Genomic DNA, 120,622 nt, shown 5'->3' on the forward strand with positions numbered 1-120,622 from the left:
GTCATTAAATATGAAATAAAGACCAAGTACTGTGTAAAAGACTTGAGTATGTCCATTTTATGCCGCGTTATACTTTATCTCCACAACATTTTAGGGGGACATATATACATATAAATCTGAATATTCCACATAAAAACATGAGTTCTTAAGAGATGATGCACAGATTAAACTACCCAACAGTTTGTAAAATAGTTAAATCAGATCTACTTTGACCTGCCGCATAATTAAAATGCAACATTAATGAAATATATAATAGTATATCAGCAGCCAATTTTCTGAACTGAATATATATTGCCAATAACACTAGACATTTTTAAATCCTGTTTCAGAGACTGTTTCAGCTCAGCATGGCTGCAGATCTCGTTTAAACGCTGAATACCTGCATTGTCATGATCTCTATGTCATGTGACACCCAAACAGTCTGCATCCCTCTCACTGTTTTGTCTGTTTGTTCAGATGCAGGAGTGATGACTCACTGACGCTTTGTCCAAACATCACACTTAAATCTGATAATCTCGATAATCTTTCGACACGGAGCTTAGAGGTACAGATTTAAATGTTACAAGCGCACATGTTTGTGAATGACATGATGTGACTGTTTGTGTTTGAATGAATGAAAGGGCTTGCCAACATTGGTCTGCATGCACGTGGTGATGCTGCGCTCTAGTGGACAGTTTAGGTCTGTGTTGTTGATACTGACAGGGTCTGCTTTAGATTAAATAGATCAAATTTAAGCAACTCCTACAGAGTATTATAACATTATATAGTGTATATTATGAAATGCATAACCTGTGCTTGACAGGCTGTTGTTGTGTAACCAAGGTACATTATCGTACACTATTTTGAAATCCATGCACCAACAGAATATTTAAAAATGTTTTTCATTCCTTGTTCAATTTAAAAAATGTAAAAGTTTAGTTCAAAGTTTCTACAATAACAACTTGGGACAGGAGAGAAATAACTGAGACACAAGCTACCGTGGAAAACTTTAAATTAACCTCAGGTTGTTCATTGAAAATTCCAGAAGAAGAAAAGCTTAAATATTATCACTTATTTAACACAAGAAACAAAGAGAGGGATTTCCCCCCCACGACTGCCTGGAGGTTGGCTCGATGGGGTCACTGCTGAAGCGCCCCTGGATAGCAAATGGCTAAAGGATATGTAACTTTTAGCTTGGTGAGGAGCTCCTGAGTTTTGATTCACAGCGTCTGAAATTCGCTCAAGCCGCCTGGTCATGGACCACAGCAGGGCATGTGTACGGCCTTCCACCTGACGGAGGCTCCTCTCAAAGCTCAAGTTCATCTCCACAAGTTCTTGCTGCAGCTTCTCAAACCAGGTATGTATTGTATCCCTGTGCTTTCGTGCTGTGGTGGTGTGTGATGATGTAGTATCATATGGGGACGTGGTGGTATATGGGGACGTGGTGGTTTGTGGGGACGTGGTGGTATATAGCGATGTTGGGGTGTGTGAGGGTGTTGTTCTTAGTTCACCACCTTCCTGTTCTTCCTCTGGTAACCCTGTGGGTGCCAGTGTACACAAGAACATTTGGTCATCATGTTGTATGATGTGTGTATATATTGTGAAATCAATATAAATCTAATTTATGATCAAATAACTACAAATAAATGGTTTGGGTTAATGTTATAGAGTAGTAACAGAGGTACCTGGCTTATATTGTGCTTCAGATCAAGCAGAGTAACGATTTGCTGCTGCCATGTTTCTGCAACTTTTGGACTACTCCTGATAAGAGTTACATTTTCAACCTTACCAGGCTGTGTTGGAGGAGTCAGTGAAGACGGAGGATCTGAAAAAGGGAAAAGAAATCATCTTTAGTTTTTATTTAACAGCAAGAAAAGAAAAAAAACAATGTAAAGCCAATAAAAATAAGTAGAAGGCAGAGAACACACCCTTGTGAGAACCAATTTAGCTGTTTGTGTGCAATGACAAGATGCAACACGCCTTGTTCAACTGGGCGGTGAATAGAAGAGGGAGCTCATGAGAACCAACATCATAAACTTTACATTTGACCTAATGGATTTTTATACATGTAGAAACTTGATAATAGCCCCAACCATGGGATGCCTGTCCCGTCATGCCATGGTAGGAGGTTTTTGAGGCTTAGGTACAGATGTACTTTGAACTAAATGCTTCAGCATGCAGGTCGAGTATGAAATGTTTACTATGCATGCTGACATATTGTAAATTAGTACAACTGAGGCTAGAGTTAGTAGGAGACATCATTCATCTGGTCATAGATTGTTGCTAAAAAATGTTTAACCAACCCACACTGATCTATAGATCTATAGTATCATGCTGCTAACATGACCAAAGACATAACTGGAACACCCAGAAGCTTACCCAAAACTTGAAGATTGGTAACTCCACTCTTCAATCTTTTGGCTATATAGATGCTGACATAATAATTCCCGCTGTCTGTCGTGGCCAGAGGCCCCAGTGTCAAGAATCCATTGGTCTGGTTCACGGTCACTCTTCCCTGGAAACCCTCCAACACTACAGTCTCCTGATCTCTTTCCACAAGGGCAACATTCCCGATTCCCGAAAAACCAGGTCATCTTGTCAAAGCCCTCCTTGGGATCAATCAGGGTTTTTAAAGTCACACTTTCCCCTGAGACTGCCTCCACTGGTCCCTCCGGCAATGCTTTCCACTCACAGCATCCTAAAAGAGGAATACCAGCTTTCAGTGTTTTTTGTTATTTCAGTCTTTGTTTGTCTCGTAATCGCTGTAGACCAACCGTAGCATGATCTCTTCAGTCTTATTCATTTTAGATGTTACCATGGTAGCTATATAATACCCTCTATTGTTTTCCTTCAGTGGTCCCAGGGTCAAGAAACCATTGGTCCGGTTCACCCATGCTCTTCCCTGGTAGTCTTCACCAAGTGACGATGAGTACCAGTCTACTCCTGCGGCTGAAATACCAGACAAAGTTGATGAAGTCGTCTTTGAGATTGATCAGGGTTCTGAAAGTGACATTTTTCTTTAAAAACTCCACTCACTGGACCCTCTGGCAGAAGATCCTGACCCACACAGCATCCTGAGAAACATAAAAAGTTAAAATTATTTTGCACCCATGTGTTTTTTAATGCATCACTAGGTATGGTTTTGATTAAATGTGTGCACAGGAGTAAAAATCCTATCAGAACTAGAAGAATTAGAAGTATGTCAGCAAACCAGAAGATTTTAGATCAGTCTCTGACATCTTCTAGTCCCAATAAAATATACATCATATCTCATTTGTTTGAATTTAGTCATGATAAATACATTTTCTATGAATAAATTATATAAACCAGCAAACATTGCATAAAACAGCTGTGCAAAAGTCAATAAATGTGTTATTTTTACCAATAAAGGAGAGGAGAAACAGAAAAGACTCCATCATGAGCTGATCCACTCTGACCAATTCATGCCTTGTATTTCAACCTGCTTGTTTTTGTGGGGACCCACCTATGAATCCAAGAAATGTGACATGACATGTTTGTGCATGATTGTGAAACCATCTCATGCAAAACATTTCATCTCACTTAATCTCACTTGCACTTAAAATAAATCCTTAATTTTCGCAATTGCATCACACTTCCCTGCACTGATGTGTTTTGGTGAAAGCAGATCTTGGGAATATTGCGGGTGGTTTGAAATAAGACAAACAAATAATCTGTGAATGTGAAAGAGTTCAAAAGTTGAGGTTCCCTGCATTAAATTGGTGCAACTTTTTTTCCTCTGACTAGAAACTATTTACTTTATTATTCTTTTCCCTCCCCTGCAGAAATGCAGGTGAAGTTTCTTCTCAAAAGTGGTTATGCATTGTTACAGGTATCTATGGAAGCCCTGAGAGGCAAGTGACATCGATCTAAGATCTAAATTGTTTTCCTTTTCCGTTAATGTTTAAAAAAAGTGGAGTGTACGCACATTCTGGCAAAAATAAAACCCATCAGTGTGGAAACTTAGAAAATGGATCACCAGAGGGCTTCCGTAATAAACAAAGGAGAGAAAACAATTTAGGTCAGACAGAAAAAGTTTAATATTTGCTGACATTGCCTTTTAAATGGTTCACTTCAATCCAACACTGAGCTGAGTCCTTCCACAAGCTTTTCAGGATACTTTGCTAGAATAACGGTCGAGGCCTGTTCATGCAGTCAGATGTAGTAGATGGGGGGAGGGAGGCCAGAGTAGGGTTAGTTAAAAAGTCACATTTCATAAGGGGTGGTATGATGACACAGGTTGTGCAGTCGTCGTCGGGGGCTTTGTGGAGGAGGTGATCTGGAGGTGTCAATGGCTGCCCCATTACCCGAGTTATTGAACCGGTTATAAAACTGGTTCAACTCGTTGGCTCTGGACATGTCTCCATCAGCCCTGCCACTTTTCCCTCCACACCCTGTAATGTTTCTTACCCCCTGCCATACCTCCTCCATGTTGTTGTCCTGCATTTTCTTCTCCACCTTCCTCCCGTATGCCTCCTTGGCCTCCCTCAGGCTTATTTTCAGTTCCCTCTGCACACTCCTCAGCTCTGTCAGGTTTCCCTCCTTAAAAGCTTTCTTTTAAGTTCGGTCCAAAGAATCCAAAGAATCCTGATTGGCTTCAGGCCAGGGCTTTGTGATGGCCACTCTAATGTATTTAGCACCTTATTAAATGCTACCATTTGCTCATTAGCACTACATACAAAATATATAGCTCATGTCAATGTCCTAAGGTTTAAATTTAATGATGATGCTTGTTGAGAAGTAAGAAGTCATCAAAATGATCACAGTTCATCCTGATGGGAACATGGGGGAATGTTTTACTATAATTTGAGTTAATTCATACAACAGACAATAATGTCAACTAGCTGGTGGTGCAAAGTCAGAAGAAAGAAAAGTCAGAAGAATTCATCAAATGTCAACTGTCATGGAAATCCATTCGGTAGTTATTCAGAGATTTCAATCTGGACCAAAATGGACCAAATAACAGACCAACAGTACCAAACAAATCAAAGAGAAATATAATTAAAATCAATTAAATAATTCATCCAATGTATTTAATGCTTTTCACCCCAATCTGATCAAAAATCGACCCACACCAAAAAGACTGACTCATCTAGACAAGCCCTGACATTGACAAGGGGCTTCTGACACACTAATGCTGGAAACTATTAGTCACTTTTCCATAAATCACTCGGAAATGTCAGGGGCAGCACAGATCTGGGGGTTTGAGGCAAGCAATGTTGCGCAACAGACTCAGTCAAACACACTGCAGCAAGACCGGAAAACATGTGGAGATACCTTCAAAATAAAAGCCCCAAATGTATCAAGTTAAGAGTAGCTTTTATCTTATTATTTATATCTACATGCAGATGTTATAAAATAGGTAAACACGAATATAAAATTATTAAACCATCATCATTGAGTGTATATATTTCAAATATAATAATGAATTAATTATCTCTTTGTTTTTACGTGTTTTGGGCAGTAAAAGTTAAATAAAAATGCACATTTTTATGGTGGCTTTTAATCTTGCATCACTGCAGATTTGCATGCATGTACAAATCACCAGCAGTAAATATTGTGCTAGTACTAGTATTGAACTACAAGACACAAAACAGTTGCAAGCCTTTGATTAGAGTTATGTAAAGATTTTGATGGGATAGTTTGTTTTTTGTCATGGGGCCCAAAATCTGGCGACAGCTCTCATTTTTGTGTGGTTGTTTGCAATTTAACATTATTATAACAAAAAACTTTGCATTGCCTGTGCATGCTCAGGGCTTTTATTTTGAAAGATATGACCGGACCGCACGCTGTGCTGCGTGGTGCTTGACTCGAGTGCGGGAGTCCCGCAGAATGTTTATGAACTGTGCGAGGGGGAGCGAGTAATTCAGAGCTCCAGTCTGAGTCTGTTGCTCTCTTTCACTCTGCACGGAAACTTTCCAAACTTTGCATTTCTTTTTTTTTATTTCTTATTTTTTATTCCACTGCTGAGATGTCGACCACCGGGAACTCCGTGGCCTGTGAGGGGATGTACTCCCAACTGATAGATGATGAGGGCCACAGGCCAGATGTGGGACACGGCGGTAAGACCTCAGCTGTTTGTTTTTCTTCCAACTGGAGTTCATATTGTGCCCGGCTGTAGATACACAGGGGACAGGGACTTTAATGTTTTTTTTGTGTGCATGTTTTCAAGCATAGTTTCTCCTGCACGCTTGGAATAAGAGGGTGAGGTGAGGGTTATTCACTTTGTTGCAATCTACAGCTTCACTGTTAGATGCCACTAAATCCTACACACTTTAAATATTAAAGCTCTCAGATGATTTCATAGAGTTTTACAGTGTTTCAGAGCTGCACATGTGCACTTATTATGATTATATTACTCATGATCAAAAACTAGTAATAACAGCAAAGCAAGGGAAACAACATAAGACGTAGCAGTCAGCTAATTATGACTTACTAGTCCAACAGCAAGAATCCCAGCTCTGCGTCTGTCTGTCTGTCTATCTGTGTTTCAAAGTTCAACATTGATGCAAAATCAGTGCACAGTCCACAAAGAAAAAGGTCTATTGTGATTCAAGCTTAAAAAAATCACTATAACAAGCCGCTATATTAGTAATCTGTGATTTTTCCAACTATAAAATCAGTATTGGTCTGAAAAAGCGGGTTTTAAAATAGAGACAGTCGTGGATGTGGTGACAAGAAGTGAACGATGATGAGTTAAGAGTCTGGGTTGTCATTAAAATGGGTTATTTTTGTATAATGTGAATAGTAATGGACCAAGAATAGAGCCATGTGGTACCCCATTACTGATAGTAAAAGGGATCAGAACCATCAGCTGTAGCTGTGTTTAAACTTTTCATTCATATGAGAGAAAATGTGTTATTTTATTTCAAAGCTAGTCCTACTTTAACTCACATTTAAAGAATTCAATATTGGGTGGCTTTAGAGGTACAGTGGGTCGTCTAATCTAATCAGCTCCTCCTCCAGTTTGCATGTGTGCCCAAAAAAACCCAAATTGCTCCTCAAGGCTCATACCATGTGAATGTAATTAGCTCCTCAGTAGTTGGCACCTTGCATGGCAGTGTATATATCACTTTGAGCGGTCAGAAGACTAGAAAGGCGCTATATCAGTACAGACCAATTACCATATTGTGGTTTTCGAGTGTGTTTATTGTCTTAATCAACAATCTCTCCCTCTTGCCACCTCCAGCTCGCCCAGTCTCTGGAGTCAGACTGATCTCCAGGGTGAGCAGCCCCGGTCCATACCGTCTCGCTACCATGTGCCTGGCTACACTGTGTGCCGTCTTACTGATCTCCATCATAGCCGTCACTGCACACTGTAAGTATACAGAAACTTTCATGCACATGCACAGTTTTAAGAGCCTTTTCTGTGCTCTGTACCCAGATGAATCAGTTTACATAGCAGAAATGATGTAGATACCCTATAGTCTCCTCTGTGCACTGTAAACACAGTAATTTGTTCACTGTTGATAATCTGGAAACACATCCGGAGACTACAAATTAATAAATTGTGTAATAAATACCAGTATGTGACTGGTGCTCCTCATCAGGGCACGCTGTGGAAACTCAATATTGCTGAATGAGCAGTTTCCAGTTAAAAAAAGCGGAAACAATACTTTGCGTCTTGCAACACTGACATTCAAGGCATGTTTGCCAATAGTGCACATGTGTTTTAATGCAAATTTAACATGTGTGTGTGTGTGTGTGAGCTTGTTATGTTGAAACAGCCACAGAAGCAAAAGCTGCTTCTGCTTTTTTACAAGCTTGTCAGCTAAACCGCTGACAGCCGAGAGTGAGTCAACAGAGAGAAAGTGAGATTTTCAACATGATCATTGAGCTGTCGAAGAATCAACATGCTTAGTCTATAGACGCTGGGGTAATAAATGTATGTGTCACTGTTTTAGAGAACGTTTTCTAAGAATAAACGATTGGACTCGAATGTTTCTTCTGTTTGGTGTTCTGTCCAAAAGAAATCAATTTTAAAAAACCTTGATTTGATTATTGGCATAAATCTCTTATCCATGAAGTTTGTTTGGCTCACTTCTTCAATAAGTTAAGCAATAAAAATATCCATGGGATGTCATTTTTAAAATAAACTTTTAAATCCATCCTTGCTCAGTCCAAAACAAAATTATTTCTGAACTTTTACGCAGGAGCACGATGCTTTATTCTAAATTACAAATATTTGCAAATGTAAAAACAAACACATAACAAACAATCTTGATTTGGATGCAAGGTACAAACTAAATGGGACCTTTTTATATTTTAAAAACATGTTAGTCTTTGGTGGACGAACCGTAATGGTGACACTGTTTCTAAATGACTTCAAATCTAGCTTTCTGGTTCTAACTGGTGTTCGCACATATCCCAAAGCAGCCACACAGAGTTGCTAGATGGACTGTGTACTCTTATTATGTAGTAAGACTGCAAATAGAAAAGCTCACCCACAATTTTAAGATGGAAATCTGTTGATATTTGATTGTGTTGTTGGTGGACACTAGCAGTAAATGAGACAGGAGCAGAAGGTATTTACTGAAGTAAAAACCCAGGTGTGCGAGGAATTGGGGAGGACTTTCAGTTGACCTCAAGGAAAACCGAGCAACAACAACAAGTTGTAACGTTGACCAGTTACATATCAGTGGGCTTTGGTTGGTTTTCTTGTCTGAAATGCTTCTTGGAATGCATCAGCTATCAAGATTAGCAGAAATGTGTCTTTCTCATTGTTATTAAATTGCTAATTTGGGCTGCAGAGAAAGTCTTGGCCCGGATATCTTTCACCCATTTGCTGGAAGCCCTGAAACATCCTCCAGAGGTTAAATCACCAGACAATAGCCACCAGGTTCTGAGATTTGTTGTATCTATAAACTATCATCGTTCTACTTGTTCCACAGATAAGAACAAACCTCAGGGAGGTGGTGAGGCGACCCCAGAGATACAGAAGCAGACGCAGGGCGCGGAAGTCACAGCTCTACTCGCCAACATCAGCAAACTGCAGCAGGAGAAAACCCAGCTGCAGAAAGAGAAGGACGAGCTGCAGACCAAACTGGATGCCAAAGCGGCCACCAAAGGTTCCTTTTGGAAACACAGATATGATTCCTTGCATTTAGTATAATATAATAATTCTGCTACTGTTGCCTAATATCTCTCTTTCTCGTCAGCTCCCAAGGTGATCCAATCAACGACGAAGGCGCCACCACCCCCGATCGTCTGCCCTAACGACTGGCATCTCTTCAACAACAGCTGTTACTTCATCTCCAGAAACACGAGGGATTGGCCGGAGAGCCAGTCGTACTGCCAGAGCCAAGGAGGTTACCTGGCCATCATCCACACGGCCGAGGAGCAGGTACGGTGCAACGAGCAGCACAATACAAGGAACACCGTTAGAGTTTATTTTGAGTGAGTCAGTGATGATTGTGTACTTTAACATTGTGCGTTTCCTCTCAGACGTTCCTGTGGAATCTTCTTCCCAGAGGCCACTGGAACGCCTTCTGGTTTGGGATCACCGACGAGCAGACAGAGGACAAATGGGTATGGGTGGATAAAACCCCACTGGTTGGAGGGTAGGTTCACTTCATTTCACATGGCATTCTTCTCCTTCTCCGCTATTTACTAATCCCCTTTGCCACACGAAACATCAGCAACCATCGAGAGAGCAACCTACACGCTGTTACCCTAGCCTGAACGATATGGACATAAACAAGCTAAACTCTTTTGTTTACGTGATCTCGCCTCCACACGTAAAAATCCACCAGCACAAGTTCCCCGACAATATTTTGCAAGCTCTTAGTGCCACTTAAGACGATTATGATTTGTTTAAAGAAATATAAACAAGTGTGAGAGTGTTTTTACCCCCCAACAGCAGGATGATAATGCAACCAGATCATTGTCCAGCAATGTGGAGAGGTCTGACTGTGCAAGACAACATCTGTTCCATCATAGCTTCTGTTACTGAATATAATCTCATAACGTATCTCACATCAACTTTTATCAGAGCTTATTTCAACTTTCTGCTTGATGCATCTAAAATAGGGATTCCCAAATTGATTGGCCATCGATTGTCAGCCCATATTCAATAAAAATGTGCAACTGGGAGATCAGGATCAGTGTGGTAGAGTCGCCTGGTCGTGAAAACCGATTGATGACACACATAGCAGATCTTCTAATATGGTGACTGCTCACATAGCAACCTCTCTGATAAAGCGACCACACAACTTTCGTTGAAAAGTGGTTATTTTTAAAGGTACTGAAGGTATTAAACTGTGATCAGGAGCTTTGATACGATAAAGCTGTGACACATTTGGACAGATAGACACACAGATAGATCGACCTTTGGACTTTTATCTCGGTTGAACACCTACAGAATTTGGTACATGTTTTGACCTTGACCTGGTTTACGCTTAGCGAGCTCAGACGGGGGAAAAGGGGAACTTAGACTTAATACTTCCCGTTTTAATGGAAAGTCATCCCTTATTTTTGGCCGAAGGAACCAAAAAGAGAGCTAAAGTTCATGGACATGGAGGTGATTCATGGATTATCTGAAAAGGACTCCAAAGTTAGTGTTGGTTGGAAACCACCATGTGATCCTTACTTTTATCCACATCCTCATGGCTCAAGGTGTCAAGGGGCCGGTATGTTCAATGGTGTAGGGGTGAGAAGTGGGTATACTCTTAATTTATACCCTGAGCAGCCCAACCAACAAAGGATAACCATGTGCAGATTTTGTAATAAACACTGGCCCACAGGTGGGTTATCCACCTATGCCATGCCTTCACCATCCTACGAGAAAAACTCCTATGCCAGCTGGGAAAAAAAAGTAGTACGACTGGGTACGCTCCGTAACTCCTAAACATTTTTGCAGTATGTGTCACACCTCGTATGTTGCGTTTGGATGGATTACCATGAAATTTAGTACACATGTTCCCCTCAAGCTGAAATCTGAAATCTAATCTCCTGATGTTTCATCCTGCACCATCATCAGATCAACATTTTAGTTTGTCCAATACTTTGATTGATGAGCAAATACCTGCAAAACTAATGACGTCCCCAGAACTTCTAGCATGGCTGTACACTCTTTGTCCTGTTACCTGATACATTACTTTAAAACATTAATCAATTATTAGTTTAGTTTACTTTTTTAACTGTAAATTAAAGATCTTGGGTCTTGAACTTTTGGCCCCAAAAAAAGCAATTGAAGTTGTCTTGATCCCTGGGAAATTGCATATTGTATTATTTTTAGTTTGTTTGATGGTTAATGTATTAAGATTAATGTATTAATGAAGAAAATAACCCATAGTCCATGCAGCTCTGATGCAAACACAACAGGACAGTCAAACTGTGAGTGAGATAACACCTGGAGAAAGGCCAGGATCAGTGTTTGCCTGCAAACAGCAGCTCTGAGCAGCGTTATGTAAGTGCCGTTAAACAGCTCCGGGGCGCTGCAGTGCAGATGACCCGAACCTCTGATCTCTGATCATGAGAAACAAATGTGTCAGAGCCGAAGCTTAAAACTGTGCAACGATAAATTCTGCTTTAAAATGCAAAGTCAGGTCATCTTGCGTCAATGTTACTTTTCCATATTTTGTAAACTATAATACCATCTGATTTCTCTTCCTCATTCTGAAAATATTGTGCTGCTGACTAACCTGTTAGCATTCCTCTTTTGCCCCCTGCATTCCTCCCCTTCCTCTTTTCCTGCTGAGATGTTTCATATTTTTTCCTCGTGTTGTTCTGGGCTCAGCTCTCACACACACACACACAGTGTTTGCTAAATATATTGCTGCCATAAGTGATTCCTCTCTTCTAACTTGTAGTTTTTGGGAGGTCGGCGAGCCCAACAACCACATCAACGAGGACTGCGGCTACATCGTGAAAACACGAGTGTTGGAGCGAGTGGCAATCAGGAGCTGGTACGACGCACCCTGTTCCATGTACTGTCGCTTCATCTGTGAGAAGGAGATGGGCCCGGGCGCCAGCACTGCCATACCACACTAAGACGTCAACACCTCTCTGATCGTCTGAGGAAAACACGGAAAGGAAGTTATGACAAACTTTGACCTCACACATTTTATTTTATTTTATCTGGCACAGTTGAGTCTGATATTGAGGTTCATCTTCTGCACTTAGGATAGATCTGAAATGAATAGACGGTATGTTGTGACAAAAGCATGGGTGTCCATTCTTGGATGTCAATGGGTTGTAGTATGAAGAAAATTAACCCTCGAGGCCCCAGAAGAATTCTCAAATGTTGCTGCCATTCACTGAAAACCTTCAGTCAAATTTTCCCTTTTCAATTAAAAAATAGCACCATCTCAAAAACAGAACTTGTTAATCACAAGTTCTTCTCATTTTAAATGCCACGACTTCCTCTTTTAGCAACAAATTTATGTGTGAACGTCACCCCCCGCCCTGCCAACTCTTCCCTCCGTCCGGGCAGCTGTTTTTCTGCACTGATTATGTGATGATGTTTTAAGCAACCCACCTGATAACAAACAGTAATGTGAAAGTAGGTAGTGGTACTGTCTTTGGCAACTTATATAAAAATATAAATAGAATTTACGCGGGAAAGTTGGAGCGACCCGGACGTTCTTCCCTGCCGACTCTTCGGCGAACTCTCCCCCTGAAAACAGCCTCTGTCAAACAGTCCGTCTGTTTACTCGTTCTCAAAGTTTTGAGGTCGTGTCCCATTTCTGTTTTGTGTTTTAAAGCCACACATCTCCGCACAACCTCGCAGAAGACTCAAATGACCAGATTTTATGTGAATGCACCCGAAGCTTCACAATTAAGAGGGATGCATTTTTTGTATTTTTAGATTTTCTTGGTGCTTGTATGTTTTTATATGACCAAAATGTGTTATGTAGGCTCTTCGTTGTCCTACAGTGTAACCTGTGGCTTATTCCACATAAATAATATCACATTTTTATATGATTCTGTTGTAGAATTTATAAATCAGGGATTCAAGATAACTATTAAAGTTTTCTTTCTTTAGCAATGAATTGTGTCTATGTATAATTATGTGAGTATGAACTGATGTAACGTGTTAGTAAGAATGATCAGTTTAATGATTGTGATGCACTTTTCGATGTTTGATTGAGCAACTTTATGCATTAATGTGTCCTGTGGATCTTGTAAATAAATAACGAAGACATTTGATTTCACCTTACTTGTCCCGTGATTCTTTCTTTGAGTTGATTTTTTAAATAAGTTTGTAAGAGTTGTTGTTGATATGTCAATGCTGTGTTAGCAGTGTGTTTTGCTGCCCCCTAGTGGCCAATAAAAATGTATTAGACAGCTTTATAATTAAAAATACAACAAAAACATAATTTTTTTCTTTTTTTATATTTTTTTATATGCATTTTTTTAGTCTCCTGAACTCATTTATATATAATCAATACTTAATTTACACACATAAGGACATATGTTTGTAGAAAATAGTTATACATTGTCAAACCTGTTTAATTGAATATCTTTGTTTGTCTTCTGTACTTGAATGCCAGTTATCTACTTCAGAAGAATTTGGAATAAATAATCTATAAGATTAAGATATTAATTAACTCATAAAGTTTGACTTCATTTAACAAACTGATGAAACAACTTCTCTTCATGAGCATGTTGTTGTTATCCAGCAGGTGGCACTACTAACACAAGCAACCTGCAGTCGATCTGTTGACTGTGTGAGAGTCTGCAGGCCACATTAAATAAGAGCAGCTGAAGTAGATCTTTAAATTTGTGATGATGACTGCTGTACCTTGAAAAGCAACATAGAAAAGTCTATGATTGTTATTAAATATTTTGACATTTCACATTATTATTCAAATAAGGAAGTTCTTGAACTGTGGGTACACAAAGTAAAACATTCAGAAGTATTTCATACGAGATGATTTCTCTCCCTTTATAACTTAGACGAGCTGCATAAAGTTTCATTTTCTGTAAGAACATAGAGAACAAGTCTCTTCTTCTTCTCCTCTGGGCTAAAAGACCGACATCGTGTCTTCCATGTCATCTCGTCCACTTCCTGCTGTCTTGTCAAAGTGGGCTAAGAGTTGCCCCCGAGTGAAGAAGCCACAGGTGGAGCCCTGAGGGGGGTTTGTTGAGTGCACCGCTTGCACTCGTGCTTCCGTCCTGAGCTCGTTACCACAGGGAGTTATCAGGAAGTCAGCTAGCCCTCTTCTGTCACAGTTCATTAGGATTACAGGCCGACACTTACAGAGAGAGAAGGAAGAAGAAACACACTTTATGAGCAGAACTGTCTCCTGCATTTCAAGATTTTAAAAGTGTAAAAATGTCAATATATGTAAAGAAATAACAACCACTCCCAGGATAGTTCACTATTACCTGTCTTAAAACAATTATTGGTGTCCTATATGTGCATTAAAAACAAGTGTGGCATGGCACATTTAAATAAATGTCATATTTACTATTCAAAGCCTCCAAGAGATGACACAATCCAGACTTTCTTCTGTGCAGCAACCTACTGTAAACTTTAAGTTTATCTGAGGTTCACATGAAGTTACACATCTTTGTGCAGCTTAGCACAGTGATAGTGACACAAAGAGGAATTTAAAAAATAGTTTTAAAAAGTCTGACTTTATGTATCTAAAGGCAGGGACACACATTAAGACTGTCGAGCTGATTATAAATATGATTTGGACATGGCAACTGATGGGACCAAGGTGGACCAACCAAAAATCATGTAGTGTACTAAAAAACTTGTTTTTCCTCCTTTTTTTTTTTTTTTTGGTCCTTTCGGAGCCAAAGGCTGCTGCATATAAACAGAACAGGCTGTTGTTTACCGTCCACATTTGTTTTGGCCCGAGAACAGCTGGCGTTCTCGCAGGTTTTTACGAGGTCATCCAACTCCAGCGGTGTCTGTTTCCGCAGTTTTTAAGGGTTATGTTCTGCCCTGACTGTCAGAGACTACAAGCTTTTACGTGTCACTTACAATGAATGCATGAATGATTCATTTTAATGCAAACATGGGAGCATGAAAATTGATTTATGAATTATATAGTGTCTGTGTTATCCTACTACATATCAGTGAGAATCCAGCATTTCAAACTGGAAACATTCAGAGCTTCGGGTCACAACATGATGAAGAGCTCACATGACAGAGGCTACTTTAGTTTTGATGAAAGATGACCAGTTAGAATTTCAGTGTTGACCCAAAAACCACGTAAATGTAAAATTAGAAGTTATTTTGAACGAGCTTTTGAAAGACACGTAAGGCCTGATCTCACAAACTTAAAGTAGATGTTGCAGAAGTGAAACATGTTTGTAGAACCACGTTATGATTGTAGATTTGAATAACGAATGCTCTTTTAAAGACATGCCATGTATCCGTGCACTAATTCATCTGATTTTAAAGCCAGGTTAGAGGCCCGGCTTAGACAAATCACTGACAATGTCAAGGTCATGTGATACGAAGAGGACGTTTTTTCTTCTTCATCCAGTCAAGCTTTCAATGGAAAATCTGAAATCATTCGATGAGCTTATTTGACATTGTGCCAGTTTGTCTGCTTAAGACGTTAAAACACTTGTCGAAATGTTTACCTCTCCGCTCAGGCTCAGGTAATGAAGTCTAGTTACTACACGGTGGCTCTAAGCCACAAGTCTCGTCCTCATTGGTTCGGTGTCCTGCTAATCCACCATTAGTCGTCATGCATCATGGGCGCAGGGCGAGATCATCAGAGATGTTTGATGGCCTCCTCTAATGGGGACGTTTAGATTAAGCTTCTCCTCGAGGCCGAGTCTTTTCTTAGTAATTGATGGAACGGGTTTCGGCTCAGGCCTGGTGACATCACGCGGCGACATCAGTGTTAGGCAGCCCTGTTGGCTTTGTGGTTCATCCATATGTCAAATAAGAATACGCACAGGTTTAATACCTGCAGGGTGCATTTTGAATCATGTATCCTGAAGCGAGGCACTGAAGTCTGAAGTGTTGCTCAGAGGAATGTGAATGTAAAGATATGCCATCTGCTCTCTTCTTCTTCTTTTAATAAAGAAACGTGAACTGATGTTGCATAAAAAAAACTATGGCCGCTTTGGACAGATAGACTTCAATACAATACTTTATCGTGCATCACAGTGTTTTCTCTTTAGGACATGTTTTCATCTCTGGAGGGCGTGCTGGGAAGTTTTTTTAAAATAACGCTTCAGCGTGCAAAGATTAATAGATCTTAATTTATAGAAGACGACAGGAATGGAATATAATATCCATAACTATGTTTCTATTAGTGTATAATCACCTGAAAATAAGAATAATTCAGATTTTTATTACCTTTTAAAATGAGTCTTTAATATCTACAGATACCACAGAGTCTGCCATGTTTTATACAGGAGCCCACAGCGGACAAACTAAACATTGGCTCCAGATAAGAAGTTTTGCATTTTTCATGTATTACACAGTTTCGTCCTCATGCTTCGCATGTGAGGCAACTAGAGTCCTTTAAAAATGAACTTTTTAAGTTCTAATGTGGTGATGTTATTAGATTTGTTGTTTCCACTCAGCTCCTTTGTGATGTTTCATGGTGCATTAAACTTTTATTATTCATGTGTCCTTATGTAGTGTGTCCTCTGACCTCCCCGTGGAACGTGGATGGAGACAAGAAAAATGGTGTAATTAATTTATCACATTACACCAGATTATTACCCACGAGGAGTTTCATTTCAGGAGGAGAAGAAAATGGAAATCTCTCCACAAGCCACAAGTCAGATTACAGGATGTCAAAGGAGGGCTGGACCAAATGAGATAATCTCTTACGGAAGACCAATACCTGCTCTCCTTCCTGTCTTGGCTCAACCCAAAAACCTCGCTCCTGTCCCCGGTCTCACCATCGGCATCCAAATATATCTGACTTCCTGCGTTTCTACCTATCTCTTGTTGGCCTGTTCAAACACTGAAGAAAGTTTCATTCACAAAGTTTCATTTTTATTTAAAAAAGAAGCAGCCGTCACATTTAACGTCGAGTCCGAACTCTTCATTTGACTCTTGATCCACTTTTCGTCTCTGCCTCTGCTGTGTGTCAGGTGTGACGCACGTTTTGCCTGACCTGGTCTAATTCCCTAACGAGATTGGCCGTCCCCGGATATCCCATTAGAGCCTAATTAACGGGGCTCAGCTCATTAGCTCTGACAAACCAATTCACCCCGTCAACCTCCGCCCCAGACTATCCATCCTGGGCTCCAGCACCCTGACAAAAAGCATGCGCCGCGATGCCAGGAGTCAAAGTACAAAGTCACCTCTCTGTGAAAATTAAACCAGATATTAAAATAATGTCTCAGATTTGTGAGTTAGAGGTTTCAAATTGATTTGCAGCCTTCTTTGGAAAGATTAAAAGTCTTTGAAATGAGCATCAATGTGCATTTTTATTCTTTGTGCATCATCTTTGCACAATAAACTCAATAAAACCAGTTGGTCGGATCATAAAACAACATCGCTGCATGCCTGATGTATCTGTTTCCTTCCTTCAGGGCTTGATTTTTGTGCCACAGGTGTCATTTCTATGCTCATTCTTTATATTCTCACATTTCATCTCCACCTGCTCCCTTTCTCTTCCTGTCTTGTTCTTTCATTTCTTCACCTGCTCTTGTCTTTTGACCTCATAACCTGATTTTCTCCCTCCAATCGGTTTACCTACCTCCTCTCGCCATGCTCCCTCTCTCTCCCTCTCTCTCTCTCTCTCTCCTTCCCTCTCTATTTCCATCTTTGAGCTTTATCCCTTCATCCCTTATCTCCTTCATCCCCTCCAATCCTCATCTGTTCTTCACTGTGGAGGAAGGGAGAGAGAAAGAGAGAGTTTTTCACAAGTAAGCTGCTAGCAGTCTGCCGGGGGAGAGCATCGGAGGAGCCAGCGAGCAGGTTGTGCAGCCTGGGATTGTGGGATCTAAATAAACGCTCAAAGGGGACCAGGAGAAGGGACCACGCTGTGTGTGGAGAAGGTGAGTTCTCTTGTTTTACTCTTCTGAAGTTGGACTTTCTTCAGGTGCTTTTTGGAGAACGTTTGGAGCTGCATCATCTCACTTTAAGAGATTTTTAAGCAAAGTGCTTTTTGCACATTTAAAAAAAACAAACTTTTCCTGCAATGTGCAACACAGGAAACTGATGGAAAACTTCCATATTAGGAGAGATTTCCTGCACATGGCTGCATTCAGACTATGAAATGTAGCTGCAGCTGCAGTCTGAGTGTTTGCAGTGATTTTGGAGATGCATGAACCTCCCTCCAATGCTCACTTCCGAGTTGTTTTATGCCATTTTTCATGCTGAAAGCCTCCTAATATCGAAGCATTGATTTCTTTGCGTGCAACAGAACAATTTACGAGTCCCGTGTAAGACTACATCCAATGTACCGGTTCCTTAAACCCTTTGAAGGTGATCTTTGGATTGTAGGGAAGGTGCCAAAGAGGATTGGTGTCTCAGGTGTGGCGGCAGTAAGCTGCAGCCTGATCTATCACACAAGGCCAAACCTCATCCAGCTCACTTTGTCTGCAGGTTTCTATGCCGTCTTTGGTTTGATACTGTAAACAAGGTTTTTGTTTTATTACTGAAACACTTTCTCGGAGTGCTTTCTGATTTTTATCGCTGATGAAAATAGTTTCACTTGAGTGTTGATACATTTATGTGCCACGAGAGAAAAGAACAGTCGAGGAGGAGCCGCTGATGTTTGACTATAACAAACGCACCGCCGTCCACATCACCCTTCCTCCCTCTCCCTCTCTCTCTGATCCCGAGGTAAAGAGCAGTCAGTAATCGGATGACAGGAGATTTGACCGGTAAAGCTTCCTTTAAGATCTCCTGTCCGGGATTTAAAGCCCTACAGCAACCCCCCCCCTCAACACCACTACAACCACTGCTGCCTCTCCCATGTCCTCCACCCTCCATCCTGCTACCTGTGCTGCACGTAGGCCACGTCCTGGAACTTTACCTGTACCGTTAATCGATCTTTTCAACTTATTTCGACTGGTTTGTCCATGACACAATGGAGTATTTAGTCTATAATATAAAATGCCAAGTATATTATAAATATATAAATATTATTTTATATAAAACAAAGCTGCAAACCCTCACATTAGAGAAGCTGGAGGCAAAGTTAATAAATAACTTAATTAAAATAATTAATTTATGGTTTCATCTTGACTTGTGTGCTCACAAACTGCAGCGCTGCAAATCAGTAACATGTAAACATAATCATAGAAACTGTTGCAAAGAGCATTTCAGTAAGAAGAGGTTGAAGTTTATTCTCTGTAAAAGACAAGTTGATGATTCATGTTTTTCTTTTTTTGGTCTAAATATCATCAAAGCTACTGAAATGTTTTAAGAGTATGTGATAACACTTATTGCAGAGGTCATGAAGCGCATGAAGGTAGCTCAATTAGTCAGATGTCGGTATCCTATTACAGAGTATTAGGTGCATACGCTGAACTGCTGCACGCAGAGCTTTTGAAACCTGAAAGTTACGTCAAAGTTCAGGAATAATAATCATCTAATACCTAAACTAACTCAAAGTTTGAGGTTTACGCCGAACGCTCTTTGCTGTTGCTCGAATGTGATGTCGGTGAAGTTTAAAGTCTGAGAAGAAGCTGACATGAACAACCCAAAACTGATCTTCAAAGCTGAAAACATATGAACAGAAATGTTTTACAGAACTGGTGTTTCTCTCAAAATGAAAAAGATGATCTGCTTATAAATTCCTTTAGGGCAAAATTCTGATGCAACAGCTTCAATTGAAGTGAGTTCATGACATAAATTGAACGTTAAAACTCTTAAAATGTACTGATACAGTCCAGGGTCCTTCAGAAACGTCTTAATCAGATTGTAGCTCCTTCCTTCCTAACTTGTCCATACCTCTTTCCTTTCCTTTAGCTCTCTCCCACCTTTGTTTCTCTCCTTCATAAATTTCACACCCACATTTCTACTTGAAATCTTTTCTCCCATCTTCGTTATGTCTCCTTCCTTTTATCTCTCCTCCTTCCCTCATCATAGCCGGATGGGTCCTAAAACTAGTAACAGTATTACAACTTTGGTTTTAGGGAGGGATTAAAGCTGTCAGGTATGTGTCTAATCTTTGCTCAAGACTTGATGGTGTAACAGCAAACCCAGGCGATCCAGATCAAGATATCAGGGTCACAGAGAGATGCACGGACCGGTCAGTGGATCTCTGCAGTGAACTGTAACGCACTGCAGAGATCAGCGGTGTTTTGCTGACTTGTTGATAAAAAATCTGCTGTGTGTGCAAATAATCAATTGTTCTTTCTCTTTTTTGCAGATTCACAGTTTCGTTTTCCGTCAGTAACATCCCCGAGCAACCGTCGCCATGGCAGCTGAGAAAGCTGAAATAGATGCACTGAAAAAGGAGTGCGATGGCCTCCGTACAAAGATTGAGGTGAAACACACACAGCATCATGTCACTAAAAACACAACAACTACATTAGTAGTACCATTTCTTTTTCTCATGCATTCACTTAGCAGAGTCACCTGAACACACAACACTTCAGACTCCAGGTTGGGAGGAACATTAGAGGCCTAAACTCTTTCCTTCTTCTTCTTCTTCCCCCACATGTGATCCCCCGTGTGGCCACCAGGCTGCCCGGAAGGCTGTGAATGACGGCAGCATGTCAGCAGCAGCAGGCGGTGTGGCCTCAGTGGGCCGGGTCCAGCTGAAGAACAGGAAGACACTCAAAGGTCACCTGGCTAAAATCTATGCCATGCACTGGGCAGCTGACTCCAGGTGAGGAGGAGAAGCAGGTGGAGTTCATCACAGTTTGAGTAGACATTATAAGAGTGAACCAGCATGAACAATACCAGGACCCTGAACCTGAAGCAGCTAAATGGCATCCAGCCATTTTATTATTTGATCTGAGATCTGCCTGTTTTTCATGTCTCAATGATTCAGTGAAAGGAGCCAAAGAGGAACTGTTCTCTTTCCAGTTTGGATCAGATTTTAGTAAAGAAATAACATTCACACTGTAAATCTCAACTAATACTTCTTGCATTTATTTAATTTAGCAATTTTCAGCACACACATTTACATATTTCTTTATATTTCTGTATTTATATTCACAAATGGGAGCGACTGTAAGACAACACAGTTTCTTAATAAAGTATTCTGACAGATGGGATGAAAGATTTGAACGGATACACACAGTTTGTCAGTAATTAACTGTAGATCGTCTGGCTTCTATTTCAGATGATTCTGCAAATTTAATTTACTGTCCAAATGAAGATTCAATGCTGGTCATTTATTATAACGGGCAAAAGAGAGTGTAAATTGCACAAGACGTAAAAACATTCAGACTTAATTAATGAGCAATGAGCAGTTTGATGATGATGTCTGAGCGATGTTGTTATGGAAAATGTTTCTGTCTCTCTCACAGACAAATGGTCAGTGCATCACAGGATGGCAAGCTTCTCATCTGGGACTGCTTCACAGGCAACAAGGTGAGCCACAGAGATGTTCCAGTAATGACTGAGAATAAATCTGACTTGTTGATATTGTGTCAGGATTAGACTGATTTAATAATTCGTTTTTTTAGTTAACTTCTCTTTCTACCATGTTAGGAATGAAATCACGGTCACAAGATTAAGAGATTTTTAATTTATTTCGATGGCAAAAAAGTTCCAGTTTAAAGATTTTCTACCGTTTTTACACCTTTGGGCGTTAAGTGAACTGCAGTCAGGATCCTGTTGCTCCAACGAGGAACTATCTCATGTTTCATTTGGACCATTGGCTCCGTGATACATGAAGCTTACAACTGGGAAATCGCCCCATCAGTCAACACCACGAAACCAAGTTACAACAGGCCAACCCCAGTTTAGGTTACTGACCCCTACCATGGATCTCTCTTGCCTAGTACAAAGCAATCAGCCTTGGAAGTGTGGTTTCTGCCACGTTAGTCCACAGGCAAAGACCTGGTTGGGTTCATTTGTTCAGTCATTCAGTGGCACCAGACATCGAGTACTGGCTGAAAACATCAGTATCTTCAGCAAACCCAGTGGGTTACGCCTGGATACTCGAAGAAGGTTGTAAATCAACAATCTACACTTTTGCTTTCCAGTTGGTTGCTGTCCCACTAAAGTCCGCTTGGGTGATGAGCGTCGCCTTCGCCCCCTCTGGTAACCTGGTGGCTAGCGGCGGTCTGGATAACATGTGCACAGTGTACAACATCAAGGCTGCCAGCCCCAAGACCCTCAGGGAGCTGGACGCACACACAGGTGACTAAATGACTGAAAATGCACTCGAAATAAAGAGTGTGGCACTGATATAGTCTGACGTACTGAGGTACTGATGAAACTATTCCCCCGTCCCGCCCAGGTTACCTGTCCTGCTGCCGTTTCCTTAGCGACTCTGAGATCCTGACAGCTTCTGGTGACACCACCTGGTGAGTTTATTGGCAAAATGGATCTGAAAAAGTCTACTGGCTATCACGATTTACTGACATCCAACAAAATCCATCAAAATTCAAATGCATTTATCTGCTACAGCAACACATCTGCTCTCCTTTGAGAATAAATCACAAACCAAAAGACAGAAATGTTTATTTTATATATTTTTTGTTTGGAAATAGACACAACTTCACATTTCGAATCAGTAAAACTTCACAAAAAGCTACTAAGTCTGCATTTTGAAGGATTATTACTTTTGTTTTGAAGCCGGCATACCTTTCCTTCGCATGTTGTGTTTGGCATGGCATCATTGAAGGTATACTACAACATTTTGGAAAATAAACTTAAATTGCTGTCGTAATAGGTGTGAGAGGAGCAAATTCAGCTTCAGCATTGGTCCATTGGCATGTAGTTAAGCACAGGTATCCTAAACTAACAAACATCCTCACAAGAGTTCACTGAAGCTACTGTCTGGAGTTTCAGATGTGAAATGGACTTGAGGAAAACTTTCTTAAAACTCACATTTATAAACTAATTCTAACAAACAAAGATCCATAGAAGTCCCACCTGAACTAAACAGGCCGAACGATAACTACAACTACATCTACGACCCTCTTCCTCCCTCTGCTCTCCAGCTGCCTGTGGGACCTGGAGACTGGAAAGCAGAAGACCGTCTTCACCAATCACATTGGCGACTGCATGTCTCTGGCTCTCTCCCCTGACCAGAACACCTTCATCTCTGGAGCCTGTGACTCTCTGGCCAAGCTGTGGGACCTTAGGGAAGGGACCTGCAAGCAGACCTTCTCTGGACACACCAGCGACATCAACGCCATCGCTGTAAGGAGCATCACATCCTCCATCACACACACACACACACTGGGAAATGTCATACGTGTTATTTCTGAGCCTGAATTTCTCGTGATCTCTCTCTCCCCGCCTCAGTTCTTCCCCAACGGACATACCATCGTCACAGGCTCCGACGACTGCAGCTGCAAGATGTACGACCTGCGCTCCGACCAGGAGGTGATTGGATACCAGGACAGCAGCCTGAACGCCGGCGTCACGTCTGTGGCTCTCTCCAACTCAGGCCGCCTTATCTTTGCTGGCTACGATGACTTTAACTGCCACATCTGGGACACACTGAAGGGAGAGAAAGTCGGTGAGTGGAGGATTGTCTATTCTGCAGTGCAGAGTGATGTAAAGCTTTCAGAGGGGAGGTTAATATTAAGAAAGAGACATGGTGGCGATTAGGGGGTGTGTGATTAGGTGAATGAATGTCTTTCCTATCTTTTCCTTTCCTCGTTTCCTTTTTCTTGTCCTCTCATCTGTTTCTTTTCTCCTGTTTGCCTCCTTTCTTTCCTTTCTTCCACTTTTTAATCTTTTCTTTTAATTCCCACTCTTATCCACCTCCTCTCCTCTCCTTTCTCTCCTCTTTCTCCTCTCCTCTTCTTACTCACTTGTTCATGCCTGATCCTTTCTTTCCACCTCTATCCACTCTTCTCACCCCCCCTTTTATCCTTTCTTTTCCTCTCATTTCCTTCTCCTCTTCTCTTTACTCCTCGCCTCATCTCCTATCCTCTTCTCTCCCCCTTCTCCTCTCCTTTTATTCTCTCCTTACTTTTCATTGCCCTTTGCTTCCTTTTCCATAACATCTCTTTTCTCTCTCTCTCTCCTCCAGGTGTGCTCTCCGGCCATGACAACAGGGTGAGCTGCACCGGCGTCCCCGAGGATGGCATGGGCGTCTGCACAGGATCCTGGGACAGCTTCCTCAAACTGTGGAACTGATGCGTTCCCGCGGAGGAAAACACCGGGAGAGGGAGAACAAGAGGAGGAGGTGGTGGTGGTGGAGAAGAGGAAGAGGTGGAAAGGGGGAGAAAAAGGGTGAAGATAGAGAGGAAAATAAACTAGGAGACGAGTGAGGTTGGAGGATATTTGAGCACAGATCTTCGTCTCTTTCTCTCTCCCTCTCTTCTTCTTCCTCATCCACGTATGCAAAACATGAGCGGCTGCGAATGAGTCGAGTTGTATAAATGGCATCAGGTATAAACAGTGCACGATGCATCCCGCTGCACGTACAAGAGAGTTTTATTGTTGTCGAGACGATTTAAACACTGAAAAAAATAAAAAACATAGCACATTATTCAAAAATGAAGAAGCAGAAGATAAGCGCTTACTGAGAAATGTCAATTAAACACATTTAGATCTTTGACAATAAAGAAAAGCAGAAAGATCAGGTGAATATTGAAAATAAGACTTTAGGCTTACAGATTTATTTTTATTGTATTTGACTTGTAAAAGAGCCCTGCACTTATCTAGAAGAAAAAAAAACTGATGTGTAAATTTATTTATATTTTATAGTTTAACACATTAGGATGGAGAGTTGATGTACAGTGTCTTTTATTGTTCTTTCTTTTTCGGGCGGGTTCAGGGGCCGCACATGTTCAGAGTACATATGTGCATGGTAGAGCTGGCTGCTGCTGCCGCTTCCTCTCCATCCCCGGCCCCTTCATCTCAGCGTGAAAATTCAATGAGGTTCCCAGACAAATGAAGACAAATGCTGTGAGACTGTGGTCTGATCTGTGAAACACTCTGTAAAGACCTGTAAACTTTATTTTACTCCCCTGGGTTCAGCTGCATTTTGTAGTGCTTTTACACTTGTGCAGTTCCTCTGTAAAAAGACGAAACTTTTGTTGAACATCTTTCTAATAAACATAGATAAACATTCTGCATTAACACCATGTCAGAGTCTGTGTGTTTGTGTGTGGCTATGGATGACCTTCATCTATGATACGGGACATATACACACTTAGAATACACCAAATCTAATCAGATTTTATTTGTATAGCCCAAAGTCACAAAGTACATTCAGACCCTCGGTTCGAGTGAGGGAAAAACTTTAACAGGGAAAAAAGGTGGAAGAAACCTCAGGAAGAGCCACGGAGGAGGAGGAATTACAATGACTGATACAATGATTACAGTAGCAGTGGAACCTGTGATAGAGACAGAGAGACACAGATGCACAGCGGCAGCAAATCATAAACTAACTATAAACTGTGATGGAGATATTGGTAACAATAATGACAGTAGTAATATGTGTAGTGGACGTCGTGCAGGATCACAGCAGCAGCCACGATCCACGAGAACCTGCTGGACGACAGAGACAGAAACTCCAGGGGGAGAAGACATGCATTAATGAGATATGAATGTTTATGGATAGTGAGAAAGAGAGAGAGAGTTTTCAGTAAAGGGAGATGTGACTGCATCTTCAACCAATACCGTGCCTGACTAGGCATAACCCTGAAAGAGACAGACAGACAGAGAGAGAGAGAGAGAGAGGTGGGGGTTGATTTTCTACATAGAAACTGTAGAAAACGGTTGTTTAAATCTATAAATTAACAAGTCATGCTGCTGTCTGAGTCTGACAGCTGTTGGCAGAGCTCCTTCTTACACGGTGGGAGTAGCAGACTGTTACTGAAGGAGCTGTTTAAGGCCTCCACATTCTCACTGAGTTGTTCATGATGGAGGTCAGCTTTGCTAAGAGAAACCAGTTTGTGCTTCCCCCTCTCCAGCAGATGACCGTATGGAATAATGCAGAAAGTTTCAGACTCCTGCACACTCCACTCAACTTTGGTCCTTTTGCTGCAGGATGTCTGACTCGTCCAGCATCAGTGACAAATGACTGTGCAAAACTGTGGCTGTGCAAAGTTTTTTATTCTGAGAGATGGACATGAAACAATCTGAATATCTAGTAGCACCATCATAATGTCCATCCAAATTCCACAGCTGTTTATCCTTACCAGTGTCACTATATATAATGTCTCTATATAAAGATGTAATCGAACACTGAATCTAATGAATGTTATATTAAAAAATAAAACAAATCATTTCTTCTTGATTTTTGATTTCTGGTCAGAGGGAAGAGAAAATATGGCCCTTTGTTTGGTTATAGGAAAATAATGAACTTCATGGATGCTGTTATATGTTGTGTTGCTATAGAGCATCCTGGGAGTTTATATTAATAAATAAATATATATTTTTAATGTTGTTTTATTTTGGCTGGAATATTATAAAAGCTAAGGAAGAAGAAATCCTTTTTTTTGTTGCAGATTTTTCACCAGGCTTTGGAGAGGAGGGAAAATATTTGATGTATCTGTAATTCTGAACTTTTAGGCCAACTAAAAAATAATAAATATTCATTTATTCAGTATTTTCCAACATTTCTTTTCTTCTTGAGGAAAAAGTGTTATGAACAGCATTTGATTTCTTGTGGTATGTTTATTTTACAACTGTAAAATGACTAAATAAAGTATATTAAAGAAGTTTGGGTGTAGAAGAAGAAGCAGAATAAATAGTTAAGTTTCATATCTGTAAAGCATCATGCATTCCTGCAGAGGGATCCATCACACACATGCAGGAACATGTTATTCATGAGGCCTTCACTGTAACAGCAGGTGGCGGTGCTGCATCTGAAAGCTGCTTGACTCTCTTCATGAACCCAAACAAGAAGAGGAGGAGGAGTCCTGACATCAGCTGACGAACAAACAACCATCCGGAGTCTTCCTGCAGCTGCTCGGACCCTCCGGACCTCCATCAGCATCAGCACCAACTCTCCTCCTCCTCACCGGGTACCAGCCTCCATCATCCGGCCATGTCGCCCCGCAGGTTCTTCGTGGGAGGGAACTGGAAGATGAACGGGAACAAGGAGAGTCTGGAGGAGCTCATCACCACCTTGAACACCGCCAGCCTGGACGATCAGACCGGTCAGTGATCGATCCGATCAGTTTATGCGCAGGTAAAGTGTCAGGACTGCGGCTGCGCAGAAGCTCGGATCAATGACAGGTGTAATTGATACAGACTGTGAGGAGAGACTGCTCAGGTGACACGGTGACATTGGGAGTCATGTGACCCGGATGAGTTGCATAAAGGCCTCTGACGTTAAGTAACTAAGTACATTTACTCGAGTACTGTATGAAAGTAATAGAAAAGGTGCAGAATATGATAAAAATATATATATGTGTTTTCATGGGTGTATGATCACCTGATGCTTTTGTTACCCTTTAAGATGTGCAGACTCTATTTATAATTATAATATTTATTATAATAATAATAAAAAAGTCAACTTTTTGTATCATGTAGGGTAAAAACCTCAATTCAGTTAATTTTCCTTCTGCTTATCTGGGGTCTGGAAGCGGTGGCAGGGCTATATAGTCCGTCCAGCAGGTTCTGGGTCTGCCCTGGGGTCTCCTGAGCCCAGGAGATGCCCGAATGACCTCAGCTCCGAGATCTACTCCCAATACCTGAGCTCCTCCACCTGTATCTAAGGATGAGCCCTGCAGAGGAAGCTCATTTTGGACCCTTGTATCCGTGATCTCATTCTTTTGGTCACTGACCGTAGGTGAGGGTTGGAACGCAGATGGACTTTGTTATAAAAATCAGGGTTACACAGCTAGTTCGATGTTTTAACTTATGATGTTTGTCCTGAGGGCACTTCCCTTTATTGCTGTTTTCCTGAGACTGGCAGGGTAAGGTAAAGTTCAGGTTGATGTATGAATAGAGGGATTTCAGAACAGAATGAGGCCCAGGGACAGGTCAGAGAGGAGACATCTAGATTGGGGACAAACTGGCTACTCATTAGGGGATATGTTGAAGAAAACTGTTTAAATGCTTTATATGCAAATTGACTGTTAACAATTTACAGGGGTTGACACAGCCCATTTTTAGGAAAATGTATAAGAACCAACTGTCAGCGCTCCTCAGGGAGCCTTTTTCTCTGTAACCCCTTTAATGTGTTGCACTGTGAAACGCTCCTCTTGTACAAGAACAATAAATTCAACTTAAACTTTGATGTTTTGAATCCGATCCTCCTTATTTAAGGGTTTTTCTTTAAAATTCCCGTAACAGACTTGAACATCGAGAGCTTTACCTTTACAGTTACAATACAGGTCCCAAAAGCTCGTGGTTGAAACTCGGCTGTTACATTTGAATTTTGCTGATTTTTGGAGGCGGGTTGCAGCTTTTGTCAGTAGAAAAAATCATTTCACTCAGGTAGGAAACTTCCTGAACAACTTTAAGTTCAGTTTTATGTGTCACTTCCATTTATCTGCCTCCCACAGCTTCAGTCAACGTGTTGCACTTTGGGTTTTTTTAGGATAGAGGCATGAATAGTTGCAAGAGAGACCGACGTAGAATTACGCAAGTCACGATGAACTGACTTTACGTCTCATTTTTCAGAGGTGGTGTGTGGCGCTCCCTCCATCTATCTGGACTTTGCTCGGTCCAGCCTGGATCCCAGGATCGGTGTCGCAGCCCAGAACTGCTACAAGGTGGCCAAGGGAGCGTTTACAGGGGAGATCAGGTATCTCACCCACTGCATGAGCAGACGCATGAATTATTTATTAATTAGATTGCAGACCGATGCATATTAAACTTTTTAGAATTTAATTTTAGTGCTTTGAAGGAAACTTTGTATCGAGTGAACGACTGATCCTCTCCCTGCAGTCCGGCCATGATAAAGGACTGCGGGGTGGACTGGGTGATCCTGGGACACTCTGAGCGTCGGCATGTTTTTGGGGAAGGTGACGAGCTGATCGGTCAGAAGGTGAGACGCTTTCTGCCGATGTTTGGAGGTAGCCTGAAAATGTTTAATGATAAAATGAAAAGAAAAAACCCTCCTGTTGTCGTAACGGTTTGCTCACACACACACACACACACACATCAGGTGTGCAGATGCTGGTGAAGATCTTGAGTTTTTGGTTGGTTCTCAGGTGGCTCACGCTCTGGAGAGTGATCTGGGTGTGATCGCCTGCATCGGGGAGAAGCTGGAGGAGCGTGAGGCCGGCACCACAGAAGAAGTCGTCTACGCTCAGACGCAGGTCATCGCAGGTCAGCAAAGAAAAGCTTTTTTTATTTTCTATATTTTCCTTCACGTTACATCTTCCCACACACTGAATTCAAATGCAAATAGGTCAGTGGTCTGTGCTGTGGAGAACTTCTCACCGAGTCAGTTCAGTGCAGAGGAGTCTTATGCTGAAAGGTTTATTAAAGCTTTATGAAGGACACTTGTCATGAAGACATTCCCCACACAGTCTCTGCTGTTGGAGACATTTCCTGAGACGTCTTGTCCCTCTGTCCATGCAGGGTTTTCTCTCAGCTGATGGATCTTTAGCAGAACTGAAAGATAGAAAAATAAAATTAGGAAATCCAGATAAAGTTGCCTGATGGAGGGATGATCTTGTTCTTGTTGTTGTGTTTCAGAGAATGTGAAGGACTGGGGCAAAGTGGTGCTGGCGTATGAACCTGTGTGGGCCATCGGTACAGGCAAGACCGCTTCACCTGAACAGGTAACACCGACTCTTTCTCCTGTTTCCAGCTCAGTCAGGCAGTTTACTTTTAATATATCTGACGCAGCATCGATCTGGTTAATGCCAAATGCCTGCAGATCCAGTTTGTCCAGTATATACCAGTATCTCCACCACAACCCACAATAAACAACGCACCTGAAGGCTGCACGCTCAAAACAAAGGATCATGCATGTGACGTTTTATAGATGCAACTAACTAAAAAGGTTTCAAGTGTTTGTATTCAGGATTTTAACACTTTAAATTGTTCTAATCTTTCACATGTGTTTTTTTTCTGTGTGTCCAGGCTCAGGAGGTCCACGAGAAGCTGAGGGCGTGGCTCAGAGCCAACGTGTCGGACGACGTGGCCGACTCTGTGCGCATCATCTACGGAGGTCGGTGACGGTTTTACCTCTTAAAGTGTTAAAGTAGTGATCATATCCTGTGTGTGTGTCTCTGTGGGAAGCAGGCCGATTGTCACCTGTCGATAAATATTGTTTTCTTTCCGTAACACTCAGAATTCAGTAAAACGTGACTGATATGTTGTGTGTATATCCATGAACGTAGATCAGTCTAGCAAATAACACATTGCATGATATTTAATCATAGAAAACTTCACTTTACCGTCTTATCTTGACTGATATGTAACTGTAGGAGAATATTATAAACATACGCCCTCGATTTTGGATCAAATATAGATGACGTGTTTTTTGTTTTTATCTGTATGCAGCCTAACAAGCACAACTCTTCTGGCTTAATGGGTCTTGTCTCCTTGTTGGGCGGTGTTAGTGTTCACACGTCTTGTTTTCCTCTTCCTCCACCCTCCAGGTTCGGTGACGGGAGCTAACTGCAGAGAGCTGGCGTCTCAGGGCGACGTGGACGGCTTCCTGGTGGGCGGAGCCTCTCTGAAGCCGGAGTTTGTCGACATCATCAACGCACGCGCGTAACGGGAAAAACACAAAGCGTTCCGACGGGGACCAATGAGAAACACCCTCACCCTGTTTAGATCTGTCACCTCGCGTCTGCAAACTGGGCCGACTGATCCACAGACGGACACGTTAGAGAAGGTTTTATTTTGAAAAATAAATGTTGGTGCAATCAATTCAAAGTATACATCAGTCATTATTAGTATGTTTTTACTTTTTATTAAGGTCAGTTCCTGTTAGTGTTGTGATCGTCCAAAATATGAAATTTTACAAGCGTACCTCATGTTTTCAGATGATTTCATGTCCCGTGTTACAGAGGTTCAGATTTCCAGATGACTTTTTCCTGCTTAATTTCATTATTTAACAGATGGAACGAGACAGTTTAGAGAAGCGAGAAAAGATACATATGTGTGGAAATGACAGATATTTCTTCCAGCAGACGATCAGTCAGCCCAGGTTGTTTTGTGCGTTTGATAACAGTGTTGTAACGTCGTATTAATGATGCACTCTCTCTCTCTCACTCACTCAGCTGCACTCACTGTTACTTCAGGGCTCTTGACAATAAAAGCTCTGGACAGAATGTACTTAAAGATATTAATATGATATAAATCTATCTTTCTGCTGGTAGTCGGGGACTTTTATTGTGAAGTTGTCACCACTAAAGCTTGATGTAGTTTAAGCACTCTGCTGCTGTGTGTTTAAACACTGGACGGCGTGTGTTCATGACATTAGTAAGGAGGATGTTACTAATGTGAGAACTGAATAAATAAATCAATCAAATGTGGAAAGAGGTGTTGGTGTTTGTGTCACGATCTGATCTCCTCCACCTGCTGCAACCTGCACACCTGCATCTCATCCACCAGTCAAGACTCTGCAGTATATCAAGCCCCGCCTCTTCGCTCCAGAATCAGTGTTTCTTGTTTGAGCTGCCTCCCCGTTGAGTCTTGGATGTCCTTCACTGACACACTCAGCTAAACACATTATGACTTTTTGTTTTTGGGTTCAGATCTCACAAACCTGAACAGTTACGTCTCTCGTTCCCAATGTTTTTGATTTGTGTCACGATGTTTCTCATCACAAGACATTTGACTTCAGAAAATTAAAAATACTAACAGATGTTTTCAGGAACTCTGAAGTCTTAGTTCTTAGTTTTGAGTGTGGAGTGGTTGTTTCAGTCGTTCAAATGTTGCTTTAACATGTCAAACTTTATGTTCAATCATTCAGTTTATTCGCCTGTGCTATCGACACTGGTGATGTTTTCATTCACAGTTATCAGTATTAAGACTGACTGAGAAAAGACATAACAAGACACTGAAACTTCACACATTACATCATCAGATTGTCAGCCGCAATCTTAAAGGTTCCATGTTTTAAACGTGAAAAAGTTTTGAGATCAATAAGATTTATTTTTGGTTTTAAGGACCAAGAACCATCCCACTATATTTTTACATCTGTGTCACAGTTCTCACTGGCGTTTTATGTTGCATTTATGTCTCATTAATATTAACAAGCCTCTCCTCTGATTGGCTGACAGGTGATGGATTGTAGCCTGCCTGGACAGTGGGTCGAGATGGCTGAGGGCAGTGACTGTATCGTTGTGACATCACAACCTTAAATACGTTTATCTCGGTGTCTCTGTGTTTTTGAGCCTCTGGTTCTGTCTCACCTGGCTGATGACTACACACCGCCTCATTAACTAACTAACCTTAATCAACCTGTGCTGCATTAAACAACTGGCTCATCCTAAACCTGCTTTATAATAAAAAATAATGGAAATCTGACTTTCTATATAATGAGACTTTTAAATGTCTCCACAGTTTATTGCAAAAAACAAGTAAAACCACACACAGCTGTAAATTCAGACAATTCAGGACTTGATGAAGTTACGACAAATGAGCTGACACAAAAAAAGACAAAAAGCTTTTAACTGTGATTGAAATTGTAAATTAACATCTTTTTTATTTCACATATTTTCACATTATTTTCAATGACAAGCGTTCTGTTTTTTGTTTTTTTATTTTTGTTTTTTTAAATTCTCTTCTCGACTTTTTCAACACACAGCTAATCTATGGACATTCAGGAGGAACAGAAGGAACGAAGGGATTCTGGGTATCTCTTCTTCTTTTTTTATCTTTTTTTTTGGACTTCAAGCATTAAAAGGACAAATAATCAGAACCACGTCAGGGTCGAGGGGGAAAGAAAAAGAGGATTTGAAACCGAGTAAGAGACACGACGAGAAGAAAAAGGAGACAAAAAGAGGAGCGGGAGGAGGACAGAAGTGGGTGGAGTGCAGGTACTTCAGTGTCCAGGTGAGAGTGTGACACCACTGAGTGTGTAATTGTTCAGGTGTTTGTGTAGTTTTTTTAATTTTTATCACTCAGTCCCTGAAACTGTTATTTTGTGTTTCTTTCTGCGAGTGCATCGTCCTCTTTTGGTGTTTGAAAATGTTTTTTTTCATCTCTTTCAGTTGCGTGCTTCAGTCTACATTATTCTATTATATCTCTACTTATTTATCTCTCTGGGTTTGTTTTTTTTACAACTTTATTTTTGCAGGTCCGCCCTCTGGCTGTACATGAACTATTCCTTTAAAACTACAGTAACAGTGCATGTCTGGCTTAGAAATTAGATATTTTTATAGTATTCCTCTGCGTGTGCATGAGCGCGTGTTGCATCTGCATACTCTGTGTGTGTGTGTGTGTGTGTGTGTGTGTGTGCATACAGCATCACCTCCCTATAAGTGCATAAATTATTTCTTTCTTTTTTTTTTGCTCGTGTCGTGTTTTTCTGCGTGATCTTTCATTGTACATGGCTCGCTTCATTGTTTGTCGTGTCTGTCAGTTTGTGTGTGTGTGTTTGTGTCAGTGTGTAAATCATTCGTCTGTCTGTCAGTTTCACAGGGCGCTGGGGTTCCTGAAGTTATGACCTGCAAAGCGAGCCTGGTCTCCCAACTCCTCCTCAATCCTGCAGAGAAGAAGAAGAAGAAGAAGAAAAGAGAAATGATTTCAAAGCTGAGGCGCCTCAACTCTCTGTGATTTACAGTAAGAACTAACTGTACAGTTGTACAGTGCCAACTGTAGCTGCTGTTAGCTCAGTTTGTTAGTGTGATGTCAGGTGATTTGGACCACCGGGAAGAAGAGAAGCTCCGGAGGATGCTGGCGTGCCAGTACCAGAGCTGGGTAAGGGCCCAACGTAATCAAGCTGAGCATGGTGACGGAGGAAGCTAAGAACTAATAAGAGAGTGAGCGAGTAAATCTAGGACTCTCGACACCGAGCTGGGCTCAGTCAGGACATGCTTTTATCCCGATTTATGACTAAACTCTTGCAGCCCTAAATCACTGCAACTCTTCCTTTTTTAAAACGTCTTCATAGCTGCCACTGTATGACACCTCGCTGCAGATTTCTCTCTGCTGTGTCTGTGCACGTGTGCATGCTCGGCTGCACTGATTAGCGTTTATCGCTGGTTAATGCCCCTGTAAGTCCCTCCACCTCTCCGGTGTTTCCTCAGCAGTCCGATGGGATTACAACGCTGAGCTGATCCCACCTTCCACCTTCCACCTCCACCTCCTCCTCGACCCCCACCCCCTGCTCCTGCTGTTGCTGCTGACTGGCTCGGACTCATGGGGTGACACCGGCGCTGCTGTCGCCTGTCACGTCAATTAGTCCTGTGATGCTAAGCACTAAAGCACCTGAGGAGCTGTGTTAGAGCAGAGCTACTGCCAGATTCGAAGCCAGGATGTTTAATAACACTAAAAAAGTGAGATTTATTATTATTATTAAAAAATATGAAGTAGGTACTGTTTGGAGCTTTAGTTCCCAGCTGTCATTACGTGCACGAATAGGTTTATTTTTTCAACCTGTTCAAGTTTAGGTTTTGTTATGGGGGAAGTCAGGTCATAAGGATGACGTTATGAAAGTATTTGAAGCTTCATCCAGTTTGTTTGTGTTCCAGCAGAGAGATTATGTCATTATGCAGCACGCTGACCTCATGAGTTGGTTGTATTTGGCCAGCCTCTCAGATCTGCAGGGGGCGCCAGTCTTAATCTGCAACAGAGAGTGAGGAGGCAGTGAAAATGATGCATACAGTATGTATGTAGTGGTTACAGTTAAGCCTCCAGGTGTGTGCGTACCTGTCCAGTGCAGAGTCCCACCACCAGGTCAGCGATGAAGGTGTCCTCCGTCTCTCCTGAACGATGGCTGACCATCACACCCCAACCGTTCGCCTGAGCCAGTTTACACCTGAGAGGCACAGAGAGCAAATGTTTTATTTCTAGATAAAGAAAATTTAAATATGATAGAACAAGCACCTTTAGCTTTTATCTGAGGCTGCAGCCAGTGAAACAGTGGTCAAAAAAAGTGCTTTTCGATGCATTATTCTCTTGTAGTTCTATTAAAACTTAAAGTATTTTAAAAAAGCTAAAACTTTAGACGTGCTGCTAAACATAACCGCCCACAACAGCATCAAAGATGAGAGAAAAACAACACATGTATTCACTTTAAATAGAATCACTATTTACTGTGAAATCATTGTTTTCTTATTTAGTTGAAAACTGAATTTCCGAGTTTTCTTGTGCACACAGAGCAGCTAACTCACCCCCCATCAACATGTGGGGGTGGAAGATGAAAACAAACTCTGCTGCACAGAGAAATGACAAACAAGTGTTTGTTCTGTCTGAAACTCGATGCGTGATTAATGTGGAATAAATGAATAAAGTCAGCGGTGATCATTCGTTTTTGCTCTACGGGTTTAAATATCCTCCATCACATGGATCATATTGTTTGTTCTGCTGTGATATACTGTATATCCGTGCAGGTTTCTGATTTCCATCCATCCGGCCCAGTTTCCGTAAACACTTTATCAGGTTCACGAAGGAGTCTGGAGTCTGTCCCAGCTGACATTGGGGGACACTGGACACCCTGGTACAAGTCGCCAGCTCATCACAGAGCTGGACACATAGAGACAAACAACCATGCACGCTCACATTTACAACAATGAACCTGCATGTATGGACTATAAGAGCATGCAAACTCAGTCAGTATCCAGGCAGCCCCCCTACTGATGAAACATTCCCATGCTCATGTTTCACGGTGAAGATTGTCTGCAAGCAATGATCGTTAATTAGAGTTCATTAATCCGATTGTGATTTATTTGTAGCTCCAGCTCAGCTGACACGTTTAACCTGCGAACATGAAAACCAGGACAGGGTTTGAGTTTTTTTTAAATAATGAACAAGCTCTCGTTGGGGTTTCTCGTCCATCAGACAAAATATATCAGATTAAAGACGCAGGAAGCTTTTCATGTGACGGCCACGATGCATCATCTTTACTGCCATCAGCTCCGTTTCTATCATTTCATCTTTCTCTCCTCCTCCTGCTGTAATCCAGCCACGCCGTCGTGATTGATGGCTTCATAAACCCGAGTGGCGTTCTGTTAAGTCTGAGATTGATGACGAGACCGGAGTGTGCACTCTTTTCTACACAAAGGTATCAACAGATACGAGATACACAACAGTCATCTGCATCGGCGTATTTGATTGACAGCTAATCTTCATACTAAAAACCTCCTGTCAGTTCTCGTCCTTCGTTAATCTTCTGTAAAGGTCCGTGTGCCGCTGCTCGTCTCCGGCACAAGGTCAACATGGCTGACAGGTAATGAGTGATGTGACTGACAACACGCAGGCAGTGTGTGTGTGTGTGTGTGTGTGTGTGTGTGTGTTTCCACATGTGTGACCAATAGCAGGGCAGCTGTGTCTCTCTCTGTATTTCCCTACAGGCTTCTTCTCTGTCGCTCAGCCAAGAAGATGGACGACCTTCTTCGGTCGGTCCAAGTTCACCGGCTCACCCGAGGCGGCCATATCGGGGTGAAAAGAGCGTATAAGCATGCCGTGTCCCAATCCGTGTACTTCCACACTTACACGTGCTGAGTACATAAGAATACATCGATCCGATACCAAGTAAATACAGTCCAATTAATTCAGCTTTTCATGTGTTTTAAGCCGTTTACTTTGATTAGTTTGTTTCCAAGCAGCTGTGGGTTTAATACACGTCATTAAATCATGAAATCCGCCCGCAGAGATGTGTATGTTTTAAATATTTAACATATTTTTAATGTTGAGAAAAAGAAAAGCAGACGTACGCCTGTATGGCCTCAGTGACGGAGCCGATCTGGTTGACTTTGAGCAGCAGGCAGTTGCAGGCTCGCTCCTCAGCAGCTTTCTCTATCCTCTTAGGGTTGGTCACCGTCAGGTCGTCCCCGACAACCTGGATCCCCACCTGGGCCGTAAGACGAGACCAGGCCTCCCAGTCATCCTGGTCGAACGGGTCCTCGATGGACACCACTGGGAAGGAGGAAGAAAGTGAATAAAAGATGTTTTGTCTCTGGCTGGAGATCAACAAAAGCAACAAATCCAAAGTCCACCTGGGTAGTTGTTGACAAAGCCCTGGTAGATATCAGCCAGCTCCTCTGCAGAGATGTGTCTCTCTGAATCTGGTGGAGATTTGAAGTCCAGGTCGTATTTGCCCTCGCGGTAAAACTCTGACGCGGCGACGTCCATCCCGACCACCACCTTGTCCGTGAAGCCGGCCTTCTCTATGGCCGTCTGCAGCAGGTCCAGAGCTGAGGAGCGAGAGAAAGATGGACACAGAATGAAATGTAAGGTAGGAAAGGGTCCCTAAACCTTGAATTGTTGGCTTCTGGGGCAGCTCCGGGTGTACGATCATCCTCACCTTCACTGTTCTCCAGGATGTTGGGAGCAAATCCTCCCTCGTCTCCCACATTGGTAGCATCCTGGCCGTATTTCTCCTGGATCACCCCCTTCAGTGTGTGGTACAGCTCCGCTCCTATCCTCAACGCCTCCCTGAGAGGCAGACGGAGGGAGGAAGAGGTCGTCAGAGAGTGGAAAGACGTAGCAGGGGCCAACGTCAGCAGGGGAGGAAGAATCAAAGGGGATAAATTCTTACTTGAAAGACTCGGCTCCAACAGGAAGAACCATGAACTCCTGCATGGCCAGTTTGTTTCCTGCATGGGAACCTCCGTTTATCACATTAAATGCCTGGAAAAAGAGTTGAGCGGTGTCAGTGTACAGATATTTTCACAGCACGGCGTGTCGATGTATGTCCTGCAGTGAGTTTCTTACAGGAACCGGCAGCACCAGCTCTATATTTCCGGCCAGGTCAGCTATGTGACGGTACAGGGGGACTTCTGTCTCTGCTGCACCGGCCTTGCAGATGGCTAGAGACACTCCGAGGATGGCGTTGGCTCCAAACTGAGCTGTTTGATAGGAAATTAAACGTTTGACAGTCAATAAGCCGTCCCACTGGCTGAATATAAGCTGCAATACGTTTGCTATTTTCCCATTCTTGTGGGGGTTACTGACATTTTGTTTACGTGTAATGCTGTGCAGCATATCTGAGTTGATCGTGTGCGTGTAAACCTGGATGTAGTTGTGCATATTTCAAAATAAATTCAAATCTTTTCACGACGCATTCAGCTTCAGTTTAGTCTGACAGATTTCCTGTGCCGGCTCAGATTAATTTCTCCCAGCAGCGTTTACTTTCATGGCCGTTTACCTCGCTGCCTGAAATGATTGGTCGGTGATTGTAGATTAAAATGAAGTGAACAGCACTTTTATTTATTAAGCGTGTGAGTTGGCGTTGGTCGTGCCAAAGCCTGTTTGGAACAGCAGAATATATATTCGCTCTGTCTCGTTCCCGTCTGTATTTACTGCCACTTTGTGACAAACGTGCCTTTGGTAAAAGACTTTTTTTTTTTTTGTGACTTCACATGAGTGGACATCTGGTGATGTGATGTTAGTGATCACGACTTGTTTTGACTCACATTTGTTTTCTGTGCCGTCCATCTCGATCATCAGGTTGTCCAACTGCTCCTGCTCCACCACGCTGATGCCCTGCACACACACACACACACATACACACACATACACACACATACACACACACACACACACACATACACACAGACACGATACAGAAACACACTGTAACAACATGCACAGGTGGAGTTATATATAAGTTGTCGGAGGTGTGAATCGATGATCACACAGGATTTATGAGAGAACTGTTACACAGTATCAAGTCATTCCTTCGTCTTTGATCGAGGACTGTTTATATCAGCGTCCTGCCTCCAAATGTTCAAACATTTCAGTCATGAAATTAGTTTCAGGTAGAATAAATTAAAAGTATGACGACTTTTCCCATAAAATCTGCTTAATGTGGATATGTTTTAGCCGAGTTTTGTTGATTAAGGTTAGATTTAGGTTCAGGGATATATTAAAAACTGCCTCAAACACCCCTGAAGTACAAGGCAACGTTACATGTTTTTCTCCATGTGTCTATTAAGACATTTAAAAAACAGAAATCTACCATAGATGGTACAAAACATCGATGTTGTATCTGTGATGACACGCACAGGTGTGAAGCTCAGTGTGATTTCTTTGGTCGCTGCCATCTTTGGCAGTCCTGCCTCCGCCGCCTCCCGGCTTATCTAAAAATAGGCAAAGACCAAAGTGGATCGTGGGTGGAGCTGAGGCGGGCTGAATGAAGCCACCTGTGACGGCACACACCTGTCAATTATGCATAACTTGTCATGACAGTTGTCATGAACGTGGAAATTAGTTACAGAGACCAAAACTGTTTTTTGTACCAGGCTGTAAACATGTTTATTTCTGCTGTGAACATTTAAACATGGGGACTTATGGAGACTGACTCTAGTGGACATTTGAGGAACTGCACTTCCGCATTGAAATACCTTTTTAAATGCAGTTTTTCACATGATGAAATTATGAATAAAGCTCTTAATATAAATCATCATTATACACCACACACACACACACACACACACACACACACACACACACACGAGTGCAACCAGACCGATCTGTCTCTCTTATGTGACGTTCAGCAGCTCTGAGCCGTCCGGCTGTTTTTTCCCGCCTGACTGATCAGCAAGACTCATCACCCGGCAAAACATCTGCTGCTGGAGGAGATTACCCATACTGCCCTGCTGCAGATATCTGAATCATACTATTGTACTCACACACACTTTCTTTTACAAACACACACCTCATTCACTTTTCCTCTCACTCGCACTTTTTTTTTATCGTCGTCTTCCATTCACAGTATCTCTACGCCGCACACACATAAACACACACATACACTGATGGTGAGAGCTGAAGAGACTTTATCTTATTCTCACAGCTTCCTCTCCAGATGTGATAGTCATCTGCACATCGATCGACTGAACCTGCACTGTACAAGGTCGTTTTGTCCAAACTGGACATTTTTTAGCCACTAACTGAGACACATAGAGGGCTGTGGAGACATCTGGACACAACATCCTTCATGCCGCATAAAGGTCCCTTATTCAATATTTGTAACATCTGCGATCAAACACCGATCAGCATCACATCAGATGATGTGGTGTGGTTTAACTCTTGCAGTTCCTCTTCTCACAAAAAACAGTTTTGGTCTCTGTAGCTAATTTCCCCGTTCATGACAACTGTACTGAGGGTGAATTTATATACAACTCACCTGTTCAGATTATATTAAGTCTTAAAGTTATTATAGGTAGGTGCTGTTACTGATGGCTTGTTTGAGCCACCTCAGCTCAAACCACGATCCACGTCTTTGTCCATTTTTAGTTGGTGAAGGCAGGACTGCCAAGGTGGCGGTGTCCAGAGAGCAACCACACATGGTGACGACGTGTGAGTTGGACTTCCTATATGGTTAATTAATCTGATTGGTTCAGCCATGATGGACGATGATAGTTCATCCAATCACCTGCCAGTACCAGTACCTGGCCTTTCCCAAACAGGTTCCAATGACAACAAACAATCTGGTGTAGTCGGATTACAGAAATATCGTTTTCAGTCGTAGCTACAGCCTGAAAAACTACAACAAGAACAATTTCTCCTGAGGACTTACAGAGCACACCAGTCAGACTCTATTTTTAAATATAGTTATTGATAAATATACTGTATCAACAATTTGGTGACTTACAGAGGCTATGAGGGCGGGACCCAGAGTATCATTGATGTGGCCGACTGCCTTCAAAACACCTGGAAGAGAAGAATAATGAATGTAAGTGAGTCGGAGAAGGGGATATCAGGGATTTTAGGGAGTTGTTCTTCACTTTGTGATCAAAAATCACAACATGCAGCTTTAACTTTTTGAGGAATGATCTGTGTCTGTACCTTTGCCCTTGTAGCGGCTCTTGTCTCCATCTCGGAGCTCCAGAGCCTCGTAGATCCCTGTGGATGCTCCGCTGGGCACTGCAGCCCTGAACAGACCTGAAAGCCAGACACACACACACACACAGACATAATTAAGATTTTAAATGCAAAGAATGGACGGAGGAGATGAGGACACCAATATCTAGGTCGTACTGACTTTTTTTCTTTGTTTGAATGAAACCTCAGTGGTCGGGACTGTGATCCTGAGACATTAATAAAGGTAAAGATGTAAAACACGTTAAAACCAAATCTCAGAGCTGCACCAGATGTGTCGGGGTGATGCAAATTAAGACTGTGATTTAACGCAGGGAAAGCTGTTAAACAGATCATTGAATAGAGATTATCTTGTTGCACCTGTATGTATGTATATAACATGTCGACAAAAGGTGGATGACGATGATCTTTGTGTGTGAATTCAAGCAGCATGAAGACGACTAGATGACTAAAGCTGTTTGCAAACACTTGCATGGCCGAGTTAAGTACTACAGATAAATAACCAACATGGTCACAAGGTAAATACAGAGGAAGAGGAGAAGAGGTGACCTGCCAAAAGATTCTGGAAAACTGCTCCGTAGACTTTATTCTGATGATTCAGAAAACTAACAACACCTAAAACTGTGTACTGACTGCTATTTTACCCTTAACTTTACAATATAAAGAATAATAGTGCTACAAAATGTGTCCAAAGTCAATAAATGATAGATTGTATAACTGATTAAATGTTGGAGATGCAGAATATTTCCTCCCGGTGCATTTTAACTCAAGACAAAACAGAGTGTGTTTAAAATGTTGGGCTGCCAACATGTGCCGCAAACCTGTGGGTGATATCACTCATGCGCTGTTTGTTCTTTGTACCGTCAGTGGTGTATTCCAGAATTTCATGACAGTCAATCATGTTTGTTTTTTTGTTAGTTCAGTTCATCATTCTTCCCGTAACAAACTTTATGACCAACCGAGCAAATGAAATGTCTCGATTTTGTCTTTCGAGGATCGTGATACGGCGGCTGATTTGTCGTTCTGAGAACTTTAATCTATTTTAAAATAGTCAGCAGTCAGTGAAATTTGAAATAAAATGTCATTTGATTAGTTTTTATGTCAGTGGCGTTGTAAAAACAAAGACTTGAAGCCTCGTCCTTCCTTTAACTGAGAACTGATCGATCTGGACAAATGAGGTCAAATGAAGGTCGTGCGATGTCAGAAACGATTTACAGTCACAGCGGCGACGCTGTTGAGCTGCCAGGCTTTCTTTACGCTTTTTGGCAAATTAATCCGAGCAGACATTAATGTGGCGAACATAATGTTGTTGTTTCCTTTCCTCTCTCTGATATTTTCAGACGGGTGCTCACCTTTCTCTGTGCGAAGGTCCACTTCCACAGTGGGGTTTCCCCGGGAGTCCAAGATCTCCCTGGCAACGATGCTGACGATTGACATCCTGAGAGACACAGAGAGGAAAAAGAGGCATTGTCACGATCGCTTCACCTCGGTGATACAGTCTGTGTTGTGAATCCTGGAGATACGCTTCATATTTGACAGTTATTGGTGGTTATGTCAGCTTCAGATTGAAGTGGGAAAATAGAATAACAGAGAGAGATCTCATGGGTGTATGAATCTATTTTTATACTGTACAAACGCACGCACGCATAGAGAACAACCTGTCAGGGGAGACATGAAATAACATCACTGCAGATTCACTGTGAAAATCAAAGCTCACCACAGATGACTGGCTCATGTCACACACACTCACACACACACACACTCACACTGCAGTTACTTTGCTGTTTCTGGAAGCAGGTTGCAGTAAAAGTCTTCGGCAAACCAGTAAATTATGCATCCGTTTGCCACCGCCTTCACCCAGGCTGGAAACTGCCATCGGACGACATTTGATATATTTTAAATGAATGTATCAGCTAACAAGTATTGTGCATGTATCAAAGCCTGATATATCTTATTTCTCTGTGTCATAGAGCTACTTCTGCCCCACATGCTCAGCAGACCATCAAATGTGTATTAATCCACCGTTGAAAAAATAGTCCCAACAACTGAGACATTACATATTTTTTGTCTTCAGTAGGAACCAATGGGTTTGGAGCCAGGAGTCAAAGATAGAGACAAAAGTATTGTTGGTTTTCTCTGTGACTGTGAATTGAAGCCAATGTGGAAATTACAAAAACTGCAGTCCCTCAAACGTCCACTTGAGGCTGGCTCCAGAAGTGAGTCAGTCTCCATAAGTCCCCATGTTCAAATGACTTCACAGCTGAAATAAACATGTTTACAGCCTGGTACAAAAAACAGTTTTGGTCTCTATAGCTAATTTCCCCGTTCATGACAACTGTACTGAGGGTGAATTTATATACAACTCACCTGTTCACATTATATTAAGGCTTAAAGTTGCGTAACTACAGACTACATTAGATATTCTCTCTGCACTCTCAGACTTTTATCTGGTTAAATAAAGGCAAATAAAACAAGAGGAGAGGTCTTGCAGGTACATTTTAGCAATCAGTCTGACCCTGATACTGTTTTCACAGTCACTGTAGGTTCTGCTGTTTACTGCTGCTGCTGCTGCTTCTTCTCTCTCAAGGGAGACAGCTCGGAAAATCCGGCACCGCTAACACGGGAAAGATGCATCTCTGGGTGCCATTCGACACTTTGAAAAACAGCTTCGACCACAAGAGCATTCGCCTAAGTAGGTTAGTGCACGGCAGCAGCAGATCTCACGGGCGGCTCTGCAAGTAGAAGCACTTACAGGATTTTAGGTTTAGTCTGTGAATTTGTGTATTCAAAGTTTCGACTGTTGAATCTGATGCTTTACGCGCTAACATAAACTATAGGTCCAACATGCTTGTTGTTGTGAGTTTAGAATAATCTCTCTTCAGCTGTTTCCCCTACCAAAGTCTAAGGATTTGGCACCAGCTATTCCTAACTTGTAGCAGAAATGATTAAACTACACAAAAAGGTTCTTAAGTACAAAATATTACGATATTTACACCCTGCTAAACCAATCTAAGATTATATTTTCACGCCACACTCTGAATTAAATGTTTATTTTGACCAAACCGGTGTTGGTGATTGTTGTAAAGACTAATAAAGACAAGTTTTATTTAGTTTCTGCCCAGTTTGAAGTGTATTTTAAGAATACCTGCGAGGTACGATTACTAATTTTGTCAGTGGAGTCTGATGGGCAGAGATGCTGGTGCTCTAGTGCAACATCTAGTGGTAGTTAAATGGTGCAATCTCGTTTAGTAAATCACTAGTTTGAAACTTGCTGGTTCTCCAGAGGGATTTCACACACAAACTTAGTGATGGATTTTCAAGTAGATATCGTCACGTCACTCCAGGTGTTCCTAGGGTGACATATTCAGGTGAATATATGGATTTAAATTAAAGATCAACTGTCTGCTGCTGCTTTAGCTAAAATAATCGAATCGTCTTTGCGGCTCTTTTCTCATGAAAGGACTCGTTTCTCTTTTCTGTGAAGCGCTCCACATCACAACATTAAAAATGCATCGATTCTGTTTGATGAATTTTAAATTTCTGTATCACCGTGGCAACATTAACATACATGAACCTGAACTTTACATCCTCATTGTCATTTTCACTATCATCCACACTGATCTGTTCTGTGGGTGTTTTCCCTCTTCCACCTCATTGATATTCCAGGCACGCAGCACTGCAACGATATGTCAAAAAAAAAAAAAAAAGGCCTTTTATGCCTCGTCCTCGTCTCCGTACTGTATGAATACTTAATCGATCTGCGAGCAGCTAAATCTGGCTCGCTTGCTAACTTGCAGAAATCACTGTACTGAGGCTGTCCTTTCAAATACAGCAGAGATTTATAGTAGAGGCTGTGCCAACTCCTGTAGACACATCTTTTCTAATTGTTCCTCTTTGCTGTTCATCCGTTAATGAAAAACTGTCGCGTTTCCCACAGAGAACCAGAAACTGTTGAAGTCAGATATATGGGGAAAATTAATTTTAGATGATTTAAAGCTTTCTTTTTACCTTTTTAAGAGGTTTTTTAAAAGTAATTAAGTTAATGATGGCTCAGTTGCGTCTTCCAAAATGTACATTAGAGGATACGTATTGAAATCAAGGTGAGAGCCGTGATACTAAGAGGAAACACAACTACTTCTTTATTGTTACGGATGCTTTGTCGTCATTGTGGCGATGATAAAAACTTCAAGGTTCAGGAGTGATTGTGGTAAAATAAAGAAACCAATCAGTTTATGACGAATCAATCATGACGACTTCATTTAAAGAGAAATAGATGCAGCGTTGGAGACTTCCAGTTTAACTTAATCATACGTTTCTCCTTGACATTTCACGTTATCAGTCCAGGTGGCTCAAAAAATCTCTTCACCATTTTGCAGCTGCTTCTTTCTCAATGTAAACCTATGATAAAAAGTCTTTTTAATCCAGGTTGTATCATGTAACGGTCAACATTGCTGTCATTACACAGTTTGGCCAGGCACTATATTCCTGGGGACTTGTGACTACGCCTCCGCAACAATGTCTCCCAGAGGCCTTTGTCACTTGAACTTCTTCTTTCTTTTTACAGTTTTGTCAACGGACAGCAGATTTAACTTTGCAGTGAGCCTCAATGGCAAACTTGTCGTGAAAATACAGATTTATGCCTCCTTCGATAACTTTATACCCTTTTTATGGTCGCTTTCATTCCTGTTTGGACGTTTGACTGAATTTATGTTTGAGCGATGACGATAATTATTCACATCACACATTTTAATTATTCTGTCAAAGTGGATGACTCCTTTTTTTTTTTTTTTTAAAGCCTTCTAACTTTCTTTCACTTAGTTTCCTTCCTGTAAACTCATTAAAATCCTTACACGGCCAACGCACAGTGGTCTTGTGTAACTATCTTTTGTAGTAGCCCTGTGCAAGATTTTCACATCAGTGTTGTTTCTTTTGCTGGCATCGTCTCTCGTCCTCGTCTGTATAATCCATGTTCTTTTGTTGGCTTACTTCCTCTATAATTTCTCTCTGGTGTTTATCTGACTCACAGCTTGAATGAAAACACAATCTGTCTATGTAAAACCTTCCTGTAGACGTTGAACGCCACACATTTCTTTCATTTGCTAGTCTCTTTCTTCTCTTCCTCTGGGACATAAATCCCCCTCATGTTTGCTGCTTTTAACCTGCCTCTCCTGCCCGTCTCCTCCTGTCGTACGCGATCCCTCTGTGAGACTCAGGAATATTTGCATCCACTTTCACAAGGAGCTCTGAACCTTGTTCCCATCACTGTTGGTCGATTACAACGCTGATGACCTATGAATTTATGCTTATTCAGTTGTTACACTCATTGTAAGTCACAGGGGATAAAAGCATCAGCAAAATGTATAAATGATGCTCAGCACAAGAAGAAGCAGATAAGACGCCTGACTCACCGCCAGCAAACTTCCACACACACACAGTCAAGGGGATTGATGCGTGGGTGATTTTCTCTCCTGGCCTATATTAATTTTATGTGCTTGTTCCTCTCTCTCTCTCTTTTTTGTTGCTGTCTTGGAGCCCCACCCTACACTGCTGCAGTTTAGGGTGGAGCAGCAGTGTACAGGACGCCTGCCAAACCTTTTAAATCAGAAATTCTGCAACTTCACGTCATCAAAAGCACCATAGCCGACATTTTCACAGTGAATAGGCTACACGTTAACTAATATTCCTGCACCAAAGAAAGTTTAATCAGCACGTGTGGATGTCCATGTAATAAATACGGTCTAACTTTTTCTAATATTACGGTAAAAGGGTGTTAATACTGTTGATTTCACGGTTAAGGTTGCTGTTTATGCCATATTTTACCACATAAATAGTTTTTTTCATCACTGTTTTGCCATATAATCACATAAATGCCATTTAAAATAAAGGTTTTGCCATTGTTTTAGTGTACAGTCAAGTCTTTAATTTAAAATACATTATTCTGTATACATTGCAGTAAAATGCTGTATAAATAAAGGTTTTGCCATGAAATATGACTGTTTTCTTAATTTGCTTGAACCTGCGCTCGCTTTCACTACATGTGTCTGACACAGACTAACAGTGATGTTCCTCTAACGGCCACTAGATGTTGTCTCACAGAAAGCGAGAAAAAGGTTTTTTTTTTGTTCACTTCAACAAAGAATCCAAACCAGCTATTTACACTTTAAGTCCTATGGGAAACATCTGTCTTTGCCTGTGTTGGTGGTTCATTACTGAAGTATTGTTTCATTAAGATTATATTACTGTTTTTTTAATGATGGGTGATTTTATGATTGTCATATGTTCAAGGCAGATGGTGGCTACGTGTTTTCACTGTTTGTTTTTGATATTTCTAAATATAAATATAATGCCTGAATGGTGATCACCACTTCACTATTTATGAGCATCTTCTTGCCATGGAGTGTAAAATAAGTAATCTGTAACTATCACGCCAACAAACATCAGCGTTAACGAACATTTTCTGCAGAAAATCTTGCAGATTTGAGACAAAATAGCATCTTTGATCCAACAGACGTCAAGTAAACGTCATCGTTTCATCGTATTGTCCATCTTAAATTGTATATTCTCACACAAAAAAACATCTTCAAGCTCACAAAGGTCTGGTAAAAACTCATGAGGTATGTGAATGTAATCGTTAAATCAGGTACTGTTTCTTGACGAAATTAAATATTTAAAATCCTCTCGGATTAGTTGAGAAATGCCTTGTCACGGAGCTGAAAACAGGCTGTTTGTCTGAGCTCGTGAAACTTTTTAGACGTATGTGGTGCTCACGAGACGGTCACCTTATAGACTACAATGCAACATAAACATTAAAGCAGCAATATGAATCCAAAAACATCTATATAATTTGATATTTTTTGCATAATAAGGAGCCTACTTTTGTGGTATTAGTACTTTTACTTAAGTAAAAGATGTGAATATTTGGATGTCACTCATGTATGCATGACACCAGCGAGGTGTTTTCTCAATATTTGCTGCACACACTCATCTCATATCCATAAACACACGTTCCTCCTTTCCAATCTGTCACCACCTCAGCGAGTTCATCTCCTAACTCTCTCCTCTCTCTTCCTCTATCTCGATCTGTGTCTGTGCTGTTTGGGCACGTTGCTGTGAGTTACGTAAGCTCTACAGCAGCAGCAGCAGCAGCAGCAGCAGCAGCAGCAGCAGCGGAGAGGGAGGACACCCATGAACGCACCACACCACACCTACTAGAGACTGCAGTGCTCAGCAGAAAATACACCAGCACTGAAAAAAAAAAAAAAAAATAACACGTGAGTGGGTGAGCCAGGGAGAGAGTGAATGAGGGAGAGAGGGATGAAGGCACGCAAGGAGAGAACAGGGAGGACGACAAGTATAATATCATTATATACAGTGTCTCTGTATGAGGGGGAGGAAAGGATGGAAGGATGTTAGAGAGAGGGATGAAATATAAAAGCATCCAATGACAGAGAGGAAGGCAAAGATGAAGCGAGAAAGACTAAATGGATAAAAAATCTCTGATCTCCAGATTCATTTCAGTTTGATTAAAGGGCCACTCCAACATTTTAATCGTCATGAGAAGTGTTACGTGATTCGTAAAAATCTTACACAGCGCAGTTTGGACTTTGAAATGTACCCGTCGAGGACAGTTTAACAAAAATACAGCGAGGTGTTTAAGTCCTCGCAGAGTCATTGTGTGACCGTTCTGTCTCTTGTGGGCTCAGCAGAGTTCTTGTTTAAATTACATCACATGAATACATGTTGAATCTTTGAAGGTGGTTCTCAAAATTTGTGCTAAAAGTCAGCAGTTGTTTTCTTTGGAGTATGAAATTGCTGATGCAAATCATGAGCTCAACTGCACATTTTACTAATAGATAAGTAATAAAGTTATAAAATCTTAGACCTAAATCTTGTTTCTTTGTTGTCAGTTTGCTAAATACTACAATACCCATGAGCCTCAGCCACTGTTTCTATGTAGAAAAGCCGATCAGAGCTGTGGGGTTTTTTCTGGGGGAATTCATCCAAAATTGACCCAGTTAACTCAAGTCAGAGCCAGTAAGTGGACCTTGAGTTTATAATTATTCTGCCAGCGCTGGTTTGTATAGCTTCAGCTCGCTGTTAGTAGTTCACACAAAATAATTTTACCGTGATTAGATTTCTGCACTGTGAGAGTCGAAGGTCGCCTCTCATCTTTTTTTTTTCTACACTAGCTCGTAAAATAGAACATTTTCTGACAAAGACCTTTATTTGGACGTCTGAACTTATCCCAACTCTCTGTAGATCTATTAAAGAATAAAACGAATCCATAAAAAATAAAGTTAAAGACACCACAGCTTTGGACATTTACAATCCAACTGAGAAAAGGCAAAAATGCAAAGATGAATTTGGAGATTTTAAACGTCAGTATTGGAAATTACAATGAGAAGAGAAACGTGGAGTGAAGAGTGATGAAGTATGGATCTAGATACGTATATATTATGCAAAGAGAAAGAGAGACATAGATAATATCCAGGAGAAAGAGAGAGAGAGAGAGAGATGGAGGACGAAATGGAGAGTGGAAACGAGGCAGGGCGAGAGACATAGAGAGACAAAGAGGAGAGAGAGAGAGATAAATAATTAAATGACCGTGTTTGGCTGGAGAAGAGAGAAGAAATGGAGGGATGAAGAGAGGGAGGAGGAAGATGAAGAGGGGGAACAGAAGGCTGAGCACTGCACGTATGGCTGGCACACACACACACACACACAGGAAGTGGAGCAGTCTCACACATGCTAATAATGTATCCACATTTACACACACACACACATTATTACAAGTACTCTGACAAACACACACACACTTCACATCCACCCACACGTCGCACAGAGTGCAACACACACATATAAACACACGCATTTGTGTGCCTTTCATGTTACACACACACACACACACACACACACGATATACCAAAGACTCGACCATAATTGACTGCTGCTAAAACACACATAAACAAACACAGACACTGAATGCTTTCACACACACACACACACACACATTCCAGTGCTTACCATATTAAAGAGACATCAAACACACACACACACACACACACACACACACACACACACACACACACACACACACACACACACACACTCGACCATAATTGACACACACTAAACAGCCATTTTCTAAAAGAAATGAAAGAAAAGGGATGCACACACACACACACAACAACACACACAGATCACACACACGCACCTGTGCCTTTCATAATAAAACACATCAACCATCCAACACACTTGATATACCAAGGACTCGACCATAATTCACTGCCTGATCTCATCACACACACACACACACACACACGCACACAAACACAATATCCCTGCAGCCGAAAAACACACACCTAAACAAACACACACACACTTGACAACCATTTTCCAAGAAATCCAGGAGAAAATGTGTGCAACACATTTTACTGCAAGATCCAGTCATACACACACAAACACACACAATGTTTCTGCTGCCAACAACACACACACCCACACATATTGGACAGCCATGAAGCACACACACACATTAACACCTAAAACTGACACACATATACTGTACATGCACACACACACACACACACACACACACACAGCCGTTTTCCCAGAAATCAGAGGAAATTCATGTAGCGAAATCACACACACACACACACACACACACATACAGTAGCAGCTACAACTGAAGCATTTCTATCTCACACACTCACACACACACCAGCAGCAGCAGCATCATTCTGCATCCTCCCTGCACTGAGCGGCAGCCAATCAACACGAGATCAAACAAGACAAAACACACAGACAGACAAAGGGATGTAAAAGGATGAAAAAGAGGAAGAGAGGATTTCCTGCCTTTACCTGCCGCCTCTGTGTGTGTGTGCGTGTGTGTGTGTGTTCTGCCTTTCACGGCGACCGAGAAAATACTGGAGAGGCTGAGCAGGAGAGTGAGAGAGGAGAGAGAGGAGAGAGAGAGGAAAACAGGAGGGGAGGAGGGGGTGAGATGTGTGACAAGAGGGGGGAGGGGAGATGACTCAGAGGGAGATGGAGAGAGGAAGAGGAGGAGAAGAGGAGGGTTAATTAAAAAGGAGGAGATGGACGAAGGGGTGGGATGAAGGGATAAGGACGGGGTGCAGAGGACCGTCGCCCGACCGAGGAGGTAAAAATAGATGAAGGGAGGACTGGTTCTCTCTCTTTGCGTGTCTCCCTGTCTTCCTCTCTGGTGCTGCAGTGGGGTTTAGTCGATGTATATATACAGTTACATAATCCATCCATCTCCAGCACACTCAGACATGATGATGCTCTGTGTGAGCGTTTAAACCGGAGCACTGAAAACAATGCAGCAGTAGAAATCCTCCTGGAAGCAGACAACAAATGATACATATGATCAATTTAGGCTGAGTCCATAATGGTGTACTCTCAAACCCTACTTCAGTGTTTCTCAAACTTTTTTTTACACCGCCTCAGAAAAGCTCCCCGAGTACCGTCACTGTAAGAGTTGGAGGCAGGTTCAGCCTCGTAATAAGAAGATTATTTATTGTCGACTCTTGTTGAATCCCGTCCAGGAACCAGAGCTAAGATGCTGTTAAAGAGGGTGCTGTTGACCCGCGCTTCTCTTCCTAATATTTATAGACTGCAGTGTTTCTGAACCGTTCGTTTCACCTCCACTCCCTGTGTCATCGTCACATTTGAGCTCATAACTACTCATGTATGGACACACCGCGTGACTATGTATCAGGCTGATGTTGATATTGAAATGCAAAACTTATTTCTTTTAGTGTATTATCAGCTGAAATGTTGTTGTTTGTGAGCTTAGTGTGTTTTTAACTCATCTGAGGTCGTATCACTTTAGCAATCATAGGCAACGGATGGTGTTACACACAAGAACTATTTCTTGGCGAGCAACAGCTAGACGCAGTGACTCAGCGCAGCTTCCCAGAGTTTTGTCATCACAGAGAGGTCGACGGGTTTGATATGATAGGGCCTGTGCAGAGGTCAAAACCAATGTTCAGCAACTTGCAAACCACTCTATGGCCAGAGACAGGACACAGACACCGAGCTCATCCATGTGTAGGCTCGGCTAAGTCGTTTTCCTGTCGCTATGATGTCAATGGAAGCACCTATTTATGTAAGGAGATCGTCTCCATTCTTGATATCGCTGTTTTCTGTCAATGGGCCACCAGACAGTAGTGGAAAATGGAAGATGTGGGCAGCGAGTCAAAAGAGAACGGAGGCTAGCAAGGTTTGTTTCATCGCTTTCAGGGTTAATTTAGTTTTCATTAACGGGTTTTATAGTGTGAAACAGAAGCATTGTTCCTGTGGGTACCAGCAGTTATCAGACTTAAAACTGGGTCAACTGTCAACTAGGAACTACGATTAAGGTGGCTAGACGTCCCAGTTTGTCCGAGATTGTCCCAGTTTCAAGCTGAGTATCCAAACAAACCGTCCGAATCTGTCAAACACTGAAATGTTCCAGTTTTTTAATATACACTTACCAATATTCACCACAATTAAAAAACGTATTATAATTTTATTGGCGAATTTCTATCTATACTAATTGTTGCAGATTAACTTTAAGGGCACCAGGAGTTAGTATTTTCTGCAGCCATTGGATTTCAGTAGTTTTACTAATATAATGTTATATGAATTATAATTTTAGGTGTCACAAAATTACTACAATGATTCATTGAAGGTAAAACGTGGCACTAAAACTGTCGTCAGAGTGCCTAAAGATTCCTGCGCATTCATCCTGTTTGGCAGCGACAGTAAACTGTTTGTGCATTTGTTTTGCTTCCTTTGTTCGCTGCAAAACGTCGAGCTGCGTCCTTGCTGCGCTAAAAACAGACTGGTGAAGTTGTTAATGCCGACCGGAGGGTGACACTGATACACATTGACAGGGCAACAGGGTGAAGCCAAGTGTGTGTTTGCTGTGTGTGTGTTCGTGTCTTTGTGTGCTACCTTTGTGTATGATAAAATATCTCTGCACCTGTGTCTGTATCTCTGTGTGTTTCTGTGCACAGAGGTGAACTGTGCACCTGTTTCTTGAATTGAAATGTATGTTTGTTTGTGTGTGTGTGAGTGTGAGCTTGTGAGATAATCTATAATTAAATTCCTGAGTTTAATGGGATTATCTTTGGGAGACAAGCAGCACAACGTCCTTGACATCCATCCCCCTGGTTAGTCACGGGTGAGCGACCGATGGAGACACCCACACATAAAGAGAGAGAGAGATGAAGAAGGGGTGAGAGAGAGAGAGAGAGAAACCAGGATGCAACAACAAAGAGAAGGAGAAGAAGAAGAAGGAGGGGAAAAAAAGAGCAGTGAGGAGAAGAGATCAAAGTGCGATGAAATGCTTGCGAAGAGAGAGAAAGAGAGAAGCCTTCCGGAGGGAACGGGTAATGGAGAAGCACCTTGCATTGTAATTATCTCATTTTCTGCTGCGTTACCACTGAAGGTCGACCGGCCTTTCCCTGAGCGAGCTGCCCTCCACCTACAGAACACCGCGGTCAGCCAGGCCAGCCAAAACAAACAGTTTTCATCCCATTAAAGAGATAATACACATGCTCCTCATTGTTCTGTTCTCCGCCTTTTATATTCTTCCACTGAAGAACTGATGAACTCCTATAAACCACTAGCGAATACTATTTTTAGATGCTATCCAGACATTAAAATCTATCAGATGGATCAGTGCTAAGTGTTATTATTGATTAATGAATAGAGCCGGTAAAGCACAGCATGTCAGACTTTGTTTTTCCAAGGTTCAGTTCTTTAAAGTCAAGTCTAAAAGCAACTTGAGTCAAAGTCTCGAGTCCAAGATCTTCGTCCTGTTACATGAGTGGATTGTGCTAAATGTATAGGCAACATTGTGTGTCTGAACCAATGACAGTCGGACGCTTTAACATGGCGACTTATGGAGACTGACTCTGGAAATCATACCATTTATCACATGCGGTGGCATCAAAAGCACTAAAACATTATTTAATTGTAAACTCATTATGTATGTTTAAAATGACAGGCTGGATTGATGAAAGTAAGGATGATGAAAAGCACCTGGGACACAGAGATACAGTTTCTGAGACAATACTGGGACAGTGTAGAAATTAATCATTACAAGTTAAATTATTACGTGTAAGTGTTTTTGAAAATTTCGAGAAAGCTCTGGCACAAGTGCTACACTACGTCACACTCACGTGAACAAAATCAATCGTAGAGCGGGTCAGCAGTTGCAAACTGGCAACTTCTTTCAGATTTAGCAACTTTTTAGATACTTTTAGCAACTTTATTAAAAAAAAAAAACGTTAAATTTAGCAACTTTTTCAACCAATTAGAAAGAGTTTCGCTTTTGCACTGCAGTTTGCAGATAATTTATTGATCCAATTGATCCAGAAGCCGTAACTCACCAAAATAAGTTTTAAAACTGGTGATTTTGATCTTTTCTTCCGATAGAAGTGCAGTGAACAGCTAGGAGAACTTCCAGTGAGTCAATGACTTGAAGTATTTTGTAGAATGAAGAAAAAAGAAGCCCTGGTCATGAGGTATTTTGCACGTAAAAACATATTGTTTATATTTTGTAGTTACTCAAATGGATGGACCGTCACCACAAACACACCTGCGGTTAATCATAAATCTGTGGAGATGCCTGAAGTAGATGAAGATGTACAGAGCTAACAGCAAATGAATGCCATGTCACCACACTTAGGTTGTGCTAAACCATCTAAAATGGTTCTGCACTGTGAGCAGTAAGTCTGTACTTCACCTCCCTCTGGTGGTCACTGAGAAACTTTCCCATATTTCATTATCAATAGACGGGGGCGGCATGATTGTGGAAATACTATAAATGACAGTTTATGTTTTATTTGCTCTCATCAGTAGATAATTAGGATATTGTTTAGATAAAGTTGTTGCTGATTCGATCAGCCCTCATGCTTCCTTCGGGGAATGTTAGAAGTCAAGTTCAAACTAGGAGAAATGTTTCTTTATGGATCTGGCTGCGTGCACAGCTGAATTTTTGTCATGTCGAAACAAGGAAAGATCTCAAACTGTTGCCACAGAGTTAGATATTAGATTGTTAGAAATGTTATTGCATGGTGCAGTGTTATGTTTCAGTGTTTCACTCATCTGTGACTCACCTTCTAAACTCAAGGTTCACTCACTAGCTTTTTCCATACCTCACTTCCTTCTTCAGTGAATGTGACTGACTCAGGTGTCTTCATGTCTTTGTAATATTTCGTAAGTAACTTCATGTTACAGGTAGAGCCAGGCTTCTTAATCAGTTCTCAATCAGCTCTGATGCCGCTGCTTCAACAGATGACTGCAAAGAACATCTGCAACATCCAGCTGTGCACATTAAAAGACCTGAGCTTCCTCAAGAAGCAGAGTCTGCTCTGTCCAGGGGCGCCGCCAGGAATTTTGGGCCCCATGAAAAGAGCCCCCCTCTGCACAGCTGTTGTCACCACATCTCTAGAACCTAACTATCCCATCAAAAGCTTTACATAACTCTAATTAAAGGCTTGCAACTGTTTTGCATCTTGTAGTTTAATACTAGTACTAGCACAATATTTACTGCTGGTGATTTGTACATGCATGCAAGTCTGCATACAGTATGCAGTGATACAAGATTAAAAGCCACCATAAAAATGTGCTAAAGGCCATTTTTATTTAACTTTTACTGCCCAAAACACGTAAAAACAAAGAGATAATTAATTTCATTATTATATTTGAAATATATATACTCAGTGATGATGGTTTAATAATTTCATATTGGTGTTTACCTATTTTTTGGGGCCCCTGTCAGTCGTGGTTGACTTTTCCCCCCCTATACGCGCCCCTGGCTCTGTCCCTTCCTTTTTTATTTATTTATGTTTTCTGTTTGAAAAACAACAGTGTTCAAATTACAAATCTAAATTCAGCATACCCCAGAACCGATACCAACCCCCACCCCTATCCCTTTCGGACTCAGACATGTGTAGTTAAAAACAAATTAAAGACAATCAAAAGAAGAAGAAAGAGAAGAAAAAATAAAGATAAATAAAATAGATAATAAAGAAAAACAAAGAATGGGTAAGTAAATAAACCAGTGAGTAAATTAACGTATAAGTAGATAATAAATAAAAACTAATAATAACAGTTGTAATACTCAGAAAAATAAATGAATTAATAGGATAATAAGATCAATAAAGAAGCATAAATATCTGAGTTGGCAGGTAGTAAGAGATCAATTCAAAATAAATAGATAATAATAATAATTTAGATTATGCAAAACAGACGTCACGTTATGGAAAATAGATTAGACATAGATTTTCAGCTATGTCAGTGTTCTGCTTAATTTATATGCATTATTTTCTAAAACGTCATGTCTGATATGAGACTGAAAATCTCCCCCTCCAAATCAGATAATATAGGTAAATGATACATTTTCTGAATCCTCAGGGTCATGCCAGTATTTCAGTGTTTGGATTTTGTTTCTCTGATGCTCCCTGGTGCCACAGAATTAAAAGACAAAAGATGACATAGGCGGAAATGGCAGGAAAATGTGTGTAATTGAAAGTTTGAAGAGCTCCAGGGTTGGCTGTACTTGTCCAAAATGTTCACAAAAGGATTTAAGTGAAAGCTCAGAGTCTCCCCTTTAAAATGATACCAATATGTCCAATATAGACTTTCAGCTATATCAGTGTCTGCTTAATTTATACACATTATTTTCTCAACCTTAGCTTACATCATGTGTGATAACTCAAAACAGCTACTCTTGTCAGATGGCCATCATACATCATTGAAAAGCTGAGATTCCAGGCTTTCAGAAAAGGTATGGTAGCCTTTGCCACTTTTTCGGTAACGGCCAACCCCTCTGGCTCACGGACTAGATGGCAGCATTAACAACAATAACTCTAAGGGCACTTGAACACACCACAAGTCATATTTCCGACTTCCTCACTAGGGGGAGTGGTAGTTTACGGGCAGCACCTGAACGCAGCACAGCATTAGCACTCCTCCGGCGGCCGAGAGCAGAGAAGGTAAGAGCTGTCACCGACTTTACCGTCGTTTATCCCCGTAAACACTGAACACAGCAGCCGGGAAACACCGACACACTTCACGGTGACTTGTTGTGTGTGTGTTATCCCGCTGACAGCTCACAGTGTTAACCTCCAGCTGTCAAAACAAAAGGTTTCCTCTGAGCTAACTCCGCTAGCTCCGGCTGGTGAATCTCTGCTCAAAGTTGCCGGTGTGATTTGTATCGGGCAACCGCAGCAACTAGCCCGAGTCTCTGTGAAGCAACGTGTTTAAAAAGTGTTGTTTAATCCGTGTGTTCATTGTAAAGTTAGTTAAATAGTTTTTTTGTGTGTGTTGTGGGTGGCGGATGTAACTTAGCACCGACTGAGCTAACAGGCTAGTTTCGCAGGAAACTTTTTTTTTTTTAGCTTTAGCTTTTAGCTGCTCATAAAATCTCCCAACGAGTATTAAAATATATATTTAACAACTTTAACTCCACATTAACTCACTAACTAACGAGCCGACCTGCGGGGAAGCCTGTTAATTAAAGTTTTTATCAGGTTTTCATGCGGAAGTGACTAAAAAAAAACATGTGTTGCTTTCATGTGTAAAGATTTGCTTTCTGTTTTTATAGAGAATACTTTGAATACTTTGAATATTTTGAATATTTTAGGGCCTGTACGTGACAGCTAAAAGGTAAAATGAGAAGTCATTTAATCACTAAATGAACTGCAGGTAATAAAATGTATAGACACACAGGTTTAGACATGTTACATGTCTTATTAATATCATGATAGATAGATAGATAGATAGATATACAGATATACAGATATACAGATATACAGATAGATACTTTATTCATGCATGCAGCAGCATGAGACCCAGTGTAATATGCATTTAAAATCAGACCTATAAAGTTAACTTGAATTTAAATTCAACCTGTGCAAAGATACAAATAAAAAAACAAAATGTATGTAAAATAAAAACAGAGACAAATCAGAATCAGAAATACTTTCTCTGTGTTTGTTAAAGTTAGTAAATAGAGGTCGGATAGTAACGTCCCAAGAAAAAGATTTTAACACTATACACCTATAAGATATCCAAGATACACATATATAAATAACAGTTAAATAAAAGCCAAGTAACAGTGAACTATGCAATATGTAAATCTAAAACTGTACAGAGACGAGACTGAGTATTTGTAGATTTGACCGTATATAATATGAATGAACGTCACAGCGTTGTCTGCACAGAGGTGGTGCAGAAAACAGTAAAAGCTGAGTGTGAAGTTTTTCAGTTTGTGTATTGAAATGAGAGATTTTTAGTGTAAATACGTGTTTTGTAAGGCAGGAACAGTCTGGAAACTTATGTTCAGTTTCTCTGTGAAGGCGGGAACGTCAGATCATTTTGTAAACGGGTCGCACGGTGTCACAAAATATGAATTAAGACGGTTTAGATTAAAAGAAGCAATGGACTATTTTAATAATTGATTATTTGTTCATATTCTCTCTGTTTTATATCATCCATCTATTTTCCCGTGAGAGCTTCTCCTCATCAGAGTCAGCTGACTGAGGGCGCGAGGCCGGGTACACCCCGGACAAGTCAGCAGCTCATCGCGTCGAGACAAACAAGCATTCACACTTGCATATAACACACCTACGGGCAATGTAGAGTCACCAACAATTGACCTGTTAAGTGCTGTAATGTCTTTGGACTGTTGGAGGAAGCTGGAGCACTCGGAGAGAACATGCACGTTGTTTAATACTGAAAACTAAATATCTTTCACACACATTAGGGCTGTAACTAATGATATATTACAATTAATCTGCTAGTTATTGTCTTCATTAATCACTTTGACTATAAAATAGAGATTTAAATTAAAATGACAGAGAACAAACATCCTGTCGGAGCTCAACGTGGCATCTGTAGTCCACGTCACAGCTCTTAAACCTCGCCCTTCTTGATAGAAACCTTCAGACAGCAGCTTCTCCTCGAAGGCAGACAGCTCGCCCAGCCCAGGTCTCATCTCAATGTCGTTCTTCCCCAGGAGAATAGGTGTACTCTGTCTCCACCACACCCTCCTCTCCTTTCACGGTGTCCAGGAGGGAGAAGGTGAAGCGAGCAGAGTGTAGCAGAACCAAAGATACAAGAGCCGAATAGAAAAGCAGTGATTTAAAGAGCTGGAAGCAGCAAATAATAAGTTTGAAGGATGATCATGTTTGCTGCTTTTTGACAAATGAATTCATATTAATATTTCCAGCACTCCTGTAATAGATGAACCTTGGTAGTGTTAAAGAGTCGTTCGATAATTAAAATAAAACCTGAACCATCAGCTGCTGCATCTCCCGAGGCTGCGGCCGGCAAAACAGGATCGACTTGAAGCAGATAACATTGTTTACAAGAAACAATAGTGCTCTGAGAGGACGCGTTTGCCAGTAACCACCGTGTTTTTCCAGAATCATCTGCATGTGTATGGAAAATACCTCCGAGGAATGAATTCTGCAGACGTAACCGGTGTCACGGTCCCTGCTGATGACCGGCTAACTTGTCCCTGACTCAACGAGAGTTCAGCCGAGTTCTGCCACTGCCAAAAGGCCCAAACAAAAGAGGCAGTGATGAAGTGGCATCCCATACCCCTTTACCCATTGTCCCACTTAATGAAGCGCCAGCCTGGGTATGCGAGCTGCTCCACGTCTGGACGGTCACAGGATCTCCAGCCAGTGTGTAGTAAACACGGCGGGGCGTACACAGCTACCACTGTTTCTGTTCACTGTCTGAGATTTACGCTCAGTCGACCTGCCACCTGATACATACAGGCTGAAGGCCTGCAGGCTGTTTACATGCAGCTGAAACACACAAGATGAGGACAGAGGGCAGCAATCCGTCTTTTGTTGATTTATTCTGTTAGTTAGGCTCATAAATCTGTGTTTAGGATGTAAGATGAAAACATTTTCCAGTATTTATTATGAAAGGCAAAAGAAAATCATCCCAAAGCCCATTCAGCAAATCTTAAAGCTGTTCTCTGTCTGGCAAAGAGTCCAGAATTCGACTGAGTTTGACGTCTTAGTAAACAGATATTGAAATGATTAATTGATTATCAAAGTAGTGGGCAGTTCATTTTCTCTCAGCAACACATTCAGCAGTGAGACATGACTTAAGACGACACCGGCATATTTACAGTTTGTAATCTAATGATGATTAAATTGCTACGGCAGCAAATTGTCACTTTTATTATTAATTAAGCTGTTGTTCTTTTGATTATTCTGATAGTTGTTCACAAATTAAAAATTACTGGAGTCTTCAGGTTTGTTTCCATGCACACGAACCTCTGACAATGTCAAAAAAGTAAAGTTAAAAGTAGAACTCATGGCAGAGATCACATTAGACTGTATAATAATAATAATAAAGTGTGAGAGTGTATGTTGCACCTCAGACTGCTTCCTTATGAACCAACTGCACTTAACGCTGTCTCTAAAAACTCTATGTTCAGATGTGCAACTGAAAAATCATAAATTGGTGTTTTGATCCTGTTTTTAATATTGTTTAATCATAAATCAATCAGTTTAACTAACCGTTACTTAATAGGTAAATCGTCTTTTTGTATTCTTGAGTTTAACGAGTTGTGCAACACACATCTCACTCTGCCTCGAGATATCTATCGTTGTATTTGATATGATGATGATGATGATGGGAAATTTACTGGAAGTTTACCACATCATCTCTCAGAATCGCATCGTCACTCCGATTGGCTTTATCAGAACTGACTCGCTCTCGCTTCATGTTTCACAAAGTGCTTATAATTTTAGTTCGTCTGACTCCTGGAACAAAACACAGCGCCTTGGTAAAATCAGCACACGTATACTTAAACCTCCAGAGCTTAGTTTGTCTCTTTGACGATGTGCGGCCTCGTCTCGCCTGACATAAAGTTATAAAATCTGGAATAGTGATCTTGTCGATAACCAAACACTTTCTCTGTCTCCTTCGTTCCCTCGTCAGATGCAGACTATAAAGTGCGTGGTGGTCGGTGACGGTGCGGTGGGGAAAACTTGCCTCCTCATCTCCTACACCACCAACAAGTTTCCCTCCGAATACGTCCCCACGGTGAGTAACGCTTTTTATTATTTACTGCAGCGTTCTGCAAACGTACAGCAGCAAGGCGCCATTTACTGATTTGAATACGCAGTGTGGCTCTTTCCTGTCACGCAGGAAGCGACGCTTGTTTGTTTAGAGTTTGTCTGGACTTGACAGACTGTCATTTACATAAGCGGCGTCAAAAGAGAAATACCCGACAGTACAGTTTCCTCTTTAGTGAGGGATTAATCCTGATGTTTCATGTTTCAGGTGCACTTGGTTTAACCTGCAAATAAAATGGTTTGTCTGAGATTGTGGTCAAAGCTTCAAAAACACTTTGCCAGTGTAGCCTAATGTTTTTGTTTGACATACAACAAATACGTGAAATAAAGCTCCATTCTGAGGGATTTATTGGTTTCTGTCTCAGGGAAAGTGGGACTTTACCAAAACTACTCTATGTTTAACAAAATCAAACACATTTAGACGACTTCCCCTTCCCTTTCTTTTTGAAAAATTACATCAACATCCCAAAAAAAAACCTAGAATCTACCTCTGGGAAAGTTTCAAGAACGTTAAAACTCCCCCATTTAAATGACACATGTTTAGGTGATTCCCCCTTTGGGCAGGCCCAACTCAACCTGATTTGGTTGAACTGTTATTACAACTTAGTTTAAATGAGATCAGTGCTAACACAATGTTGAACTGTTCCTTTAATGTCATATTAATCGTGGGAGTGGGTGTTAGTGGCATGCTCTGCAGAAACAGGTAGAGCAGTTTGAAAAACAGAAGTTGTATGTTGGTGATGATGACACCTCAGAATATCTGATGCTTTCTGGTTGGGTGAATTCGTAGAATGGCTGCCCTGCGTGTGTGTGTGTGTGTGTGGTTGCCTGCAGGTTTGAAGGTTTAAGGTTGTCTGCACTTTGTAAATTTCCTGTGTGATTTTTCACCATTCAGAAGCGTCGTGTCATGCTGAAGCAGCTCGGCGTGTCTGTAGTTTGATATAAAGTGTGGGGCAGTGTGTGACGCCTCAGCTCGAGTGATCCTGCAAACTTTGACTTTCTTTTTTTTTTTGAGTTAGTGATGTGCAGAAAACAGCTGACTGACTGTTGACAGGCAGCGCCGTCCTACTGGAAATATCTTGAATATGCCTAATTGACGAGCAGCTTCACTGACTGCAATTTGATGAGTAATTCTCTGCACCCCATCTGTCTGTCTGTCTGTCTGTCTGTCTGTCTGTCTGTCTGTCTGTCTGTCTGTCTGTCTGTCTGTCGTCAGCAGAGCTCACATCAGAGCAATGCAGAACACTGCTGACTCAGCTTTATCGTCCTCTTCCTGTCAGACCTCCCTCTCCCTACCATGATTTTAAACCTTTTATGAAATTCTCAGTGCTTTCCCAACACCCACAATATATTTCTTCTACATTACGTATAGATAAACTGAGAGATGCCCCCATATCTTGTTTTTTGCCTCTGACTAGTGATATGAAAAATTTCAACCGATAACCGATAATTTCTTGCTCCTCATGGCCGATACCGATAACCACTAAGTTCTTATTTCAACCCGAAAGTCCCCCGTATCCTAACATGTAGCATACCAAAAATGACGGGGAGAAACTCAGCTAAAAGCTCTACCAAGCACTGCTACCCAAACAAAACACAGTTCAATCCCCAAGCAATTATCTGGGCATGTAACAAAAACACAAAAACAGCGCATGTCCACATGTCCAGAAGCACTACTTCTGCTAATTTCACCACTTCAACCAAACCACACAGACGTCACGTGAAAGCGACTCGAGACTCTGCTGACTACAAAGATGTGTGTCTCATCACTGTGCGATGAAAACTTGGCGAGCTAGTCCCCCTTATCCGATCGATTAAAAAATTACGTAATTTCTCCCCATATCGGCCAATATTTATCGGTCCGATAAATATCGTGCATCCCTACCTCTGATTGGATCGTCTTTAAGTCATATCAGCCGATTCGATTCCAAGTTTTTTGTTTTGTTACAGCAGCTGGTACAGAAGTTTTAAGAAATCAAGCACTGGAATACCTTGAAAATATCTTATTTTTTAACAAATTGTTAAAAAGGTCATTGAAATCTAAGTGAACCACATAAGACTGTGTCTCCTATTGTGATCAAAGTTTTGTCTTTATAATTAAATCACAATCAGAAATTGCCCTTTTCTTTTTTTCCTCACCTTGATGAGCCCGTTACTGAAAACAAAATATTCCAGGAAAGTTTAAATTCAAATTGATCGTTATAGCAATTGTCTTTCAACGTCTCTGTTTTTATACCAACTGTTGAACAACTGCAAGGCTGAAAACAAGTCGTACCTGGTCCGTTGTAGCACACATATCGGACTCGGTCTTGGATAAAAAAAAAATAATTTAGTCTCAACTTTACCAGACTATCTGCAGATTAATTCTGAATACAGTTGTAATATTTCTCATAGAAAAGTTGTAATAGAAGCTGTGACACATTATCTTCATGATTTTTAGTCCAATTCATTCATAAAAACCTTTCTCTGATACTATGACGTAATTCTCCCAAAATCAATTTCCTCGATTCTGAATGGTCCTAATACTCCATCCATAGTAACAACGGAGAAATTCATCTATATCAGTCAGAGACAGTTGTGTAATTCTTTATTACTTCTTGTTTTTATTGCGTACACAGCATCATGTTCCCGACAGTATTATCCTGTTGTTATGGCGGTATAGTCTCGATGCCAAACTCTTTAGTTTTATCTCAAACCTTTGAAACCAATAATGTGATTATTGTTTTCAAAGGATTAGATTAGTTGACTCATCAGCAGCTCTAATATGCAGAGTCAGAGGTGGCCGTTAATGTTTTCGCAGTAAGAAAGTCATCACAGCAAACAGACTTTCTGCTTCATCGTGTCTGCATTGAGCTTCACGTCAGCGCGGCGTCTTGTTTCTCGTGCTGCGTCCTGTCGGTCAGCTGACGTCCACCACAACAAGAAATCAGGAGAGAGGAAGTCTCCTCCGGGAAGTATTCCCTCAGACTCACGTTGCCTCACTGTCGAGTTTAATGTCACATCCGTGACTTTTTAGTCTTTCTTCTGTTTATTTCAGGCTGAGGTTTTGTGCACGCTTTGCTGAATTAATGAGCAAAATGTAAATGAGTCGTAGAGAAGTGGGACTAAATAACAAAAGTACTAACTGACCACATGCCTCAGCGCATCACACAGCGCATGTTTCTGTGCAATATATTCACTCTCTCTCTCTCTTGGGAAACCAGAACTGTTGGTAACAAATAGACAGTGTGTCCCACATGAAGACAGTGTAGCTGTGGGGGAGAGTTTATTTCTATTTCTAGTAGTTATTTCTTAAAATACTGAGTTTGATTTGGTGGAGGAACTCTGCAGCTGTCGCCTTGTGGTCTCGTGGTTAAACCGTGACCTGACCTGCTTTCCTCTCTTTGTGTTTCAATGCTGAGTGCTGTTTGCTCTTTAACTATAGACTCTATAACAAGTATTTGAACCGTTTCTCAGCTGCTTTCAGTTCATTTGTTGTACAAACTTTGCTACTACTGTGTACGTAATTAACAGGAAACACCGGTTATATCCCTGCAAGTTGTCGTCTTGACTGGTCTTGAAACAAAGTTGATATTTGTCTGAGATCAAGACAAGACCTTGAAAAAGTGGTCTTGAGACCAACACAGATCTTGAGTACTACAACTTTGCTGAGTGACATCCAAGAGTGTACCGGATTGGTACTTTGTTGTTGTTTGTTAATTTAAAGGCCCACTTGTGTGTAAGATTTTGTGGCATCTAGCTGTCAACTTGTAGATTGTTGTAACCCACTGAACACCCCTCACCTCACACCCCACCCCTTTCCAAGCTAGTGGGAGAATGTTATGTTTGGTTTGTCTATTCTGGGCTACTGTAGAAACATGGCAGACTCTTTCTGAGGTAACAAAAACACAATAATTCTTATTTGCAGGTGACTACATGAATGAAAACACACTAAATTCTTACACACGGGACCTTACGACTTCTTTCTTTCTTTATTTCTAACTTTTTAATCTCAGTTTTGCTTAATTAGTCACAAAAACCAATGTTAAAAAGTTCTATTTAAGATTTTAAACCATGTTTTCATGAGCTAAGATTCAAGATCTGTATGGGCGAGATAATAAACTTTAGTTTTAGTTATTTTAGGACCTTTTGATTAACGTTGTTTTAGTCTAATCTATCCATCTTTGTTGTGATTAGTCACCATGGTTACAGGTGTTGTTTTCTTCTGTTATGAGTTCAGCATAAAGGGCAACATTTACCTGTTTAAACAGTACTGTGGAAAATTACTTGATGGTTTGATACCCGTCGCCACCAACACATTTCAGTCGGTACCAGAAAAGTATTGTCGTTCGCCAGAGGAGATGTCCTACATCGAGTATTTCCAGTCACCTACTGTGAGCCTGACGGTGTAAATATATGTTTGTAATACTTGCTGCAGCTTCCTCTCCTACAGGCTACGTCCTCCAGTTTGTCTGGAGCCTGTCTGTGCATACGGAGCTTCATTAAAACCAAACAGTGTCTGCGGGCTACAGCAGGTCGACGTGTTGAAGCCGGGCATAGCAACTATAAAACACTCCCTGCTTCAGCTCAGTTGAACCCTCACATAGATGAGGTTAACAGACATGTCGGGGCCGTGTTTGCTTGTTATTGTGCGTTGCAGCAGCCCGAAGGTACAAGAGTGATGAAACAAGAGGGAGGAGTGAGATGATCAGAGTGTGTTTACCTGAACAGCAGCACTACCGGTAAAGTGCGATCCATCACGGTTATGCATGAGTATCCTGGCTCCAGACCTCTGACTTGCTGCCCACATCTCTGATTTGTTCAGAGGACAGCTCTGATGTTGTGCTCATTAACCGTGGTTTCCCACAGTCTGTGAAATAAGTGACCATATAATCAGAGCTTTGTTGGCAGGATTAAGACAATGTCTCATCTTCCTGTGCCAGAGGCCGAAACATAGCAGCTGCAAACGGCCATAAAACTGGCATCAACTTACAGAACTATGAAAGCCTGACAAACGTTGTATTTCCAATCAACTTAGTGCCGACAGTGTGCAGAAATTCAACCTTTTTGTTGGATTATTACACGTCCTCGCAGACCTGTCTGCAAAGATCGACATTAGACAAGTTTACTGCTCCAAGCAATCGATGTTGCAGCGTTTCTGTCGACTAGAAATCTGCTAACTTGAGCACATCTTGCTGTATGAACTCTGAAGTGAAGAGGCAATCTCTGAACCCATCGTCTTGACGACAGTTTTGTGGCCGTTCGAATGTTTCAAGGCTTCTGGCCAGCAGATATCTGGACAACAGACATGGGCACCAAGATTTCCTCTTCTGCGTTCAAGAGTGTCAACGTCTACGACCAGATTTTCATTGGATGATCGTCACTAGGTTCTGAGATTTTCGCCTTTTTGACTTTTACCTTCATGCAACCAAAGCTTGCTCAAATCTGATTGGTCAATGCTACTCAGACTATAAATGGACTAGAAACAGAAACCAGAACCTTCTGATACCTAAGCCTCGTCTCTCGCCTTCAGGTTCTGCATTCATATGTAGAGAAGAAGCAGATCTGATGGTTTGTTCATTTGAAACTTCTCTTTACACTACGACTTTATTTACTTTTCACAAATATTTCATGCAAAATAGTTTTTAGTACTTCAGAGTCAATGTCTGTTGAAGGTTTAGGTCAAGGTCGATGAACCGCAGTCAGTTTCTTTCAGTTTGTCAGTCTTGGCGAGATTTATTTAGTTACTCTGGATGTTTTGTTTGCGCAGTGAATTGGCTAATAAAAGGTGTACAAGTATGGATGAGTTGCCAAATGTTGAAATCAAAATATTGCTGTAAGATGCCGTTAGTCAGAGTATCTCCAACACTGCGTGTCCTTACTTGTTTTTCCTTTTGACACGTGTTAGGTTGGGAAAAAAAGTAGAATGTAACCAAAGTTTCGGCCTCAGTTCACCCTGTATGTTCAATAAAATACCCACTTCCTCACCAAAGTTGGTTTTGACATGAGCAAGCGGAGAGGAAACATCTTCCTAAAATCACTGAAGTGATGTGAAACCTTTAGCTGTGTGTGTGTGTGCTCTTTGTATCTTTGTGAGGACACGGTATACGTTTCAGACCTTGACAGAGGGGATGTGTTTGGAAAGTGGAGACCTTTCTGTCTGGTCCTCACTTCTTCAAAGAGCTGTTTGGTTGCAGAATTAGGCGTGTTACTGAGTGTGTTACAGAACGTGTGTGTGCCTCTTTTGTTGGACGAAGCCTTGTAAATATGAGAAGTTTACTTCTTCTTTTGTTTTGTCTGCGATCATATGTCTTTTTCACATTTTTACTTCCTGTTTTCACCGTTCTTTGTGCTCCCTCTGTCTCCTCCCCTCGCCCCTCACCCCTCGCCCTCCTTTAGGTGTTCGATAACTATGCAGTGACAGTGATGATCGGCGGGGAGCCGTACACTCTGGGGCTGTTTGATACTGCAGGTAAAAATAAAGTCCGCATGAAGCACACAGAGAAACTTTCTCTGTTCAGCTGTAGAGGGCCGTGCCTGTGTTTTTTAACTTTCCCTGCTACATTTCAGAGTGTTTGTGTGTCTCCTCCTGCAGGTCAGGAGGACTACGACAGGCTGCGACCCCTCAGCTACCCTCAGACCGACGTCTTCCTCGTCTGTTTCTCTGTCGTATCGCCCTCCTCCTTTGAGAACGTCAGGGAGAAGGTGAGTTCAGTGTCGGTCTGTCTGCAGTGTTAAACTTTTACCTGTAGTCGGTGCTCAATACAAACTACAGCAACTAAGAATGAATGAGTCCTGATCTCGACAAAAAAGGACACTGATCTCGGACACAAGCACAAATGCTGCTTCCTATTGCTGTATCGAGTACTAAGAAGTAAATAGTTGACTTATACAAAGGCCTTTTAGATTAGCTATTACATTTCTTCCCTGACCCTCCACATGTCTCACGTCTCTCCTTTGACCTTCCCTCTTCACAGTGGGTGCCAGAGATTTCACACCACTGCCCGCGGACGCCCTTCCTGCTGGTCGGGACTCAGGTGGATCTGAGAGACGACAGCAACACTCTGGAGAAACTGGCCAAGAACAAACAGCGGGCCCTGACCTGCGAGAGCGGAGAGAAACTGGCCCGCGAGCTCAAGGCCGTCAAATACGTGGAGTGCTCAGCTCTTACACAGGTAACTTTAGGCGGAGGAAACGTCCACGACTTACCGGTCAGGTCATTAGAAAAATTAAAGGCACGCGCAGACAGACTGTGGCAACATCCAGTTACTAAACTGGTGAGGCTGACTCAGCACAGCAGAAGACTGATTGATTTGCACAACAGGAAATAATCTGGATTTTCTGATTCAGATGTCTCAGTCATGTATAACGAGCTCCGGACGTGTGAGGAATAACTTCACCAACACAAGCAGGATGTTGTTAATCGATGCTCTTGTGTTGAATAAGAAAAGTTTGTACATATGATAAAAACAGTTTAAAAGACGCATGGACATTTGTTAGATAATTGGATCTCATAACGTCCTGATTTATTGTAGCCGACTGTTTTTTGCACCAGCTCTGTCAGTTCTAATGTTACCGTGGGATTTGCTTATTAGGAACGATGAAGATGAATAGTTTTTGTTGTTTTGAAGCTTTTTTAGCCTCTCGAATTTGAGGATTTGCTGCTTTTCTTTGTCTTACATTGTACTAAATTCAAAACTTCAGGGTTTTGAACTGTCGTGCTATCGTCCTTTACACTGATTTCTTATATTTTTAGACCAAAGGATAAATCAAGAAAAGCAAAATAGTTAAAGAATGATAGTTAGAGACCTGACATGACCCAGGCTCAGCTCTGCTGGTTCAGTATCATCATTTGAGGGGTTTTTGTAATCTGTAGTATTGAGTATTAAAGGGTATTTCCGTGCAGTGACATCTGCAGAGTACATCTGTACTGATCTGCAAACAGATTTGGTGAGAACTTTACAAATCATCGCACGGACTTGGAGCTGCACATGCAACATGAGCCGCTGAAACCGGGGACAGTGCAGTTACAAACACGTCTGACACCTCTGCTCCTTTTTATGCAGAAGTTTTTGGTCTTTCTAAAGGAGGCGTGTGACGATCAGCTGCAGTATGAAGAAGAAACGTGTCAAAGTTCCCCTCCCTTCAGATTTTATTACAGCTGCTCTGCTGCTTTTCCCCCCAGAGCAACTTTTTCATGATACTTATGTCTTTTCTTATTTTTCTGGTGTTTCCACTATTTTTTTAAAATGTATGTCATAACCAAACATATCCACAGAGATGTAAACTCATGAGTGTTTCTGTCTGTTTCTCAGAGAGGACTGAAGAACGTGTTCGACGAGGCCATCCTGGCGGCTCTGGAGCCTCCAGACAACAAACCCAAGAAGCGCTGCGTCCTGCTATAGACGCCACAAGAGGAAGAGGAGGTGGAGGTGGATTGGGGAGAAGGAGGAGGAGAGGGGAGGGGGGGGTGATGAACCCAGATGGGAAGAGAGGGCGGGAGTAACCAACGGGGGGAGGGAGAGGGTGTGAAGGTGGATGAGGTAGACACATGTTTAAACAGTGCCTTCAGCCGTAGTGACTTAATGTGGGTGTGGTGTTGGAACAGACGGGCTCTCGACAGGCTTTATTTTCATCAGAGATACAATGTCGATATAATATGACTAACACATGCGAGCAACACTCCTCACTAACCAGGAAAAGGGAGGGTTTTAACTTTAGGAGGAGGCAGGTTGAGCAATAGAGAGGTTTGAACCTCAGATGTCTCACAGCTGAAGACGATGCAACGTTAATGACATTAACCACGAGCCACCAATCTGATTAAAACAACGGGAAGAGAACATTCCTGGAGCCAAAACAGAGGCGTTTTAATGTAAAGAGACAGACGTGAAAACATGACCCAGTTGGTGAGCAACGTTCCCCGCAGCTCGGTGGTTCATCGGAGGGTCAACCTCCACACAAGCGACGACTGTAACCTGACTTCATCCAGAGGAGATTCAGCTCGCTTGGATCAGAACAGGCACGTTAGATTATTCTTCTGCTTTGCAGCGTAAAAGAAAACAGACACATAAACACACGCACATGTAATAGTTAATAAATAGACGATCGAAGCTGCAAACTCGACATCTCCAAACCGTTCATTTGGAACAGACAGAGTTTCACAAGTTTCTCGAGCCGTCTGTCGACATAAAAAAAACGATTTTTGACTTTTTTTTATCGTTGTTTTGTCTTTGCACGTTCTTTTCTCTGCTGTCGCGCTGCCTTTTCTCTCTCCGGACGTCTCACTGTGGACACATCCTCAACACTCAAACCCTCACCACCTCATATTAAGTATTAAGGGTGTTGCATTATCATAAATAAATCAAAACTACTTTCATTCAGAACATAAATCGTGCTGTTTTCTTTTAATTAAAGCCGTCACAGGAGTAGACATGCAGGCTATCATCTGAGCTGAAGTGGTTTACAGTAATTAAACCCAGTGATAAATTGGCATTGTGTTGCACCTCTGAGCGCACAAAGGTTTCACCTCATTATTTTTTACAAACTTGAGTTTGTGTGTTTAAACTTCCGGCTGCCACAGTAGTTCACTATAACTGCCTTAAAATCTTTTCTTTCCTACTCGAGAACTTTGCTGCCTTATTGCCGAAAGCCAGTCGAATCCTTAAAAACATGATGTAATGTGTTTTAAGTCCAAAGGTTTTGGGGTGAACTTCAACTTAAATCTGCTATTTTACACGTTTTTCACGTTCTGGCTGAGCCAAAATGTGAAAGTCTTGTTTCCCAGCAGTCCTCTTTCTTACCTTTTAAAAATGTTAACATCACACCTGACCTTGCTGACTCTCCATGTTTAAAAAAACAAACATATTTGTGTGGATTAAACCTTTTTAAATATATATTAAATATGTTAAATGGGATCTAAACTTTCAGCAGACGTGGCTACGGAGCAAACATTTCACACATGACCTCCTCCACATCATGTCGTCCACTCCTGCTCCTGCTTCGTTCTCCTCCTTGGCCTGACTGGAACCTCAAGTGCTCCTCTGTGTGTTAGCACCTCCTGGAGGCCTTAAAGGGGAAACGCCGCTCAGTTTAAAGGTTCATCTGTGTTGTCACTTTGGCCAACTGCAGACTAATCTAAATCAAATCATTAAGACTTGAACCTATGATGTAGGTAATGTAGGTGTATTGATTCAAACTCACACTCCAGCAATAAATAATAAATGAAATGATCAAAGCTTTGACTTTCCTCTCTTAATCTTTGCTAAATAATATGATAACGGTTCACTGACTGGGGATTTGAGGGCTTGTTTTTTCGATTTTTAAGTTGGAATAATTGATCAAATATCATTTGTGTATTATAAATTATAGTTTGTGTCTCTCTAATATCTTTGGCCAAAGGGATAACAACTTAAATCATTAAACTGAAGGTTTTCCTCATTAAAATGAACTAAAATTCCACTTTGCTTTTTTGGAGTGTTTTGGAGATTACAGTTTATTCTGATAATGTATGGATAATAATTACAAGTATTATATATATATTTTTCTTTGCTCCTTATTGTTTCCTGGGGAACATTATTTTATCCGTTTTTTTTTTTTGTTTTTTTTTGACACTTGAGTTTTTATTTCTTTTTTTTTTTTCTTTTTAGATATTTGTACTATTACTTGACGGTTGAGTGCCAACGGTTTAAGAGATAATCAGCCCGCTCGGCCTGGTTTGACAAACTAAACAATCCTCATGATAAGCTTGTAAAGACAAAAACAACATGATAACAGCTGGAGCAATAATTACAGATGTGGAAAACTGCTCTGTATCAAAAGATGAATGTTGGAACTGGTGGGTGTTTTGGAAATAATAAAAACAGTACTTGAATGTTGTTTCACAATGACTTGATTTTTACTTTTTTTTATTTCACATTTGAACCACTTTTTTCTTCCTCTGCTCTATCCTGCTTTTTTTAAATCATCCGCACTTTTCTGTGATTCGTTTTGAATACAGTCGCTTTGTCATGAATAGAAATGAATAAAATAATAAAATTTGAATTAAAAAGTTTAAATTATCTTGTGATTAATGTGGGAGAAACAATCTTCAGGTTTAAGTTTTGTAGTCTTAAATTAAAAGTAGTGGGAAATTTAGCAAAAAAAAAAAAGTACTTTTAAAGAAAAATAACACTTCTAAATTAAAGAGAGGTTATTATGGAAATGAATAAATAGGTTGTAAGATGGAACATGACCAGAAAACACATGTAAGATTCAACAAAAAATAAAAGTATAGTAGAAAATGTAAAACATAAAACACCAAACAAGCTCACAGATGATACAGCGTATGTCAACTGACACAGCCAAGATCCAATTAGATCTATATATTCTATTTATATATTATAAATGTTAAATTCACACGTTTATTACTACTCCAGATATTAAAAACTAAATTCATTTTAAAAACATACCACTGACCGGTGAAGATTTCTGTTCTTCATTCACAGGTTTGACATTTATATGCATCGTTTACGCTTCAAAATATTTTCGTCTCGTTGAGTTTGAAGCACATCTGCAGTCATAGGAGGATAAAAGCGTGACTAAATCTGTCGTTTTAAAGAGAAACAATCACTGGTGCATTTGACAAAGCCATCAAAAAGTCAGGCAGGATACTAAAAATAGCGGCGGATAAATAAATCACCCTCAGAGACTTGGTTGACTTTTTTCTTCCATCGTGGTTTTTAGTCGTAGTTTGGTTAGGTTTTGGGAAAATATCTGTAATTCTTAAATGAAAACAGACTCTGGATAAATAAATTCATTTAATAATCTATAACATTTAAGTATTTAAAGATAATAAGAAAAACATTTTTAAAAGCCATTAAAATGTCGTTTAAACTACTTTGTTTGCCTCACAAGAAGCATTCCTATAAATGATTAATTATCAGTGCATAATTAATCCAGCGGCACACTTCGGACTCCATACAGAGCCACATGTTTGACATGACATTTGCTGACCGGAGGGTTAATCCCACAGTGAACACTAGAGGGAGGTGTCCCACTGGTTTTGAGTGGATACAGTATGTAAATAACTTGGGTGCATTTTGATTGGCAGACTAAAATGGATCCTTCAGACTGACGTGGCATGGAGGCTCAGAGCCACCCGATCCTTTGTCTGACTGACGGCAGCGACTCAGACAGAACAAACCATGAGAGAAAATTAACTGTTCGTTCACACCTTCTGTTCTCTTCTCTCTTCCTCCCATCTCCTCAAATCCTTTCTCTTCCCATCATCCCTCCCTCCTTCCTCTTGAGGTTTGAGGTCTGGAGTCCTCTCAGCTGAGGTCTTCACTAAAAAATTTGAGTCACCTCCATTTCATAACAGTTTGTAACCACAAGTCTTGATATGAAGTCCAGGAAGTTGTTCTCATTACTGCAGTATGTTCACTGGCTCCTTCTCTGAACTTCTCCAAGTGTTCGTTTGGTTATGTGAGTGAGGCACTGATACATAAACCATATTAATGTAACAGAGATAGTTCAATACTAATACTACGCCCCTGTTTCTGGGTCTTATACCTACAACCTAAAAAGCCCCAACGTAACAGTTGTATGCTTTGTTTTTTGGGCTGATTGTGTGTTTGACTCAGGGCCACAACATTAAAACACAAAGGTCATGACTCCTCAGCCCACAGGAGAACTATTTAGCATTTTATTTATTAATTCAAAAACCATCTCTACCCTTCTCTACTGAATTTCCTCTTATCAAGACAACAAACAGTCCAATTATTAAAATAATTAGTCTATTAAAATGGTATCTTTGTCTCTTTAAAGGTCCAGTTAGTCAGATGTATTTGGGCTCTATGTTTTTATTGTGTAAAAACACCTGAAAATAAAAAATCAATTGTGTTTTTGTTACCTTAGAATGAAGCTTTTATATCTACAGATGCCAAGGGCCACCACGTTGGGTCGTGCTAGATTTGTGAAACTCTCATGAGATTTATACACATTGTTTTCAGCACATCTGCGGTCGTACGAGGATAAAACCAACACCAACTTTGTTGTTTTAAACGCCAACAAATTACTGCTACATTTGACAAAGACTTTCGGAAGTCAGGTGACGTACTATAAATAGCGATGGAGGTCGTCCTGGTACATGAATAGATCACCCACAGGAATCGAAACCAAGTGTAGATATTTGCTGAGTTGACTAGTTTTAGCAACAAGTTACTTGGTTAGGTTTAAGAAAAAGATCACGGCTTGGGTTAAAATGGAAAGTCAATGTTTTAGTTTTGGTTTCACACGGGACACGAAGATCTTTCTGGGAGAATGCCTTGAAAACAAACTTCTCCCTCATGCAAGAAACGACCTGTATAAATCTCAAATCTAGGGTTGTCATCTGGACACAACCACCTTGTTTCTGCAGTAGCCCAGAACGGACAAATCAAACACTTGGAATAGGAGGACAGGTGGAGGGGGTCGCAGTCTGCAAGTACACTGCTAAACGTCACTAAATCGGACACAATGATGCTTTGAATGGTATCTACAGCCCACATATGACTCTCGAACGTGGTGAGACGACCTGATAAAAGTTACGTTTGTATGTCAGTTTTCTGGCATATAAAAAGTTTGGGGCTTCAGGCTAATTTGCAGAACTTTGTGCACATTCAGGAGTAACTAGTTTTTAATCAGCATGTTATCTGATTTTCAGATTAGTCACGTCAGCATATCCACGATTCAGATGCCTCTTTATAAACCGCGTTTGGTGAAGATCTATGAAGTTTTTCTGACTTGATTTTCAGATGTATTGTTCTTACTTCCAGGAAGTCATTAAGTTCCAATCATTTCATCAGTTAACGGACTCAATCAAAGTGAACGTTAAGTCTGAACTCACTGCTTGTTGGAAATCACATGTTCCCAAACCTCAACTTCACCTTTTTTATAAGACACTTGGTCACATGATACAACATACAAGGTATGTTGTATCATGTGACCAGTGGTAGAAGGTCATAGTACATTTAATCAAATACTTTATACTATAAGTATAATTTTAAAGGTACATCTACCATTTGATGCAATATTATACTTTTTTGACAGTCTCATTTCAGATTGCTTTGTCCTAAAACATGGTTTTATAAAATAAAAAGTTCAACATTATATTAACAATTCACTCAACCAGCAACCAGATTAAAGCACTGCTTGCATCTTTCTGTGTCAGCTGTATAACCATCTAATATCACATATCATACGTATTTTACATTCTGAATGGGGCCAAGCAGCAGAATAAATACTTTTATGAAGACATTTATACTTTTACTTGAGTATTTTTTACCAAAGTTATGGATCCAAATACTTCTTCCCTGTATATAGAAATGTACTCCAAGCTCAGTTTAATTATTTTTGATTGACAGCTCTGAGTAACTTACATCTTAGACTTTAACTTTGTACCTCAACTGATTTTCATTTTTAAACACTTCAACAACTTTACGTGACTAAACCCATGGGGTCAAACTTCTTGAGAGTCCAAAATGACCTAACTCCCAGTGAATGAACAAATGATTCCAGGTCAGGTTTTAGTTTTACTTTGTGTGACTTCATGAATCAGAGCCAACTTATTCTATTTATTTGGCGGCCATCTTGTCTTGTTGCTGATTCAGCCTCTGACACTTTGACTGCTGTCTGTCCCAACACGCCTCGCTCTCTGCTGCTCGCTGCTTTGGCTGGTGAATATTATTGGATGTCCATCTGACCTCATTATAAGTGAGTTGCCACTGGCAACCAGCTTGGAGAAGAAGGAGGGGGGACGGTGGGGGGTGGGGGGAGAACAGTTGCATCATGGGATAGAAACCTGACCTCTCTCTCTCTTTTTTTTTTTCTTCCTTTTTTTTTTCCTCCCCCGTCTCACTCTCGAAGGACGCACACGTGCACTAACGCACATGTGTACACGTGCACATACGCAGCACATGCACCCGCAGCCACATGCACGGTTTGCTTAAACAAAGATACATTAGAGAGGAGGAGAACCAGAATGTCAAGCGTCTCAACAACAATGCGACATTTGTTTACGGCTGAATGTAAAGAAGAAAAAAACAACAACAACAACTTGTACAGATACACACTCTCACACACACACACACACACTATTGTTGAAGGATACCAACACTCTGTGTGTCACTGCTTATGTTCAGTTTAGTGTTATTTGAAGGTGATTCGTCATTAAAACTCTGTATGAAGTGACAAGACATAAACATATAACTTTGGGTGCATATGGGGCTGCAATTCATAATCACTTTTATCCCTAATTAACCTTTAAATGTTTGTTTATGAATGAATTTAATTATCTTATTGATAAAATTAATGATTAATATCCATCATGAGGACTCAGAGCTCAAAGCAACATCTTAAAATGTCTGATGAACATTCCAAAATAGGAAACTAACAATTATTTTCACTATTGATTAATCTGTCAATCATTTTATTGATCAATCGATTTGTTTTTTGGTCTATAAAATGGTGAAAAATGTCGTTGACTGTTACCCAAAGCCCAAGATGACGTCTTTTTTTGTCCACAACCCAAAGATCTTCAGTTTATTGTCACAGAGGACTAAAGAAACCCGAAAATATTCAGATCTAAGAAGCCGAAATCAGAGATTTTGGACATTTTGTCTTAAAAAATGCCTCAAAATAGGAGACAATTAATCAGTTAATTGTTGTTGTTATCACCCAAACCCCCAAAACACAGAATGTCTCTGTGTTATTATATGTTTTGTAATAAATGTGTTGTTCAGAAGTTTTATTTATGTGTCTTTATGTGTGAGATTGTGTGTCTGTGATTGTTTATTGCTGTCATGGTGACTGTGTGATGACTTGTGTGTCTGCATGTTTATGTGTGTCTGTCTAATCAGACATTTTTGTGTCTCTCCAGTCCAGTTCAGTCCTGTATGTTCATGTCTAGAGTTGTGTTTTGTATCATGACTTGTGTGTGTCATTGTGTAAGACGATGTGCTGAATTGTGTCTTTCAGTCGGCGTGTATTCATATTTTTGTGTTTCTAAACTTTGTCTCTTTAATTTAGCATTTCTGTGTTTGTTATTTTTCATTGCGTTTGTGCCCATTTTTGGGATGTGTTGCTTAGAGTGTGTGTGTTAGTTAAAGAACATTTTGAGTGTGTACTTCTCTGGTCCATGTCCGTTGTGTTCATATCTTTCACCTCGTGCATGTGTGTTTAATTTTGTGTCTTTACAATGTCTCTGTGCTTTTGTCTGTGTGTTCATATCTTTTTGTGTCCACGTGTTGTGTTCTTATCTTTGACCTCATGCAAGTATTTGTGTTTATTTGTCCACATGTTGTCTGTGTATACCTGTGTGTACTGTGTGTATGCCTTTTCCGTGTCCGCCGTTCGTTAAATCTGATGCTTGAGCTCCTTTTTAATTTTTGGTGTCTTTGTTTGTGTCCGTCTGTTTAGGTTTTTGTACGTGTTGTGTACTTTCCTCTACCTCGGCGTTCTCGTTCGTGAATGTCATTATTTATATGGACTTTTATCTGTGTGTGTTTCCGGGTGTGTACTTGTGGCTGCATGCACTCTTGTGTTTTACTATGTGTGTCTGGATGTATACCCGTTAGCCTGTAATTTTGTGTGTCTGTGTATGTCCTTGTGTGTGTGTGTGTGAGGCGTATATATGTGGGTTTGTGGAATGTTTGTGTGTAATTTTGTGTATCCTCGTGTGTGTTTATGTATGAAGTGAGCATTATCTGCAGGGATGTTTGACTGTATGTGTGTGTGTTCATATATACAGTCATACACACTCACAATGCCTTCATCTCTGACATAACTGGTTACCATGCATACTGTGCGACTGACTATTATGGGGTGTTCTTTGTTTTGTCACGATGTGCCCTGGTATGGAATGGGAGGGGGGAGGGGAACAGGGTGTGTGCGTAAGCGTGCACGAGTGTGTGTGTGTGTGTGTGTGTGTGTGTGTGTGTGTGTGCGCTTGGAGGAGGGGGGGGTGCATACGTGTTTGAGGGGGAGGTATGTGTGTTTTAGTCTGTGTGTGTGTGTGTGTGTGGAGGGGGGGTGTAGCAGGGGAAAGGGTGTGTGCGTGTTTGCATGTGTGTGTCGAGCAGAGGATTGGGTGGGGGTTGGGTGTGCGTGTCTGCGCGGACGTGCGAGCACATAATGTGTGCATGAGAGAGAGTGAGCGAGTGCACGCATGTGTTTTTGAGAAGGTAAGAGGGTAAAGATAAAATGGCGGCTCGTGGGTGCGTGCATTCAGGCCTCTCAGGTGGAATTTCAAAGTTTAAAAAAAAAAAATTGTTTTATTATATATTTGTTTTACTTCTGCTCACGTCATCAGCTCTTTATTAACCGTTTATTTATCTTAGACACATCACGCCCTGCAGTTTTGATTTGTTGTCATATTTCGACTCAGGTAGCGAGAAGACATAAATAAACACAAGAAAGAACAAAAACACCTGAGGACATCACTTCCTGTAACTTTAGCCCATGTGGAAAGATGCAAACACTACTAAAGTACAAAGCCAACTACTGGTGTTACGACTAAAGTAAAATTACAAAGTATTCTTCTCAAAAACTACTTTAGTACTACTAGTATTTGTTACTTTTTAACCGCCGATGTATGAAGTATTATCAACAGCAGGCAGTCAAAGAAAAGAGGAGCTCCTTTTAGAAGATTCAACCAACCACATTTCTCTGATAAATGATAAAAGGTATAAATGCCTCCAACATATTTGCTTCCTAAACAAATATACAGATAAAGTGCACTAAGATGATCTGATAGAGAGTCCGTTTCATCTGAACATCAGCACAACAAAACTCTTTACTGAGAGCGTTCAGCTTATCAGTTTTAACCAAGCAGCCAACTCCGTGGCTATGGCTGTAAAGTTAAGCCTATGAGGAAGTGCCAAGAAACTGCAGTTTCTCAAACGTCCACTTGAGGCTGGCTCCAGAAGTGAGTCAGTCTCCATAAGTCCCCATGTTCAAATGTCCAACTTCACAGCAGAAATAAACATGTTTACAGCCTGGTACAAAAAACAGTTTTGGTCTCTGTAGCTAATTTCCCCGTTCATGACAACTGTCCTGAGGGCGAATTTATATACAACTCACCTGTTCAGATTATATTAGGCTTAAAGTTATGCATAGTGTGGCTCCTGACTGACGGTAGGTGGCTTGTTTGAGCAAAAAGGCATCATTTGGCCCACTTCAGGTTTTTATATTAGCCAGCAGGCAGCAGAGGCAGAAATACCAAGATGGCAACGGCCAGAGCGACCACACTCTGAGCCGTCAAACTGCGTTACCATGCAACTACAATGGACGTCTGACAAAAATGAATGCAGACTTCATGTTCACAGTGATGGATTACACAACGCAACCGAGTCTCAAGAGTGTGCTGATTGACTTTTAATTGGGAATGAACTGTTTGGCAGTGTCCACTTGACAACAGGAAGGAGTCTGCAGAATCGGAGGGTCTAAATTAAGTTTGGTCGTCGCCTGCTGCCCCTGCTGTCAGCGGCCCCTGTTTAACTGCCCCTTTATGCCTTTTGTTACTATCAAACATGCTTGAACATTTCGTCTGCAGTCAAACAGAGGAACTGTTACTCTGTTGAGATGGAAATTGTGCTGGGTGATGTCCCTACTGTAAGGATCTGAGTCAGGTACCTGTTATATTGTGATTCTAATCTTGCTACTAAAGCCAAGACACATCTGTCCACCAAATTAAATCGAAATCTATCACTTAGTTTTTGTGATAACCTGCTAACAGACACACAAACTAGTCAGAAAAGTGACAGTAAATATATATATATATATATATATATATTATTACAACCTTTACAACAGGCAAGAAGGAGTGTGTCCAAGTTGGAATTTACGATGCGTACCTTTGAACGATACTGAAAGACTTCTTAACGAGGTGACAGTTGGGATTAGCGGCTTAGACGATGCCTAGAGAGCCTGTAAGAGAAAGAAAAAAGAATACATGACGCCTGAATGACATTATACATGGCACACAGTAGAGTACAATGTCTTCCAGATGGCAGGCTGTTATATATAAAGCTCTGCAGATTGGATGGAGACAGGCAGTTGTGACAAAGTAATGGAACATCCAGTTTGGTTGAAATTGTGTAAAAATATCACAAAATCACACGTCTGGATGACAACACACTTGACTGACAAAGAAAAGGTGTCATCAGACAGTGTGTCCTCCTTCGGCTGCTGCACAGCGTCACTGCTCCACGGCAAAAAGACTTCCCGTCAGCCGCGCTACCATTGATTTCTTCAGTGATCAGTATGTACAGCTCCGTACGTCCTTGCACAATGACTTTGACACTTTGATGCAGCTACAAAGAAACGTTTAAGTCACGGTGACGGCACCTGGAGGATATATGCAGCTCTGATTAAGGTTATGCTTTACTACGAGGCACAATCACGACTGTAATAAATGTCAGAGCCATCGCTTTGTTTCTAGAAAGATGGAGAAGCATTGTTTGTCTCTGCAGCCCAAGAAAACCTCACTGAAAATGGAGATCATAGCTTGTACAAAACAAAACTTTAAAATACACATCTCGATCTCTTTCTCCAAAGCAAAGGCCCTCTATTCTCTGTATACAGGTGCAGCTCTACCTACAATTGTGGACACACTGGTATCCAAACAGTTACCCATTCGTAAGCAGCGCCATGGTGAGGATTTTTTCAAAGATCAGTTGGCTCCAACAGCAAAAAAACTTGAGACTGTATCACTAGAGATTTATTTTTTAAATATGTTGCACAGCTTGCACACCAAGTAGCATGACTGCAGTTATACATGCAGTTACCACATTGACCTTTACATGAGACTTCTAAACTCAGCCTTTGGTTGCTCAACCAAAACACAGTGCGACCTCAGTCTTCTAAACCAGATTACCCCGTCGGTGAAACGTCCTGCCAGTTCCTACCAGATCAGGGGCGTCCCTCTTCATCTTCAAAAACCTCCTGAAGACCTCCAGCTCTTCAGAGAGGACCTCCTGTACAACACTACCAACAATGCTAAATCTATCCCCCTCTGCAACATGTCCTTGTCGCACTGTACCGTGATTGCTTTGGATAAAAGCGTCAGCTAAATGACTAAATGTAAGGATGACTTATAAGACAGACAATATCCCACCTCATGTATGTCCTTTGGAATAATTTGAGGCTGTTCTGTAATTAATAATGTAAAAAGGCTGTAGTTTGCTAATAAATTTAGCAACTTCTGCATTTCAATTTCCAGACTTAGGTCAACTTCTGGTGTGTGTGTCCCACAGACCCATTCCCTAAGTCCTCAACTGTCAACCTGCTTGTTGTGACCCCACTTGTGTGACAGGTCAGGGCCAATTAAGATCAGATCATGCACTGTGATGTGTTTAGACTGGTGTAGGCCACAGGACATGCCAGGAAAAACCAGAACAGACTGGTCAAACTGCTCCACAGTCGGCCTGAAATAGTGCTCAGACACGAGCTATCCAGGTGGAGGTCATGAACTTAACTGTGATACTCTCCCAGTTGTGTCGTGGTCTGTATCTGACTCGCTGTGTACGCTGCAAAATAGTGACAACAAGAAGTTACCTTTAGTTTGGGTCCATGTGTTTGAGAGAGAGAGAGACAGCAGGGGGAAAGCGACATAGACAATGAATAAGAGCGAGTGTGAATCAGATAAATTAAAAGTTATTTTCTGATTGTTTTCCTGATTTGTTCTGAATACGGCGAGCAGTTCAAGCAAGAATCCAACGATCCACTAGAGAAAAGTCAAAAATAGTCTGTCTGTCTTCTCCTTTTAATAATCTCATGACCTCCCTGGTTAACTCGGGACCTGTATGGGGGTCATCACCAATCTGCTATCCGGTATTAAGGCCTACTATAGAGTAACCTTATTAAGTAGCATGTAGTGTCTGGTTTGATTTTTTTTTGATAACCATGAAATGGAAAAAAATTAACTGACAAGATAAACTCCCCTTGTGGTCTAGAGAGCGAATAAACAGGCTGTATTTCATATCTATTTGTATCTGTGGTGATCTGTACTACTGTGTGGAGAGAGAGGGGGAGAGAGAGAGAGAGAGGAACCCCGGGTTGACGAAGTGCAATGAAGACGTCACAGATAGGAAGGTTGGGTATTTTGAGCCTCTTTAAGTGGCTGCTGTTTGGAGAGACATACTGTACTCTGCACTTCAGGAACCTATAAGACAGGAAATGATGATGGTGGCGGCGGTGGTGGAGAGGGGAGGGAGGAAGAGGGAGGAGGGTGGATGGGGGGGGTGAGAAAGAGAGAGAGAGAGAGAGAGAGAGAGGAGGCGAATTAGCAGTGTGATTATTATGGAGTAGCAGGCCAAGCAGTGAAGAAAGGAGGAGGAGGAGGAGGAGGTGGTGGTTGTTGGGGTGGGGGGGGTGCTTATTATGGGATGTCTGTGTTGTCAAGCAGGGGGAGGGGCAGAGGCGGTGGAGTAAGGAGGAGAAGGGAGGTGGGTGGGGTGAGGGGGGGTGAGTATTATGGTCTGGCCTAGGCCTGTTTTTGTGTCCGACGGCTCCCCCACCTCACCTCCCCCCCCTCCCTCCCTGACCGACACAAGCTTTGTGTGTGTGTGTGTGAGTACATCAGAGCTCGACGTGCGCACACTATGATGTATATCAGGGAAATAGTATCTATGTTCAGGTGCAGAGTGACTCACGTACAAGACGAAGAGGTAGTGAGACCCGAGAGACGAGGCAGCGGCACAAAGACACTGTGGCGCAGAGTGGCAGCTGGGAATTCATCAAAAAAAAACTATGGCAAACTATCTGAGCAGCACACTGAGCACAATAGACTCCCTGTCCCCTGTAATGTAAATTATTGAGGCAGCGACGGAGCCATGAACGCGTTTATGTGCGGCGGGTTTTCTTTCTTTACCGCCCAAACCGCTGCACATTTGTAGTGCAGATAAAAACATTCATTATATTGTCTGCAGTTAAACCAATTTAGAGTTTTTACATAACCTGATGTGGAAGCTTGATCAGTAACCATTCAAGACTGCACACACACACACATACAAAAGAAATCGTTACAGACGCTGTCACAACTGGATTTCTGGCTTTCGGCCTGGATGACTGCTGTTCCCACACTGTCTGCACTGTGACCAGTCAGATTGTGACTCGGAGGGACAAGGGCTGCTCTAACTGTGACCGAAAAAACATAACCACACTGGTGAATTGGAAAAATGACGTCTAAATTTAAGGCCAGAGAAATCATCTGTAGATATTCGGTTTATAATTATATTAAATAAAAGCAGCGAATCCTCATATTTGTGGAGCTGGAGTGAGTAAATGTTGACTGAACAGTTTTTTTGGTCAATCTTAATAACTTCTGTGATCCTCTGATTTTTCACTTATCCAGTAAAATATCTCAACGTCTACTCAACGGATCGGACTCCCAAAGGACGAATCCTCCTGACTCTGGTGATCCCCTGACTTTCCCTGTAGCATCGCCGTGAGTTTGGCATTCAAGGTTTTAAGCTAAGATGAGATCAAATAAGCTTTTATTGATCCCCAGAGATCCAGAGATCAAATTCAGGTGTTTCAGCAGCACGAGGACAGAAATAAATCTATAAATACAGAACAGAAACAAAGTATATACAATGAAATATATATAATATACAAGAGCAAGCAAAATGACTAATGGATGGATTCTCCTTCAGTTTGGTTCAGACATTCATGTCCCCTTCAGGATAAATTGTTAGAACATTTGGTGACATCCGTACTATTCAGCTTGCACCATCACCAGGTCAAAATGTAAGTAAGTAAGTAAGTAAGTAAGTAAGTAAGTAAGTATGTGATCAAGCCTAAATTTAACCCCGGACTGGACGCCCATGATGAATTTTAGAATGGGTTTGAATTTCTGCCAGATCAGTCGTCATTTGACCAATGTTGGAACTCACTGGTTCATCATCTGATTCAAAATTTAGTCTTTCGGAGTGTCAAACAATGTTTTGGGGGCTTTCAGTGTAGCCAGGTATCTGGGCCAAGACTTCCTCTGCAGTCCAATTAGCAACATCATGCATGAGAATATCAATAAAGACACATTTCTGCTCGTCACTAAGAGATTTCGTTAATATGAGCAGACAACTTTAGAAAAAGCTGATAAAAAGCTACATTGTCATTAGGCGATGGCCTCTGGTTTTAAGGTTGCATTTGGGCCAGTGATTTCTGCTGCTTTGTTCTCCACATGGACTGTTGCGACCAAAGCCCGCTCAAATATGACCGGCCAGTACTTCTCAGGCTACAAACGGAAACCAGAATGCTTCCAGTACCAAAATCTTGGTCTCTTTCCCACAGATTCTGCATTCATGCAGATGTCTGAGATCATCATTTAGCATGCATGACACTTGATTAATTACCTGAACAATCAATGATCGGCTGTCGCACAGTTGGTTGGATCCCTGGTGAGAAATTCTGCTCGTCTGTCTGCAGCCCGAGGAGATCCAGAGTCCAATTTTCCGACATGGCTGCTGTCAAAAGATCTGTAACAAAGAGCTCATTTTAAGGCCATGTTGTATTTTACATGTCGTAGTCTTGACTGAGACTTTTCTACTCATGGTACAACTAGACAAAGAGACAGCACCACCTTTCTGTCTTTATGTAAAGACTGTTCAGGATGCTTTTGTCTCATCTGAATGAACTTAATTGGAATTATAGTGGACAAAAGTGACAATTGATTCATACAGTTTGAGCATATAAGACTCAGTGTCTCCGTGTAGAACGGCAAATTCAGAAGTGTTGCGTTGTGGATTGAGGATCAATAAAAACGCAGTCTCGTTGCTTGATAAATGGTTAAACAATCATCAAAATTGCCTGTCAGTTTTCCTTCGATTGATTATTCAAGAGATGACGGGATGAGAAGATCACAGATTTGAACTCTGCGACATCGTCTGGGACATCCGGACAACCTCGATGCACCAATCTTTTCTTTTTTTTGTTTTCTCCATTTGTTAACCGCTGCCGTGTGTTATCTCATGTGGCAGACATGTTGGATCTGATCAAATCCATTTGCACTTTGTTATCTGGTGCGGCTTCAGAGCGTGAGGGGGGGGTAGGCAGAGTGGAGATGGTGTCTGAATGGGTGTAGGAGGAGGGCGTGGGGGCGGGCGGGGGGGCTAGTCAAGAAGTATTATGGTATGCATTTTGACTTACATGATAATCTGACCCCGCCTGTAACCCTCCTCCACCACCCCTCTGCTTATCTCCATGGCGACCAGCCTGCACAGGAGCACTATTATGGTCTGTAGTCCCACCACCACCACCTCCGCCTCACCTCCCTCCCCTCCAACTCCTCCTTTTTTTTCCCTTTTGCCTCAGAAATTATATTATTATCATTATGTGATATGCAATTCTGCGAGTGTGTCGGGGGGTGGGAGGGGCATCAAGAGCCGTGCACGAGGTTTCTATGACAACTGCCCCTAGTATCTTTGTGATTGGTGATTATGGGATGTTACCCCCCCACCACCACCACCACCACCACCTCGTCCTCCTCCCCAAATGCACACATGAACACTGTGTCCATAAGGAAAGTGTGGGGGAGGGTGGGGGAAAGATGCAAACAGAGAGAGAGGAAGAAATGCAGAGAAAAGAAAGAGAAGTTGTTGGTTTTTTTTGTTCTTTGTGTCGGCCGGTGTGTGAGAAGGATACAGCGAGGGAAGCTGTGGGTGGTGGGACAAAGGAAAAGCCAGAAGAGAACGAAGAGAGTCAAAAAAAAAAAAAAAAAAAAAAGGTGTGCTGAGTCAGAGCCGACTGTAGATCCACTGTAAGAAAAAAAGAGGCCAAGAGGGAGAGAGAGGCCTTTACTTAAAGACAAGCGAGGAGAGAGAGAGAGAGTGTGTGTGTGTGTGTGGGGCATGAATAATTTGTTAGTAGGTTCATAAATCCTCCATAGATTAACACAACCTCGCATCCGTGCTAATTCTCAGATTTCATGTGAAAAATGACATCCGCATTGCAATATAGTGATGAATCCGATGTGACCCACCGTACGAGAAACTGGTGTTTTATTCAGCACAATAAGTCATTCATAATGACTGAATAATGCACACTCACCTCGGGAAATTACCACCAGCTGTTGTCTTTTCCTGATAGTTTCCCCCCCCCGAACCAGATATTCCTCTTTTATATTCTACAACATGCACGATGTGGACATGGACATTATGTCTGGAAGTGTTTGGGGGGAAGGTAACTCAACCACATCCAGCACCTATTGGGATGAAGTCACCCTGATGTCAGTCACTAAAAACGCCGTGTTCAGCCTCCTCTGTTCATTTGAGCGAGACCATCGGGGTCCTGATACACGGGCACATTCCTTGTAAATTTATAATGTCAATGTTTATTTCTAGTGTTTACCTAAAGATCGATAGCTGCGTCACATTTAGGGGGCTCTACTTATATATGGCAGGGTCCGCCATGTGTCTACAGTAGCCTAGAAAGGACCAACGAAACACTGGCTCTAGATGGGGCCTTTCGCATGTTTTGCAACCACCAACTAATCAAATCAAATCAAATCAGATTTTATTTGTATAGCCCAAAGTCACAAAGTACATTTGCCTCGGAGGGCTTTACAATCTGTACAGGGAGTGACACTCTCTGTCCTTAGACCCTCGGTTCGAGTGAGGAAAAACTTGCCCACAAAAAACTTTAACAGGGAAAAAAGGTGGAAGAAACCTCAGGAAGAGCCACAGAGGAGGGATCCCTCTCCCAGGACGGACAGACGTGCAATAGATGTCACGTGTACAGAACAAATAAACACAAACATATTGTACAATTAAAATAATTAGACCGTTAGATGACACTAAATCCTACACACCGGTCCTTTAAGTTGTATCTCCTTTACTGTCTGATGGATTTGTATCAGACATATATCAACAGAAACTGAACATTATAATCTGCATGAAGGAGGGAGGGAGGATTTATTGCAGGACTGCTGTGGTGTTGAGCTTGGTGCGCCTAATAAATTAGCAAGCAGGTGTATTAAATATGCCTTAAACACATCAAAAATATCCAATTAAAGAAGTATTGATGTGTTGTTTCTAGATGTTAACATGCTGGGGGAGTCAGCTGGTTAACCACACCTGTAATCATGGAAAGTTGTACATACAGTATACATGATGCACTCGGTGTGCAGGTGTTGTTGTGTCCACATACTTTTGGCTACATAGTGAACTCTTGCTTTTTTTTTTTGCCGACTTCTGGCTGACTGGAGCAGTGATGGGAGACCAGATCTGTCCTCTGCAGCTCAACGATAACAACGCATAACTCATCCTGATGCTTCACGGGCCCCCCCCCAAAAAATAACGAACTCCCCGTTAGCCGACGCGTTCTCCGTCCATCTCCCGTGAGGTAAAATGTCATTCAGGAGCTTCTCTGCCACGCTGACACACAAACACTTCTGCATTTTGCCCCACACTCTAAATGCACTACAGACAGTCAATGGTGGGAAAAAACTGTCTAGGACCCAGACGTTTTTCCCACCATTGACTGCAATGTATTTCCAGGCAGCCTGTGGAGCAAGCCTGTGTGTGTGTGTGTGAGAGAGAGTGTGTGTGTGTGCAGACAGCTTAACTCAGCTGTTGGCTTGGCTCTTGTACTTCTGGGCTTCATGACTCTTGTTTTGGGGCAGGGGGGGATCTAAGCAGCAGACTTGAAGGTTTTGACTACAGTGTGACCTCTGTGACCTCTCCCCTGGAGGGCCCTGCACGCTAACCCGACTTCTCGACCTTTACACTGACCCGTCATCCCCAAAGTCGACCTACTTTCCTGCAAGGATTACATGATGGTGAGTCATGTATGCGAAGATGTTATATATTTCATCTCATATAGAGGAGGGGGAAGTTTATGGGTGTGTGTTTTTTAGGGGGGTGAGGAGGGGGGGGTCACCCCACTTTTTGTGACCCCGAGGGTGTCTTCACAGGTCGTCTATGATCGCCTCGCGCTCTGCATCGACATCCTGTGTGGCTCTTTAGCAGCCGGGCTCATATACAGTACAGTGCTCTGCGCATACATGCAAACATGCACACTCAAGTTAAGCAGCAGTCATGTGGCACACACAGTTGCCATGTGACGGCTTTTCCTTTTACCCCCCTCCACCACCACCACCACCACCACCACCACCTCCACCACCCTCCCCTCCTTTTCTCCTATCTCTCTCGCTCTCTCTCTCTCTCTTTTTGGAGTTATGCTCATTGAGGGATGTCAGTGACTGCCTCATTACTATTATGGGATGCCGTGCACGAGGGGGGAGGAGGGAGGGGGGGGCGTCTCCATGGTAACCCCGGTTGCTAAGGGTGGGGGTGGAGGTGGTGGTGGTGGTGGTGTGCATGCATGGAGGAATGGGGAAGAGACTGTAGGAGGAGAGGGAGGGGTGAGTTGACTATTATGGTCTGTACGTTGCAAGGTAACTATGCAGAGTGGGGGAGGGGTGAGTGAAGTGTGTGTGTGTGTGTGTATATGTGTGTGTATGGAGGAAGAGAGGAGGGGGGGGGGGGGATATTATGGGATGCCTGCCCCCTGATCTCTTTGTGTGTGTGTGCGCGCGCGCGGGGTGTGTGTAGTGTGGTGCGAGGGAGAGAAAGAGGAGACGGCGTCGTGCGCACACGCTGCCACAAAAACACGGAAATATATTTAAATTGTATGTATACCGTTACCTTTACAAACAACAACAACAACAACAAAAAAGAAGCTTTCTCCAAGTATTGATTGATAGACAAAGTGAGGCCGGAGTTATTGTGTTTTTTTTTTTTTTTGGTGGTGTGTGTGTTAGTGGGGGGAAGCTGTGTCAATCAAGTTGTGAGTATCTCAGTTTTTTATTGTTTAATTTACTTGAGGTTGAGATGGTTGTAAGGGGGTGAGATGGCCTCAGATGCCGGGGGTTGTTACACATGGTATTTTACACATGATTTGTATATGAGAGAGAGAAACAGACAGAGCTAGGGCTTCGTTTCTTTACCCTTTTTTTTTACTTCGTCTCAAATCTGAACCTGGCCGCCGGTCAAGCTCGGCGGCGGCGGCGGCTTTAGCACGCATGCTAATGGCACGGAAACTAAAAAACGATAGTGGCAAGATGTCACGGCTTTGAACGGCACAGAGAGGATGTGAGGGTGCTAATCTTTTTTGTGTGTGTGTGTGTGTGAGAGCTGTCCAACTTAAAGTTTATTGTCCATGCTCGGTTGTAGTTTTTTACCGGGTTGCTGTGTTTTGAATGCTCTTTACTGCTAAATATTCACTTCCGTTTTCTTTCTGTTTTTTGTTCTTATTCCCCTTGTCGAAACCTGGCCGGCTGCCCTCCTCTCTCTCTCTCTCTCTGTCTCTGTCTGTCTTCTTTCTACGGACTTGGACCCAACACAAGGCAAAGGACCGGGGGTCATAACTCTGGATTTACCCCCCCTCTTCTTTTTTTTTTTTTTTTTTTTTTTTTACACAAACAAAACAACTTTTTTTTTTTAGTTTAGTTAGCCTGCAACTGTTGGGGGCTAACTAACTAAATTAGAAAAGTTTCACAGCAAAGTACCGCTGCTATGTCTGGAAGCGAGGATGACAGAGATGATTACGGAGCAGCCCCCGACGACCGGTTACTGCACGGTAAGACAAGGCTCGTTTGTTAGCCGTAAACTCGGTCGCAGGCTAGCATGAGCAGATGTTTTTTGACGTTCATATCAATCATGATCCGTTAGCAGCCACGGCTAACTGCCGGGTAGCTACCGTTAGCGGCTACGTTAGCAAAGTCCTCGCGCGGTGCTATTTGAAAAAAAAAAAACCCAACGGTTTTTAATTTTTAAAAAAAACTCAGTTTTACCCCTTTAACTGAAGCCAGAGGTGTGTTTTTTTTTTAGGTTGATAGTTGCATTGTCGTCGACTGACCGGCATGTTCCCGGGGCCTAACGTTAGCCAGCTACCGGTATTTTTTTTTTTTTTTTTACGTGTCGATGACAAGATGGAGGCAGCCAGTTAGCTTGGAAGCTGGCGGATGACGTTAAGAAACGTTCCCCCCTCATCATGCTCGGCGCCTTCGGTTTGAGTGTGTGTAAGAAGAGAAGTAAGAATTAAAAACATTATAAATGTATAAATATATATAACATCTTACCTAGCGGTTTCTTTTAAATGCTAGTTTCTTTTTAAAAAAAGAAGTTCACGCGCCCGGTGTGACCGAACCACGCATTTGTTTACAGTTGGTATTATTCCGACGAGCACGCGACCGAACGTGCACGTTGGAGAGCCGTTGAGAACAAATAGTCCCCACGAGTTAGATTATATTTATACTTCATTCATTACAGCAGCAGAGGAAAGTGTAGCACACACTACAGAATTAGAAATAAGTAGAGTTAGTGGTTTTTGTACTATTGGCTGGATTAAAAAGCATCAAATTGGACTCTGTTCCATCATTTTCTGACAATTTCTACATTAAATGACTCATAAATAGTGTAAATAATCACAGTTGGAGCTCTGTTTGTAACTTTACTTGAGCTGGTTTTAATATACCTGAGTCTATATGCATTTGAAATTAAAGATACGACAGAAAACAAGCTTTAAATCGAATCAATTTGCCTGTTTTTAAGAACAATAGCGTGCATGCAAATGCGAAAATTGAATGATTCTTCCACATTTTTCGGCACAATGTTACGACTTTATGCCATCACTTGTCAGATTTGTAAAAATACTGACACTATTTTATGACCTTATGACAAACAAGCATTTTAAGAGATCAAATTGGACACTGCTCATCACTTTATGACCATTTATAGACTAAAATGATGAATAAATAGTGTAAAGAATCATAGCTGGAGCTCTGTAACTTTACTTAAGCTGGTTTTAAGATACCTGAGCCTATGTGCGTTTGAAATTAAAGATATGACAGAAAACAAGCTTTAAATCAAATTAATTTGCCTGTTTTTAAGAACAATAGCGTGCATGCAAATGCAAAAATCGAATGATTCTTCCACACTTTTCGGCACAATGTTATGACTTTATAGCATCACTTGTCAGATTTGTAAAAATTCTGACACTATTTTATGACTTTATGACAAACAAGCATTTTAAGAGATCAAATTGGACACTGCTCATCACTTTCTGACAATTTATAGATTACAATGATGTATAAATAGTGGAAATAATCACAGCTGTAGCTTGACTTGAGCTGGTTTTAAAGATACCTGAGTCTATATGCATTTAAAATTGAAGATATGACAGAAAACAAGCTTCAATTATCTCATGGCATCAAATCCAATTAATTTGCCTGCTTTTAAGAACAACAGCGTGCATGCAAATGTAGAAACTAAATGATTCTTCCACACTTTTTGGCAGGGTTTATGTCTCTCTGCACAGTGTTATGACTTTATGACCATTTTTAGTTATTGCAGAATAGATATCTTTGGTTTTTGTACTATTTGTTGGATAAAACAAACATTTTAAGAGATCAAATTGGACATTGCTCCTCATTTTCTGATAATTTATAGCTTTAAATGATGAATAAATAGCGGAAATAGCTTGTTTTCTGTTCTTTCTTCACTTTTAAATGCATATAGACTCAAGTATCTTTAAAACCAGCTCAAGTCAAGCTGCAACTGTGATTATTTCCACTATTTATTCATCATTTTAATCTATAAATTGTCAGAAAATGACGAGCAGTGTCCAATTTGATCTCTTAAAATGTTTGTTTTATCCAGCCAATAGTACAAAAACTAAAGATATCTATTCTGCAATAACTAAACTTGGCCCCAAAACTGTCATAAAGTCATAAAATAGTGTCAGTATTTTTACAAATCTGACAAGTGATGCTATAAAGTCATAACATTGTGCAGACAGAGACGTAAACCCTGCCGAAAAGTGTGGAAGAATCATTTAATTTCCACATTTGCGTGCACGCTATTCTTCTTAAAAACAGGCAAATTAATTAGATTAAATGCATATAGACTCTATATATAAATTAAAACCAGCTCAAGTACAGTTACAAATGGAGCTCCAACTATGATTATTTACACTATTTATGAGTCATTTAATCTATAAATTGTCAAGAAAATGCTGAACAGTGTCCAATTTGATGCTTTAAAATGTTTGTTTTATCCAGCCCACAGCAGAAAACCCTCACAGCTTTATCTAAAATGACATAAAAAGAGAGAAAACTGGCTAAAACCTCACAACCGAGAAGTGCTTGTGCTTTAGAAAAAACTGCTCTGTTGCTTCCAGTATAGATTGATTTAATTGTTTCAGCTTCATGAGCTGATTTGCAAATCAGTTTGTAAGCCTTCCACGTGCTGACTGTTCAGATTAAACAGTGTTTACACATCTTTCCTTTTTGTTAATGGCGCTTTTTTGCACAGTTTAGAGGCCACCAGTGAAACCGTACCGGGTCAAAAACTCGAGACTTGAATTGTCTTCTTTAGGTTTCGAGTGTCATGTAACGTCTGCGGGAACTTAAACCTCAAGTATGAGTCCAAGTTGGCCTCGTCTGCCTGAAAAGTATGTTAAGACGGAGATAATAATTTAGTCCTTGAGATGTTTTTGGCTCACCGTGCAGCAGAAAACATTGCCACAGCGTGAACTCTGGGTTTCTTGTAAGAGTGTTTGAATTTACAGCGGCACAGACACGCAGCTCGGTCTCCTTTATATGACCTAAAAAGCTCATCACATTAAGGCGTCTTCCTCACCAGGTGCATTTTAATGGCAGCCTGCCATTTACTTTTTTACCATAGTCAATTACATTAATAGGCTCCGGGTGCCCTATCGCTTCACTGAGGCAGTGCCAAACGCCGGACTGAGGTCGTCTCTGTCACAGGGGCCCGCAAAGGAACTGTGAACTAAATCACGATGACTAATCAGTTGTAAGTGATGGTTTTAACCACTGGAGCAAGACTGATTTGAATCACCCCCCTAAGGGCAGCTCATAAAATGGTGTAGTAACCCAAACCACCATCCTATCCTCACTCAGTCCTGGTTCTCAGGTCTCCTGCTGGTAAACATTGACCACTTTTTTAATATTATTCGACGCCAGGTGAGTGTGGTTGCAGCCTGGCAGGGGTGGAAAGAAGGTTTAATCGTGCAGCTCGAGTTAAAAAAAAGTTGTTCCCCGACCCCCCAAAAAAGCACCCCGATGGTGATAATTAAAAAACGAGCCACATCAATCGATCCTTCTCGTATTCGGTCATGCTCTCAAAAGTGAATCTTTGAATGCAAGATCCTCCCACTTGAGCCGCGACGGCGTGATATTAGTTCTTCTTCAGCAAGAATCTAAACAAACAAAAGCAGAATCACAGACTTGAGCAAAGAGACGCGTGCTGCCACGCGTGTTTTCTTTCCAACCAGACATGCGAGTTTCTGCTGATACGCAACGCTGTCTGTTCAGTAACGTTCTCACTCCTCTGTCGTATCTTCAAACACTGAACGTCTCCTCGTTTTGCAGACGATGAGGAGGAGGAGATCTCGGAGAACGAAACTCCAAAGGTGAAGAAGAAGAAGAAGGCCAAGAAGAGCAGAGAGAGCAAGGGCAGCAAGAGGCGGTCACGGAGAGAGGTAAGGAGTGTGTGAACGTACTGCGGCTACACCCTGAAACGTCGAGATGATGTGTTTTTAAATGGAACAAAACAAGCAAGAAATCCCAGACACTTTTCATTAAGCGTCACACGCCATAAAAAGCATGACCGTCTGCAGACTTTGATAATCGTCTCATGCAGGCGAAACAGCCAATAAAGTGGAATTTGCTGCGTTTCTCAGGCTCTCTTCCTGCATATGGTGAAATTTAATAGACAAAACTCTTTTTCTTCTCGCTCGTGTTTCTTCACTGCGCATATGACATGATTGTTTTTACTTTTAGACACTTCAAACCTGTTTAACCAACTTATTTCTGGCATCTCTTCTCCTTTTACTTTACGTTTTCTGCAGAGTACCTCTGCTTTTAACATTAGAAAGGACAAAATTGATATAAAAGGTCTAACAGCACCGCTCAGTTTTAAATTTCAAGTTGACAGCCACTGAATTTAAACAAATCAATCATCTTTCCCTTAACAACATGTTTTAGTTGAAATCCCATCGTCTTTCAACATTTCGGTTTGCTGACCTCTTTCTTCTCCTCTTCGTTCCAGGAGCTTCCCATCAGCTCCCCGGAGCCCATGGACATGGGCGGGGTGGAGGAGGCCGAGGACGGCATCGCCGTCCAGCGCTCCGACAGCGAGGGCAGCGACTACACTCCGGGACGCAAGAAGAAGAAGAGGGGCAGCAGCGGCAAAGAAAAGAAGAGGAGCGGCGCCGAGCGGAGCTCCTCCAAGAAGAAAGAACCCGAGCCCGAGGAAGACGAGGACGATGACGACGACGACGGCTCGGTGAGGAGAACCAGGCAGTTTCTCAACACGTGCTGTCGAATACGACACGGCATTTACACCACGAACAGAAAGTTTCCCAAACACGCGTCATGTGCTCAATTCATATCAGACGACAGAGATAGAAACGTGACGTGAAGTGTAGATTTATTTTAGATTGAGGTACAGAAAGGGATTCCCCCTCCTGTCAGGTGATTGACATCATGAAATTAAAAAGCAGTTTGGCAAATCTCTCGAGCTCGTAGTCGCCTGAGACGTCAGCATCTTTGCAGGTCGTATCCTCTGTACTTTTAAATTATCAAGCGACAGGCAGTCAGTGTTTCCGATGATTGCACCAGTTCGATTCTGTGTGCAGGAGTAAGACGAATAATATATTCGATAACCGTCCTCGTGTGCTGTACGGTTTTAGATTTTCTGTGTGTTTCGTCTTATTGTTCCTGGTATTTTGCTGCTCGAGCAAGTTTTTGGCTTCAGCTTGTAGATTTTCATAACGTACAGAAATACATGGACACCAGGACGCTTCCTGAATCTCACGGCAGCATTTACAGATAAATAAGCTGCAGTTTAAGTCGTACAAACAAAAGCCGGTTGGGTTCAAATGTTCAACATCTCTGGTCTAGTCTTGATTTCTTCTTTTTTTTTGGAATGGGTGGGATATAACTTTTGTACCGGGCCTCTCTTTGCTCCACGATGAGCACCTATTGACTGTGAACCCGTAATGGAGTCGTCGTGATATGAGCGATGGTTAAACAAAGAGCCGTGTCTGAGGACTCGGAAGCCCAGCGGCCAATAGGGGGCCTTGTACTTAATGATACTTATGCAAGGGGTGGCGTGGGGGTGTGTGTGTGTGTGCGGCCTGGTGTGTAAGGCATATATGCTGTTACCATGGTAACCCTGCCTAGTGCCGCTCTGCACTGCGCTCTTGACCCTTTTTTTTTTTTCTTCTCCTCCTTTTTGGTTAGATAAACACGTTTTAATTCATTGTCAGAGCCGCCCTCGATCCTGTCTGCAGGCCGCTTTGTAAGACGACAAAATGGGAAGCAGCTTTTTTTTTTTGTGTGTGTGTGTGACACACTGGTGCAGGAGGAGGAAGAAGGTGCAGGGTGGCATCATTTTACATCCGAGTGGCTGAAATGACAGCTCACCTGCTGAGTTAAACTTTAGGGAATACAGCTCCGCTCGGTGAGGAATTGGTGTTTTTGGCCAAAATATTTACAGATAGTCACATTTTCATAGAAAAACGTCGGTTTGGGCGGTGGAGTATTAAAATAAGGAAAGGCCTGTTTGATACTGAAATCATGAAGCATCTGTTTTATCCGTTCATTTAATCGTTTAAGGTCATTTTGTGGTTGTAGCTTCCGAATTCTGAGTTTTTTCTTTGTCTCCTGCGACGGTAAACTGAGTATTTCGTGGTTTGGGACTGGAAGTCACACAAAGCGAGCGATCTGGGCTGTGGGAAATTAATGGTGTTTTTTTTTTCTTCCTACTTTTGTTCTGATATTTTAAACAGCAAGACCAGTTCATCAAGAAGATAACTGGCAGATTGATCTATAAAAATGAAATAAGCGTTGGTCGCGTCCCAGCCTTCAGCATGTGTTTGCTTTGAGTGGCGAAGTCACAAATGGAGACACACATGAGCCTGAGACGTTAACATGCTTTGATTGAACAAAATAATTTTAATTAACTACATTTTCTCGCGACTTAAATCAGTTTGTTAACGCGCCAATCAACAAATCAACCGAGCCATTGTGTGTAATTATCTTCCAGCTGCCGTGGCAGGTAAATCCTAATGGACTAATCAAATATTTATCTGTTTGCTGGTTCCTAATTTTAGATTCACTTTAAACCTCATAACAACGCGAATGTGGTTTAGTCGAGACGATTAAATCATTTAAAAAAATCAGAACTCAGCCGTAGCGCGAAGACTTTTATTCCAGACGTAACGTTGAGGGAAAACGATTTAGTTTATTGTAAGCTGAAATAATGGCTGCTGCTGACGTGCAGCAGGGCAAACAAAAGCGTTTTTGTGAAAAGGTGGAAGGTTTTTGTGACGCACGAAGGACGAAACTCTGGGGAAAAAAGGACAGAAAAGAAGAAAGGCCACAGCTGGTCCCGCGTGTTTGTCACTCAGCCGGAGCGTGATCACCCGGCAGGAGCTCCTTACGTTAAATATGTTTGTTGTAAATAATAACGCTCACAAGGACACACAGCGGTCGCCTCGTCTCTTTAACACACATTGAGTTATGGGTGGACCGGCTTTGTACGTAAACCAGGTCCTCCTCCACACTCTGGTTATCTAATCAATTGATCGGATTAGTATCGATAACTCCTCACTCTGCCAGTTAAAGTGGACGTGAGGAAACGAGCTGAGAGATTCTCGTGAAAATACTGGAAGTTACACGGCTGCTGTGTTCATCTCATGACGAAGATGATTTAAAAACCCAAACCCACGAGGACTGGTGTCTGATCCTGCTGCTGGAAGCTGCTAGAAGCTGTCCAGAGTTCCTTTCTTCCCCTCGCCCACTGCATCACGGCAGTGGGAAGATCTAAATTAACCAGACAAATTGTTCCAACGTGTTCTTTATTGTTGAATAGCTTCACCATAGACGTGTCTTTTTTTGGTCTGTCTTAGAAACACGCACACACACACAGCGCTCGCACAAAAAGAGATTTAGACTAAAAGTCGAGATCTTTCCTTCGGTTTTACCTGCTGGGGTGTAAAACCGTGTAAAAGTCTTTTTTGTTAACGTGGCTCATCGTTGTTGTTGTTTCCTGTAGGAGCCGAAGTCGTCGTCCCAGCTGCTTGACGACTGGGGCATGGAGGACATCGACCACATCTTCACCGAGGAAGACTACCGCTCTCTGACCAACTACAAGGCCTTCAGCCAGTTCGTCAGGTAACAGAACTGTTGACATGTCTTAGGTTGTTTGGTGCTCTTTAATGTCGCTCCTGTTACTTTTATAAGGAAGATCAAGCTCTGATTGGTCCTCGCAGAAGCCTACAAACTATATTTAAATTCCTTCCTTCACCTCCAGGCCTCTCATCGCTGCTAAGAACCCCAAGATCGCCGTGTCCAAGATGATGATGGTTCTGGGCGCCAAGTGGCGCGAGTTCAGCACTAACAACCCCCTGAGAGGAGCCGCCGCCGCCAACGCAGCCCTGGCCACCGCCAACGTACCGGCAGCCGTCGACACCATGGTGGCGGAGGTCGCCCCGCCTGCCCCAGCACCGCCGGCCCCGGTAGAGCCTCAGCAGCCACCTCCACCTCCGCTACGCAAGGCCAAGACAAAGGAAGGAAAAGGTACAGCGGGGGAGAGGAGAGTTTGTGGATCTGAGGCCGTTCTCATTGGAATCTGCGCACGACTGACCCTCCACCTTTTCTGTTTTGTGTCGGCAGGTCCCAACGCACGCAAAAAGTCCAAGCCTGCGCCTAAACCACAAGAGAAGAAGAACAATGCTAAGACCAAGAAAGTGGCTCCTCTCAAAATCAAACTGGGAGGCTTCAACAGCAAGCGGAAACGCTCATCGGTGAGAACCATCTCTCATCGCGGTCTCATCCTGCGTGCGCCCACACTTCACTCGTTGTGGTGTGTGTTTTCTTTTTAAAACCAGAAAGTTTGTCTCTCCCGTTTGCACAGAGCGAGGAGGACGAGCCCGACGTGGACAGCGACTTCGAGGACGGCAGCATGAACAGCGTGTCCGTCTCGGAGGGATCCAACAGCCGCAGCAGCCGCAGCAAAAAGAAGGCGTCCAAGAGCAAACCCAAGAAGAAGAAAGGTATGCCTTCACCGTCTGGGTGCACGAGGCCGGGCTTATGTCGCCTCAGCACTTAGAGACAGTTGTTAACTGTAGTAGTTTTTGTGTAATGGCTGCAGATCGCAGGTTAAACAAACGGGGGCGAGCCGCACGCAGGGTACGGCGTTAAAGTCTTAGGAATGCAAAACAACATGAGGAGGTGTAGGCATGCACACACACACACATTAGTCACCGTGTCTGAGTCAGCACCGTTTTGGTATATTTAGAAGGACGACATCTTGGTTGTTGCCCACTGACGCATCTTCAGTAGCTGCTGTCACAAGACAGAGGCAGCGCTTAGGCGACATCACGGACGGATTTATATCTGCGAGTGAACGAGGTCAATGAGCTGAGTGGAAATCACTTCAGCTGCTTTAATGTCTGAGGTGAAAGATTCAGGTTGGTTTTAGAGTCCTGATTAAAGACTGTATGGGAAGTTAAGCAAACATTGAGGAAGTATTAAAGATCAGTTTTACTCACTAAAATGTGCGCGTCTATATTTCGCTGTGAAACCGTCACTTTCAGTGTGTCGGTGTTTTTGAGGAAACGTGTTGTCGAAGGGGAAAAGATGAGTCACCGAGTGGGTTTTCCCACTCGCAGAAAACATAAACACGACAACAAATCACGGCGCACATCGCACATCCTGTGTCTGCATCTGAGAATGTCGCAGGAGGTGACAACTTGTTTCCCCCTTGAAATCAGAAGCAGAGGACGGTGACGGCTATGAGACGGACCACCAGGACTACTGCGAGGTTTGTCAACAGGGTGGAGAGATCATCCTGTGTGACACCTGTCCCAGAGCGTACCACATGGTCTGCCTGGATCCTGATATGGAGAAAGCTCCAGAAGGCACCTGGAGCTGCCCACACTGTGTAAGCAACATAGATTTAACACTTCACTCCTCATCCTTTAAGGAATACTCCACCCTAACATCTTTGAGTATCAAACACAGCAAAAAAAAGAGACCCCTCAACCTCAGCTAGAGTATAAAACATCTAAACATATCCTCCAATTCCAGGAGAAGGAGGGCATCCAGTGGGAGGCGAGAGAGGAGGGCTCAGAAGCCGAGGAGGACAACGGCGAGGTCGGAGAGATGGAGGAGGACGACCACCACATGGAGTTCTGCAGGGTGTGTAAAGACGGAGGAGAGCTGCTGTGCTGCGACTCGTGCCCGTCCTCCTACCACATCCACTGCCTCAACCCGCCGCTGCCGGAGATCCCCAACGGAGAGTGGATCTGCCCCCGCTGCACGGTGAGCCGCCAAAACACTCAGGTGTCCGATCAAATGTTGAGGTCAGACCTGCGTGAGTAGTAACATCTGAGGCGGGACGACCTGCAGCGCCCCGGCCATAGTCCTTCTTGTATGAGTCATTAATCGGGGAGGTCAGCTCGGTTTGACCAAAGAGCTTCATTAAGAGACCGTAACCATGGAAACATGAAGCAGGTTTAATTGCTTTTTACTTTTATCACATCTTAAGTAGCTTTTGACATATTCAGACAGTCCTGGAAATCCTGGAATATCATGGAGTTTTGAGGAATTTTCAGCCGACAAACTTATTTTTGAGTTTATTATTTATTTAAAGAGAAAATGACTTTCTGATAATAGCACAGGCTTCATACAAAGTCTGGAAAATGCCTAATTTAAACAGGAATGTGCTTGAATTCACGCACACTACGTCACTCACATTTCATTCGTAGCTTGAGAAGTCCTCTGTTCGGAAATTAACAAGCAACAAAAGTGCATTTCTAGTAACGCTTTTAGATGTGAGTCTGGAAGTCGAGGTACCTTGAAACGTCCTTGAATTTTACTCTTAAAGTTTGTTAGTGAGAAATCTATAAAGACTTTCTTTATCACTTTTTCTATAAAATGTCCATCCTGCTAAGAAATTTTATAAAGACATTTAAATACATCAGGATTTCCAGCTGAATAGAGAAAATTCTCGTAGTGGAAACGAGGACAAAGTGTTTCTGGTGCTCTGACTTGACTCAGGTTTCTGTGTTTATATTCATAGATGGAAAGAAAAGAGTAAACGCTCTAATGTTCTTCCCTCTTTCCTCCCCTGCAGTGTCCACCCATGAAAGGAAAGGTCCAGAAGATCCTGACGTGGCGGTGGGGCGACGCTCCTGCCCCCACACCAGTCCCGCGCCCTCCGGACCTTCCCGCCGATGCCCCCGATCCCGCCCCGCTGGCAGGGCGGCCAGAGAGGGAGTTCTTCGCCAAGTGGTCCAGCATGTCGTACTGGCACTGCTCCTGGGTCACAGAGCTCCAGGTGTGTGTGCACACATGTAGATTCAGGTCACGTAAGATTTAGGTTACTCATTTCCTGGAGACTAACCCCAACCAAAACCGTAACCGACGACCCAAAAATCAGATTTTCTTTCCACTCCTTCCTGAAAGTCGCCTAAAATCAGAACAAAATAAACTACACGTGACCCCGTTCCTCCTCTGACCTTCCTCTGTCTGTCTCCCCCCCCGCAGCTCGAGCTCCACTGCCAGGTGATGTTCAGAAACTACCAGAGGAAGAACGACATGGACGAGCCGCCGCCCATCGACTTCGGCGAGGGCGAGGAGGACAAGAGCGTGAAGAGGAAGAACAAGAACCCCATGTACGCAGAGCTGGAGGAGAAATACCTCCGCTTCGGGATCAAGATGGAGTGGCTGATGATCCACCGCATCCTCAATCACAGGTCGGCACACACACACACACTGCTTGTAAGACGTTGCCTTGAGAAGATGCATCACTCAAAATGTTTTGTCCTTTCTTTATTTATTCAGCCTTCTTCTTTTACAAGAATAGTCTCTCGAGTTTGACCTTTCCTTTTTTCCCAGGCACTCTTTAGCACAAGTGACTCTTTCTTTTTTTTTTGCAGATAAAGTGCTTCAAACTAGTTTTTGTTACATATTTAACCCATTTTAAGCAACATTTTATTGCTTTTTTTAAGTTACTCTGTCCGGGGAATGGTGCATTTCTTCAACAGAACATGATTTCTAGTGTCAGCTTTTATATAAAACTCTTCATCACGTGCCAAACGTCACGATAACTCGCCTCTTTGCTGCGTTTCTTCAGCGTGGACCGGAAGAACAACGTCCACTACCTGATCAAGTGGCGAGAGCTGGCGTACGACCAGGCGACCTGGGAGGCCGAGGACATGGACGTGCCAGAGTTTGACATCTACAAGGTGCAGTACTGGAACCACAGGTAAGATGCAAACACGGGACGACTTCTTTGTTTGTGTGTGTGTGTGACACAGACACATGCTCTGAGTTTACTAACTGGTGTGTTTGTCTCAGGGAGCTGATGATGGGAGAAGAGGGGAGACCCGGGAAGAAGATCAAGGTGAAAGGAAGAGTGAAGCGGCCCGACAGACCTCCAGAGAACCCCGTGGTCGATGTGAGTCGATGTTTGCAACTTTACCTACTTCAGTTTTTAGTGTTAACCAAAGTTTCCAGCCCAGAACTCTGGATCTCTGGGTTTAAAAGGAGAGTTTCGGTGTCTCGTGAACTGATTTGCAGTTCTTTTAAAATGCGAAATCTCCAGTGACAGTTCACTGGCCAAAAATAGGAAATGATTCATTAACATAATTAATCACACGAGGCGTTTAATGAGTCGACTTTCGCTGCGGATTTTACGGACAGTCTCTGTGCAGATGTGGCCGGGGAGGAAGAACTTAATAAGCCCGATAGTGACCGAGTTTCTCTCCACTTAAACTTATCTTGACCTTTTTGTTTTCTTGCTGATCTCTTTGGATTAAAACCTGAATGAATCTGACCGTTTAAATTTAAGATGTAACAGTTTTCTTTGCTCTCTGCTCACAAACCCGTCCCGTTCTCTTTCCCTCCGCACAGCCGACGATAAAGTTCGAGCGTCAGCCGGAGTACCTGGACAGCACGGGCGGTACGCTGCATCCCTACCAGCTGGAGGGTCTCAACTGGCTGCGGTTCTCCTGGGCTCAGGGCACCGACACCATCCTGGCCGACGAGATGGGTTTGGGAAAGACGGTCCAGACTGCCGTCTTCCTTTACTCTCTCTATAAAGAGGTGGGTGGCTGTGAGATACTGTTTGTAAAGGTGTGTGTTCAGCGCCCTGCTGATGTGCGGTTCAGTCAGTTTGCTGGAGGTCAGCTCACAAAGTTCTTCTTGATCTTTTTTTATTAAATTTAGTTTCATATTTAATTAAAAACTAATTAAAAACCTTTTTTTTTTTTAATGCCACTCTGGCTGAGCAGTGAGTGTCTGAGGCTTCCATCATGTAGCTGTCGTCCCATTGGTCGGGAGCCATCCAGCCATTTTGTATAAGTCAGGTGAAATCTGACGACATTAAGTTTGATCCGAAACGGTGAAACATGCAGACACCCCGTCACGTGTGCGGCTGCTGCCACCTGAAGGTGGGAGGCCAGAATACACTTCCTGCCAGAGCAGCAGGAGATCTAGATGATTCCTCTTCAGAGCACAGATCATAATTTAACTGATTTTTATGAAATGTTTTGTTTTATATACATTTTAAAAAATATAAAGTCAAGTTCAGATACTGAGAATTCATGACCGAGCATCAGTTTTCTGTCTTTTACTGTAAAATAAAGATAAAAAAATTCAGATTTAATGTGAAACTGTCTTGATAATCAATAAACTGTTCAAGGTGTTGAGTGAAAATTATGATTTCCAGGTTTTTAGTCTTCTTCTTTGACCAAAATATCAATTTTCTGAATTTTTTATTTGCCATTTTGACATTTTATAGACTGAAGATTTGATAAATTTAAATTATTCCAGAGGATAATCATCAGATTAATTGTTATTGTTGTACTTGTGGTAAAAATCATGACCTGAAAGTTGATTAAGAAACCTGTAAAACTTTTTTCCCCTACTTAAGACATAAATTAATACATTTTTGGGACTACAAGTTCATTTGGGGCCATCTACATTTTGAAAAATAGGTGTCACTTTGGTCCAAAGCTCTTAATTAGTTGATTTCTGCTCTCCTATGGTCAGTTTGAAACAAATCGAGTTGGTTGCTGACGTTCTGAAATTACTGAGTTTCATAATCGTGGTGCCTTGAGGGTCTGAGTCAGCTGCAAGTTAAAAATTGAGGTCATCAAACTCCCAAAATAATTGAATGAACAGTAATTTGTCTTGTGACAGTGATGCTCGCCCGTACAGGCGTTCTTGCATAATGGCGCATTGTGCAAAACGTCCAAAGTGGACCACTGGGACGTGTTGAACCGACTTTCCTCTCTCCCATCTCCAGGGCCACTCTAAGGGTCCGTTCCTGGTCAGCGCCCCGCTCTCCACCATCATCAACTGGGAGAGAGAGTTCGAGATGTGGGCCCCCGACATGTACGTGGTGACCTACGTCGGAGACAAAGACAGCAGAGCCGTCATCAGAGAGAACGAGTTCTCCTTCGAGGACAACGCCATCCGAGGAGGGAAGAAGGCCTCCAGGATGAAGGTGAGAGGAGGCGGAGCTGGAAGCGTTATACAAATATAGATCCAGGTGAATCGAGTAGAATTGGGTAGAAACTCTTTAACTTGTTTTGTGTTGATTTCCTCCAACAGAAAGACTCGTCGATCAAGTTCCACGTCCTGCTGACCTCCTACGAGCTGATCACCATCGACATGGCCATCCTGGGCTCTATAGATTGGGCCTGTCTGGTGGTGGACGAGGCCCACAGACTGAAAAACAACCAGTCCAAGGTACAGACTTACATTAAGGACAAGGACACAATATGTCTTTCTACAGTTATCTCGTAAACAGCTGGAATAAAACACTCAGCTGTTACTGAAGTTCAACCGAAGCTGAAGCACGATGTCGACATGTTCTTCTTTGTTTCCCCCTTGCTGTAGTTTTTCCGGGTGTTGAACAACTACCCTCTGCAGCACAAGCTGCTGCTGACCGGAACGCCTCTGCAGAACAACCTGGAGGAGCTTTTCCATCTGCTCAACTTCCTCACACCTGAGAGATTCAGGTAGGCCCCGCACAGCAGCTGGATCCCTTCACGTGAAGTCTCTAAATCATGATAAAAGCCAAAGAATCTGCAGGATTAGTAACATCCCTGTGACTTTGCAGGTGTGCGGCGAACTCCTTTTGTTCTCTGCCGGCAGCTTTAAAGAAAGATTTGAAAACCTTTCACACAATTTTACAATACAAGAGGAAGTGCACATCGGCCATGACTCACAGGCTGTACTCTGAGCAAATCTGGCACTGCGGCGCAAACGTTTGTTTCCATTTATTTGAGTGAGGGTAGTGAGTTTGGACTGCGAAAAAACAACAGTGAGCTGCAGCAGAGCTGAACCAGACTTAACTTTTGTAAAAAACACAGACCGCTGTCATCCTGCGGCCGCCGATCAGATTATCAGACCAGGCAAACCGTTCACAGTCGGCCTAAAATGTCTCTGAAACTCTGGACTGGACTAAACTCTGATACTCTACCTGTTGTGTGTCTTCTGGCTTTGTTTATTTCATGTACTCAGCTTCTAAATCTGGCTCACAAACAGAGACACAAAGAAGTTTAATTGGGTTTATGTCCGTTTGTGTGAGAAAGCGAGAGCAGTGGTTGAGCGACAAAACAGTGAATGAGAGTGAGAGAGCGCCTCATAAATGTATTTTCTGATTGTTTCATAGCAGTTTGCACGTTTGTTCCTTTTCAAATTGTTCCCTCTAAAAACTTTACTTGGTCTGGAGGGTTAAAATATCCAGTGTTTTAAAGAAAAGAAGCAAATATTAGAATAAAATCCACAAAAACAAACGTAGTTTTGTGTGTTTCTATCCTGTTTTATCCTCTCACGACTTCTCAGATTTGTATTTTAGCTGTTCTCCCAATGAGGAATCGCTAATTTAAAAGCATCACTTGCACTGTTTAGTCTTCAAATGTCAGGAAACTGTTGTGTTTCTAAAGTGGAGGTGGTTTAATGTTGATGAGTAATGTCTTTTCGTTTTTTAAAATCGCAGCAGGAGTCGAGTGTAGTTCACATCTGCCGAGGATATTATGCAAAACAAAAAACAGCAGCCGGCGCCTACAGTTGCTATCTGCAGGCAGAATCTCCCCTGACACTAACTCACCTGTCTGTGTCGGCCTCTCTGTTCGCAGTAAACTGGAGATCTTCCTGGAGGAGTTCGCCGACATCGCGAAGGAGGACCAGATCAAGAAGCTGCACGACATGCTGGGTCCGCACATGCTCAGGAGGCTGAAGGCCGACGTCTTCAAACACATGCCCTCAAAGACGGAGCTCATCGTCAGAGTGGAGCTCAGCCCCATGCAGAAGTGAGTCAGGAGGAGAGAACAGAAGTTCACGATGCCCGAGGATGAGGATTTTTTTTAAAAAGAAAAGGGTTAATGTGTGAATCATCTGTTTGCAGGAAGTACTACAAATTTATCCTGACGAAAAACTTTGAGGCTCTGAACACCAAAGGAGGAGGAAACCAGGTGTCTCTGCTCAACGTCGTCATGGACCTCAAGAAATGCTGCAACCACCCCTACCTCTTCCCCGCGGCTGCTATTGTAAGACCCAAACATCAGTTCCTTTATTTTATTTTAGTTTAGTTTAGACTTCAGAAGATTTTTCATCTCCGAGTTTACAAAACCTAAAAGTCTGAATGTTCGCTCCAAACAGGAAGCTCCAAAGATGCCCAACGGGATGTACGACGGCAGTGCTCTCACAAAGGCTGCTGGGAAACTGCTGTTACTGCAGAAGATGATGAGGAAGCTGAAGGACGGAGGACACAGAGTGCTCATCTTCTCTCAGGTAAGAGACCAGAGAGAGAGACGGCCTGACTCGTAAAGCTGAGCTTTAAAAAAAACAAGCAAACAAACCGTCTCCTCCCGTGTTTCGCTGCAGATGACCAAGATGTTGGACTTGCTCGAGGACTTCCTGGAGAACGAGGGCTACAAGTACGAGAGGATCGACGGCGGGATCACTGGAGGGATGAGACAGGAAGCCATCGATCGCTTCAACGGTGAGACTCGAGAGCATCTTCAGTGTTCATCTTCCATCTTTTGACTTCTCTCTTGATTTTATATGTGGCTCCATTCTCTCCCCTCAGCTCCCGGCGCTCAGCAATTTGCCTTCCTGCTGTCAACGAGGGCCGGAGGTCTGGGTATCAACCTGGCCACCGCCGACACCGTCATCATCTACGACTCTGACTGGAACCCCCACAACGACATCCAGGTACAGCACGATGACTGCTGCTCCATTTCAGCGATGAAGTGTAGCTTTAAGTTCTAGAAACACCTTCTACAGTCAGCACGTTGAAAAGTTCAGTAGATGTTATGAAGGTCTGATTTCAAGTGTTTCTAACTTCTCTTCCTCGGCGTCCAGGCCTTCAGCAGAGCTCATCGTATCGGTCAGAACAAGAAGGTGATGATCTACCGCTTCGTCACCAAGGCCTCAGTGGAGGAGAGGATTACTCAGGTAAAAACCAAACGATGTCGCCTGTTGCTAAACACTTTAAATCTTGCAGCAAAACTAATCTTCTCTCCACCTCTCTGCAGGTTGCCAAGAAAAAGATGATGCTGACTCACCTGGTGGTCCGACCTGGTCTCGGATCCAAGACGGGCTCCATGTCCAAACAGGAACTGGACGACATCCTCAAGTTTGGAACAGAGCAGCTCTTCAAGGATGAGGGAGAAGGTAGGAAGGAGTTGAAACGATGCAGAGCCTCAGCGGGACGGAGTTACAGAGGGTTTTTCTTTTTTTTTAACAAGACGTGTGTTTTCAGGTGAGAGAGGAGGAGGAGGCAAGGAGGAGGACAGCAGCATCATTCACTACGACGACAAAGCCATCGACCGTCTGCTGGACAGGAACCAGGACGCCACAGACGACACGGAGCTGCAGAGCATGAACGAGTACCTGAGCTCCTTCAAGGTGGCTCAGTACGTGGTCAAAGACGAGGAGGAGGAGGTGAGTGCACGGGAAGATGTTCTGTTTTATGTGTGTGACCCTTCATAAGTTCCTAAACTTTAAAACACTCCCCCTGTTTCTCCATCTTTTCCCTCAGGAGGAGGAGGTGCAGCGTGAGATCATCAAGCAGGAGGAGAGCGTCGACCCGGACTACTGGGAGAAACTGCTGCGTCACCATTACGAGCAGCAGCAGGAGGATCTGGCCCGAAACCTGGGCAAAGGCAAACGTATCCGCAAGCAGGTCAACTACAACGACGGTTCTCAAGAAGACAGAGGTAAGAACAGAGGTAATCTTCGCTGTTTGATCCACACTAACACTTAGGAGATGATTTTTAGAAACCTTCAAACTACGCTACAGCATTTCACACATGGAAACATTTCAAATAAACAGTCAGGCCGGTCGAACTCCTCCACAGTCAGCCTGAAATATCGCTAAAATAGATCTAGGTGGAGTTCATGGACGAAACTATGAAGCTCTCCAAGTTGTGCCCTGGTTTATTTCACGTATTCAGCTTCTAGATCTTTGTCTGGCTCACAGTCTGTGCTGCAAAATATTGATCTTATTTGGTTTTTGAGACACAGCTGTGGTCGAGCGACATACACGGTGAATAAGGGTAAAGTCGTTTCAAAAGCAACCCTGTGGTGAGTGGCCACAGATTTGGACTAAACACGGCCTAATGCCACAAGCACAGACAGAAATAAGAGATAGTTAAAGCCAGGCTTACTTTCTCTACTTCACACAGTTACCGTGTGAAGCGGATGTGGGGAGGGGGGTTTCCGTAGATAGTCAACCATGCAACCAACGGGCCCTTAGAGAGCTTCATGGGAATCGTTTTTATAGTCAGAGTTTCCTGTCGAAAGTTTTATGAACAGTTTTCTGTTTTTTCTCCCAAAAGCCGATTGGCAGGACGACCAGTCCGACGGCCAATCGGATTACTCTGTGGCGTCCGAGGAGGGAGACGAGGACTTTGACGAGCGATCAGAAGGTGAGAACGGTTTGAATGAAATAGATTTTTTAGCCGTTTGTTTGGGTATCGTGTTCCTGAATGCATCACAGTGACAGCTGTAACCAAAGTTAAACAATGTGTGTAGCTACAGGATAAAATTAGGGAAACCTAATTGTGCCTCACATGCTCCGGAGTCATAAAACACCTCAGTAAACAGCAAATAAAACAGTCAAAGACACAGAACACGGCTAATAAAACTGAAGATATGCGTGATGCAGCTCACCTGCCTCCATGTCTGATTACCTGTGTAATCACCACATCTGTTTCCTGTCTGCAGCCAACTCCCGCAGGCCGAACAGGAAGGGCCTGAGGAACGACAAAGACAAACCGCTGCCCCCCCTGCTGGCCAGGGTGGGAGGCAACATCGAGGTGAGCAGCTCAGCTTATCCCTTTTTTTTTTTTTTATCGACTGCTCTGCGTGAGTCAAAACTTATTATCGAGTTTTCCCTCTGTAAACGATGCCCGATGTTCTCTGTTTTCCAGGTGTTGGGTTTCAACTCTCGGCAGAGGAAGGCCTTCCTGAACGCAGTGATGCGTTACGGGATGCCTCCCCAAGATGCCTTCACCACCCAGTGGCTGGTCCGAGACCTGCGAGGGAAATCTGAGAAAGAGTTCAAGTAAGAAACGCCACAACAGAACATCCATCATTGAAGCGATATTTTTATTTTCGTACGTCATCATCAACCCTTCGCTCTCTCTCTCCTCCTCTCAGGGCCTATGTCTCTCTGTTTATGCGTCACCTCTGCGAGCCTGGAGCCGACGGAGCCGAGACCTTTGCTGACGGCGTCCCCAGAGAAGGGTTGTCGCGGCAACACGTCCTCACCCGTATCGGCGTCATGTCTCTTATTCGCAAGAAGGTAAAGTAAATTTCCATTAACCAGTTAATAACTATTTATTTGGCAGTTATTTTAGTTATTCAGTCACGCTGACTGCGTGCTCGTCTTTTGTGTTTTCCAGGTTCAGGAGTTCGAGCATGTGAACGGTCAGTGGTCGATGCCCTGGATGGCCGAGCTGGAGGAGAGCAAGAAAGCCGCGGCTCAGCCGGACTCGCCCGGAAAAACCCCGTCCACCGGCACGCCCGCCGACACACAACCCAACACACCCGCTCCAGGTAACGTCACACACAAACACACTCTCCTCAGGTTTTAATGCACTGCACAAACTTTACAAGAACACTAAAACAACATGATAAATGCGTGTTTGTCTTTGCAGTTGACGACTCAAAGAGTGACGAGGCGGCGAAGGATCCAGAGAAGGAGGTGAAGAAAGAGGGCGAGGCCGAGAAGAACGGCAAGGAGCCGGCAAAGGTTGACGACGAGGTAAAGACACGATGTGTTTGAGTGCCCCGAATAATAAAAGCAGGATCTTTTGGACTCTTAAATGTGCTGATTTTATTCGAGATGAGTCACGTGAGTTCACTTTCCCTCCAGGTGATCGCCATCCCGGACGACGACGAGAAGAGTCCGGCGGCCGAGCAGGAGAGCAAGAAGAACGGCGAGGAGCCGATGGAGACGGACAAGCCGAGCAACGGAGAGGCGGAGAGCGTCAAAGAGAAGGAAGGAGAGAAGGAAGGGGAGAAGGAGAAGGAGGGAGAGAGCGAGAAGAAGAGTCCAGAGGCAGGAGAGGACGCCAAGTCGCCTTCGGAGGCCAAGATGGAGGGGTCGGAGGTCAAATCTGAGGACCCTGAGGTCAAAGGTAAAGTTCAAGTTCATCAGCTTTCTCATCACAGCTCACAGCACTGCACCGATCTTTAAATCCATGGTCCATCCTTCAGATGTGATGTGTAAAGATCTGTAACGGAAGCAGGATGATTTACAGTTTTGTTTTGTTTTACAGCCGAAGAAAAGAAAGAAGAAAAGATGGACACCACTCCTCCTGGTGACGAAAAGAAAGGTACCAAACCCAGAACCCCCTGCAGCAGCGTCAGTACACTAGAGGTTTATTCCCGTTTCTTAATACCCTGTTGTTAAACGCGTCTCCTTTCACCTCCGGCTGCAGATCTGAAGGAGGAGAAGGAGGCCCAGAAGCCAGAGGAGGCGACCAAACTGCAGAACGGAGACAGCAGCAAAGAGAGCGGAGCCTCAGCCGCCGCCGCCGCCGCCACTCCCACAGCTCTTGAGGAGAAGAAGAAGACCAAGACCAGATTCATGTTCAACATCGCTGACGGAGGATTCACAGGTACACACACACACACACACACACACACACAAACAAATTTAAAGGTGTTATTAATTAATATTAATCAACGTCTATCTTCTCTCTCAGAGCTTCACTCTTTATGGCAGAACGAGGAACGCGCCGCCACCGTCACCAAGAAAACCAACGAGATCTGGCACCGTCGTCACGACTACTGGCTGCTAGCCGGCATCATCCAGTATCCTTTTTCACATCTGTGATTGGCTCGCTGCTCTCGCTGGGCGGGGTTTTGTGATTTTGAAGTCGGTCTTTTGTCCACTGTCAGTCGTTGTTCCCCTTGACCGAGGCTCCCTCAAGACACGGTTACGCTCGCTGGCAGGACATCCAGAACGACGTGAAGTTCGCCATCCTCAACGAGCCTTTCAAAGGAGAGATGAACCGAGGGAACTTCCTGGAAATCAAGAACAAGTTTCTGGCCCGGAGGTTTAAGGTACGGATGTGAAAGTCTGTCACGGTTGGAGTGACAGATGTGAAACGTGACGGCATGTTTCTGCTCCGTGTACGCTGAACCTGACCCTCACTCTCCTCCTCCCTCCCTCTCCTCCAGCTGTTGGAGCAGGCGCTGGTGATCGAGGAGCAGCTCCGTCGCGCCGCCTACCTCAACATGTCAGAGGACCCCTCCCACCCCTCCATGGCGCTCAACACCCGCTTCAGCGAGGTGGAGTGTCTGGCCGAGTCCCACCAGCACCTCAGCAAGGAGTCCATGTCCGGGAACAAACCGGCCAACGCCGTCCTGCACAAAGGTGAGACCGAACAAACGAACCGTGTCATGGCTGATTTAAAAACAAACCATAAATCTGTCCTGAGGACAAACAAACGTCACAGCGAGCCAGAGATTATATTGTTCCTTATCTCTTTCTCTCTCTCTTTGTCTCTCAGTGCTGAAGCAGTTGGAGGAGCTGCTGAGTGACATGAAGGCGGATGTCACCCGCCTCCCGGCAACTATTGCCCGGATACCGCCGGTTGCCGTGCGACTCCAGATGTCCGAGAGGAACATCCTGAGCCGGCTGGCGAGCCGAGGACCTGAGACACAAACACAGGCACAGACACAACAGGTACAGACACAGAGGTGTACCTGAAACACGTGAAAGGTTTGAATCATGATAAAACAAAAACAAAACAAAATCTGTAAATCGCTTGCAAGAACATTTTGGAGAAATCAGGAGTGAAACTGGTGAATGAACTCAGCTCAGATAACATTTAATCTGTTTTTTTAATTTGTCTTTTTTGTTGTATTTTACGAAAGCGCGTTGCATTCACTGGACACCTTATCTTTTCTCGTAATTACGAGATCTTTTCTAGTGCCCGACTACATCGGTTTGTACGGTAAAGCTAAATGTTCATCAAAACGAGCCATCCAGTAGTCTTTACTAGGACTTTTCATAATTTCTGGGAATTTTTATGAGGAATATTAATCATTAACTTCAATATGATACAGTACTGCGGTAACGCTATCTACACTTTAAAATCTAGTGCCCAACTACATCGGTTTGTACGGTAAAGCGTGTGAGCAGCTTCATGGTGCCTTCAGGTGCACCTCGGAAACTCAGAAATCAAATAATCTCTTTTCTAAGATACATGTGCAGATTTAGAAAAGTCAATAAATAAACAAATTTTTCAAGTGAATGCAATATGCTTCCGTAGTATTTATAGATAAATTATTAAGTTGATCGCGGTTCCTTCAGAGTATCTGCAAGAACATTTGATTTCCAAACAGATCAGTCAAAGTTTGTTTTAGGAAACGTATCAGGAGGCGAGCGAGTTAACGTCTAATGAAGGACCGCCGTCTGTTTAGTTATCGTGAGAATTAATATTTTTGTACTTTAATGAGATGAATATCGCAGAAACAAATCTTCTCCTGGTTGCTCGTAGAAACACGCGTTGCGTGAAATGAGACTGACGTTGCTCTTTTCCGTTTCCCTCCCTCAGATGTCGCAGCAGTAGACTGAATTTCTGCTCTTTACCTCGAAAACCACCCCCTGCCTCACCTCGACATTCCTGATTGGTGCACAGCAGAATAACGGACAGCGCGCTCAAGCTTGAAGCCACGCCCAGTTCACTCCCCACCACCTCCTCCTCCTCCACCCCCCCACTCCCCCAAAAACAGACTTTACAGAGTTTTTCTGGAGGATCCAATCCCCTTCCTGACACTCAAGTTTGAGGCTGTGGACAGAAAAGCTATTTTATTTTTATTTTTTTTTTCCCTCCTTTTTTTCAATTTCTGTATTAATATTATTGATATAATGTTATTATGATGGTTTTTTGGGACCTAAATAAAAAAATGTAATAAAGAATTTTGTTTGTGGTCAGTTGGAGGGAGGAGAGGAAGTTCACACTGAACTCCGCGATGTCTACACACTCCGTGTTTATCGCCTGTTTCGTGGCCACCGTAGTTTCGCCTTCACGCTTGTAACTAGAGGGCGAGTGTAGGAGGCTGCAGTCAGCAACTACACCACTAGATGTCACTAAATCCTGCACGCTGATCCTTTTAAATTAAATTTTGTTGTTCAACGTGGATCGAAGACTTCAAGCCTTGATAAACTGTAAAGTGAAATCTTTGTCTGATTCGAAAGCAGCAGTGATTTTTAGCTTTCTCCGAACCCATCGGCTGTTGTCTGACGATGATTTAGGCTTTTGGGGGCAAGAACCAATGTTACGGGACGGCTGTAGCTCAGCAGGTAGAGCGGGTCATCCATTAATCAGATCAATGATCTGTTCGATCCGATCAAGTGTCCTTGTGTATGACTGATTAGCTCCCAAGTCCCAAACTGAGCAGTTGGTACCTTGATGTCAATGCCATGAATGAGATACGTAGTGTAAAAGTTCCTTGAAATCAGCACAAACACGACATTTCTGTTGCAGCCATGAATTTATTTGAAATTCCAGCCCACGATCAAAACAACGGTGACGTAATCTTTAAAGTTCCTCACCTCTCCTTGACGAAGCACTGTGGGGTCAATGCTCACGCTTCACCCATTCATTCTGACTTGAATAGTTAATCTATAACGAACATCTCAAGTAATCAAACCCTTTTAATATCTACAGTGTCGTGGTACGATGACCCACAGTCGCTCAAAGATCCTTCATGCAGGAGGAATCACATTCAGACCACAAAACGAAAGTCAGGCTGGTTCACAAGACGATAAAAACTGTTGCTGCATCACGAGAAGACGAACAAAGAAAGAAAAAAATCTAAATTCCTGTCGAGTTTCTGCTCGACGTTGAAATACATCAGCAGCAGTACTGATACTGACAGCTAGGGGGCAGCTTTCCTGAAGAATACTGCACAAGTACAAGAGGACGGAGAGGAAACAGAACAGGATCCATTGATCCAGGTTTGAAACAGTTCATCAAGTTATCCGACTTCATGGATTCATGTTTTTGGAGTGTTAAGTAATCTGTAATCTACTGTAACAAACTCTCAGTTTTTATACATTTCTATCTCTACATCTTTACAATTCTTGTAAGTGTAGCTGATGAATAACTTCGACTCAACAGTTCATTCACGAGCTGCTCAGATTTCTGCTCTTTAAAACTTCATCGACGACCAACCAGAACCTTTAAAAACCCCAAGAGGTGGAATGTAACTGAGTACATCTACTCAAGTACTGTACAAATTCGAGGTGCTTTATACTTCTAGTCCACTACATTACGACAGTTACAATGACTAAATTAAGATTTGACAGTTGTCAGTTGTTTGGTGATATTTGGTACTTTGTCAAGATGTTAAAGGTTTTTCCACTCTAAACTTTTTAGGATTTAAGTATGTCACAAAAACAAAGATAAAAATAAAAACATGTTTGTGGTTTGAAGCTGGTTGAGAAACAAACTACTAAACTTGTAGATCGAACTCTTGGACTTTTCGTCTGAAGAGAGGGAAGAATGTAAAAGGACAGATTTATTTTATAAATGACCTTTTTGATCCTCATCATTTAACCAGCGTTACATTATTATTGTCACTTCACAGCCGAATAAATGCGTTTGCTTTGATAGTTATGTACTTTTATTCGAGTAGGATTGAGAACGGCGTCCTTGTTTATTTGAACTTGAGGACGTGACGATTAAATTCCGAGGAAAAATCTGATTTTATTTCACAATGCTAAAGATTTTTTGGAGGTTTTTAGTAAAATGAAAGAAGGAAATAACATCTGTCAGACAGGTGCTTTGACTTTGATGGGATTACATACCCTTGAGTTTGTAAGTGAGTACAATACTCCTTTTTCTGCTTAGTTACAGTTGGTTTACACTCAAAGATCAACTCTTATCTCACCAAGACTTCTTTGATTGTAAGCGACAGAAACACTCGATTACAAAACCGTGATGACTTTTCTGTCAATCGCTGCGTCCCTACTTGTTGTGGAGTACGTTTTCATTAATGTACCAGTACTTTAACTTAAATAAAGGACCTGGATACTTCTTCACTACTGTTGAAACCAGCAGAGATCTGTACTTTGTGTCCCTTTAACCTCGTTTTGAAGTGTTTTGGTCCTAAAGCACCTTTTTCTCCCTCTTAGCATTAGTCATGTAATGTGATGGATGAGGTACATTCAGGTTCCTGTGTGTTGTATTTGATGAACAAACCTGGATCAATGGATTTTAAACCTGTTTGGTTATAAGAAATGTTTCACAGAACAATACAGCAGATACCAGGAAACAGTCTATGTTTCTATTCAAACTGTCCCGCTGCAGTAAAACCACCTGCTGCTCCCAGCAAAACAGAAACATTTCATCCACCTGGAGACAAGTTGTTGTTGTTGTTTTTTTTCCCACGAGGAGCAGAGAAGAAAAGAAGAAGGAGGCACTGGAGCACATTACAGAACATGCAAAGACGTTTCTGAGGAAGGCATCGGTGAGGAAGAGGAGGATGAAGAGCAGAGGAGAGGCTGGATTTGGCTCGGTGGCTTGGTGGTGTTGGTGTTGGTTGCAGACTCCAGTCCTGCGACTTGTGTGTCCATCCCTGAAGACCAGCTCAGTAGAAGAAATACACTGAGGAAGAAGAGCTTAAATTGGTCAGTAATGATGTTCTGCATGCATCTAAATAAACTGAAGAAGTTCAAACCTTCTCCCTCAAACAGGACTTAAAGAAGCCTGGCTGAAGGTGGCGCTACAGAGGCTCATAAAACCAGTTCACTAGAGCAAATCTTTCGTGTGCAAAGGTGACATTCTGCTGCCAAAACGTAACAGATTCATCATCTGGGGATCTTAAACACTCTGTAAATGTAACCGTGCTAACTTTAGATATGTACATGTACGCGTGTACGTGAAGGAATCTCTGAGATATTTCTTTAAAATATGAAATAAACACATTTCTAAGATTTCACAAGAGAAACACCTGGTAGTGTAGTTACATTCATGCATGTAGCACGCATCCATGAGCTCAAATGTGAGGGTAACATGCATGTGACAAATGTGTGTGTGTGTGTGACGTTTGATTACTCACAGAAAATGACTCCAACACATATAATACCTATAACTGCCATCATGATCATCATCTGAGGAGAAAGAAAGAAACAAATCAGTCAAAGTCAGAAGAGAAACTTAAAATAAAAGTTTTTATGTTTTAAATCCATCATATGTTTTTATTTGGAAGTATAAAGTACCTCCAAATTGTACTCGGGTACTCTGGATAGTTACTTTCCACTACTGCTGGGTCGACATGTTACATACACAGTGTTCATTATTTTGCAGATCATGTAACTGTGCAGAAAAATGACATTATTTTATTTAAACAGTGTTTTTCAGCTTGGCGTGGGTGATTGTGCCCTGATGTATAACAGTGTTTCCTCACAGAACTATTCGTATCGTCGTCTGTAAAATAACATTGTTTGAAAAGGTTTATTTGAATTATGATCCCTAATTTTATTATTTACAGTTTTTGTTTGGAAGCTGCTGCTGACAGTTATTTGACCGTTTTTTTTTTTTAATGTGTACAACCTACAGCAAGTAAAATATGCAAGGTTACAGTGTGTGTGTGTGTGTGTGTGTTTGTGTGTTTGTTTTCGACCAAAATACTCCATAAATAAATCCGCATGATGACATGACGCTGCTGACAGACAGGAAATCACATCACCTCTGACGGGGGGAGGGCGAGAGAGATTAAGGAGAGCAAGAGGATAGAGAGAGTGTGTGTGTGTGTGTGTGTGTGTGTGTGTGTGTGTGTGTGTGTGTGTGTGTGTGTGTGTAACGTAGAAGAAGAAGTGAAAACAGAGAAACCAGATGCGGATGGGATGATTGTGAGCTTGTTTGTGTGTGAAAATAAACAAATAAATGAATTGAGGATTATTCTACATTAATAAATAACGTGTACGCGTACAGTCATTCACTGAAACAGCTGCATTTGTCAGGGACTATTTCCAGTGGTGGATGAATTCACATTTGTTGGTCTATAGCGCTGGTTCCCAACCTATTTCCTTCAGTACAGAAGTAAAGTGTGTATCTGTGTTTGTTGGGGGAAGGTGGGGTTACGTCACAAACCACAGCTGGCTCTTTAATCCCCCGCCTGTCCCTGTAATCCAGATTGGGATTTCTCCTCTCTGACTTCCTGGTCGCTGTCAGTCAAATTCTCTAATGTAATCCTACATGGCAGTTTCTGATTGGACGATCTGAAACCGGCGCTGCGTGTCCATTAGAGGCGAGGGAGATGGATGAAGTGATGCTGAGATAAAAATGGATTGGCAGTCGAGGCCGGATGGACGGACGAATGGACGGACGGATGGATGGATTGATGGATGAAGAGTTCCTTTATATGTTGAGCAAATTCTCCAACTTATAAATAAACTATTTCAAACACCAAACATTGCCCACCTTGCAGTTTTTCCACCAGTACTTGTTCTTAAGTTTGGCGGCGCTGCTCTCGAACTGCGAGGCTCCGGCCTGCAGGGCGTCGGCCCGGTCGTCCAGCTCCGACAGCTTCTGATCTCTCTCCAGGACTTTGTCCACGTTCACGCGCATGATGTCCACCACCTGATGGACGACAACACCTGTCAGCATCACTGTCTTCCTCAGAGTTAGATCTTGTAACTCTGAATGAAGTAGAAGACAGATTTGAAATGTCGCCTTTTTCTCTCAGTGCTGCTCTTCTGTCAGTTTCATCTTGGACCAAACTATCATACCATAAATACCCCAACTCCAACAAAAGTTTATCAACGTCCATGATTTCCAAAAGACTTTCTGTCAGTCCATCTCAGATGAGCTTAGAGAGGTCAGCAGTATTTCTGATATCTGGCTTTCTTGTTACTGTGAATGAACTGTGTTAATCAACAACAGTTTTCTGACCCTATGTAGTCATAATCTTTATGAACACATGAGAAACTTTTAAACTATTTGGCCACAGTTTTCACATTTTTCACAAAGTGCTGAACTTCACCTTACCATTGCTTCTGAGCCTTTTGTGGACGCGCCTTTAATAACCAATCATGATACTATTAGCAGTTATTAAGCAGTTTAATTGTAGAATGGTTCAAACAGGTGATTTTTTAAAATTTGGAACGTGTTGCAAGGATTAAATTCAGATATTTACAAAAAGCCATAAAGTTTGAACATTAAATATCTCGTCTTTCAACTGAGCGGAGGTCGAAAAGGATTTTCAAATCGTGACATAGAGTTGACAGAGTTCATAGTGAACCTGTAGTCTCCTCACCTCGTCCACCTGTGCCTGCGTCTGCTGCAGTCGTCTGTTGCTGGTGAGGTTTGGGGCTGCGGCCCCGGGGCCCCCCTCGCCCTCCGCTGCTCCTGGATTACCTGCTGCGTCTGGAGTCGACCTGCAGGGCGAGAGCACATGAGAGACGGCTGAATGCCATCGCTTCATATAAAGGAGACTACAGGTCGTAAATGACAATTAGATTTTTTTGTTTTGTTTAGAAAACCAAAGGAAGGACAGATCTGACTGATCGAGCCTCGATCTCTGGATGAAGTTCAAATTTTATGTCTTAATTCTTTTTTTTTGCTGCTGAGTCATCAAAAATAAATAAATGTAATTGTCATTGTCTTACTGCAGATATGAAGTTTTCTCAACCAGCATGTGACCTTGAAAACCGCTGAATACATTCACTCCAATACTGGTACCTAAGTACAACTTTGAAGTACTTATACTTTATTTAAATATTTCTATTTTCTGCTCTTCCACATACACTGACCGGCCACTTTATCAGGTACACTTACAATTAGGTACAATCTAATGCCATCCGATTCAACCACTCCACTAAAAGCCCTTTGCTGCATGTCACTGTCACATCTACAGCTGGTTACATTTCCAGATTTTTAGATCACAAGGAAATAATTCTGTAATTTACAGATCAATATAATTAAAATTAGCCCCGCCTTTGAACACATTAAGTATTTTCACATCTTACTTTCAGCTTAATTAAAACATCTGAGTACTTCTTCAAACCTCTGGAATATTAAATTTGTCATTTGTCAGCGGAAACTGGCTCATACATTTAAAAACACAAATTCAATAATAGAAACATGACTCATCAAACTTTGGCCTCCGTCCATGTAATCAAAGTATCAGGAGGCTGCAACAGCTCAGCGGTTTAAGAAGAGAAGAAAATGACAAAGAAACAGCAACAAGACGACAATGAAAGCGAGAGTATGTTTGTGAACACACACACACACACATCACCCACACACACACACACACACACATCACACCAATTACACCAAACAGCAATTGACTTTTACAGCCTCTCCTCTAACAGACAGGCTTGTTTTCCAGAAGCAAAATGGAGAAAGATTAGTGCAGCAGCCAGAGAGAGGCTCCTGACAGACTGATGGAGATAAACATGCACGCAATAATACCTCCCTCCTCCTCCCTCGTCCCTCCACAACACCAAACACATGAAATCAAACAATCTCCACTGTATGATGCATTTTTCTGCCAACTTTCCCCCCAAAGCTCGCTGTAGTTTGGTGGCAGTCAGATTAAAAAAACAGGACTTCTTCTTCTTTGAGCTGAGTGTGGATGAAATGAGATTTAAAATGTACAACAGCTCTTCAGCCGATCACGGTATTGATGGATAGTTTTGTAGGTGAGTCAGCCGGTGAGTCACTGAAACATTTCTGCAGCTGCAGCACAGAAATTTCCAGACTGCCCGACAAGTTTCTGTTTAACAGAATAAATGTAATGACACCCAAATGGGGATCAAAATAGAGCAAAAATCTACATGTTTGTAGATTATTAATCAAACTTGAATTTCATAGATATTTATCATCAACAGTTTTGGTTTATATAGAATTAAAAATGATGTTGGAGTACTCACATCTCAGCGGCAGGATGATGGAGATAATCTGAGTCTGAGAGAGAGACAGAGAGAGAGGGAGGGTGAGATAAAGAGAGAGAGGGAGAGAGAGAAAGGGTGAGGAGGGTGAGATAAAGAGAGACAGACACAGAGAGAGATCAGGTGAGTGTATCTGGTCTGGAGGATGACTTCAGTCTTTTCTCTTGATTCACTTTTTCTTTCAAGCCCTCCCAAAAAAAAAAAAAAACTACAACTGAAGCAACTGCGCAGATTAATAAAATATGCGTCACACTGGCCCCGCCCACACACACACACACACACACACACACACACACAGAGTCCCAGTCACTGGCTGTGACAGGAAATCAGTGTTTGTCCTCGTCCAATATTGACTCCAGACTGTTCCTTTAAATAGATCTGACTGTAATACGTCAGTACGTGGCGTTCACCTGCTCAGGTAAGCAGTAACTTCACTCTGTGAAGTGAAGCTAACACAGAAGAGCCAAAAGCTGCAGTTCCTCAAACGTCCACTTGAGGCTGGCTCCAGAAGTGAGTCAGTCTCCATAAGTCCCCATGTTCAAATGTCCAACTTCACAGCAGAGATTATTATTATTTTCAGTGTTTTATTTATGAGTATTTTCTTATTTATCTTGGTTATTTGAGCACATTTGTAACAAGTGAATTTATCCAGTGTTGGATCAGTAAAGTCTATTTTGTCTTAAACTTCTTCTTACTAATGAAAACATAGTAGTATGTATCATGTACCACACTGTATTGTGTTGCTACAGTTAGTCAAGTAAAAGTAGCAATACTTAAATCTAAAAATACTTTTCTGATTTTATGAACTTGCAAGTATCAAAAAGTAAAAGTACTCCTTGTATATTTTGCATGTGCAACATTTCAATTAACGACAAGTCCTTTTAAACACACAGCAGCAGAGTATTTGTTAGTCGTTCTCATGTAAACGCTCAGCTGTGTGTGTTTTGTGTAGTCGCTGTTTAATGTGCTGAAGCAGCACAGCTGATTCTTCCCTCAGCAGCTCTTTTCTTCTTCTGCTGCTGTATCTGTGTTTGTTCCTCTCCATTGATTCACTCTGAACCTGTTTGTTTTGCTGCTTTCAGGCAGATCTGTGTCCTCCTCCGCCGATAAAACAGTCGGAACGGGAGGAAATCATTACAGGAGTAAGACTAATGACT

General features: G+C 42.2%; 7 protein-coding genes across 18 annotated transcripts; 5 read left to right on the top strand and 2 right to left on the bottom strand.

Moving 5' to 3' along the window:
- The first annotated feature begins 5,807 nt into the window (after positions 1-5,807).
- On the top strand, positions 5,808-13,151 carry LOC104935010 (CD209 antigen-like protein E). Its single transcript, XM_010750792.3, has 6 exons — positions 5,808-6,059; positions 7,187-7,315; positions 8,889-9,065; positions 9,156-9,340; positions 9,442-9,557; positions 11,808-13,151. The coding sequence occupies exons 1-6, from the start codon at positions 5,969-5,971 to the stop codon at positions 11,986-11,988; spliced, it is 879 nt and encodes a 292-aa protein (XP_010749094.2). The 5' UTR covers positions 5,808-5,968; the 3' UTR covers positions 11,989-13,151.
- A 4,611-nt stretch (positions 13,152-17,762) lies between these two features.
- Positions 17,763-25,100, top strand: gnb3b (guanine nucleotide binding protein (G protein), beta polypeptide 3b). The gene is made up of 9 exons (XM_019253858.2): positions 17,763-17,931; positions 20,256-20,372; positions 20,572-20,717; positions 21,364-21,427; positions 22,045-22,201; positions 22,302-22,368; positions 23,008-23,209; positions 23,315-23,531; positions 24,051-25,100. The coding sequence occupies exons 2-9, from the start codon at positions 20,304-20,306 to the stop codon at positions 24,155-24,157; spliced, it is 1,029 nt and encodes a 342-aa protein (XP_019109403.1). The 5' UTR covers positions 17,763-17,931; positions 20,256-20,303; the 3' UTR covers positions 24,158-25,100.
- Positions 25,101-26,867: 1,767 nt separating this feature from the next.
- On the top strand, positions 26,868-31,427 carry tpi1a (triosephosphate isomerase 1a). Its single transcript, XM_019254059.1, has 7 exons — positions 26,868-27,132; positions 28,604-28,727; positions 28,871-28,970; positions 29,137-29,254; positions 29,627-29,712; positions 30,017-30,104; positions 30,538-31,427. The coding sequence occupies exons 1-7, from the start codon at positions 27,021-27,023 to the stop codon at positions 30,654-30,656; spliced, it is 747 nt and encodes a 248-aa protein (XP_019109604.1). The 5' UTR covers positions 26,868-27,020; the 3' UTR covers positions 30,657-31,427.
- Positions 31,428-33,001: 1,574 nt separating this feature from the next.
- Positions 33,002-90,171, bottom strand: LOC104935007 (gamma-enolase). Of its 5 annotated transcripts, XM_027286514.1 has the most exons (16): positions 90,071-90,171; positions 84,345-84,467; positions 79,845-79,917; positions 51,029-51,233; positions 42,229-42,314; positions 40,844-40,939; positions 40,650-40,708; positions 38,470-38,539; positions 37,769-37,902; positions 37,593-37,684; positions 37,359-37,489; positions 37,051-37,248; positions 36,769-36,970; positions 34,763-34,871; positions 34,618-34,676; positions 33,002-33,596 (listed from the first exon to the last, which is right to left on the bottom strand). In XM_027286514.1, exons 4-16 carry the CDS (start codon positions 51,145-51,147, stop codon positions 33,527-33,529), a joined length of 1,425 nt encoding a protein of 474 aa, XP_027142315.1. In that variant the 5' UTR covers positions 51,148-51,233; positions 79,845-79,917; positions 84,345-84,467; positions 90,071-90,171; the 3' UTR covers positions 33,002-33,526. The 5 variants fall into 5 exon arrangements, with proteins under 5 accessions (XP_027142315.1, XP_027142317.1, XP_027142316.1 ...); XM_027286516.1 differs by lacking the exon at positions 51,029-51,233; XM_027286515.1 differs by lacking the exons at positions 51,029-51,233; positions 79,845-79,917; positions 84,345-84,467; positions 90,071-90,171 and adding an exon at positions 65,699-65,748.
- Positions 56,722-71,858, top strand: LOC104935006 (cell division control protein 42 homolog). The gene is made up of 6 exons (XM_010750785.3): positions 56,722-56,886; positions 60,860-60,964; positions 67,375-67,447; positions 67,571-67,680; positions 67,953-68,150; positions 69,291-71,858. Exons 1-6 carry the CDS (start codon positions 56,737-56,739, stop codon positions 69,378-69,380), a joined length of 726 nt encoding a protein of 241 aa, XP_010749087.2. The 5' UTR covers positions 56,722-56,736; the 3' UTR covers positions 69,381-71,858.
- On the top strand, positions 88,476-112,481 carry LOC104935016 (chromodomain-helicase-DNA-binding protein 4). Of its 8 annotated transcripts, none has more exons than XM_019254012.2 (41): positions 88,476-88,618; positions 89,336-89,568; positions 93,383-93,492; positions 94,062-94,298; positions 97,074-97,192; positions 97,332-97,597; positions 97,694-97,824; positions 97,935-98,073; positions 98,794-98,963; positions 99,110-99,343; positions 100,158-100,361; positions 100,571-100,779; positions 101,160-101,291; positions 101,384-101,483; positions 101,939-102,130; positions 103,335-103,535; positions 103,643-103,780; positions 103,931-104,052; positions 105,175-105,348; positions 105,444-105,585; positions 105,698-105,829; positions 105,923-106,040; positions 106,128-106,252; positions 106,403-106,495; positions 106,576-106,714; positions 106,803-106,984; positions 107,082-107,271; positions 107,881-107,970; positions 108,269-108,360; positions 108,475-108,608; positions 108,704-108,848; positions 108,949-109,102; positions 109,204-109,310; positions 109,422-109,686; positions 109,828-109,884; positions 109,990-110,169; positions 110,257-110,365; positions 110,485-110,617; positions 110,735-110,930; positions 111,067-111,242; positions 112,117-112,481. In XM_019254012.2, exons 2-41 carry the CDS (start codon positions 89,505-89,507, stop codon positions 112,129-112,131), a joined length of 5,916 nt encoding a protein of 1,971 aa, XP_019109557.1. In that variant the 5' UTR covers positions 88,476-88,618; positions 89,336-89,504; the 3' UTR covers positions 112,132-112,481. The 8 variants fall into 8 exon arrangements, with proteins under 8 accessions (XP_019109557.1, XP_019109580.1, XP_019109577.1 ...); XM_019254035.2 differs by having other exon boundaries at positions 107,082-107,259; XM_019254032.2 differs by having other exon boundaries at positions 98,797-98,963.
- Positions 112,482-112,966: 485 nt separating this feature from the next.
- Positions 112,967-119,756, bottom strand: LOC104935004 (vesicle-associated membrane protein 2). The gene is made up of 5 exons (XM_019253787.2): positions 119,448-119,756; positions 117,827-117,947; positions 116,992-117,150; positions 115,628-115,679; positions 112,967-115,173 (listed from the first exon to the last, which is right to left on the bottom strand). Coding segments are annotated over exons 1-5 (351 nt in total). The 5' UTR covers positions 119,450-119,756; the 3' UTR covers positions 112,967-115,156.
- Positions 119,757-120,622: the final 866 nt, after the last annotated feature.

This window comes from Larimichthys crocea, chromosome XIII (assembly GCF_000972845.2).
Source record: "Larimichthys crocea isolate SSNF chromosome XIII, L_crocea_2.0, whole genome shotgun sequence".
Taxonomy (NCBI): domain Eukaryota; kingdom Metazoa; phylum Chordata; class Actinopteri; family Sciaenidae; genus Larimichthys; species Larimichthys crocea.

What these genes read in the sequence shown, in the direction of transcription:
- LOC104935004 (XM_019253787.2), bottom strand. An exon ending in CGCAGGCACAGGTGGACGAG is followed by an intron (nt 117,151 to 117,826) that starts GTGAGGAGACTA and finishes GTCGTCCATCAG; the next exon opens with GTGGTGGACATCATGCGCGT. An exon ending in ACTGGTGGAAAAACTGCAAG is followed by an intron (nt 115,680 to 116,991) that starts GTGGGCAATGTT and finishes CTTTCTCCTCAG; the next exon opens with ATGATGATCATGATGGCAGT.
- LOC104935006 (XM_010750785.3), top strand. Translation starts at nt 56,737, where the DNA reads ATGGCAGCATTAACAACAATAACTCTAAGGGCACTTGAACACACCACA. An exon ending in GGGGCTGTTTGATACTGCAG is followed by an intron (nt 67,448 to 67,570) that starts GTAAAAATAAAG and finishes CTCCTCCTGCAG; the next exon opens with GTCAGGAGGACTACGACAGG. An exon ending in TTGAGAACGTCAGGGAGAAG is followed by an intron (nt 67,681 to 67,952) that starts GTGAGTTCAGTG and finishes CCCTCTTCACAG; the next exon opens with TGGGTGCCAGAGATTTCACA.
- gnb3b (XM_019253858.2), top strand. Translation starts at nt 20,304, where the DNA reads ATGGCAGCTGAGAAAGCTGAAATAGATGCACTGAAAAAGGAGTGCGAT. An exon ending in ACTGCTTCACAGGCAACAAG is followed by an intron (nt 21,428 to 22,044) that starts GTGAGCCACAGA and finishes TTTGCTTTCCAG; the next exon opens with TTGGTTGCTGTCCCACTAAA. An exon ending in GGAGCTGGACGCACACACAG is followed by an intron (nt 22,202 to 22,301) that starts GTGACTAAATGA and finishes CGTCCCGCCCAG; the next exon opens with GTTACCTGTCCTGCTGCCGT.
- LOC104935010 (XM_010750792.3), top strand. Translation starts at nt 5,969, where the DNA reads ATGTCGACCACCGGGAACTCCGTGGCCTGTGAGGGGATGTACTCCCAA. An exon ending in TCCACACGGCCGAGGAGCAG is followed by an intron (nt 9,341 to 9,441) that starts GTACGGTGCAAC and finishes GTTTCCTCTCAG; the next exon opens with ACGTTCCTGTGGAATCTTCT. An exon ending in AAAACCCCACTGGTTGGAGG is followed by an intron (nt 9,558 to 11,807) that starts GTAGGTTCACTT and finishes TCTAACTTGTAG; the next exon opens with TTTTTGGGAGGTCGGCGAGC.
- LOC104935016 (XM_019254012.2), top strand. Translation starts at nt 89,505, where the DNA reads ATGTCTGGAAGCGAGGATGACAGAGATGATTACGGAGCAGCCCCCGAC. An exon ending in CACCGCATCCTCAATCACAG is followed by an intron (nt 100,780 to 101,159) that starts GTCGGCACACAC and finishes GCGTTTCTTCAG; the next exon opens with CGTGGACCGGAAGAACAACG. An exon ending in TGAAAAACAACCAGTCCAAG is followed by an intron (nt 103,781 to 103,930) that starts GTACAGACTTAC and finishes CCCTTGCTGTAG; the next exon opens with TTTTTCCGGGTGTTGAACAA.
- tpi1a (XM_019254059.1), top strand. Translation starts at nt 27,021, where the DNA reads ATGTCGCCCCGCAGGTTCTTCGTGGGAGGGAACTGGAAGATGAACGGG. An exon ending in TCAGACGCAGGTCATCGCAG is followed by an intron (nt 29,255 to 29,626) that starts GTCAGCAAAGAA and finishes GTTGTGTTTCAG; the next exon opens with AGAATGTGAAGGACTGGGGC. An exon ending in AGACCGCTTCACCTGAACAG is followed by an intron (nt 29,713 to 30,016) that starts GTAACACCGACT and finishes CTGTGTGTCCAG; the next exon opens with GCTCAGGAGGTCCACGAGAA.
- LOC104935007 (XM_027286514.1), bottom strand. Translation starts at nt 51,147, where the DNA reads ATGGATTATGTAACTGTATATATACATCGACTAAACCCCACTGCAGCA. An exon ending in GTTGGAGCCGAGTCTTTCAA is followed by an intron (nt 37,490 to 37,592) that starts GTAAGAATTTAT and finishes TCTGCCTCTCAG; the next exon opens with GGAGGCGTTGAGGATAGGAG. An exon ending in TGGGACTCTGCACTGGACAG is followed by an intron (nt 34,677 to 34,762) that starts GTACGCACACAC and finishes TCTCTGTTGCAG; the next exon opens with ATTAAGACTGGCGCCCCCTG.